This window comes from Lynx canadensis, chromosome E2 (assembly GCF_007474595.2).
Source record: "Lynx canadensis isolate LIC74 chromosome E2, mLynCan4.pri.v2, whole genome shotgun sequence".
Lineage (NCBI taxonomy): Eukaryota > Metazoa > Chordata > Mammalia > Carnivora > Felidae > Lynx > Lynx canadensis.
Genome location: NC_044317.1, coordinates 33077250 through 33218457, shown reverse-complemented (window position 1 = coordinate 33218457; position 141208 = coordinate 33077250). Strand labels below are relative to the sequence as shown.

The 141208-nt window shown below is 45.8% G+C and overlaps 3 protein-coding genes and 1 long non-coding RNA gene across 19 annotated transcripts in view; 2 read left to right on the top strand and 2 right to left on the bottom strand.

Moving 5' to 3' along the window:
- Window positions 1–8989, bottom strand: part of SNX20 (sorting nexin 20) — a 10358-nt gene extending 1369 nt beyond the window's left edge. The window contains exons 1-5 of one of the 6 annotated variants that reach the window (XM_030297718.1): window positions 8871–8989; window positions 7706–8080; window positions 5215–5357; window positions 3635–3852; window positions 1–1210 (exon numbers count right to left, since the gene is read on the bottom strand). The exon at window positions 1–1210 is cut by the window's left edge and continues 1369 nt beyond it. In XM_030297718.1, coding sequence (XP_030153578.1) covers window positions 542–1210; window positions 3635–3852; window positions 5215–5344 — 1017 coding nt within the window. In that variant the 5' untranslated portion in view covers window positions 5345–5357; window positions 7706–8080; window positions 8871–8989 and the 3' untranslated portion in view covers window positions 1–541. The remainder of the gene's footprint in view (window positions 1211–3634; window positions 3853–5214; window positions 5358–7705; window positions 8081–8870) is intronic. The other 5 variants (XM_030297723.1, XM_030297719.1, XM_030297722.1 and 2 more) reach the window with 5 other exon arrangements.
- A 7316-nt stretch (window positions 8990–16305) lies between these two features.
- NOD2 (nucleotide binding oligomerization domain containing 2) lies at window positions 16306–53786 on the top strand. 4 transcript variants are annotated; one of them, XM_032591330.1, is made up of 12 exons: window positions 16306–16376; window positions 24362–24828; window positions 30629–30734; window positions 33595–35413; window positions 39579–39662; window positions 39873–39956; window positions 42436–42519; window positions 44388–44471; window positions 45217–45300; window positions 47239–47322; window positions 50675–50758; window positions 52435–53786. In XM_032591330.1, the coding sequence occupies exons 2-12, from the start codon at window positions 24370–24372 to the stop codon at window positions 52505–52507; spliced, it is 3045 nt and encodes a 1014-aa protein (XP_032447221.1). In that variant the 5' UTR covers window positions 16306–16376; window positions 24362–24369; the 3' UTR covers window positions 52508–53786. The 4 variants fall into 4 exon arrangements, with proteins under 4 accessions (XP_032447221.1, XP_030153575.1, XP_030153574.1 ...); XM_030297715.1 differs by lacking the exon at window positions 16306–16376 and adding an exon at window positions 17865–17939; XM_030297714.1 differs by lacking the exon at window positions 16306–16376 and adding an exon at window positions 20496–23035.
- LOC115502401 lies at window positions 39507–40789 on the bottom strand. Its single transcript, XR_003965077.1, has 2 exons — window positions 40647–40789; window positions 39507–40535 (listed from the first exon to the last, which is right to left on the bottom strand). It is a non-coding gene; the product is annotated as an uncharacterized LOC115502401 (long non-coding RNA).
- A 7744-nt stretch (window positions 53787–61530) lies between the features above and the next one.
- On the top strand, window positions 61531–130839 carry CYLD (CYLD lysine 63 deubiquitinase). 8 transcript variants are annotated; one of them, XM_030297130.1, is made up of 19 exons: window positions 61531–61557; window positions 62208–62288; window positions 67843–68494; window positions 69729–70031; window positions 71221–71326; window positions 97431–97439; window positions 98413–98511; window positions 100096–100212; window positions 107814–108193; window positions 109082–109247; window positions 110634–110775; window positions 112039–112161; window positions 114916–115007; window positions 115884–115950; window positions 120721–120853; window positions 122062–122170; window positions 123661–123779; window positions 124054–124270; window positions 125555–130839. In XM_030297130.1, exons 3-19 carry the CDS (start codon window positions 67991–67993, stop codon window positions 125737–125739), a joined length of 2871 nt encoding a protein of 956 aa, XP_030152990.1. In that variant the 5' UTR covers window positions 61531–61557; window positions 62208–62288; window positions 67843–67990; the 3' UTR covers window positions 125740–130839. The 8 variants fall into 8 exon arrangements, with proteins under 8 accessions (XP_030152990.1, XP_032447370.1, XP_030152992.1 ...); XM_030297132.1 differs by lacking the exon at window positions 61531–61557 and adding an exon at window positions 61564–61649 and having other exon boundaries at window positions 62208–62268; XM_030297129.1 differs by lacking the exon at window positions 61531–61557 and adding an exon at window positions 61564–61649.
- Window positions 130840–141208: the final 10369 nt, after the last annotated feature.

Sequence of the window (141208 nt, the reverse complement as noted above, 5' to 3'; positions counted from 1 at the left end):
TACACCCCATCTTAGGGACAAAGTTGGCCTTGAGGAGCAGTGGATGAGCTTTTGTTTTGCGAGTCAGGTTTACACGCTAAGAGGGAAGAGCTGGAATATTTAGGATAACGGTGGGGATATCTGCAGGCAAGGTCGGGGAGAAGGAGCAGAGAGGAAAGAGAGGACAGCTGGAGAGAGCTGTTGTACGAGATGGGTTAAGCTCTGTCCGTGGCGTGCAATGTCAACCTCCCCTCCAGCTACCTGCAAAAGCACCAGAAAGATGGATCTCACTCTCTGGCATTTGGGCAGCTGCTGGGTTCGTGGTTTTGAGATGAGGTGAACCTGGCATCAAAGGGACACAGGACTCGAGCGGAGGCTTCCAGGGATGCCCCGAGGGACCTCTGTTCAACAAAGATGGGGAAACGGAGGGCCAGAGGAAGGACTTGTCCAAGGTCACCCAGCAACCTAGGGTCCAACGTGGCTCTGCCCACTAAAATGTGAACCCCAAACCGCCCACCGAGCAGCGGTGACCCCAAGTCTCCAGCCCGCCTGCCGGAGGGGCTCAGTACAGATATTCCCGCACGGTGAGTTCCTTCAGGGTGAGGCCCCAGGGGGTGGGCTTCCGGAGCTGGCTCTCCTGCAGCCTTTTCTGCAGCGAAATGAAGTCTCTGCCTAGCGTGTAGGCCAGGCGGATCATGGCGTCCAGCAGGGGGGCGTAGTAGCGATGGCCCTCCCGGGCTTGCAAGCACTGGAGGGCCCTCTCACCCACCGCAAAGGCTTCAGCAGGGCGTTCAAGGTCACGGTGGCACACCAGCATGGCACAGAGGGCGGGGACCACCATTACGGGGCAGTGGGCGGTCAGCTTCTCCTGCAGGGGCACCACGCGCACCAGGATGTCCAGGGCCCTGGTGTACTGACCGCCTCGCAGGCAGCCAAAGGCCTCCCTGAGCTCCGGCCGGGTTAGGAAATCGATGAACTCGCGGGACCGCCGCACGCAGCGGATGGCGTAGAGCAGGCTCAGGTACTCCTTGAAGGCCAACTTGCGCTCGGAGATCATCTCCTCCGTGAAGTTGCCCATCAGGTGCTTCTTGGGGAAGACGACGTCCTCGATCTCTTCCCTGAACGTCTTGAGGAGGTTTTTCTGGAGCGTCTCAAAGTCTGAATAGCGCCGCTCCAGCACGGCTTTGTTGCTGTCAAAACTCCCTGTCTGGATGACGACGATTTGGTACATCTACGGCACAAAGAGAGAGAGCGTTTGACTACCTCCGAACAGGAGGTTTTAACTGACAGAGTGAGCCCCGGCAAATAAAAAATAATGATGATCACCATTTCAAGCATACCCTGAAAATGGGTTATCGTTATACGCAATTCTGTTTTGAATTGCCATCAGCATCTGCTGAGCTATAAAAGCGAATCATGACAAGAGTCAACCCGAGAATAACAAACACGGCAGCATGGAGGCGTCTCGTGGGACAAAGAGCACAGGAAACGGGGGGGGGGGGAGGGGAGGGGACAGGGAGCCTGGGGGTGGTCCCCACCCATATCGTCAAAACCCGGCCCCAGGTTCCTAAACTGGGGAGCCTGGATTAGATCCACTTGAGAGGTGGTTTTAGGCGGTATGCTGGCAGTGATGTTATACGGTAAGAAAATTACTGCTTCTCGATTCTCGTTCAGCTAGAGCATACTGATTAAGGGCACAGGCTGCCTGGGTTGCAAACCCAGCTCCACCGCGCTCTAGCTGTGTGGTCTTAGGTAGGTACTTGACCCTCTCTCTCCAAGCCTCAGTTTTCCCATGCATGAAACGAGGATAGTGGTAGCGCCTCCCTCGCTGGGTGAGGATGAAATGAGTTAATGCACTGCAGGGACAGGGGACTGTGTTCAACACGCGGTCAGTGCTCAGTGTCCCCGTTGTTATTATCCCAGTCCCAATTAAGGGGGCAAGGCAGGGAGAAGGGTTGAATATGGCTCCTACTTGGACACTAACGTAGCCCCCAACACGGGCTAAAACTCCATTTTATTTATTTATTTATTTATCTATTAAAAATTTTTTTTCTTAATGTTTATTCATTTTTTTTTTAATTTTTTTTTCAACGTTTATTTATTTTTGGGACAGAGAGAGACAGAGCATGAACGGGGTAGGGGCAGAGAGAGAGGGAGACACAGAATCGGAAACAGGCTCCAGGCTCTGAGCCATCAGCCCAGAGCCCGACGCGGGGCTCGAACTCACGGACCGCGAGATCGTGACCTGGCTGAAGTCGGACGCTTAATCGACTGCGCCACCCAGGCGCCCCTTTTTTTTTTTTTTTAATTTTTTTTTTCAACGTTTATTTATTTTTGGGACAGAGAGAGACAGAGCATGAACGGGGTAGGGGCAGAGAGAGAGGGAGACACAGAATTGGAAACAGGCTATGTTTATTCATTTTTTGACAGACAGAGAGAGCGAGAGTGGGGGAGGGGCAGAGAGAGAGGGAGACACAGAAGCTGAAGCAGGCTCCAGGCTCTGAGCCGTCAGCACAGAGCCTGATGCGGGTCTCAAACTCGTGAACCGTGAGATCATGACCTGAGCCAAAGTCGGACGCTTAACCAACTGAGCCACCCAGGCGTCCCTTATTCATCTAGTTTAATGTTTTATTTTATTTTTGAGAGAGACAGAGAGTGTGTGTGTATGTGTGTGTGTATGTGTGTGTAGGTGCAAGTGGGGGAGGGGCAGAAAGAGGGGGGCAGAGGATCCCAAGCAGGCTCTGTACTGACAGCAGTGAGCCTGATGTGGGAGTCGAACTCACCAACCTCGAGATTGTGACCCGAGCTAAAGTCGGACACTTAACCGACTGAGCCACCCGGGCGCCCCTAAAATTCCATTTTAACAAAACGAGCAACAACCCCTAACCCCAGAGCCTCCCGCCAGCCATGGCATGACCAGCTAGAATCTAATAATAGCACTTAGCTCTCCTTGTAGTTACTTTTATAATTATCTTTTCTTTATGCTATGTGATATTGGTTCCCCTTTGAAAGCTATTTAGTGGTTTAAAAAAAATTTTAAATTTATTTTAGAGAGAGAGAGAGAGAGAGCAAGCGCAAGCAGAGAAGGGCAGAGAGAGACGGAGGGAGAGAATCCCAAGCAGGTTCCACGCTCAGTGCAGAGCCCTATGGGGGGGCTTGATCCCAGAACTCTGGATCATGATCTGAGCTGAAATCAAGAGCTGGGCCACCCAGGCGCCCCTTGTTTAGTGTTTTTAAAAAGTAATCTAATTTAAAGAAAATAGAGTAATTATGATGATGATATATCATTATTTTATAGGATATATAATTATTAATAATATTCTTAGTTATTAATAATAACATAAATGACGGGGGTGGGGAGCAAAGACTGGCGAAGAGACACAGGTGGTTAGTTGTGGGCGGCTCGGCCTTAATGTGGGCCAGTTCCTCCTCAGGATCAGGAACCGTGTTCTCACAGTTCTGAGCACAATGCTGAGCTCAAGATCTGGCTTTTTGCCCCCCCCCCCCCCCCCCCCCCGCCTTAGAACCCTGTGAGTCAAAGTGCGAGGGCCCATTTCATCCTCGGGAGAGTTGAGGCCCCACCGACTTGCGCGGGGGCCGGGAAGGAGGTGGTGAAAGGCGGGCGGCCGCTGCCGGATCTCGGAGGTCCACTTACCACGAACTTGGAGACTTTTCTCTCCTCGATGCGGGCCGACGCGACCTCAAAGAGCAGCTTGACGCGCCTCCAGCCGCGCTTCTCCTTCCGCCAGTACTCCTGCAGCTCCCCGGTGGTCATGCTGGAGTTGGGGCTGGGGCCGCCGGGGGTGTCTGGAGGGACGGCACCCTTAAGCACTTGCACCGGCTCGGTGCACTCGGGGAGATGGCTGGGTCTGTCTGGGGTGGGATGTCCGAATCCGGAAGAGCCCTGCGCATCCCCCTCCCCGGCCCCCCCTGCCCAGACTCCGGGCCCACCCCGGCTGCGTCCAGCCCGCCCCCCCCCACGACAGCCTGACACGGCACCCCTCCTCCTCCCCCCACCCGCACCGCCAGCTGGTGTCTCCGTTGTGAAACGCGGCACGTTTCCGTTGCACCATCCAATTCCCGCCTGCAGGTTGGCCACGGGCGACCGAGGCCCATGCTCCTGACAAGCAGGGACGGTGGCTTGTTGGCTTCTGCACTCCCTCCAGCGCTGACGCCCGTGCGGTTGCCCCGGCCCCTGAGCTCACACTGGGCGACCAGCGGAGGGAGCGATTGAGGATGCCGGGCTCCAGGCTCAGCCCGGTGGGCCGCTCCAGACTCTTCCCTCTCTGACTTCCCACATTCCGCGCCTTTGCTTGCACCTGCCACTCCTTCCGCCTGACATGCAACCCTCCTGTTTGCCTACCTGCAAACCGAACAGTGTGTCTTCGACCTCCCTTGGGCGGTGAGCCCTTCTGAGGATCTCGGGAACGATGAGAATCCTTCCCCGCCGAGATGCACAGATCGCTGTGCATTTTATTTCAAGGGATATGGGGCTCCGGTGCCCTTCAAGACCCAGCCCAGATGTCACTTCGACTGTCTCCTTGCATCAGAGTAAGAGCCTCCCACCTCGTCCCTACAGCCTATTTTGGTGACATCTCAAATTATTTTTCACAGATCTGTTTCCCTACCACACTGGAGGGCCTGCGGTGCTTGATTCGCTCTTGTTTTCCCCAGGGCCCCGCACAGGGCCAAGGACAGAGCAGACGGTCCATAGGCGCATACTGAAGGAATGCACGAATGAGTAAATAAATTTGCTCCAGGACATGACACTATAGCGGTGCTGGGCACTCACTGTTCCAGAATGTCCCACTGGCTTCTACTGGAAGCACCTAGGACTCTCACACTGAGGGCTTCCTTCAGCTAAAGCGGTATGTTCTGGAACTTTCCTTGGCTGATGAAGGATGGGACTGGTCCCCTCACCTCTTGGATGGGATGACTCTGAGATGTGTTCCATATGTCTTGCAGAGGACCCCCTCTGGGACTGAGCCCAGTTGCCTCCAGCAGTAATCTCTCCATCAACATCCTGTCCTGGCTTCCTGCCCTTCCTTTCCTCAATTTACCGCTCCCCTGCTATGACTCCTGGAACCATCTCCCAGAAAGATGACTGGCACCAAATTCTTGTGTCAACTTAGGAAAGCTGCCCCCTCTCCCGCGGCATCTGTTGAAGGGCCCACATTTGTATTTCAGATGTCTTTAGACCTCTATCTCTGATCAAGCCCCAAGCCTCAAGCTCACCTAAGTGTTCATCAGGTCCTGGACATGGGAGGTCTGGGCCAGTGGCTGCTGCTTCCTGCTCAGTCCCTGTCGCGCACTGGGCAATGGGTCCCATCCATCCAGGGCTTCCAGGGTGCTCAGGACTGGCCATAACTCCAAGGCTGCTAGGGGGACAAAGAGGGCAGTGAGTTCCCACTCGTGTTGGGGTTCCTAGTGGGCCCTGGGGTGCTACGATCTGTGGCATAGTCCCCACTGCCCACCCAGCTGTCCACCCAGCTGCCACATGAGAGGCCTGGGTCTGCCCCTTTGCTGAACTGATCGGTCCAAGCCCTCTCTTGTTGTCACGATGCTTCCATTATCGAGTTGCTCTGAATCTGATTTCAAGCAAAGTCAGGATTACTTGGGAGCAAGATGCTGTCTTGTCCGGAAGCACATCCCCATACTCCATTTTCTGTTCATTTGTAAATAGAATTGCAACGTCCAAAGCAGGGATACTGGTATGTATCCCTCCCATCTCTCTCTCCCTCCGTCTCTAGACAGACACTTAGGACTTACGGAACACGCTTCGTATGCTCCTAACTTCTTCACATCCACTTATTTAACGCCCACAAAAATCTGTCGTGACTCCCAGTAACAGAAGAGGAAACTGAGGTTTAGCCCAAGGTTCTGCGGCTGGTGAGCGTACCCAACGAGCAAAGCTGAATGTTTTGTGACGTGCCAGGTCGAGTGCTCTGTGCTCAACACCCACTCTCTCACTTAACTGATTCTGTGTGCAGAAGGAGTTTAAGCTGCATTTTCTGATAAAGGAACTGAGAGAGTTGCCTACGATCAAGGCTAGTATGTGGTGGGCAGGACCCAGATGCCTCTCCACCTTCTTCAGGGCGTGGGGGCGGGCAGACAGTGGGAGTGCTGGGGGCTATTTTACACAGTAAGGTCTGTGACTCAGATCAGTGAACAAGATGACCTCGTGCCTGGACTTCTCTGTGCCTCAGTTTCCTATAAATCGGGTATAAGAGCGGAGCTTGGCTTCACGATGCTGGTGTGAGGGTTAAGTCAACAGCTCAGGGCTCCCCACATACCTGGCCCTGTATAATAGTCCCTGTTATTTATTATTATCATCATTTTAGAGTTGATTTATTTGAGAGAGAGAGAGAGCACACATGTGAGCAGGGGAGGGGCAGAGAGAGGGAGAGAGGTAATCCTAAGCAGGCTCCCCACGGTCCGTGCAGATGCGGGGCTCCAGCTCACAAACTGTGAGATCATGACCTGAGCCAAAACTAAGAGTCAGCCGCTCAACCACCTGAGCCATCCAGGTGCCCCTATTTTTTTAAAGATTAAAAAAAAATTTTTTTTAACAGTTATTTATTTTTGAGAGACAGAGACAGAGCATGAGTGGAGGAGGGGCAGAGAGAGAGGGAACCACAATCCGAAGCAGGCTCCAGGCTCTGAGCTGTCAGCACAGACGGGGGGCCTGAACTCACGAACTGTGAGCCGAAGTCAGACGCTTAACTGAGCCACCCAGGTGCCCCTAAAGATTTTATTTTTAAGTAATCTCTACATCCAACATGGGGCTCGAACTCATGACCCTGAGATCAAGAGACGCACGCTCTACCGACGGAGCCAGCCAGGCACCCAAGTCCCTGTTATGAATATCTGACACATGATAATACTTTGAAAAAGTAATGTAAGTTGGAATAGAATTTAACATGTCTGAGACAAATTAGAAAAAAGAGGACTAAAACATTAGCTCAGATGGAGCGAGGAGCTGGGCCACCACTTTGGCACAGAGATCCAAAATCAGAAGGGTGCAAGTAACCTTACCTCCTTCTTCCCAAGATCTGAGGGAGCTGTAAGGGGCACATGGGGACGAGACTCTGGTCTGCGTTCCGGGCCCCGTGTCTGAATCCTCACGCTGATTATGGCCTAGAGAGGGGTGGGGTTACAGCTTTTTCCCCGCAAGTGGCCAGAGCCCATCCTGACTCCAGGGCTGAAGGCCTTCTGGAAAGGCCTGGCCTGGGGAGACCTGAGGTCATCTGGGGCCGGGGTGAGAGGCCCTCCTTTGGGGGGCAGCTCTTCTCCAGTTAGATGGAAGGAATTCTGGTCCATTCTCCAGGTGGCTCTGTGCAGTTGCCCAGTGAATGTCTCCCTAGGAGCCTCTGTCCAACCTTACCTTATATGGTGGGAAACTGAGGCACAGAGCAAGGGCATGGCTTGAGCCTGCCAGAGCCTGCACACCTCATTTGCCTCTTCTCCCCTTAAGGAGACAGGCCTTCTATCATGACCAATTGTGGGTCTGAATGCAAATTGTTTACTATCTCTAAGCCTCAGTTTCCCCACCTCAGAAGTGTGGCCACAAGCCCTGTCCTGCTGACAAGAACACCGATGGTGAAGGACGGACTCTCTATATTCTGGCAGGTGCCGGGGCAAGGTGGTGAGTGGTCTCCATGTTTTCTTAGTGGACTCTGGGTCCACCCTGGGAAGCCCAGTGTTTCCTGTGGGTGCTCCTACGTACCTGCCTCAGTTAGCTCCTCGGTAAAGCGGGTGATGGCAAGCCTCAATGGCTCCAGCCCTTCCAGCCCTGCTGTCCCGATCAGGCAGCTGGCACCAGGTCAAAAGCAGGACACGATTTGCCCAGAGACCCTGTGAGAGCCCAGAAATAATGGCCTTGGCTGAACACGTCCATGAAGACCCGGGAAAGCTGAGCATGAACCCAGGGCTTTGAATAAAAATCAAATTCAGCAGGCAAAGCCAGTTCCCTTATGTTTTCTCTTATAGGGTTGGCTGGGAGTCACTATGAGAGGAGTGAGAAGGAGAAAGTCAGGCATTGGTGCATGTGCAAGGAGTCTTGGACAGCTTCCCGGTCCTCTCCAGGCCTCAGTTTCCTCATCTGTGAAATGGGGAAAGCAGCCTGTCACTCCCAAAGCTCTGTGGGGACAACCATGCATGGGGTTCTCTGGGGGCTTCTCTCCCGTCCCCATCCCCTGTCTAGCAAAGATTTCTCGATTTTATAAGAAAACCCTGCAAAAGCTGGTGCCGGTGGCTTGAGGTCCTGTGCTTGGCTGAGGGGGTGCAGAACAGCTTCCAAGCCCCCGCCCCATCCAGCTGTGTGTGCAGCCATTCTCCTGCATCCCTCCCAGGCCCTGAGTACCACTCCTCCCTCCGAGGGCTGCCCCGTCCCATCCAGGCCTTCTTCTGCTGGCTACAGTGGGCCACCTTCAGAGCCCGTGCTGCCTCCCTGAGGAGCTGCAGAGGACTTTCCAGCGGACTGAGGCTCCAATACAGCAGGGTAAAGCCTCTCAGGGGGACGGGTGGGGGTCCGGGGAGCCTGTAACAGCAGGTTTCCTGGTTCTTCCCATCAGAGAGTCCCTTCCGGCAGGCTTGGGGGTAGGCCCTGGCTTCTGCATTTTGCCCCAGTCCCCAAGGTTGCCTGGCACCACTTTCTGTGTGGTGACTTATTCTCCAGGCTCAAGACGGGCTGTAGAGGTACCTCAAAAGAATGGGGGTGGTGGAGGGTTGGGGATCTGCTTCCTGTTCTACCCCAATGAGCTAAGGGGAGCCCCACACGTAGAGGCTCTGCCCCACACTGCCCCCAGCAGGTACTGGGGGAGGCCCATAGGAGGAGGGGGCTCAGGCCACAGGAGGGCAGAGCCCCACCGAGGTGGGGATCAAGCACTGACCTGAGGCCTCTGGTTCCTGTGTGGGTCCAGGGGGGGTCAGGAGGAGTGTCACATGGTCCCCTTCAGCTCTCCTCTGTTCTAGGCTCTAGCGAGGCCGCCGCATCTGAGTTCCCCCTTAGAAAACAGGAAATAGGCTGTGTGACCTACTCCTGGTCGCCCCAGCCCATTGGCTGATGACAGATAGAGTATTGAACCCCAAGACAGGCAGCCCCGCAGGGAAGGGGCGAGCAGGACAGGGCGAGGCAGGGCCAGCCCTGAGGGATCTACTTCTGAGGGATCTAGCTGGGCCTCATGCAGCCTTGCAGTGGGCTGGGCTGTCCCTCAGAGCCCCAGATAATCTCTGGCATTCAAGCAGCACTTCCCAATTAACATTCCTTATTCTAGCCTATGAGCCAGGCCTGGTGGGGGCCACTGTGCCCCATTAACAGATGGGGAAAGTGAGGCTTGGCGCACAGAGCTGGTGGGATGCAGGGCCAATGCCTGACATGAAAGGGAAATGGGGTAAACTCACAGTTCCGTCTGGGGCCTTCCTCTGGGCAAAGCTGCATCCGACACTCCCGACAGAAAGTACGGGGGAAGGCAGACCTGTGGCTGTGATGTCATTCATGGCCACTAGCACTTGTGGCCTCAAGGGCAAGAGACGGGGACAAAACCAAGAGAATAGAGCCTCACCAGTCCCCAAGGAGGCCACCACGTGTCTCTTCCCAGCTATGATCCCCTCCTTCCCCATTAGAAATCGTCACACTCCTAATTCTGAGGAGGGTCACTTCTTTGCTTTTCTTTGCAAATTTAGCACCTATGAATAGACCCCAAAACAATAGAGCTTCATTTCACCTACTTTGGAATTTTATGTAAATCGAGCCATGCGCGCGCGGTTTGTCTGCTTTGGTGTTTTGCTTCCTTTATTCAACATTTCTGTGTATCGCAGTCATCAATTTGTGTGTGTGTGGCTGCAGCCTTTTCATTTTTTGTTGGTGTGTAGCTACATTATTTGAATACCTCATTGTGTCTCTCTCTCTCTCTTTTTTATCTGTCAACACACATTGAGGTTGTTTCTAGTTTGGGCCACTGTGGCCCGTGCGGCTGGGCATATTCTTGCACATTCATCCAAGTGCACACGCGCATGTGAGATGAAATCCCCGGGTTTTAGAGAACGAACAGCCGAAGAGCTTCATCTGGGCTGGATTATAGCAAACATGCCCCCAGTGGCTGTGTCTCTTTGTGCCCCCACCTGCCACCCGCAGGGCGCGTGAGTCCTAGGTGCTCCACATTGTCACTCACTTGATGCGGTTGGTATATTTTTATTGCCATCATTCCAGCGGGTGGGGAGCGGGCTCTCATGGTTTTACATTGCATTTCCTAGGGAGAAGTGATGTGGAGCATCTTTTCGTGGGATGATTTTCTACCCGTATAGCCTCCGTTCAAGTCCATTGCTTGTTTTTGTTTGTTTGTTTTTTTGTTTATTTTTTTGATTGGCTTATTTTCTGAGTGGTTTGTAGGGGTTCTTCATGAGTTCGTTTGGGTCTTTGCGCTTTCCAATATTCTTTCCCACCCTGTGGTTTGCATTGTACTCTCTAAAAATAGGGTGTTCGGGGGGCGCTGGGGTCACTCAGTCAGTTAAGTGCCCGACTTCAGCCTCGGACACGATCTTGCGGTCCGTGAGTTCAAGCCCTGCATCGGGCTCTGTGCTGATGGCTCAGAACCTGGAACCTGCTTGAGATTCTATGTCTCCCTCTGTCTCTCTGCCCCTCCTCTGCTCATGCTCTGCCTCTCTGAAAAGTAAATAAACTTTAAAAAATTAAAAAAAATAAAAATAGGGTGTTTGGATGAATAGAAGTTGCCAAGCTCAAAGTAGTCAACCCTATCAATCTTGGCTTTCACAGCCCATGTCATACCTTAAGACCACAGAGATTTCTCTGTTATTGTTCTTTCTCGCTGCTTCTGCAACAACTTTGCCGGCCACTGTGAGGCTGAAACTGAGTTAACATGTGCAAAACACGTAGAACAGCGCTGGTCCCTCATAAGCACTGCAAAAGTGCTGGCAGTTCCCGCTGTTCTCAACACCTTTCCAGTTTGCCATTCTTCTCTGGGATTCTCTAATGCCCTTACAGTCGATTTTCACATATGGTGTGAGGTAGGGGACCCAGTGTTTTCTCCCTAAGTGTCTGCCTACTGACCTTGTTTATTGAAGTGGTCATCCAATGCCACGGCACAGTCATGCTGTCATTGTTAAAAGAGAACGTCAGGGTCTTGGGACTTTGAGGGGAACACCCCAAACAGTGGGCTTCTGGCCTGCCGGCCGGTGAGAACCCATAACCCATTCACCTCCACCCCACACTGCCCTGCAGAGGGCCTGGCATGGCTGGAGATGCTGGCTCTATGTTGAGCGAGGCTGGAAATCCCCCTCCCATCCTTTCCCTAGGTCCTTTCTGCAGCTTTCCAGTTTTCTCCCTGTCTCTATCTAGGCCTGGAGTCTTTGAGACACCGGTGTAGACTCTATGCCTCTCACCCAGCAGCCAGCGCATGGGGGGATGGGTACGTGGAAGCTACTGCTTCCTCTTCTGGGGGTAGGAGGTGATCTTTGGAAACCCCCGAACATGCAGGGGTGTCTAGCTGGTGCGGGAAGGACCTAGATGGACCAGAGTGGCTATGGATGGCCACCTGCCAGGGCTTGGCTTTTCTTTGCAGCACAGAGCTGTGTATGGTAGGAGAGAACAGGCAAGGACAGGCAAGGCCCCGCTGACACGGGAGGCACAGGCTGGGTGTCCCTCCGCTGCCGGGCTGAAACCACAGGGTGAGCGGCGGGCACCAAGAGGCCTCGGAGAGTCAGAAAGGGAAATGTTGGCATCTTTGAGTCTGGGTGTCTGTTCTAGAATTCAAGTGGCTGGGACCTTTCAGTGACTTCCTCCTTCTCCTCCTGCCCCCAGCATAGTCAGAGTAAGTCCAGACTCCCTCGGGAGGCCTCCTGTCCAGCCGCCAGCTGCCTCCCTCACCTCACTCTTGGACTCGCCCGCCAGCCTGGGCTGCTTTCTATGCCTCCGCCTGTTTCACGGCCTGTGCTCATAGTCTCTTCAACCGGCAACGCCTTTACCTTGGTTCTTTCCACAGCTGGCTCTCTCTCATCCTGCAGCTTGGCTGTCTGTCCTCGGTGTGGCCCTCCCCGGCCCCTCTGTTGACACCTATCATGGTTTTGCTTACTTGTTTACTTGTTCACTGCCAGTCTCAAATGCCGCCACGACAGGGACCTTGCCTGGGTCAGCATTCTGTCCCCGTTGCCTACCACCGTACCTGCCCCAGAGCGGGTGCTCGGCAATCGTGCGGTGCGCTAGTGAGGGGGTGAACGCAGAAGAAGTGCCGATTGGGCCCACGACTCACTGTGTGACCTGGGCAGGCCGCCGCCCCTCTCTGAATCTTGGTTTCCCCAATTGCAACATGAGACTAAGTCAAAGATCCTCTGAGCACCCCCAGGCAAATAGCTGAACGCTGCAAACGACCGCTCACCGCCACTCTGGGTGTCTTTCAAGCCTGAGACTCCAACGCTGACACACTTCCTGTGATACATTCAAGAATTGATCACTCACAGGTATGTCCCCACAAGGGTGGCAAAGAAAACCCAAACTGGCGAGGTGTGTTTGTTCATAGGTGATGCAAAACCTGGTCGTTGTCGATCTTGTTTTTCCACAGCTGGGTGTACACACGTAAACCTTTTAAAACTCTCAAAGGTCCTACTACGGTATGATCCAGCAAGCCCACTCCTGGGTATTTATCTGAAGACAGTGCAAACACGGGCTTGAAAAAATATTTGAACGCCCATGTTCACCGCAGCATTAGCTACAACGCCCGAGACATGGAAACAGCCTAGGTACCCACGATGGATGAATGTAAAGGAAATGTGATGTCTAGGTAGGATGGACTACTACTCAGCCACAAAAAAAGAATGACATCTTGCCATTTGCAACAATACGGGTGGACCTTTCACATGCCGCGTGAAATAAGCCAGACAGACACTGCGCGAGCTCGCTTATATGTGGAATTAACAAGGGAAAAAAAAAAAAAAGCTCCTGGATACAGACAACAGATTGGTGGTTACCAGAGCCGGGGGTTGGGAGGGTGGGTGAGATGAGTGAAGGGGGTCGGAAGGTACAAACTTCCGGTTATAACACAAATAAATCATGAGGTTGTAACGTACAGCGTGGCGACTGCAGGTAATAATACTGTAGTGTATATTTGAAAGTTGCTAAGAGAGTGGATCTTAAAAGTTTCTCATCACAAGAAAAACAAGTCTTTGTGTTCTGTGATAAATATTATATTATTTCATAATATATACAAGCATTGAATCATTATGTTGCACACCCGAAACTAATCTTGATATATAAAAAATTAAAAAAAAATTCTCGAAGTTTCTTAATGGGATTTTAAACTTTATTTATTTTTTTAGTAATCTCTACACCCACTGTGGGGCTCGAACTCATGACTAGGAGATCAGAAGTCACATGCTCCTCTGACTGAGCCCGCCAGGCACCCCAATACTGTGGGATTTAAAAAAAATTTTTTTTTTAATGTTTATTTATTTTTTTTTTTGAGACAGAGGGAGACAGAGCATGAACGGGGGAGGAGCAGAGAGCGAGGGAGACACAGAATCGGAAGCAGGCTCCAGGCTCCGAGCCATCAGCCCAGAGCCCGACGCGGGGCTCGAACTCACGGGCCGCGAGATGGTGACCTGAGCTGAAGTCGGACGCTTAACCGACTGAGCCACCCAGGCGCCATTGTGGGATTTTAAAACTGGGGCCACAGACAGAATGCGCTGAGGGCACTGCCGTGGTTGTACAGACATATAACAGATCATGAAGATTCACGCCTATACTTCCAAGAGATTTATATTTTAGGTCTTATTTTTAGGTCTTTGATCCATTTTGAATGGATTTTTGTATATATGAGGGAGGGTACCAAATTTATTCTTTTGCACGTGGCTATCCAATTTTCCCAGCGCCATTTGGTGAAAAGACATTTCCCCCTTAACTTGTCTTGGCATTCTTGTTGAAAGGCAACCTACTTTTGAAATTTAGCCATATATTACGGGGTCTTACCAGGCTAAAAAGTATACCTCTGGAGCATCTTTTAAAAATAAATTTCGGGGCGCCTGGGTGGCGCAGTCGGTTAAGCGTCCGACTTCAGCCAGGTCACGATCTCGCGGTCTGTGAGTTCGAGCCCCGCGTCAGGCTCTGGGCTGATGGCTCAGAGCCTGGAGCCTGTTTCCGATTCTGTGTCTCCCTCTCTCTCTGCCCCTCCCCCGTTCATGCTCTGTCTCTCTCTGTCCCAAAAATAAATAAACGTTGGAAAAAAAAAATTTAAAAATAAATTTCTAGGGACGCCTGGGTGGCTCGGTCGGTTAAGCGTCCGACTTCGGCTCAGGTCATGATCTCACGGTCGGTGAGTTCAAGCCTCGCGTCGGCTCTGTGCCAACAGCTCAGAGCCTGGAGCCCGTTTCAGATTCTGTGACTCCCTCTCTCTCTGCCCCTCCCCCGTTCATGCTCTGTCTCTCTCTGTCTCAAAAATAAATAAACGTTAAAAAAAAATAAATTTCTATTGATAATATAACAAGCGTAAAGGAAAATGCAAATATCATAGGTGATTAGCTTGATCAGTTTTCACAAAGTATTCACACCCATGTAACCACCACTCAGATAAAAAATTAGAACATTACTAGCACCCTAGAAATCCTCTTTGTCCCCTGTCCTGGTCACAACCTCCAACCTCTTTCCCAGTTGTAACCTCTATCCTGGCTCCTATCACTGGCACTTAGTCTTTCCTGCTTTTGAACTTTATACAAATGACTTCAGACAGTATTAAGCTTTTGTATCCGGATTCTTTCACCCAACACGATGTTTATGAGACTGTGATTCTTGTGGACTATGGTAGTTCATTCATTTTCCTTGCTTATTAGAATTATGGTGTCATTTTTGGTGCACTCACTTGACAAATATTTATTGCATTTCAGGTCCCGTTCTAGGCCCTGGGATAAGACAGGAGCCAAGACAGGTTTCTGCTGCCTTGGAGCTTGTGTTCTTTGTGGTGAGAGACTGACATCAAAGACAATAAATAAGGAAATATATACAGTACGTGGTATACAGATAAGTGCACTCTAGAAAAACACAAAATAAAACAGGGAAAAGGATGCCGGGAGAGGGGCACAGTTGTACATAGGATGGTCAGGGAAGGCCTCACTGAGAAAGTCCCATTTAAATTAAAAAATTTTTCTTTAAATGTTTTATTTATTTCTGAGAGACAGAGACTGAACGTGAGCGAGGGAGGGGCAGAGAGAGAGGGATACCCAGAATCCGAAGCAGGCTCCAGCCTGACAAGGGGCTCGAACTCACAAGCAATTGAGATCATGACCTGTGTCGAAGTCAGCCGCTTAACTGACTGAACCACCCAGGCGCCCCCTCTGAACATTTTTTTTTTAACGTTTATTTACTGTTGAGAGAGACAGAGTGCGAATGGGGGAGGGGAAGACAGAGACAGAGACATAGAATCTGAAGCAGCCTCCATGCTCTGAGCTGTCAGCACAGAGCCCGACCCAGGGCCCCAACTCACGGACCGTGAGATCATGACCTGAGCCGAAGTCGGACGCTCAACTGACTGAACCACCCAGGTGCCCCAGGAAGTTTCATTTAAGCAAAGGCCAATGGATAAAGAAATTGTGGTTTATATACACTGTGGAATACTACATGGCAATGAGAAAGAATGAAATATGGCCTTTGTAGCAACATGGATGGAACTGGAGAGGGTTATGCTAAGTGAAATAAGTCATACAGAGAAAGACAGATACCATATGTTTTCACTCTTATGTGGATCCTGAGAAACTTAACAGAAGACCATGGGGGAGGGGAAGGGGAAAAAAAAAAGAGGTTGGAGAGGGAGGGAGCCAAAACATAAGAGACTCCTAAAAACTGAGAACAAACTGAGGGTTGATGGGGGGTGGGAGGGAGACGAGGGTGGTTGATGGGTATTGAGGAGGGCACCTGTTGGGATGAGCACTGGGTGTTGTATGGAAACCAATTTGACAATAAATTTCATATTAAAAAAAAATTAAAAATAGAAATAAAAATAAAACAATAAGCAAAGGCCTGAAAGAGGTGAAGGAGGGAGCCATGTAGATTTCTAGAGGAAAAGCATTCCAGGTGGAAGGAATAGCAAATGCAAAGGCCGCAGGCCTTGCATATTCCAGGAACAGCCAGGAGACCAGTGTGATCAGTGCAGCATGAATGAGGGGATAGCTTGGAGAGGGCACTGGGTGCAAACAGCATTTGTAAGTGCCTCCTGGCTCTTACTCTGAAATGGGCCTCATTGCGGGGGTTTTAGCAGAGAAGTGATATAATTGGACTCTTTAAAAAAATTTTTATTTTATTTATTTATTTTTTTTTAACAGACTCGCTGCTGTTGCCGTGTTGAAGACTGTAGCTGGAAAATCATGGAGAAAGGCTGGGAGCTGTTGCCATAACCCAGGTGAGACACGATGGTGATTTGGACCTGGGTGGTCATGGTGGATATGGTAAGAAGTGGCTGAATTCTGAATATATTTTGAAGGTCAAGCTGGAAAGTTTGCTCCCAGGTTGGATATGGGGTATGAGAGAAGATGAGTCTGTTCAGTTTTTCAAGTTCAGTTGCTCTGTCAGTTTTCTCAAGTAATCTGCCATTACGGGGCATTAGGAAGCTTCCAGCTTTTCACTCTTACAGAGAAAATGGTGGCGAACCTTCCTCTAGATAGATCTGTGCCCCATCTGGAATGATTTCCCTGGGGTAGAGGCAGTCTGTCTAATAACTCAGCATCGCAGGTATTTACCTGGAGGCAGTGTGGTCCAGTGGGTAGAGCCACAACTTTGGTGCCAGACGCCTGGGGGGCAAATCTTGGTTCTTCTTGTTAGTTAACTTTTCTGTGCCTCAGTTTCTCCCCCTATAAATTGGAAATCATAACCAATACCCAATAGCTGGGATGACTTGGGTTAATGTGTGTAAAGCCTGGCACACAGTAAGCACCATGTGAATGTCCGTTATTTTCCTTTACGTTAAAAAAATGTCCAAATACCAGTGTTTTAAAAGGAACGTTTATATTAATACCTTCAATGGAAAACCAGTGTCACCTGCTCAGACGAATAGGAAACCATACAATAAAATAAATTTACTATACTGGAAACAACAACAGTACCGTTAAATTCTGGTTAGGTATGGTGGCAGAACCAAGTAGAGCGGGCAGTGTTAGAGAGGCTCAAGCCCCATTAGTACCAAACAGAGCATCTTGCCTCAACTGAAACGGAAGGCTGGCAAGACAAAGGAAAAAAGAGGAATTTAAATGCCCTGTCCACGCTCACCTGACAGGTAACCCATCACACTCTGGAAAACACTTCTGGGACTTCCCAATATTAAGGCCTTAGATGACTGTGGACACAAAGGGCGCATACCGGCTGGGACAGCTTTCTTAGCTTTTCCTGCCCCAGGATATCTGGGGCGTGTGTGTCTGGAGGGGGCCTTGTCCTGAGAGACTCTCTGGTTCCCCGTTGTAGAAAGTTGGTTCACTGGGCCCTTGCGGGGATGAGCACTGGGTGTGACACATAAGTGATGAATCACTAAATTCTACTCCTGAAACCATTATTACACTGTATGTTAACTAACTTGGATTTAAATTAAAATATTTAAAAAAAGGAAAAAAAAGAAAGAAAGACGGCTCACTCAGTAGGAGACACTTGGCGGGGGTCCCGTTCCTGCCCGCCCACCTGCCCAGTCCCGGTAGAGCTCTGAGCTCTCAGAGGTGGGAGCCAGCGGGAGGGGGGGTGGGGGGGCGAGAGCCTGGACCGGAGGGGCGGGGCCCACCAGGCAGGGTGGGTGGGCAGGGCGCAGGGGCGGGGCGTCCGGACTGGAGGGGCGGGGCCCGCCGGGTAGGGTGGCTAGGGAGAGTGCGGGGGGTGGGGCACCCGGACCGGAGGGGCGGGGCGAGCGGAAAGGGTGTACGAGTCAGAGCTTGGAGTTTTGGGCCAGACCGCGGGGAGGACTTGGGGCGCAGGTGACTGCGCGGTGAGTGTTCCCCGATCCGGCACCTGAGCGCGGGGAGGGGCTGGGCGCCCAGAGTCCGGTCCCTCGGACTCGGACATCTGGCTTTCCAGCCGGGCTTGGGGAGGCCTTGCCCTGGTTTTCCGTTCGGGTGTCCCGGCCTCTAAATAGGAGGTAGAAGGAAAGGGGGCTTCTGGAGGTAGGGGAGCCCCCTGGCGGGCAGTGTCTACAGAGGATAGGGAGGTTTGGGGGGCGTGAGCAGAACTTCGGGGCCCCGGGCCCAGGAGCTTTTGCTGTCTGGAGAGAAGTTGTGTCTGGCCTTCCTGGTGGGTGTGGAGGGAGAACTTGCAGGATGAGAAGTCCTGAGGCGCAGGGCTGGCCTGGGAATTAGGAGGCCAGATTTCGGGTCTTAAAGGAGGCTACCCTCTCTCCGGGCCTCAGTTTCCCCCTCTTCAGCATGCCTGTGAGGGGGTGGGTGTAGGTGAGAGAGGGCCGGGGTGATCTCTAACACTGCTTGGGGACTTGAAACTCTTAGGGGAGACTTCTGCCTCCTCCCCTCCCTTGGTGGGTGTGGAGACCCCTGCTCATCCCCAGCCCTTCCCACCCAGGCCCACACCAGGGCCTGCCCAGCCTTGCATCCTGTGTGCCTTCCGCCTTCTCCTTTAGTCCTCATGTTGGGGAGCAGCCATCTGGTCCTACTTGCTTTTGAGCAAACTAAAAAGTCTCCCCAAATCTTCTCTGGGAGGCCCTCCCCCAGCTGGACCCCAGGCTGTGTGTCTGCTCTTGGCTTCTTCCCCTCTTTCTGAGCCCTTAGGCTTGTCCCTCTTGTGGCCTCCATCTCCCCATGGGCTGGTCTTGTCTGCCTGGTCCTGTCCCCTTGATAAACACCAGAGTGACATTTCCATTGCCTCTGCTCTCAGATTCTCTTTGCCAATTTGGGATCTGAGGCTGGGAGGGACCCCTATCTGGCCCAGCCACCTCCCACCGAGTGCAAGATCCCTCTGCTGGGTATGCTCAGTGACAGTGACTTACGAGGCGCCCGTTCAGTGTCCTACAGCTCTTGTTACAATTAGCTAAAATCTATGACTTGCAGATTTCCCCTGCTTGGTTCCACTTCTGCCTCCTGGAACCATGCAGAGTAGATGCATTCTTTTTTATTTTGAAAGAGAGAGAGAGAGAGAGAGAGAGAGAGAGAGAGAGAGAGAGACAGCGTGAGTTGGGGAGGGGCAGAGAGTGAGAGAAAGAGAGAATCCCAAGCAGACTCTGCCCTGTCAGCACAGAGCCCTGTGCGGGGCTTGAACCCATGAACCACGAGATCATGACCTGAGCTGAAATCAAGAGTTGGACGCTTAACCAACTAAGCCACCCAGGTGCCCCAGAGTAAATTCATTCTTTTATTCATTCAAATGATCTTTATTGATACACTGGGTAAGACAGTGGGGCTATAGTGGTAAAAAAAAAAAATCAGACAAAACTCCCTGCCCTCATGGAGTTGGTATTCTAGAAAGGAGGAGGGCAGCAATCAAATAAGAACATATGTGATATATCAGGCTGTGAGCGGTGCTGCGGAGAAAAACAAAGCAGGCACGGGGGATGAGGGCTGGGTTGGGTATTGCAATTTTATATAGCATAATCAGGGAGGGCCTCCCTGAGGTGGTGACAATTGAGCAAAGCCTTGAAGGAGGTGAAGGGTGAGCTATGTGAATATCTGACAGGAAGGACAGTTCACCTGTAGAGGGAAGAGCACAGAGCATGTGCAAAGGCCCTCAGGTAGAGGCATGCCTGGTGGGAGCAGGTCCAGCTTGTTCTGGGAACAAGGAAGAAGTCTGCGTGGCTAGAGCAGGGTGGGTGAGGTGCCCGTGGGGGATTAGTAGGACATGAGTACAGAGAGGTAAGGGGTGAGGAGGTGGGTGTCTGTTGCATGGGGCCTTGAAGGCCACTGTGAGGACTTTGGTTTTTACTCTGAGTGCATTGGGATCCACTGGAGGACTTTGAAGGCAGGAGTCACCTGCTCTGACTCAGGAGTTAGCAGACTAAGTCAGACTGTAGAGAGGTGAGGGCAGAAAGCGTGGAGTGGGGGGACAGCGAGGGGACCACTGTTGTCATTCTGGGAAGAGGCCCTGGGGGCTTGTACCCATGATATAGAGGCCGTGGGAAAATACCAGATTTTCCAATTTGAGGTATAGTTTGAAGGTAGAGTCAGGGAGATCGGGATGGGAGAGAAAGGTAGAGTCCAGGATGGGTCGGAGGTTTTTGGCTGGTGAGTCTGGAAATTTGGCCCTGCTGTCCCCCGAGATGGGGGCTGTCTAGGGGATCTGGAGTGTTACGCTTTTTAAGTGTGAGATGCCCATTAGGCAGTCAGATAAGTTTAGTGGGGAGGTTGGAGCCAGGAAGAAAGTTTGGGGCTGGCATTTCAAGTCAGAAGAGCAGGTGAGCTCACAGGGAGGGAGACACAACTCTGGGGCTCCCAGCATCAGGAACTAGCCAAGGAGACAGAAGGAGCAGCCGGTAGGATGGGAGGAGAAATCAGAGTTGGGGGAGTGTTTCAAGGAGAGAGAGAGAGAGAGAGAGAGAGAGAGAGAGAGAGAGAGAATTCTGATAGATGCCTTTGCAGAGCTAGCCAGTCCAGAGCTGAGAGCCCAGCAATGTGCACGACACTGGTGGCCATCTGGGGGGCCCAGGAGGACGTGCCCGGAGGGCATGGGAGGGGAGGACTGGAGGAGAGCAGTACGGGCAAGAGACAAGGGCTCCTGCTTTGAAGGGAGTCACAGAATTGGGGTGGGAGCCGGCAGAGGAAGAGAGGGCTCTTATTCTCCTGACGGAGAGACTGCAGTCTGTGTGCAGGAGGGAAATGGTCTCCCAGAGAGAAGCTCGGGGAAGGGGGCAGAATACAAGAGGGTTGCAGGAGGGGCAGGGCTGGGTCCAAGGCCCCAGGGAAGGCCTGGGCCCCGCTGAGATAGAGGAGCCAAGGTTCCCTGGGCCTCCCTCCTCTGGCCTGCACGGGCCCAGGGGGCTGAAATGTCAACCCTTAAGCAAATCAGCGGGCTCAGAGCTCTGGAGAAAGCCGGCTGGCTGCGGTCTCAGGAAGGAAGGAGGTGTCAGGTCCTGGGCCTGGGCCCCGGGCCGGAGGGTCAGGGGAGGCCCACGTGGGTTGCCCCTTTTACTTGACTCTGTTTCATGCCTCTTTCTTTTCATGGGCCTCAGCTTCCTCAAGGGAAGACTGTGAAGGACTCCAAACTTGCAGTAACTCGAGTAGAGAAGAAAAGACAGTAGAGAGAGATTTAGTTCGTCTGAAGCGGAAGTCTGAACAGGTGATAAGGAGGCAAGAAGCAGGATTTTCGGGACGGTTTTTACGAAATAAGGGTTGACTGGCCATCTGTTTTCTCTTGCTCCCAATTTAAGCTAAAGCAGGAGAAACTTAAGTTGGACATGATGAAAAAATTCCTGAGCTGGAAGCAAGGCCAGGTTTTCCCCCCGGATGTTTACAAGGATGTTAGGAGAACAATGCCTGCTCAGAGGCAGGGGTCTGACCAAATTGGTCCTTGGGGATTCCACCTGCTCTGAGGTTTCTGGAAGGAGGCCAGGGAAGAGTTGGGACTTTCCAGCTGCTGGTGGGGGACCAGAGCCCCAACCCTTAGGGCTGGGGCCTGTCTCTCCCTGCAGGTGTCCACAAATCCTTGATATCACCAGTTGGGTATGTGTGGCTCAAGCATTCTCGGTATGTTTGGGAAGGGCCCCTGCTTGTCCCCTTGTGGGTGAGCACAGTTGTGGGTGTGTCTCAGGTCTGGTGGGGGGGGGGGTCTGTCAGTGCAGGTCATGGTGGACGCACAGGGCTTTCCACCAGAGCGGATGAAAATTACCTACTTCTGCACAGTGGCTTGGCCAGCTCTGGCCTCCAGACCATCCTTTCAGGATTTCCCCGGGAGCTGGGGTCTGTGGAGAAATCTAGACCCGCCGGTCCTGTGTCACTCAGCCTTTGCCTTCGTGCCCAAGGCCTGCCCCCAGGGGACTTGGCCATGCCCACCAAGCCTAATGATCTCTGCAGGGGGAGAGGGTGGCCTAGGCTCTCCCGATGCAGAAGAGTGGGCTGCTTTTCATTCCCACGCATCCTCTGGGTAAGAGGATGTCAGCAAGGAATGTCAGGTCTCCTGTTTTTGATTCCTGGCCTCACACGTACCCGCCAGGCATTGGGTCAGAGGGAGAGCGCACACCCCATTTCTGGGCTGTTCCCAGAGGGAGGTGGTTCTTTGCCCCAGGTCCTGGACAGGTGTGGCGGCGGGTCTGGCGTTTCCACAGCTGAGAGCCATGCCAGGGCCAAGCCCAGACCTCTTCCTACCTGTCCTGTTCTCTCCTTTCCCCAAGTCCCATCTCTACCCTCCTGACTCCTCTGCTTGGCAGTGGACACAGGGCGGAGGCCTGCTTGTCCAGAGAGATCTATTTCAGTTCCTGACTTACAGCAGCCGCTGCACTGGGGATGCCCTCGCAAGCTGCCAGACCTGCAGGTAACCTTGCTGCCTCAGTTTCCTCATGTGGCCAGCCCAAGGATTTCCATCCTAAGTGTTGGCAGCAGTCTGGGTTGGAGACGTCTCCTGTCCCTTCCTTTGGCTGGCATATGTGGACCGGCGTAGAATGTTCCAGCCCCTCCCCTTCCTCGGTGGAGTTTTGATTCATAAGCATTCCCCCCACCGTCCCCCACGCCTCCCCGGGGCTCAGCCCTGTGCCAAGCTTATGGATGCCAGGATGAGTAAGACCCAGGCTTCTGCTTGGGCCAAGAAGGACGGGAGACACATAAACAGTAACGAGGAAAGTTGCAAAATCTCTAGGCACCTTGGCATCTGCTCCCTTGAGTATCTCAGAATGTCTCTGTTTTGTAAAAACAAGGAGGTGTTGCCCTTCCTTTTCCCTTTCCCTTTCCCTTTCACTTTCTCTGGGCACTGTACCAGTCCGCGTCCCTGGTCCCTGTGACAGTCGCACAATGGAGCCCGCTGAGAGATTTTCTCTGCTGCTTGGGGACCCTCCCAGGGCTTGGAGCTCAGAGAAATCTCTTCCCCTCAGATTCCCAGAACCCAGAGTCTGAAGGCGGAGCCCAGAGCAAGCCACTGACAGAGGCATGACAGCATGTAATGTGTGGTGCGGTGGCGGGAGTGAAAGGGAAGGGAGGGCCTGGGGGCAGTTGGGAAGGAGGCGGTGGTAAGTGGGGTCCGTGCTCTCCTAGGCTTTGAAATGACTTAGTTTGCGCTATGATTTTTGCTTCACCTGGGGCTAAGACTTTTTTTTGTAATGTTTATTTATTTTTTAGAGAGAAAGAGAGACAGAGTGCTAGTGGGGGAGGGGCAGAGAGAGAGAGGGGGACACAGAATCTGAAGCAGGCTCCAGGCTCCGAGCTGTCAGCACAGAGCCCGACGCGGGGCTTGACCTTATCATAAATGGTGTGAGATAATGACTTAAGCTGAAGTCGGACACTTAAGCAACTGAGCCACCCAGGTGCCCCTGAGATTTTTTTTTAAGCTTATTTATTTTGAAAGAGACAGACAGACAGACAGAGTAAGCATGTATGCGTGAGCAGGGGAGGGGCAGAGAGAGAGGGAGTCCCGAGCAGGCTCCGCTCTGTCAGCACAGAGCTCGATGCCAGGCTTGAACTCACGAACCCATGAGATCATGACCTGAGCCGAAATCGAGAAGGACATTTAACCGACTGAGCCACCCAGGTGTCCCTGGGTTGGGATCTTGATAGCAGTATTCTATTCTGTCCCTTGGAATCGCAGTGGGTTACCTACCAGGCATGGGCTCGGGCCCCTGTGTGGAACCCAAATATGGAGGGGATTGAAGGCATGCTTTCTGGAATTGCACTGCTTACATTCAAACCCCAGCCCCACCTCATCTGTCTGTGAATTCTTGTCTAAGTCACTTGGCCTTCCCGTGCCTCAATTTCTTCGTCTGTAAAATGGGGCCGACATAGCATCTACTTCAGCGTGCTGACGAATTCACATGTGAAAGCATTTAGTATGGTGCCAGCATTTTGCCTGTGCTTAGTAGCTATTAGCTGTCATTGGAGAGAGTGCTGCTGTCCGTCTGAATCCAGCCGGCAGGGCATAGCCCTCTCCTAAGATCTCAAAGAGTGTTCATTTCCAGGTCCCTTGGGAACATTGCTCATAATATCAGCACAAGCCTTACTAAACTTCTTAAGGCAGGGAGGAAGTGCAGATGTGGAAACCAGGGGTCTTGATTTAACTCCTGGCTGCTTCGAACTCCCTGTGGGACCTTGGACCAATTTCTTGCCTTCTCTGGGCCCCAGTCTGTACATCTGTATAATGGAGAGTGTGGACTGGGTGATATCGGAGTAGATCTGTGGCCTCTCCGGACTTGGGGTGGGACCGACTTGCCCCCTCCACTGCCCCCTGCCTGCCTCCAGAGGAGTCCTGTGCTGATCTCATTCTCCTTCCCAGGTTATGAGATGTGCACACAGGAGGCTCTCCAGGCGCAGAGGAGCCAGCTGGTGGGGCTGCTGGTCTCGGGGTCCCTGGAGGGCTTCGAGAGCATCCTGGACTGGCTGCTTTCCTGGGAAGTCCTCTCCTGGGAAGACTACGAGGGCCTCAGCCTCCTGGGCCAGCCCCTCTCCCAGTTGGCCAGGCGCCTCCTGGACACTGTCTGGAAGAAGGGTGCTTGGGGCTGTGAACAGCTCATCGCAGCTGTCCGGGAGGCCCAGACCGGCTGTCAGGCTCCGGAGCTTTCCTGCCGCTGGGATCCCCACTCACCCCACCCAGCGCATGACCTGCAGAGTCACCGGCCCGCCATCGTCAGGAGACTCTACAGCCACGTGGAGGGCGTGCTGGACCTGGCACAGGAGCGGGGTTTCATCAGCCGGTATGAATGTGATGAAATCAGGCTGCCTGTTTTCACGTCATCCCAGCGGGTAAGGCACTTCCGTTTTGGGCGATCAGAATTCATAGGAAAAGAGTGTTTAGTCACCGAGACTAAGTTGCCTTTGCGGAGTCAGCCCTCTGGGGAGAAAGGTGATGGGATGCTCCCTAACAAGGCAGCCAGGCAGGTAAAAGTTGTTCAGGGCCTGCTTTGTGCGACTGTGGGCTTCTCTCTGGGGACTCTCCATCCTTAATCTCCCCTGTCTCCTTTCCTCATCTGTAAAGCATCAGTAAAGCTCTCGGGAGAAGTCACTGAGTTCATCCGCATGATGCTTAGAATGGTTTCTAGCAGATTCACTGCTCATTTCCATTGGCCGCTCTCAGCTCTGTTCTCAATGCTATTCTGTACTCGTACGCTTTTTGGCTCTCTTGAGTTAACAGCTCAACAGATCATGAAAATTCGTTGGCTTGTATCTGTATTTAATAATTTTTACGTTGCACTTAGTACATCATTTAACTTCACAGTTAATTGTTAATTATTAGTAAGAGCCTGCTATGGACTAATGTAGCCTAAATGTCCACGTTGGATTTCTGATACGGACTTGCATTGGCTCGTGGACCTTCAGAGCTGGGGTGCAACTCCCTCCGAGGATGCCATTCCACGAGACCAGAAAAGTGTCTTGGAAACTCTTTAACACTTTTCCCCAGACAGTGACCCTCAGGGCTCTTGTGGTACAGATAGAACAGTAGCTGACATCCCATTTTATATATTGGAAAATTGATGCCCAGAAAAGGGGTTTGGTGGCATGAGAGTGCCATGTTGGACCGAGTACCTTGACTCGTTTGTTCATTGTTAATTTATTCATTCATTTATTTGGCCAGAATATAGGTAGATGCCTACTATGTGCCAGATTCTTGAATCTTATTGGGCTCGATAAGCAGGCACTCAATAAATACTTGTTGATGAAGCACATGGGTTATTGAATGAATTACAGCTAAATTGCAGCATTAGGATGGGCTGAATTGGGGGACTTTCTAGTTTTTATTTGACTATTAAAAAAAGTGTATTTGGCATTTAGGTAAGTGGTTGAGACTGATAGGATAAGCCAGTCTGTCCTCAAGACTGTTTTAAAGCTAGCTCAAGGTGGCTGAGTATTTACAGAGCAGATGTGATGTGGTCCCCTCTCGTTATTCTTTAGTTCACATGAAACCTACAATTGTCCCCTGAGTACTAGCTCCTTGATCCTGGCCCTGTGGGGATTACAGAAGACATGTTAGTTGTTGCACCTACCTTGGTGTCTTTTGTGATCTATTGAGGGGATCAAATCAGCCCACACGGGAAGTTAAAGAATTGTGTCTTGTCATTTTTGATGGCGTGTTCAACAATGTGGTCTGGTCTGGATGCTCTGAGGGGTTTAGAGAAGGTAGCCTCGGGTCTAGAGAAAACAGGGCACTAAGAGAGGAGGTGATTGGATTGATGAAAAAAGAAAATAGGAGAACTCAAGGGCCAAAGAAGAAATCGTAATGGGAATCAGAAAATATTCGGAACCAAACAATAATGAGAACCTGGTTTATAAAAATTTATGGGGGACAGTGAAAGCAGAACATAGAAGGAAATTTGTAACCTTAAATACTGATATTAGGAAAGAAGAAAGGCTGCATTTTAACAAGCTAAGAATCCATCTGAAGAAAGGGCTCTGTGGGCAGCAGAAGCAGGGAGGGCTGGGACTGAGCTGAGTAGCTGACAAGAGATCTGCAGGTGGTAGGAGTTTACAAAGGGACTGGGCTGCCTGAGGTTGAAGTTTTTAGAATCCAGTTCTCTCTCAGCCTGTTTTGAGCTCTGGAATGCTATTGTTCTTGAACTTGGTGGCTTTCCTTCAGTGGCTGCATTTCTGACAAGTGTGGGTGGCTCTTGTGGTGTGTCCCACTAACCTTATCTCCCCAATCCAGGACTGCCTTGTATACTCTCATAGACTGACCTTATAATTTCCTGTAAAGAGGTGGTTGTCATAGATTGCAGGTTGGGGGCTGAAAAATGCTATGGAACGAATCCAAATGTAAGGTAAAGAACCATATCCTTAAATACCCAATGGTACTATTCACTGAGTGCCTACCATGTGCCGGGCACTGTCCTTAGCCTCTATATTTATCGTCTCTAAGCCACACTGCTACCTTCCAAGGGTGTAGTGTTGGCTATACTGTTTCTTAACAGTGAACACTACTACCCAAACTACCCATTTGAGAAGTGGCCCAGCTAGAGTTCAAATCCAGGCCTGACTGTCTCCAGAGCTTATGATCTTTACTCTCTGACATGAAATATGGGGCTTCGTGGGGTGAACTCGCACAGGTGAGCATAACAGTTGTTAGCAAACCTGAGGCTGTAATACCAGCTGTCCATCTGACTCGTGCACCTGCTAAGGTGGCTAGGGCCAGGGTGTCAGACTGAATCGCTTGACTCTTTTACAATATTAACTACAAGACCTTTGACTTGGGAAATGTAGCATGCCAGCAGAGAAACGTATAATGCCCTATATGGTGGTATAAACATGTTCCCATTCACCCATGCGAAGGCATAGAATGTTACTAGTACTTTCCTCGATCGCAGCCGCTAGCCTGACTTCTGTGTTAAATCAATTCTTTGCTTTTCTTTATAGTTTTAACACCTTATGCAATGATTCTCCATGCAATGTGTTTCGTTTTGAAAAACATGTAGCAAGCACAAGCATAGCGGTGTCTGGAAAGGGTAGTGCTGCCTCGCTTTCTTGGATGCAGGCTCCCAGGAGCAGGGATGCCGAACAGGATCTCAGGGACATGGTCTGGCTTCACCTTCTCAAGTTTGTATGGGCTCCTGCTGAGAAGTCAGTGGGCAAGGTCATGAGTGAGTCCTGAGAAATACAGATTCACTACAGCTGGAGGATCTGGTAGGGCGGATATGAGTCAGGGGCCGGATGTCCAGCTGGAATATGGTCAGAGGAAGTGGGCTCTCTGTGTGTTCAGTTGTAAGCTTGTCAAAGGCTCTTCTAGCTCCCAGGAATAGGGCCAGGCCAAACACTTCTGTGGGGTGAAATGGGTGTCCTCAGCTGACCCAGGCAACAGGGGGCGAGAGAAAGAATGATATTAGCCTGTGACGCAGACACGCCAAATATAGATAAGGATTAGAGCCAGGACTGCCTGGACATTTAGGATATAATTACCCTCAACACGTCTGAGTTTTAAGTCACACTGCTCCAATCTTCCTCGACTAGTGGTCTTCTGCTTACAGTGCAGAGCCGTCATCCCAAGATCTCCCTTTATGGTCCTCTTGTGTGGGTTTTCCTAAATCCTGATTACTATGTCTTCCTTTTCATGGTTTGTTCTATTCTGGGAGATCAGGTCTCACCTCTGCTTTAAAATGAGTATATAGGAGTTAAATTTTAAGCTCTTCTATATCGCAGACTTTCCTCATATTTGGTCAGTAATTTGGCTGGGTATAGAATTCTGGGTTGGTCATCATTTTTCTTCAGAATTTGGAGATGATCACTCCCTTATCTGCTGTCTTCCAGAGAAGAATTGCTAGAATTCCAAAACTATTTTATAACTCGTTGTGGAAGCACGTAAAATTTTCTTTTGGCCCTTAACATTCTGAAATTTCACAGTGATGTGCCTTAGTGTTTTTCCATTGTGCTGGACACTCAAGGGGCACTTTGAACCAAAAACTCATGTCTTTATTGTCTGGAAAATTTTCTTGGTTACTTCATTGGTGATTTCTTTCTGTTTTCTCTCTTCTGTCTTTATGGAACTACTATTTGAATTTTAGGACTCCTGGACTGATCCCCTAATTTTCTTCTCCTTCTTTTCTGTTTTCCATCTCTGTGTCCTTTTGTACTACTTCCCCTATGATATCTTCAACTTATCTTTAAAACCTTGCATTTTTCATTTTTGCTATCACTTTTAATTTCCAAGAGCTATTTAAAAATGTTTCTTATTATAGCATCCTGTTTTTGTTTTATGGATGCAATTTCTTGTCTTACTTAAGGATCATAATGATACGGTGTGGTTTTTTTGGCGTTGTTGTTATTGTCATTGTTTGTTTTGTGGGGGGGGGGGGCAGATTTTATTTTTTCACCCTGCATAACCTTTTTATCCTACAAGTTGCTTTTCCCTTCTCCACTTATTTGGGCTCAGTCTCCCATATTAGATGCTTTCTTTGGGCATATGATGATCCTTAGTTGTCTTCTCATGACTGAAATAGACTCTCTAAAACTTGCTGGAAACTCAGAGACTGCAGGTGATACTTGTCTACCTTGAGTTTCACTGGAGACATTTTGGGAAGTGGTTCTATTTGTATCTTGAGACCTTTCCCCCTAGGTTGGTCAAGTTACCAGTGTAGACGTCACAGACCTCCTGCCTGGAAGTTAAGGTCTGACCACCAGAGTTGTGGGAACCCAGTGAGTAAGAGGGCTGAGGGCTGGGTGGTTATAGTGTTGGGGAGAGGTATCGGCATTCAATACTCATTTTGCACGTGGTCATTTAAACCTTCTTTTAGGGTATGACACCCACTTCCATTATTGTACCTGGTGCCTCCCAGTCCAGGGACCCTGTTTGAGCCTTTCCAGAATGCAAATCTCCGCACTTTGCCATGGCAGGGCAGGGACGGTTGCTGTTGACTTGGAGTGGGTAAAGGAAATTGGAGATCTGTTTTATAAACCACTTTGACTTAGCCCTCCTTAATTTGACCATTTCCTTTGGTTCTCAAGGTACCTGATGCTTTTTTTTTTTTACATGAAAAGATTTTTTAAAGTCCGTCATTTATTTCTTTTTATTTCTTTTTTTTGACAGAGAGATAGCAAGCAGGGAAGGGGCAGAGAGAGAGGGAGAAAAAATCCCAAGCAGGCCCCACCCTGCCAGTGCAGAGCCCTATGCGGGGCTGGAACTCACGAACTGCGAGATCACGACCTGATCCAAAATCAAAAGTCAGATGCTTAACTGACTGAGCCACCCAGGTGTCCCTGTACCTGATGCTTTTAATTCCAGAGACCTTTATAGATTCTGAGATGTACATCGTGTGCTTTTCAACCTGCCCGTTGTTGGATGAGGATTTGGCCTTCGGGGCTCTTCTAAGTCTATTACTATTTATTCATTTGGCAAGTCCTTAAGTGCGTGCTCTGTGCCAGGCACTGTTCTAGGTGTTGAGGATATATCGGTGAACAAAACAGACAAAAATCCTTGTCCTGGAAATACTCACATTCCAGTGCAGGGAGATGGGCAATAAGCAAAGGGAGGAAATGGCAGAACATCCTGGAAGGTGATATGGGCTGTGGAAGAGAAGTAGAATGTGTCCGAGGGTTCAGAGTTACAGAGTTGCACCTGTAGGTGTGGGGGTGGGTATAGATTAGGGGTTTTGTTTTGGGTATGTTAAGCCGGAGGTGTTTACGGAACATGTAAGTGGAAACAGCAGGGAGGTAGTTTGAGATGTGCCCAGCGAAGGTTCAGGGGAGCAGTTCAGGTTGGCGATGAAAATGTGGGAGGTCGTACTCAGAGATGGGATTTCAAGCCTCAGGGCTCCATGAAATCGCCTCTCTTCCAAATGATTTGCAGCTTCCAGAACTGTTTTTCCTATCCTTGCAGGTTTATAGATTTATGTCTTTTTTTTTTTTTCTTTCCTTTTTTTATGTTATTCACTCTTATTCGGGGTCAGATTGGCTGTGTGTTCGCTCTGCCACGTAATACCGTGTCTCGCTATTGTGGCTGTTTTACTGGCCTTTTATTGTGGTGGGGGGAGAGACGTCTATGAAATTGGAGTAAACCGCGGAAACCTTCACACGCCCGTCCGTTGGCTTTCTGGAAAGACACCGACTTTTGCTTTCCCCACAGGCAAGAAGGCTGCTGGATCTTGCGACCGTGAAGGCGAATGGGTTGGCCGCCTTCCTTCTACGACATGTTCAGGAATTGCCAGTCCCGGTGGCCCTGCCTTTCGGTGGTATGTATATGTTCTTCTCAGTTCATCAGAAAGGGAAAGAAAGGCTGTACGGATTGAAGGTTAAGAGCGAAACTCCAGAGCGAGACATCCGTTAGATTTCTACTCACTGGCTGTGCAGGCCTCCCTCAGGCTCAGTTTCCTGATTTCAAGGATAACACCACCACCGACTCACCGGGCTAGTGGGAAGATCGAAAGGGTTCCCATGTGTAATACTAGGGTTAGCTTTTATTCGTGAGCTGCACCGTGAAAACTGGAGCTACCACGCGTTGAAGCTAAAAACAGGGGTCCCATACTGGCCAAACTCTTATTATCTGCACTGAAAAGGAGACACTTTTGAGATAGGGCTGTTATCTCTTGATTTCTGCAGTCGCTATCAGAAACCCCAGGACTGAGTGGATTTAGATAATGTGGTATCTCTCATTGCACACGGTTCACCGACCCATCTCTGGAACGGGAGGGGCTCGGATAACTCAGCTGCAACAGCTCAGGCGTCCTCCCGGGTGCTTTGTTTGCGACAGTCTTAAGAAATGGCTGTTATTTTTTCCACTTTACAGAGGTGAAAGCTGGGGCAGGGAGGGCGAGTGACGGGCTGGGGAGCACAGTGCCCCGACTGGCCCTTGGTTAATGTGTGCCATTGACATCATCAAGCACAGCTGGCTTTCATGCGTTTTACCACTATGACATGGTGCAAGATCCCCCAGGGTGACAATTCCGAAGTTGATGATGGACATGTATTTGGGTTTAAAATGAGAGATACTTTTTTTTTTTTTTTTCCTTTCTCCCCCTGGAGAATTTTATATTGTTGGTGGCTGAAAAACCTGCCTTAGAAATCAGGGTATTAGAGGGTGGCTCAGTCGGTTGAGCATCCGACTTCGGCTCAGGTCACGATCTCACAGTTCTTGGGTTCGAGCCCCGCGTTGGGCTCTGTGCTGACATCTCAGAGCCTGGAGCCTGCTTTAGGTTCTGGGTCTCCCTCTTCCTCTGACCCTCCCCTGTTTGCGCTCTGTCTCTCTCTCTTTCAAAAATAAACATTAAAAAAAAAAAGAAATCAGGATATTAGAGCAAAAGGTGTATATCTTCTGGTATCCGTTCGGGGCTCCTGGTATATCCAGAGGGCATTAAGAGCGGTGATAATCATCAGCTCTGGGAGCAGAAGAGGAGACACAAACACAGGGCATCTCCTTCGGATGCATAAATACAGCTTTGGTATTCCAAGGGTGCTCTATGAGAATTTCTTGTTCCCTTCTGAGTTGAGAACAAATGGGCCAGTATTTGGTTGGGAGCAGTGAGGCCGTGATGCTCTAAGGTCCCCCCACCCTGGGGCCTCTGGACCAGCACTTCCTCATTCCCTAAAAGGGAACTACCCCCTGACACAGGAAGTGGTTTGTTCGCATTGGCTACTGGGATAATAAAGGAAAAGCAGCAGTCCTGTGGGCACACCCTGTGTTGCAGAGGGCCCGCGAAGAAGATGGGGAAGTGAGTCTTGATGAAAGAATCTCGTCCGCGTGCTTGACCCGGGCACCCTAGTGACGCCGAGACCATTCAGTGCCAGGTCCACTTGGATCATCCAGGATAATCTCCCCATCTCGGTGTCTTTAGTTCAGTCACATTTATCGAGTCCTTCTTAAATTTAATTTGATTTGTTTCAATTTATATTTTTATTTGAGAGAGAGAGAGAGAGTGGGGGAGAGAGAGAATATCTCAGGCAGGCTCCATGCCTAGCAGGGCCCCATCCCATGACTCTGGGATCATGAGCCGAGCTGAAATCAAGAGTTGGACGCTCAACCAACTGAGCCACCCAGGCGCCCCCGGCTAGTCCCTTTTTTTTATTATTAAAAAAAAAATTAGGGGCGCCTGGGTGGCTCAGTCGGTTAAGCGTCCGACTTCAGCTCAGGTCGTGATCTCGCGGTCCGTGGGTTCGAGCCCCGCGTCGGGCTCTGTGCTGACAGCTCAGAGCCTGGAGCCTGTTTCGGATTCTGTGTCTCCCTCTTTCTCTGACCCTCCCACCCTCCCCTGTTCATACTCTCTCTCTGTCTCAAAAATAAATAAATGTTAAAAAAAAATTTAAAAAAATTAATGTTTATTTATTTTTGAGAGAGAGCGAGAGATACAGAGCATGATGGGGGGGGGGGCGAGCAGAGAAAGAGGGAGACCCAGAATCTCTTTAGTAATAATGATAAGAAGTACCATCTATTGAGAATTTGTCATACGTCAGACATTCTTCCAAACTATTTTATCTCATTTCCTCCTGTAACAATCCTTCAAGGTGTGGATTGTCCCTAATTCGGGGGATAAGTATACTGAGGCCAGGAAGGTTGAGTGGCTTGTGCAAGCTAATGGCGGACCCAGCTTTCAAAGTCAGGTGTATCTGACTTTAGAAACCGCGCTCCTAGGCTCTTACACCGTTTGTCTTTAGAAAGACACAACCGAGGTTGAGTGGTGAAGGCTATCTGACCAGTATGGCGGGACAGGCATTGGAATGCCGGTCTTCTGATCCCAGCCCAATGCTCCTTCTAATCTACAGATCTTCCCGATGTCAGTAATAATAATACCACTCGCTAATATCCTTTGAGCATTTTGTGTTGGACACTGAATGGAAGCACTTGACTTGAATTATCTTAATTGGTCCGTGTAAACCCTATAAGGTAGGGACCACCATTTTCCTCCTTCACGGGGAGGGGGGAGACCCAGGTTAAGGAAGGTTACGTGACTATCATCAAAGCCCGTAGCTTGCAAGGGGACAGCCAGGACTGGCCCGCGCCGGCTAGTGTCTCCACGCAGAACATCACATTCCGCCATGCACCTGCTCTGTCAGATGGCGTCTTCCCCACCATCCTGCCTCATTTGCCTCTTCTTCCAGATGCCGCGTGTGAGAGGTACATGTCCAAGCTGAGGACCACGCTATCTGCTCAGTCTCATTTCCTGAGCACCTATGATGGGGCAGACAATCTTTGCCTGGAGGAAGTGTACACAGAGAATGTTCTGGAAATCCGGACAGAGCTGGGCGTGGCCGGCCCCCCACCGAAAAGCCCCGCCACCCTGGGCCTGGAGGAACTCTTCAGCACCTGTGGCCACCTCAACGAGGACGCTGACACCGTGCTGGTGGTGGGCGAGGCGGGCAGCGGCAAGAGCACTTTGCTGCAGCGGGTGCACTTGCTGTGGGCCACGGGGCGCCACTTCCGGGAATTCCTCTTCGTCTTCCCATTCAGCTGCCGGCAGCTGCAGCGCGTGGCAAAGCCGCTGTCCGTGCAGACGCTGCTCTTTGAACACTGCTGTTGGCCCGACGTCGGCCGCCAGGACGTCTTCCAGTTCCTCCTTGACCACCCCAACCGCGTCCTCTTAACCTTCGACGGCTTCGACGAGTTCAGGTTCAGGTTCACGGATCGCGGTGAGCGCCACTGCTCTCCGACCGACCCCACGTCGGTCCAGAATCTGCTGTTCAACCTACTGCAGGGCAACCTGCTGAAGAACGCCCGCAAGGTGTTGACCAGCCGTCCGGACGCGGTGTCGGCTCTCCTCAGGAAGTACCTGCGCGTGGAACTCAACCTGAAGGGCTTCTCGGAAGAGGGCATCGAACTGTACCTGAGGAAGCGCCACCGCGAGCCGGGGGTGGCCGACCGCCTCATCCGCATGCTCAGAGCGACCTCAGCCCTGCACGGCTTGTGCCACCTTCCCGTCATCACGTGGATGGTGTCCAAATGCCACCAGGAACTGTTGCTGCCGGGCGGGGGGTCCCCAAGGACCACCACGGATATGTACCTGCTGATCGTGCAGCATTTTCTGCTGCGCGCCTCCCCGCCCGACGCGGCCCCCCGCAGCCCGGGGCCCGGGCTGCTTCGAGGCAGGCTCCCCGCCCTTCTGCACCTCGGCTGGCTGGCTCTCTGGGGCCTGGGCACGTGCTGCTACGTGTTCTCCTCCAGGCAGCTCCAGGCGGCACACGTCGACGGCGACGACGTCTCTCTCGGCTTCCTGGTGCGTGCCAAGAGCGTCGCGCCCGGGAGCCTCGCCCCCCTGGAATTCCTGCACATCACCTTCCAGTGCTTCTTCGCCGCCTTCTACCTCGTGCTCAGCGCCGACGTGCCGCCGTCCTCGCTCAGACGCCTCTTCCGCTGTCACACGCCGGGCGGCTCGCTCCTGGCCAGGCTGCTGCCCGCGGCGTGCGTGCGGCGCCCGGGGCGCGAGGAGGGCGGCGTGGCGGCGTTGCTCCAGGAGGCCGAGCCGCACAACCTCCAGATCACGGCGGCCTTCCTGGCGGGGCTGCTGTCCCGGGAGCACAGGGGCCTGCTGGCCGAGGGCCAGGCGTCTGAGAAGGCCCTGCTCCGGCGCCGGGTCTGCGCCCGGTGGTGTCTGTCGCGCAGCCTCCACAAGCACTTTCACGCCATCCCCCCGGCCGTGCCCGGGGAGGCCAAAAGCATGCACGCCATGCCCGGGTTCGTCTGGCTCAGCCGCAGCCTGTACGAGATGCAGGAGGAGCGACTGGCGCGGGAGGCCGTGCGAGGCCTGAAGGTCGGGCACCTCAAGCTGACTTTTTGCGGCGTGGGCCCCGCGGAATGTGCCGCCCTGGCGTTTGTGCTGCGACACCTGCGGCGGCCCGTGGCCCTGCAGCTGGACCACAACTCTGTAGGTGACGTTGGTGTGGAGCAGCTGCTGCCTTGTCTCGACGTGTGCAAGGCTCTTTAGTGAGTGTTGCTGGGCGCTGCCCGCTGTGCACGGGTTGGCGCGGGGTGGGGGGGGGTAGGGGGGGAAGGGATGCCACCCCGGAGATGCTGGTGTGGGAGCACCGGGCTGGGACCCAGGAGTCGGGGCCCAGTGCCAGCCCCGCCACCCCTTCTGTGCAACCCCCAGCCCAGCCCCTTCCCCCGTCCGAGCCTTCGTTACAACGTAGGAGAACGACAGCCCTGCTTATTGAATGTCCTGGGTGTCAGGCACTGTGTTACCCGCTTCCTGGAATTAATTCCTTTAATCTCCGTGACCACCCTGGGCTGTAGGCAGGGATGTTATTATCCCCCTTATCCTCAAAATTTTTTAATGTTTACTAATTTTTGAGAGAGAGAGCGAGAGAGCGTGAGTGGGGGACTGATAGAGGATCTGAAGCAGGCTGTGTGATCCAAGACGCAAGCTCACGAACTGTGAGATCGTGACCTAAGCTGAAGTTGGACGCTCAACCCCCTGAGCCACCCAGATGCTCCCCATTATCCTCAAATCGAGGCTCAGAGAAGCAAAGTGACTGGTCTCGAGTGACCCAGGAAATGGTAGAGCTGGGGTTCACAGATCACACCTTTCCGGGGACAGGTCTGTGCTCCCCACAAGCAGCCTATTTATGGACAGCGTTCAGGGGCTCCATGAGAACCTTGAAGTGATGTGCAAAGTTTTGTGTGCTAAGTGTCTGTATTAGGAACGAGCCGAAATTTAGAGGTGACTTGTGCCCCACGAGAGATTTTAAAATCCCAATGAGATGAGGATTTCAGGATCCGAGAGCTGGAAAGTGGCCACGGACTGCCACCTGCCCTCGTAGCCCGCATGCTGTACAGGGTCCAGATGAGATTTTCGCCACCACCCGTACTGCTCCCAGCACCCTCCCCCCGCCCCCTCTGAGGGCGTGAGCTTTCCCCCTTGGGACTGTCTGTTCCAGCACCCGTGGGCCAGGTGAGAGCAGAGGGCATGCCCGGGTCTCGTGGCCAGCGTTCTGCAGACTCCCCAACTTCCCTTCCGTCCTTGAAAGGGGATGTCCTGCGCCCTGTTTAAAACCACTGAAAAAGCAGAAGGTAGCTTCAAGTTAAAATCGACTCACAGCCTTCCAGGGCTTTTGGTCTATCCCAGGTGACTTTATTTGCCCCGAAGCAAGGGACAAGCCTCTCCTTGAATATATTATGATGGCCTACTTCCTCTGGGCTACAGCATTAAGACTTTTTTTTTCTCTTTGGAGCAAACATATGGATATCTCTTAGAAATTGTAGGGTGGCCTGTGTTATCCTTTCCATAGGGACCATGGTCATAAGTTTGTTCGCATAATGTAATAATAATATAACGTTAGCATATTTTATGCAGCTCACGTGTGCATTATAGGTAATGTATGTTGTGAATATATCAGGAGGAAACAGATGACACATTGAAATTGGGTGGTTTGCGGACTGTTTAGAAGGGACTGGGCAGCAGTTAGGAAGAGCGAGAAGGGAAAGTGTAGGCTCCCGGGGCCAGTGACTGTGGTGGGGGTGGGGACGGGGCTGTCACCATCCTCAAGCCTGGAGGGGCAGGGCTGGGGGAGAGGTGTGGCGAAGGCCGCCTGATAGAAACTGAGGCTACAGAAAGCTGGAAGGGTGGGGCCTGGGGGAATAAACCCTGGCTCTTCCTCCCCTTCTTGTTCTTGCCTTGACCCCCAGACGGGAAGCCAACACAGGGTGCCTGCTGCTGTAGTCCATGGGCATCAGCCCCTCAGGACCGAGAGCCAGGTAGAAAGAGGAAAGCGGATCTGGCCAGGGAAATGGAAAGATGGCCAGCACAATACTCGATCTCCCCAGGAAGGAGGAACCGCCATATTTTCACTCAAGAAGTCCGAGACCTATCTGTGGGAGTCATTTACCTGATAGAATTACGAGTCCATTCTTGTGGATAATGAGCCCATAGTTCTCAAAGGGGTCCTCGAGCCCCGGGAGGTCAGGAACCACTGGCTGGGATGATCCTTCTAGACCAGTCCATCCCTAGAATGAATGGATCCTCTCTCCTCAGGAAAGCCATGCCACTCCCAGGATGTGTCCAAGGGCTGAGGGGGGGGCTAGAGGTCTCTCTCCATTTTCAGAGGAAAATGAGGATGGTCTGGTAACCATGCTCAGCCTAGAGGTGCAGAGAAGCATGTAGAAATGCAGATTCAGAAGCCTACCCCCAGCGATTCTCGCTCCCTCCGTCTGGGGGGGGGGGGGGCGGCCAGGGATCTATGTTTTCTAATTGACATCCCTGGTGATACTGCTCCAAGGAGTCCAGAGCCACCCTGTGAAAACAGCTGGTCTGTGGGAACCAGCTTGATTTTCCATGAGCAATAAAAGACCTTGACTAAGTTCTACTGCTCTTTACTCTCCACACAGAAATTGCCAGAATTATGTGGGAGGGGAAATGATCTAGAGGTCAGGTATTTCCTGTGTGTGTGTGTGTGTGTGTGTGTGTGTGTGTGTGTGTGTGTGACAGAGAGACAGAGAGACAGAGAGACAGACAGAGACAGAGAGAGACAGAGGCTGGCGAGGAGGTGCTCCTCTCCCCCAGAGCCATACTGTATCTCTCCCACTTGAAATGTTTCCATGCCAACAGAAACAAACCCTCAGCCTCCAGGAAGCCTGTCTACAAAGTGCCCCCATATAGCTTTCTTTAGGCTCTGGATCTGACTCTAGGGTTCTGGCTTTCAAAATTTTTTGGCTGTGACCTACAGTGAGAGAGAAGGTGCAAATACACCTTTAGATGCACAGGCGTCCAAACCTGAAACAAAAACTTCACAGAATGACTTTCCCATGCGAACTCTGATGCACGCTGCAGTCTTTCATTCTTTTCCTCTTTTCAAAACGCCGCTCAGGACCTTTGAAGTTGGTTTCGTGCCCACCAACGGGTCACAACCTGAAGCCTGGAAATCACGGCTCTAGGAGCCCACAGGGGGCCTTGGGACAGAGGCGTACAAGGTCATGCTTAACGGTGGGCTTTAGAGCCAGACCGCCTGGGGCCCAGATCCTTTAGGTGCTGTGCAACCTTGGCAAAGTCACTTCACTTGTCTGTGCCTCAACTGCCTTCCCTCTAACGGACATCATAATGGTACCTATGTCGTGGGCTTTTGTGAGGATTAAACACCTTTACTATTGGGAAGCGCTTGGGTCGGTGCTGGCACATCAGATGCCCCATGCGTGCGAGCAGCCGTGATTACAGCTACCTTCTGCCTGCGCCAGGCACTCACAGGGCTTTGTGTGTGCTGTCTCTTTAAATCCTCTCTCAGCCAGGTGAGGCTGGGAATACCATCTCCCCCCCCCCCCTTTGTTTTTTACAGCAAATAGCTAGTAAGTGGCTGCTGAGGATGAGAGTTTCCATGGAGGGAAGATTCCAGATCCCCAAGCTGTTAGCCTTTAAGTCAGGGTCTCCCAGATCTGCCCGAGGATGAAGAATCCTAGGCATGGTTGTTAATATACACAGATCCCTGGGCCCCAACCCCCCACCCCACCCCCACTCCCAGAATTGCCAGCTCCAGGGGAGGGGCCCCAGAGTCTGTATTTTAGGGATGCTTTCTGAAGATCTTGTGATCAGGGGAGTTTGGGGGCGCCACCCCGAGAGGAGTGTCAGAGGGGGCTTTCTGGGCAGGGTCTGACGACAGGAGTGATGTCACTGGGGTGAAGTGCTGGACGGCAGGGCCTCCCTAACCACGGCTCACTTGCTGGTTTTCCAGAGTCTTGGCCACTCTTGTCTGACTGGTCTGCCGTCTGGTACCCACCGTCACCCCCAGGGTGGCCTGGCTAGTTCCCACCACACCCTCCCACCTAGGAACCTTGTGTGAGGCTGCTATGGTGATCATTTCTGTTTTACAAGCATAGAAACAGTGCCTCAGCCTAGGACTCCAGTGACCCGCCGGGACTCCAGCGTTCTTTAGCAGGAGCTCTGGGGCCCCACCTCCTGAGCGGTCCCCCACATGGTGCATGACGTCAGCACCCTGACCAGGGATGGGGGCGTCTCCTCTTTCTTGGGGTGCTCAGCCCTTGCGGTGTTTCCCAGAAACACAGATGCTGGCACTTTGGGCACGAGCAGAAGTCTCTTTTGGGGTCTTGTTTATTTCTCTTTTATCAGTTCCATTTTCCAAATCTATTTGTCTTTTTTTCTTAGCTTGCGAGATAACAATATCTCAGACCGAGGCATCTGCAAGCTCGTCGAACATGCTCTTCACTGTGAGCAGCTGCAGAAGTTGGCGTAAGTCGGGCTCGAGTGGTGGACATCGTGTCCCCGGCCACGCTCCGGGTCGTGCCGTTTGGGCAGCAGCCGTGAGCTGCGGCGAGGGTGTTGGCATATTTGGAGGGTGCAGGTGACCCCTGGGTCGCGGGAACGGGCTACCCTGGGCTTGGGGTGGTCCCTGACTGCTGTGCTAGGTCTCCATGTCTCCTCTCCTTTGGAACGTTCCAGTCTCTTCAACAACAAACTGACCGATGGCTGTGCACACTCCGTGGCGAGGCTCCTTGCGTGCAGGCAGAACTTCTTGGCTTTGAGGTGAGCCCAGGGCTTTCCTATTCTGTGGAAATTGCTTTTCTTCTTCAGAGCTGAGTCAGTTCGGTCTGGTCCTGGCCCTGGTTCGGCCCCTACTGGGCTCGTGATCTGCTGACTGAATCAGGGGCAGTGTCTCCTTTGAGCAGGGTTTCGCTAATGCTGTGACCTCCCCAGCAAACCCAGGATTGGCTCTGCTGAGGGCTGCCTGCCCTTTGACCTTTGGCCCCCCAGGGCTGAAGACGGTTTCTGGGACCCTTTCCTTCCCTGTGTCTAAGAGTGTCACAAGCTGTCTGGGGTTACCGGGTTCCCTGGTGTTCATTGAGCACGTGTTGCCGGGGGAGGCACGTGGGGTCACCCGCCACCACAGCTGTAACAGCCAGTTGCTGAAAAGCTCTCAGAAGGTCCTTGCCCAGCTCGCTGGGTGCCAGCTTTGCACTTCAGTCTTTGATGTCTGCCTTTCTGCTGCTCCTGATCTCCCTGGCTCAGTGGGGGTCTCTCTCCCATCTGACACCATTCAGTCACCTCTCCTGCTGGTCCCCGGGTCAGCCTGGCTTCTCTTTCTCCCTGGGGTCTTCTTGCTTCCTGGATTTATGTGGCAGTAAAAGAAGACAAAGTAAACCATCGCTTTTGTCCATTCTTCGTACCTGCTGGGCTGGGTTTGGGGTTCGAAGCCGCCATGTTGAAATTACTAACCGTGTGGCCCAGTCTCAGGCAGGGCTGCTGAAGCCAGCCCCAGTGGCGCTGTTCTGTACAAAGGACTCTCTTCTTCTTTTTGTTTTAACTTTTTAAAATTCAGTTCCTTTTGAGAGAAAGAGAGCGAGCAGGGGAGGGGCAGAGAGAGAGGGAGACAGAATCCCAAGCAGGTTCCGCGCTGTCAGCACAGAGCCTGATACGGGGCTTGGACTCACGAACTGCGAGATCATGGCCTGAGCCCAAGTCAAGATTTGGTCACCCGGGCTCCCCACAAAGGACTCTCTTCTGCTGCTACCACCTGCTCCCCCAGACTCAGGATGCTGAGAGCGGCTGTGGCCAGAGCGGGACGCCAGGGAAGGCTGTGGGGTAGTGGGAAGGTACTATGCTCAGAATTTGAAGCCTGGGTTTTGGGCTGGTATAGCAGAATAGTTGAGAGAGCATGGGGTTCTGGGGCCAGACCAACTGAGGTTTGGATCTAGGATCCCTGAGATTTGAATCCTCATTTGCTATGTGACCTTGGGTCAGCCCAATGTCTCTGTGACTCTGTTTCCCCTTCTGTAAAATGTAGATAATAATTACAGCTTCCTCCTAGGTTGTTGTAACGGTTAAATGAGTTAGGATACATAGAAAGCTGGCGCGATATGGTCAGTGCTTTATGGAGGGAGCTTAGTGGCTAAAAGGTGGTGGGTAATCATGTAAATTCTCAGCGTGTTTATCCTACGGTAGTTCAGCCCTCCCAGAAGGGATTAGATGCAGAACTATTTGTTGGGAAAAATGCCTCCGAGGGGAAACGGGGAAGGGGGCTGGGGGAGGCTGGGAGAGTCAGCTCACTACAGCGCAAGTCTGACCCTGAGAGACGGGGAGAGGGAAGGAAGGAAGGCTGGGAGGAAGCCTCTAGACCTTGGGGCAGTTCTGAGAGCACAGAAGGCTGTGGGGGAGTCCTCCAGCCAGATTTGCCCAGCAGAGTCTTGTGTTTCCCAGTCACTGGCTGGAAGCAGCCTGTGGGAAGCGACCTTGAATTTCCCGGCACAGCAGCCTGTGGTCAGAGGTGTGGGAGGGCACCCTGCCCCTTCTCAAAGAGGATAATAGCGCCTGCTCTGCAGGGTAGTTGTCAGCCAGAGTGGCTTCAAGGGCGTGAAAGTTCTCTAAAAAGAGGAAAAGTGTGTTATTAATTCCAGGAAGCCTGGGGTCGTGAGTAAGAGTTCTGGGGACCTCTCCAAAGTTCTCTGAGGTATCTGGATACGGCTGAACCCTCCCTCCTCCAACCCCCCAACCCCCCAGCAGAATCCCTTGCCCTTTCCCAGCAGCTTGGGCGGAACAGGTGACAGCCACCTGCAGCAACAAGGGACCCAGGAAAGCTGCAGGGGGCATGGAGTCTGGCACCAGCTGGTGGCTGAGACAGGAGGAAAAGGTGTGACAGTGAGTCACCCTCCCTCCCTTGGGGAAACCACCTCCCAGGACAGCTGACAATAGTGCCTCCTGCCCATACCTGTCACACTCCTTTGCAAAACAGGTTTCCCCCCACTTTTTTCTCTTTGCAGCTGGAGAATGAACTAGCGGGAGTCACGGTTGAGTAAGGTTGGCCAAGCAGGAATAGACTAGCACCCGGGCAGTCTGCTCGACAGGCAGGAAGAAGTCGGGCTGCCGTGTCCAGTAGAGAGGTCCTCAAAGCTTTTCTCCACGTTTCTGTGTCTGGGACACACTTCCTCCACCAGCCCCGGGTGCTTCTGGGCACTAACACCCCCACGTCCGTCCCGCACTCCTTCAGCCTCCCTGCCTTCTTTTCCAGGCTGGGCAATAACCACATCACTGCCTCGGGAGCCCAGGTGCTGGCTGAGGGGCTCAGAGCCAACGCCTCCTTGCAGTTCTTGGGGTAGGTTGGATTCTGGGGCAGAGGGGCCCCCGTGGGGGCAGGTTGGGGGACTTAGCAGGTGCAATTTTTAGCTGGAAGGCCCCAGAGGCAGCGGGAGAGAGCGGGTGGCCCCTGGCTGCCTCAGTACTTGCCTTTCACTCAATAAACAGGAAGTTCAGGATGTGGGGGGTGGGCAGTGCCCATGAGTGGGTGGCAGGAAGCCCTCTGGTCCTCACTGGTGCTAGGGCTGTGCCTCTCACCTTTGGGAGCTTCTGAAGAGTGCCATTGCCTGGGCCCCACCCAAGGGGTGAGAATCAAGGGAAGAGAAGTAAGTGGACCAGGCTGGAGACGGGACCCAGGACAGGAGGGGGCTTCGCCGGGTCCTTCTGAGCATTTGCGGCTGCAGGGTCGTGCGGAGCCTTCCAGTGAGGGGAGAGGAGTCAGGCACAGGCTGGGAGGGCAGTCCCACAGACCAAAGGTCCCTAGAGTATGTGTGTGTGGGGGAGGGGCTTCCTCTGGCGGCTGAGTGACTAACCACCCCCCCCCCCCCGGCCCCAGGGTTGCAACTGGGCAGTCCCCTGTAGCCCCGCTGCTGTCCTGCCTTACCTGGTGTGAGCTGGCATCCATTTGACGAGAAGTGGGAGTCTGAGAACCCAAGACTGTAGGAAGAGACACTAACCTTAGGGCCCAACCCATTTCCTCGGCAGGCAAGCTGCCCACAAGCTCAGCCGGAGCTAAGGGCGGAACCGGGTTGCTTGAGAGATCAGCACCTTTTCCACGCTGCATCACCAGGAGCACAGAGTCCAGTACAAGGGTGGCCCCAGCCCCACCAAGCTCTCTCCTGCTCGAGGTCACAACCAGCGTATGCCGGCTGTTCTCTTTCAACACCTCTTTGTTAAGGCACCTGTCTGCACCCACCAAGCACTGTGCTAACCCCCCACCCTCCTCCCACCAGATACTATCATATGACACAAACCGTTCTGAATATTGGTTTTTGGTTTTTTTTGTGGTTTTTTTTTTTTTTGCCTGCTTAACAATATATCTTTTGTACCACAACGACTTCATTTTTAAAACACTAGCTGGTTGGTATTCCACTGGCTGGATGTCTGTAATCTATGTAACTGGCCCCATGTCGGTGCGCCCTCACGTTATTCCAGGTTTTTCGCTATGACGTAGTTTTTTGCTCTCTCCCCAGGGGCACAGAGCAGTGCTGGCACAGAGCCAGAGCTCAATAAATATTAACCGGATGAATGAAAGCGTGGTGAACATCCTAGCTCGGCTAGCTTTGCTCACATGTGCACAGACAGGTCTGGGCTAGCTTCCCATATGTAAAACAGCCAGGTCATAAGGAACGAGTTGGGCTCCACCTTTGAAAAGGGAAGTTTCTCAATTTCTGTGGGTCTGAGGGGGATGACCCACGAGGTGAAGGAGTATGACACCATGAGGAAATGGGGGACATTAGGGAAGAACAAGAGAGAGAGCTGGCTTGCGGGAGAAGAGTGAGACTTGTTTTGGGTGCTCCCAGAGGGTAGTTGAGGACCTGTGGGTAGCAGGCACCAGGAAGCAGATCTGACCTAAATATCAGGGAAAATGTCACCACGCTGTGAATTGACTTTGAGAGTGAGTGACTGAGTTCCTTGTCCCTGAGGACATGTGCTCGGTGGGCCTCTACCATTCTGTAAGTCTGACTGAAAAATGAATTCAGTTTCACCATCCCTCCCAAAAGGTGGAGGCAGATCCACTTTGCTGGGGCCTAGGAGCCCCCCTGAGATCTTTCTGGAAGGTCCCAGAGGGGCAGAACCATGGAGAGGAAGGACACCGTTCACGCATGTCTAGAACACATAGCAGTTACTCCCTGACCAAATGACACAATCTGTTGGCCTTTTTAGGTTCTGGGGCAACAAGGTGGGTGACGAAGGGGCCCGGGCCTTGGCTGAAGCCTTGGGTGATCACCAGAGCTTGAAGTGGCTCAGGTAAGCTTTGGGGTCTGCATGGTCACAGGGAGCCAGGATGAGGAAGGGAGGGGCCTGGGCCAGTTTTGAGGGTCCTTCATTTGATTGAACTTTGTTCTTAGCCCCCTGTGTTAGGCAGTGGGATGCGAAGAAGAGACCCTTGGGTTTGGAGTCAGGACACTTGAGTCTTTCTGGGTGACTTTGGAGGTGTTCCTTCTCCCCTTAAGGGTCTTGATTCCCTATCTGTTAATTGAAGGTTTGGGGCTGAATCAGATATATTTAAAAAAATTTTTTTAGGTTTATTTTGAGAGAGAGAGAGAGTGTGTGTGTGCATACACGCGCACATGAGCAGGGGAAGGGGAGAGAGGGAGGGAGGGAGAATTCCGAGCAGGCTGCATGCTTACACAGCGCAGAGCCCCCCATCACAGGGCTTGAACCCACGAACTGTGAGATCGTGACCTGAGCCGAAATCAAGTCCGATGTCCCAATGACTGTGCCACCCAGGCGCCCCTGGATCAGATATATTTTATCTCAAGGACCAACTGCAGTCCATGAATAATGGCTACCCAGGACATCACGTTGGAAAGAGTTCTGAGGCTGCTTCTTAGCTTAATGAAAATGAGCACTGTAGTCAGTTAGTAATGTCTGAACGAAGCAGACCAGGATGTGGGGCTATGTGCTTCGTGCATTTTGCCCTTCCCGGGTTACCTTATCTCTGGGGTCCCCCCCCTGCTCTGATGTGTTTTTGTTCCTTGATTCCGTCCAGCCTGGTGGGAAACAACATCGGCAGTGTGGGGGCTCAAGCCTTAGCCTTAATGTTGGAAAAGAACGTGACCCTGGAAGAACTCTGGTGAGTTGAGGGGTTCCCTGCTTTGAGGAGGCCTCATTCATTCCCCGGCCTCCTCCACGGAAGCAGGTAAAACAGAGGTAGATAACCGAGTGGTTGGGCTGTTGGGTTTGTCCTTCTATGTGCTGGGTGCATGAAGCTGATCGAGCCTGGCACGTAGGTGCTAATTCTTTTAACGGAATTATATTTCCTGGTTTGTCGGCTTGTATACTGCCTCCGTGTGGCCTAATGGTGGAGGCCCGAGACTCTGGAGTCAAGCAGGCTGAGCTTCAAGGCCTGCTGTGATCTCAGGCGAGTTAAATAAGCTCCGAATCCCAGGTTTCTTACCTGGAAAATGAGGGGCTGACTGCTTCCAACTGTGAAGCGTACATTGTTACGTGCACAAAGTCTTTTTTAAACACAGGCGTTCCTTTCCCAGGTTTTATTTTATTTTTCAAAAGTGTTTGTTTTTGAGAGAGAGAGCGAGCGTGCGCGGGAGAGGGGCAGAGGGAGGGAGACAGAGGCTCGAGAGCCCGACGTGGGGCGTGAACTCACAAACCTCGAGATCGTGCCTTGAGCCAAAGTCAGAAGCTTAACCGAATGAGCCACCGAGGCACCCCACGTTTTGTGGATTCTAAGGGAGGCTGAGTGCCTAAGAACGCGGGAGAAGTAGAGTGAAGGTCACCCCGGAAGGTGGAGCGGGCTTTGGAGCAAGTTAAAAGGCGAGCCATAAACTGTGCTCACACTGTTGACCTGAAGCTGATTCTAAGCCTCCCGTCCTTTAGATGCCACTAGCTTGGACTTCTTATGACATGTTCTGGGCAGGTCCCAATTCTATCAGGGAGATAAATATGCTGATTTCTCCAGGAAGCGGAAGGCCTTTGAAACCCATGATCACCGTCACAAAGTGGATATTGTGGTGGGATAGCTCTGCCGGTGTCCCATTGATTATATCCTGATTGGACTTTGCCACTTGGAAATTCTTGTTAGAGGCATGCCTCGCCGTTGAGTGTATCAGTTGTGACTACACTAGGCTGCAAGTGAGGGAAGAACTCTAGGTACAGTGGCTCAAACCAGTAAAGGATTTCTTTATTTCGTGTCCAACCCGTCTGGAGGTAGGTGGTGTAGGGCTGGTGTAATGGCTCCATGAGGCCAGCAGGGGTCCCCAGTCGGTGGCTTCGCCTGAAGCCATGGTTGGTTGCCTCATGGTCAGCAGATGGCTGCTATACCTGCGACACTGCTTCCGTGTCCCCAGATTCAGTCTGTGTATCCAGGAAGGGCAGGAGGCCCAGGCCAGCTCTCCCTTTTATTTTATTTTTACTTTTGTTGTTGTTTTTATTTTTAAAGTTTATTTTGAGAGAGAGAGAACACAAGCAGGGGAGGGGCGGGGAGAGCGGGAGAGAGAGAATCCCAAGCAGGCTTCGCACTGTCAGCACACAGCCCGACGCAGGGCTCAAACCCAAGAACCCTGAGATCATGACCCGAGCTGAAACCAAGAGTCGGATGCTTCACCGACTGAGTCATCCAGGTGCCCCAAGCTCTCCATTTTAAAGAGAATTTCCTGGAGCCCCATCTGTCAACCTCCCCTTATGTGTTCATGGCCGTGTGGATGTCACTGGCTGTAGTGGAGAGTCAAAAGGTAGTTTTTCCACCAAGCGCATGCACATAGTTGCCCAAACTGAAGGAGGCTTCCATTAATAAGAAAGGGAAAAGGATATTAGATCACTGGGACGTGAGGGTACCTTTTATAGAGGAGCCCTGGGGTGAATTCTCTCCCAGAGACGTCCCTGGAGTTGAAAACCCTCATACTCTTACTATATCTCTTCTTACTTCATCTGCTAAATATACATTTTCAGATGTTGGATTTTCTAACTGGGGGGCAAGCAGGCTAATCCTTATCGACATCGTCTTCCGCAACAAATGTTACCATATGAACGGGATTTTCTCTCTTTTTCTTGCCAGCCTGGAGGAGAACCATCTCCGGGATGAAGGTGTGTGTTCTCTTGCCAAAGGACTTCAGAGGAATTCAAGTTTGAAAGTCCTAAAGTAAGGAACCTGTAAGGAGCCGGGATGATAATGACAGGCCTCATAGGGGGCAGCGGTGGGGGAGAGGGGGGACAAGGGGTGGATGTGGGCAGCTTCCCGCCTCTCTAACTCATGCTAAGGTGGCCTGGCAGAAAACGGCTGGTAGAGTCAGGGTTCCCCCAAACACAGACAGGGATCCCAGGGCAAGTTGTTTGCTTGGAGGTGGTTCCAGCAAACCCTGGTGAGGGGTCAGGGAAATGAAGCAGGGGAGGGAAGGGAACCCACGGCAAGTGGTCACCAAGCCTGTTTTGGCCCTGGTTATCCCCGAGGGTAACCGCCTCAGACTTGCTGTGGGGCTCCAGGAGCCCCTACCCAACAGAGAAGCGAGGCAGCAGGGGTATTTATCTGCCAACTGCCTATCCTTCATTTGCATGCTTGTGGGGATATTAATTTTCCGGCACTTCCGGCTTGCCCTGCGCGAGGACGCTCCTGGGGTCAGGAGAAAGGCCTCAGGCAGAGAGGGGAGGTCTTCCCAGCAGGCAGCCCTCAGAGTTAGAGGTGAAAGCTGAGGGCGTTTGGGTGGGTTGCCGACAGCATCCCTCTCGCGGGGCCATCTTTGGCTCAGGCGGGAGACCTGTTCTAACGGTCATCGCTAGTGGTTTCTCTTGGGTTATGCAGGCAGGCGTGCTTGCATTTATTCATGTGTGCATTCATTCATTTCGTTGTTGTGCATGCATGCATACATTCACCCACTTATGTATCGATGCAAGAAATATTTCTGGAGCACCTGCTGTGCCAAGTGCTGTTGGAGGCTAGAGGATGGAGCGGTGGAAAGAACAGAGCAGGCCTCAGCCCCCTTAGCTCTGGGATTCTAATGGGAGAGGCATATAATGAACAAGCAGGCCAATACACAAGATTATATATAATAAAGGCTCTAAAGAGTATTCAAGAGGAGATGTGCCAGGGAGTGGCTGGAGAGGGCAGGGTCGCAGCTGCCTGGGGAGAGCCTCTCTGAGAAGGTGACATTGGAGCTGAAACCTGGATAATGAGGAAGGTTATTGTTCTTGCAGTGCTGAGGTCTCAGGAATGCGCATTCCAAGAAGACCGAACAGCAAGTGCAAAGGCCCTGTGGCAGAAACAAGCTTGGTTGTTTTGAGAACAGAGGGCAGGGCCAGCATGGTTGGACTGTAGGGGAAGATACAGGGGGGAAGAGGCAGGGTGAGGGGGCCACGTAGGTCTCAGAGCCATGGGGAGGATTTAGGGCTTTATTCTAGGGGCAATGAGAAACCTTTGGAGGAGTTTAATTAGGACAGTAACATCTGATTTACATCATAACGAGATCGTGCCGGCTGCTCTGTGCGGAACAGATGGAAGACGGGTCAGGGGGAATTAAGGTCCTGCTGTCTTCCAGGTGGGAGATGGAGGGGGCCTGGATCAGGCCGATGGCAGTGGAGAAGGCGGGTGAAAGCGAGCAGGCAGTGGTGGAGGTCCTGCGGAGCATCCAGGACCTGGAGGGCCAGACAGCAGCAGTGGTGGGTGGCTGGAGGCGGTGGGGACCACTGGTGGCGGGCTCAGCGGGCAGGCTCCCACTCAGCGTGGACAGGGAGAGTGGATGCGAGCAGGAGCCCAGCTCGCGATCATCACGACCTTGTGCCGGCGCTCTCCGAGGCTGGTGCCGCGCTGCCGGGGGGGGGGGGGGGGGCCAGAGGTCTCACTGGAGAGGGACGTCCAGGCATCATCAGATGGCTCCTTGTGCTACAGGACGGGGTGGCATCCGCCCTGGCAAATGTGGCCCGTGGAAAACGCTCGCCTTCAGAGGCAGGCAGACAGCTGCCTCCGGGAGAGTGTGTGCTTCGCTGCCAGCCCGCCATCCACTCTGGCAACACTTGTTTGTGTTGCTTTGCAGGGGCGAGCAAGTTGCCAAATGTTTGGGGGAAACACTTCCACTCGTCACTTGGGTGAAACCGGGCTGGGAGGCCCCGGTGGTGCCTGGGTGGTCTAAGCTGGGACGCCAGGCTTTGCGCGGTACCTGGTTTCGCATTAACCAGGTGTGGCTGTGGCACATTTGTCCCCCCTCGTTGTTATGCATTTACCCCAGCCAACCCCAGGGGCTGCAGGGGCTTGTCCCACGCTGCCTCGGCGAGTCTTATAGTTAAGTGCCACCGATCTACATCATCCCTCACTGTTTCCCCATAAAAAGCGAGCTTCTTATGTATCTTTTTAAAAAAAGCTAGCATCCTTCTTTTTCTGGGCATAGTGACTGCCAAATGCTTGTTCAGTGTGTGGGCTCAGGCACCTGACAGCCTAGGTTTGGACCCCAGTTCCACCGTTACCCGCCGTTTCTCCTTGGCTTTGGGCTCCTGTAGCGTTGGGTGTAAACGGGGTACTAGGCGGACCCCCTCTCAGGGTCATGAGCATTACTGGAGTGATGGAGGTGTTGAGCTGGCTCATGGTAAGAGCCCAGCAGATACTGGCCGTTGTTATCACTGGCACTGCCTTAGGGTCAGCTTCCCGGATGTTCCTTACTCTGTGGAGGTGGCAGACAGGTGGTGATGTCTCGAAGGCCAAGCTGTGAGCAAAAGAGCAGCATGGGGCGGTGGCTCTTTCCCTGCTGTCCCTGACGGTGTGAGTTCTCCCCTCTCAATTCCCAACCTTGTATTTTCTCGATTCCACGCCCCTCCCCTGCCCACCGCCACACGAAAATATTACTGTTCGTTGATTATTTCCTATCAGTTGGGTATGGTGCCAACTGCACCACAGAATATGCCATTCTTTTCATTCTTATGTTTCATGAGGCAGGTGCTCTTTTAGGTCTGCCTTACAGATGAGGAAATTGGGACTGATTTGCTCGAGATTAAAAGGAAGTGGTGTAAGCTGGATGGGAACCCAGGAAGTAAAATGTACATACTTAAAAAAAATTTTTTTAATGCTTATTTATTCTTGAGAGAGAAGGGGGGGGTGGGCAGAGAGAGAGGGAGGCACAGAATCCAAAGCAGGCTCCAGGCTCTGAGCTGTCAGCACAGAGCCCGATGCGAGCCTTGAACTCCCGAACCGTGAGATCGTGACCTGAGTTGAAGCCGAACGCCTAACCAACTGAGCCACCCAGGTGCCCCTAAAATCCACATACTTAACCACCATGCGATATCGCCTTTGGAAGGGAGTAGCTGCTTCATTAGATAAACACATCTGGTGAACAGAGGAGAGAGGGGTGCCTTTCTCTTTAGGCACTGAGTCTTTGTGGAGGGGCTCATTGGGAATCGCAGACAAGAGAGGGACATGTCGAGGGGGCCAACTCCCAAAGCCTCTTTTCATTGGACAGGCCCGAGAGGTGAACCAACATTCTTGAAGCTCACCTTTCTGTCTTCCTCTCCAGGCTGTCCAACAACCACATCACCTACCTTGGAGCTGAAGTCCTTCTGCAGGCCCTGGAAAGGAATGATACCATCCTGGAAGTCTGGTAAGGCCCCCTCGGTGGGCCTCGTTATGTCTCTGAGCCTCACTTGTCCAATCTGTAAAATGGGGCCCAGAGGGAGGGGAACTGGGTAATTTTTCCTCCTGGCTCTGACGTTCAGTGGCATTCTGTCTACAGTGGATCTGATTTCTCTCTGGGAAAGATGTTTTCACGTCTCCAAGCATGGACCAAGTCATTCATTTTTAAATCCCGGGTATTCAGAAAGGTCTTAGTTACAGGTGATAGTGTAGGAGGATGAAGAATGAAATAGACACAAGAACTTAGGGGACTTACACCTGCCTTCCCAGGTCGAGGATGTTATATCAGAGCCTCTGGGTGGAGGCTACATTGGTGGGGGGGGGGGTGGGTACTGTTGCCTAGTGTTTCCAGACCTTTATAATTTTATAATTAAAAGCCACATTCCTTCATGTTTTGTAAAAAGCATTGAGTCACAACTACAGAGATTTATCCTCCTTCTTTCCAGGGACATATTTATAACTCATATAATAAGTACAAAAGCTTCCCCTGACTTTACACGTCATGAGTGAATGTCACTATATGTGTTTCAGGCACTGGTCTAGAAGCCAATCTTTATCTATCTATCTATCTATCTATCTATCTATCTATCTATCACACAAGCAGGGGAGGGGCAGAGTAAGAGGGAGAGAAAGAATCCCAAGCAGGCTCTGCTCTGTCAGTGCACAGTCCCATGCAGGGCTCGATCTCATGAGCCATGAGATCATAACTTGAGCTGAAATCAAGAGTTGGATGCTTAACTGACTGAGCCATCCAGGTGCCCTGAAGCCAATCTTTTAAAACTAGCGGATCCCCCCATGAAAATCTATATTTCCAAGTTTTCTACCAAAAGCTTCCCTCTCTGGGCCCCCACACAAAATGCCAGGAAGTAAGCAGAGTAGAGAAGGGCTGATCGCACTCTCTGTCAGCTGGGCAGATGGGCTCAGGCTGACTGCACCCCCCCCCCCCCGCCGCCCCAAGCCTGCTGTTTTGGACCAGGCCCCCTGTCTCACCCCTGCAAACTTGTGGCCCCTGCTTTACATACGCAGACTGACTGGTTACGCCCTCAAAAATCATACCAAGGCAGCAGCACCAATACATATCCAATGATGAGGTTTAAAATACAGATGTCTAGGAATCTGTCCTGTGATAAAGCGCTTTTCCTTTCTGTATGGTTGTGTAATCCCTACAGGCAGTGAGATCCTCAGGCCCCTGGCAGAGTGTGAGTTTTTGTTTTAAACCCTTACACGGTCAGAGGAAATGTCACATTCTGTGTCCGGGAGGAGGAGGCCAGCATCAGGTTGATATTTTAAGGGTTCTGATGTTATTTGCCGCCCGTTGGCAGAACTTGGGAGGGTATCAGGGCTTGCTCATTGCATTCTTGACAGATTCTGCTGTTGCCTTAAAAAGAATCGCCTGCCTTGGGGAGTCAGGGCTGGCTGGGTCCGGTGTGGATTCTCTCTGCAGAGTCACGGAGGCTTGCTTTGTCGCACACAGTGACTCATGAGCTGCCCTGGTGGACAGAGGCTAACACCAGCACAGGAGGGCTGCAGCGGGGCCTTGGGGCCAGCCGTTCAGACGCAGGTTTGGAAAGGAGCAGCCTCCAGTTAAAAGCACCGCTCTGGCTCAGCGTTCGCCCAGACCTCTCTTTGCTTTATCCCCTTTAGGCTCCGAGGCAACACTTTCTCTCCAGAGGAGACTGAGAGGCTCAGCCAGAGGGACACCAGACTCTTGCTCTGAAGCCCGGAGGCCAACGTTCATCTCAGTTTGTTTGTGAACAGGCCGTGGGTTTGGATCCCAGAAGCTGGATTCCGTCTGGCAGCAGTCCATTCACCCAGAGCCGAGTCCTGCCCGGGACAAGCACAATAGGTCACCTTTGTTCTGGCAGAAGAAGGAGCAACCGTGCCCTTTAGAGTAACTCTTCTGCAGCCTGTTTTGCGTCCCGTTCTTCCCAAGAGTCGATCTGTGGAACGTAGAAGAGGAGCAGCTCCCCGCCGCCTCTGGCTGGTCCAACGTGGGTCAGTGGGGCCCATGGAGGTTACTGCGTGCCTGGTGCTGTAGAGACCTGGACCCACAGGAACGGCCCCCCTTCCCACCTGCCTCACAGTGAGGAGGGGGATTCAGGGAGCAGCTTTCTGCCATGTTTTAACTCACAGGTTGTCGCCCATCCAGAAGTTCCCCACATCTGGTCCCTCCCCCCATCCTGGATCCCTGCACGTGGCACTTCCTCTGAGGGTAAAGTTTCAGAATATAGGTGTTCTCAGCTTTGGTATTTCTAGCCTCCCCCCCCACCCCCCCTCCAAGCCCAGGGTGGGAAGGGCTGCAATTCACCTGCTCTCCTTCCTGATACTTAACACATGATCGAAAGGGGACACATGACAGCCGTTCGTTCCCTAAGATGGGCTAGATTTTCCAAAAAATAAGACGACACTACCGCAAATATCACACACACAATTTTTTTTTTTTTTTTTTTTTTTTTTTTCAGCGAAGTCAATTACTCTTCAGTTAAGCCTTTGGAAACAACGCCCCACCCAAATGCAGCTTTTTAGAATCAGAATTTTGAATAGTCCCACCAGGTCTCTGGTTGATACCTGTGAGTTGTGACAGCAGACCCCTGAAATGGTTCAGTGTTACGTGATACAGAGTTATGGATCAAAAGTTTACAGGGGTGAAATCAAAGACTTTTCCTTATAAGGCAGATGTTTTTCTGGATTTTTCAAAATGATGCATTGTTGAAGCCTCCGTAAACCGTCAGGTGTGGTCAGAGTGTTATTACTTAAACGTTACTTTTTGTGCAAACTGGTTACTATTTATAAACCACATGGTTTGATTCTCTCAAGTTTGTTTTTGTAAAAAACACGACCATGAATTTTATGCTGTAAATAGTCACAGGGAAGGAGAAATGTTGAGTCCTCAAAGCTGTGGGGGTCTCAATAGATGGTGACCAAAATGTTTAAAAGATATTCGTGAATGTTGTCAAATATTAAAGCACAATTTTCTACTTGGAGGGGCAAAAATGGTGTTTTGACTAGATAATTTATTGTTTAGGGCAAAAGCAATTCATAGAAATGGGCTTGCAACCAAAGCCCTTTGGGCCTGGTTTACAAGGGTCTAACCCAGTGTGAAGTTTTTTTTTTTAATTTATTTTTATTTTTTTTACATTTATTCATTTTTGAGAAACAGAGAGAGAGAGACAGAGCATAAGCTGGGGAGGGGCAGAGGGAGACCCAGAGTCCGAAGCAGGCCCCAGGCTCTGAGCTGTCAGCACAGAGCCTAACGTGGGGCTCAAACTCACAAACTGCGAGATCATGACCTGAGCCGAAGTCAGACGCTTAACCGACTGAGCCACCCAGGCTCCCCACCCAGTGTGAAGTTTTAAGCTGTGTTGGCGCCTCCTGGTGCCCCTCTTGGCTGAAAGGCAAATGTGAGGAGGCCCCTGGGCCTCCCTTGATTCTCTCCCAGTGGCTCCAGGAGTCTTTACCAGGAAAAGGATGGAGAAGGTTCGGGAACAGCTCTCCTCAGCAAGCAGCCTCCTTGTTGAAATCCTCCTCAGCGGCATTTAATGAACAAGGGCTCAGGTGCTTCCTCACCAAAGTGACATCCACCTCCTTGAAATGTTTTGTGTGGGCCTGGCTCGCTAAATGCTGCGGCCTCTCCGTGGGCTCCTGTCTGTGAGCGTGCTCGTGGGCTCTCCGTTGGTGGCGTTAGGTTCTGTCCAGACCACTGTTCTGATACAGAAGATCAGGAGGGGAGTGGACACCGATGGGCCTGCTTTCTCTGAGGCGTAAACATGGCATTGCATTTGTGTGGCGGCGTCTTGGATTGGAAAAATCGGAAAATTTCATTTTCCTTAAGCCCATTCGGCGATTATTTACCAGCCAGATACGTTAGGACAATCGGTGGATGAACAAAACACACACGATCCTTGTCGTCAGGGCAGTTGGGTTGAGGGGGCAGGAGAGGTGGGCAGAAAACTAGTGAACTGGAAGTTATATAAAAATAGAGCCCACTGTAGTAAGCGCTAGGAAGAAGTAAAGGCTCAGGATGGGGGGGGGGGACCTTCAGATTGGTCAGAGATGGAGAGGCTGGGACCCCAAGAATGAGAGGGGGCTTATTCACAGAGAACAAGTTGTCTGAAGACGCTGTCATGGGAAAGGGCTTGGTACGCGTAGTGGGCTGAATAATGGCCCCAAATACTTAGCTCCTAATTCCTTGAGCCTGTGAATATTGCCTTATGTGGCAAAAGGGACTGAATTTAAGTGATTATGATGAGGATCTTGGGTTGGGGAGATTGTCCTAGATTAGCTAGCTAGGCCCTAATCGCAACCATGAGTGTCTTTGTAGGAGCGAGGCTGAGGGAGGCTTGACACAGGAGTAGGTGTGACCACTGAAGAAAGATGCTAGATTCCTGGCTTTGGAGGTGGAAGAAAGGGCCCCATGGGTCCAGGCGTGCGGCTCTGGAAGCTGGAAAAAGCCAGGGCACAGATTTTCCCCGAGAACCTCTGGAAGGAGCACAGGTCTGCTCCCGCTTTGGTTGCAGCCCATTTTGGAATCTGGCCTCCTGGCCTCCAGGACCGTAGGAGAATTAATTGGTGTCGTTTTAAGCTACGAAGACTGTGGTGATTTGTCACAGCAGCGACAGAAAACAAATATGGTATGTTGAGGGCAAGCTAAGAGGAGAGCATCACCACGTGGGTTTATGGAGGTAGGTAGGGTCAGGTCACGAAGGACCTAGTGGACTGTGGTCAAAGGTTTGGGTTTGATCTTGGAATAATAGCAAGCCAGAGGAGAGTTTTCCAGAAACATTCTAAGAGTTGATTCCCGAAGGTTTAAAATGGAATGGATGAGAGAAGAGGGGAAAGGAAGACTCAAGGCTGGCTCCTCGAATTTTGGCTGGGACACACCATCCTGGAGCTCAGGTGGGAAGACAGGTGGGAAACAAGTTTGGAAGCAGGAGGGACCTTGTTTTGGATTGTCACATTTGGGACACCTAAGTGAAGTCAAGGGGAGACGTCAAGTTATGCCGTGAGTCTAAATTTCCAAAGTCTAGCAGATCCACCAAAAGCATTCTAAGCCGGGGCAGGTAACTTGCGAACAAGTCCGCAGACTTCCAGAAATCACTTTGCAGATTTCAGAACTCGCTTCTAGAATAGGAGCAGACAAGATCCCAGATTTGTGGCCAAGAATACCTAATTCTTATATGCAGAAAGAAAAAAAAAGGGGGGTACCAGAGCAAGAGAATTTTTTTTAAAGAGCTGTAGTCTTTAATTATATTCAGCATCATCCTAGAAGGGAAAAAAAAATGTCAATCTGAGTGTTCCCCCCACCCCCACCCCCCGCCGCCGCCACCGCCCCCCCTCCCACCCCCGGCCGCCACCCCACGATTGCGCCCAAACCAGATACTGGAATGAATACACCTCGCAGAAGTGTGGGAGGTGGAATCACATTCTAAGCAGGCTGAGTTGAGACTACATACAGCATCATTTCATTATTGTGCCAACACACCTTCACGCTTTCATCCCACCCAGGAGACCGGTGCAGCCCAGGGGTGACGCACACAGCAGTGGGGGGTGCACACTCTGGCAAGGCCCACATGCCAGGGAACATAGGCTCAGGCCCTGGGGGGCAGGTTTCAGGTGAAGAGCAAGGTCACGAACGACATTGGGACCATCCTGAGCCATTCCCCTTGGAGAATGACATCGGGAGAGACTGCAGCTGTACAGGCTGACAATCCAAGATTTTTAGAGTCCCCAAGATTCCTTTTTCTTGCTCTAAATTTTTTAAATATATTTTTAAGCTTATTTAATTTGAGAGAGAGAGAGAGAGAGAGAGAGAGAGAGAGAGAATCCCAAGCAGGTTCCATGCTGTCAGTGCAGAGCTTGATGGCAGGCTCGAACTCACAAACCATGAGATCAAGAGTCAGACGTTTAACTGACTGAGCCACCCAGGCGCCCCTTTTTGCTCTAAATTTAATCTCATGTATCATTGCTTCTGGAATAGTCCACAAGCCCGATCTCCTAAGTATCACCCTTCCCTTATCAATCACCCTGAAAATCCCTGGTCTCCCTTTTTCACTTGGAACAATTTCTTTCTTGACATCTTCCGTTCCACATCCTCCTCCCCCTCCCCCGCTCTCCCCTGTGCCTTCTGGGAAACAAGGGCCTCCTTAGGGGCCCACCCTTGCCCTGATTACCTCACCAGGGGGATAGCCGGCCCCCCTGCTTCTGCCCTTGACTCATGGTGTGAGCCTGTCAAAAGGGAAGTCAGGTGAGCTGTGCTCTGATCGAGATTCCCCAGAACTTCTCAATCTAACGCAGAGTGAAAGTCAAGGTCTCCTCCCGGCCCGGCCCACCCCTGTGTTTTCACTGGCCTCCCCTTTGCCACTCATACTCCCATTCGCTGCCCGCCAGCCACACCGCTTCTTGGCCGTTCCTTGACAATGCTAACTGCTTCCAGGAGGGAATGCCTATTTCCTCCTCCAGGAACACTCTTCCCTAGGCAGTGGCATGGCTGGCTTCCTCATTTGTTGCAGGTCTTTGTTCAGGTGTCAGCTCATCAAGGGCATCCTTCCTGAACAATCCACCCAAAATAGCAGTCCCCAACCACTCTCTTCTCCGCTGCCGTGCTTAATATTGGCTTCTCAGCACATACCGCCTGATGTACGTGCGTTTCTTCCTTTCCCTAGAATGCCAGCTCCATGAGAACAAGAGCCGTGCTCGCTGCAGAGTCCACGGAGTCTAGAATGGTACCTAGCGCATAGCAGATGTTCAAATACTTGTTAAATGAATGGAGAATCTACCTGCCTAAAGGAGGCAGAATACAGAAGTTGCGGAAGATCATCAAAGCGAATCACCTTTTTCCTCTCACCATTAGTGTCTCCTCCCTAAGGGAGGAAGGTTTCCTGCATCATGGGATCATTTCTTGAAAAAAAAAAACAATTTTTTTAAGGTTTATTCATTTTTCAGAGACAGAAAGACAGAGCGTGAGCGGGGGAGGGGCAGAGAGCGAGGGAGACACAGAATCCAAAACAGGCTCCAGGTTCCGAGCTGTCAGCCCAGAGCCCGATGAGGGACCTGAACTCATGGACGGTGAGATCATGACCTGAGCTGAAGCCGGACGCTTCACCGACGGAACCTACCCAGGTGCCCCATCATGAGATCATTTCTAATGTATTTACTGCCCCAAATAGGATTCCAGATGTAGCGCAAAGGCCCCAATGAAGAGCATGAGACCCCCTCTCTCTGTGGGTGTGTTTTTCAAATCACACAGAAATCATTTGTCATTGATAACAGCAAATAGCTCAAACAGGAGAGCATGGGCTCATAGTTCAGCAGGATTAGGGTAAAGATGATTAATGTAATCCCTTTTATTTTATCAAAAAGAGCTTTTGGGTGACCAGGGTAAAAGCCCTCAGACAGAATGTTCCAGTGGCATCTGGAATGTCCCCTCGCTAAGAGATAAGCACATCCCCGGTGTGGTCGTCTCTCCACTCATCCATTGATTGGAACACCATGCTGGGCTATCATGGAGAAAGTGCCCACACAATACCCTTGCCCGTAGGGGCGTTTAGAGCTTATTCTGAACGCCCCCGACTCACAGGAGTGGTGGGGGAATGGCTGGACGCTTGGGAGGCTGGGTGAACCACCGCAAGTTGCCATTTCCTGAGATGGGGGCACGGGAGGACTGCGGTAGGAGTGGAGGAGGGTCAGGAGCTCACCTTTGGCTGTGTGGGGTGGAGACGCTGAGTAGGCAGGAGGCTATAAAATACCGAATTTGGTGAGGCGGGAAGTAGGAGGGGGTCTGTGATAGCCATTTGGGGAGCACGGGGCAGGGGCTGAGAAACGACCACGACTAGTAGGTGTCCCTCTAAGGCACAGGCCCCTACCAGGTGACCAGGTTTCCAGCCCCTGGGGGAGAGAGATCCATTTAATCCACCGGCCTTTTGCTGGTTTTCTGCTGTGTACAATGAGAGAGCTAAGCGGGACAGTTTAGAATCATCGTTAACTACTCTGTTAAAACCTTTCAGCGGGATCCCACTGCTCTTAAGCTAAAGACCAGAACTTGGCCCTGGCTCACAAGGTCCTGCCTGAACGGCTCTGTCGTGCCCACATTTACTGTGCTCTGTCTCTTTCGGTTCCTTCCACATGTCACGCACAGTCCTGTTCCCGTTGCCTGAAGGGCTCCCTTCACCCTCATCCACTAGCCATATTTACTGCCTTATCTTACAGGTGACTTCCTCAAACGGGCCTTCCCTGAGTGCCCGGCCACCTTGTATGTGTGCTCAGAACGGTTCTCCTTCCGGGGCTTACTCCAACCTCAGTAAGTAAGTAAGTGATCTCGTACCTAGTTTAAGTCTGCCCTTCCCTGCCGGATGGCGAGGGCGACATCTCTCTCGGACGCTGACATGTTGCTTGCTACCTGCTCAGTACCGCAACCAGCAAGTCGTGTGTATCCAGGCCAGGCTGAGTGGAACAGGCGGAGGTGGTGAATAGAGGAGGTCAAGCAGGGCCCGGAGCCGTCTGCAAAGACCCTTGGAAGAGGGAGGACTTTGGCTGGGCCTTAAACAAAGGGAGGATTGGACAGCAGAGAGAACAGGCCGTTTCAGTCGGGGAATCTGTCTAAACAGACCTGGGAAGAGCCCTGACCTGAAATCAGGAGAATCAGGGTCTCAGCTCAACTCCTGGGTGACCTGGGAAGGGTTATTTGCCCCCTCTGGACCCTAATCTCCTGTCTGTAAAATGAGAGGCTGGCTTATCAGGGACTGCAGATAATAGCATCATGACACTATTCCCCCATCTCATCCGCTGGCAGACATCTCTTTGCCCCGAGAGCCTGAATACAGCTTTAGAATTGTTTTCGACACAGTGTTCTAGGCAGTCATTACCAATTGATAGGAGATGGTAATTGAGATCAGCCCTGCGTATCGGGCCTGGCTTGGAAGACAATCTCTTGGATGAAGTCAGGCTATGACATTGTCTGATTCAGGGAATGGGTCACGGGAGGACTGAGCAAGGGTTCTGACAGCTGCGGGTAGGGCAGAAAGCCCTACCGAGGGAAAGGGCTCAGCAGCACCATCTGATGATGCCATCATCAGAAAGGACTTGAAGATGTTCTGGCACCGTGGTGGCAAGCTGACCTTCAGGGGCCAGTAGATAACGTTAAAGGAGAGAAATGTGCCAGGAGAGTAAAATGGGGAATGGTAAGGAGTGTGGTAAAATGGGGAAAGGGAGACCACGTGCCCTGTCTCAAAGGATTCCTTCTCTCTCACTCTATTTCCTCTTCTCATGCTTCCTCCTCACTGCACAGATCAAACAAGAACAATCTTCGGGATGAATTTCTTGCCCGGACAGCCAGAATGTGACCTCTGAGTCCTCACGACTTTATTGGAGAATCTAGATCTGGGAGGTAACAGTGTCATCTAAGGCCACACTATGGGCCAGACCTGTTGATTTCCATTTTAGTGCTTTTTACTGCAGTGTGGTCATGAGGCTTGGGACACAGGCTAAGGATGCACTAAGGAGAGACAGGAATGGACTAAGGATTTCAACAGATGTCCATTTCGTCCTGGGTGCTTATGGCAAGGGAGATGGGTGGCTTGTTTACCAGTACTGTTAGTAACCACTCATGTGACTTCTTTTATGTAGTTACTGGTTTAAACTCCCCAGATCTTCAGAAGTGTCACTTTCCACTGGGGAAATTTTCCCTCTCATGATTAAACACAACCCCCCCCCTCCTTTCCTTAGTATTAATCACCTTCTCCTATAATTGGTACTTAAAATGTCAAAGGAGAAGGAATTAATTAACAGGAGTATCCAGTGCAGCAAGGCATGGTATGCTGCAAGGCTCTGGGACTGATTATAAAAAGCACTTCCTTAAATATTTTGAGCACTTTGGGGAATCAGAAACCTCCCTTCTAATTGAAAGATCCTTAACTACACCCCAAGTCCTGGCTGGTGGCCAGGGGTGCAGAGCTGAGTGAGGCGGCGTGTGGAAATCCCTTTTTCACCACTCTAAGGAGACGTCCCTCCAAACTGGGATAGGTGGCAACAGAGGTTCAGAAACGGCAGAAGTCCCGGGCCCAATCTGAGGGAGAAGAAATTTAACATGACTGAGCTCCTGCTATGTGTCAGGAACTTCATCTACGGTGCTTCTGTAGGACAGGTCATAACGATGATCTCCATTTTACAGATTAGGATATTGAGGCTTAGGAGTCGCGCGGCTACTAATTGAAAGAGCAAAGGATTCAAACTTAGGTCTGATTCTAAAGCTTTGCTTTTTCATGGGATCCTGAAATTCTAGTACCACCTCGCGTCTGGACTGCTCTCCACCCTGGCCCCAAACTCCCTGCAGGAGTTTTGACAGCTAAGCCCCGAGCCAAGACCCCGGCCTGGGAGGTGGAGCAGGGAGCAGCACAAGAGCCCCGCCCCGGCTCGGGTGTTAGCCAATGGTAACGCGGCACCCAGTCTTTTGCCCAATCAGCCAGAGCTCTCCGTCCCCCACCTTCCCCGGCTCCTCTGCCCCTCCCCTCCGCTTTCCCTTTGGCTCGACCGAGCTTGACGGAGCGGAAAGTCCCTTCAGCCGACTCCGGGCCGGCAGCCATTGGAGGAAGGTCTGTCACTGGGCCGCCCAATCAGCGCGTGCACAGAAACGCATCTCGGGCTGTGATTGGTTAGCGCGGCGGTTGCCCCCTCGCCCCCGCTCGCTCTCACCCCCCTGGGCGGCTCGGAGGCGGGGCAGGTGGGGGCGGGCCCAGGTAGCAGGTTCGGCTGCGCCGGGGCCGCGCGTCGGAGGTAAATATTAAGGCGGTGGGTGTGGGGCGCCGGGGCCGAACCGGGACGCGGGCTAGCCGAGCTGGGGAAGGGGCGACGCCCCGCCGCCCGAGGTGAGTGAGAGAACGGGCGGTTGAGCCGGCGAGCGGCTGGCGCCTGGGTCCCCTCGGGCGTCCCTGCCCGGCCTCCGGACGCCTCCAGCCGCCGCCGCCGCGGTCGTCGGGCCCTAGGCGCCGGCCCGTTAGTTGCCCTGGCCCGGAGCCGGCCAGGCCCGCGGGGTGTTGAGCCCGCTGACGTCAGCCCGGGCTTCCTCACCCCCGGGGCTTCCCCCACCCTTCCCCCCGGCTTCCTGAGAGGGCTCCCGAGCCGTGGGAGCCTGGTCGCCGCCGCCGGGACCTCCGGGGGAGCGAGGACTTGGGGTGAGAGCCGCGCAGGAAACCGTCTCCGCCTGCGGTCTCCTCCATTTACAGACGGGGAAACCGAGGCACGGGCCGCTGGTCGGCTCCCGACGGTCGCTGTTGGCTTCGGGAGCCCTGGGCTGTATTATCTCCTCTCGGAGTCGAGGGGGGCGTATCGTTCCGTCGGTTTGGGGGTGTTGGTGGCCCCTGTCCAGGAAGAGCAGCAGTCGGGGTTCTGGCCTCGTTAATGGCGTGTTCTGCTTTTTCTTTCAGTTTCCCCCTTTCCAGGGTGAGGATGGTTTTGTACAACAACCTGGAGTTCATTAGTTGAAAGGTGCGCTCTGTCGAGACAAGGTATTCTTTTCCTTCTTTTTGTTTTTCTTTACGATCGTATTAACGATCTGTGGGGGAAATCGGGAAGTCTTGACAGAAGATCGTGTTCCTGGATTTGGTTCTCAGCTGGGTCAGCTGCCCGGTTATTCATGTACTTGGCATCTTTTCTATTCCACCCTGTGGCATTTGCATGTTTTAGGGTGGTTGTCATCTTCCAGCCACCAAGCCTTGCAGTGTCTCTCAGCCCCCAACATCCCTGCCCCCATCCTCTCCCCAGTCTCCCTGTGTAGTTGTAGCCTCGGCTGGGCTGAGGATCATTGCTTACCTTGCTTTTGAACTGGAGCTAATAGAGATCTTAATAAGATTGTTCCTTTTGCAGCCATTGGCTCGCTGGAGAAAAATCCGGGCCTTGAGGGAGGTTGTTCATTCAAGTGCTGGTTTTCTGCACACCCCCTCACGCCCCAAGTAGACTGAATGGCCCTGAGGATTTAGCCTGCCAATTCCCCACTGGGTAGTGGGTGGATTTGAACTGGAACAGTATTAGGAGAAAATGATTTGCTGGGGGTTCTTGTGGAAGTTCATGTACTGCAAATGTTGATATCACCCAGAACATTCTCTAATGTTCTGCTGCAAAATGTTACAGTATTGCCCTTGAAGAAGCCTTCCTCTGGATGGTAACTTTTGCGAAGAGCCGGTAAGACCAAGGCACTGTTACACACAACGAGCCCGCAGCAGCAGTGATTTCTTGTGGTCTGGCATGCCTAAACTGTAATTTTGCCTGATTTATGGAAGTCTGTAACTCTAACACAAGAAGAGACAAAGGAGTCATTACCCTCTTCATCAAACGATTACTATTTTGTTCCTGATTTCCACACTCTGGTCCTAAATTTGTCAAGGTACTTTGATTGGTTACACAGCACTTACAGGCATCAGACATGGTGTGACGATCTAGGAAACCAATTTCAGATGAACCTCAGAACTTGTTTTTGCAATTGTGAAAGATTTGTTTGTTTCTTCTCTCGTGTAGCAATGTAGGGGGGTTAACACTGACCATGACTTCATTCATTCTGAGATGTAGTAAAGTATACTTTTTGTTTGTTTGCTTCCCTTTTAACCTGGAAGAGGCTTTTAATCACTTAAACAGTGAAGATGAGGAAATGGAATTTTGGCTTTCGCTTTTGCACCTGAGTTAACCAAATCGTCTGTTCATTTCACATCTACGGAATGCCCATGACATGCCAGGCACTGGCTCGGGAGCTAGACATCCGAAGATACAGGACTTGGGGAATTCACAGTTTGGAAGTGTCGTGGCCAGGTTTAACTCTAGTGCGACCGCAGGGTTCCTTGTTCATATAAATACAGATGCAGGAGACAGGCCATTTTTTAACTTTGTAAGTCCTGCCTGCTTTACAGACTGAATCCTTGTGTGCTTGGGTCACAAGTTAGTATGTGAAGAAAAATAAAACTGACTGTCTTTTCTGCTCATGGAATCTCTGTTTTCCAGCCGTTTAGTAGTATAACACTTACAAACTTGTTCTTTTAGTGAGAGATATCCTTTCTTAAAATGGTGATTATTCTAGCTATCTAGAAGCTTTTGGAAGAAGTCCTGTGTGTCTTCTTACTTTGGTATTCATGCTGACCTTCCTGTCCATTCATAATGAGGGGCAGTATTTTAGTATTGTGAAGTTTTATTCTGATTTGCACAGTCTCCTTTGGTTTTTGGAACAAGTCAGGACATTTGAGAAGATGTGAAACGTTCTTGAATTAGATCTGTCTCTGTTTTCTTCAGTGAGGTTCTTTGAACGGTATAACCTGATAGCTTGGGAATTAAAAAGACATTGTGTTTTCTAGACAACCGTTGTCAATTGTATGTAGCTGATTATGTTCATTTGTACCACATGTTGTCTTTTAGAACGTGGTAATTGTGACCTTTAATATTTTCCTATAAAATGTATTTCTTGACCAGCGTTTCATTGCATTGATAGGAAACTGGTAGTTATTTGTGTCTTTCAACCCTCATCTTGATTCAGTGACTTTATTTTAGTGCCATTAGACTCTCATTTATTCAGAATCCAGACCCTCAACCAGCTCAGGTAACCAGACACATTTTCAAATCTTTGTGACCCTGAACCATTCCCTCATCTGGAATGTTGTTAAAAGAAAGGCCTTCTTCTGTTCGATATGGTTTAGAGTTAAAGACATCATTGCATTCCGCCTCTTTGGTAATCTTCATTCAGCACTTAGAGTAATTATCAGGATATTCATAATCACTCCATTTCCCAGCCTGAAATAAGTACGATGGCATTTAGATGAATCATTTGTGATATATTTACACTCACAGTGAAGTATACGATTAGAGGCAATTTTAAACCAATTAGACCTGAAAGGTAGTAAGAGAACACAAAGTAGGGCAGTTATCATATCTTAAATCTGCCATATTTCCCAGTATCTAACACTGTGCTGAGTGCACAGAAATACTCAACACACCAGCAAACCTTGATTGATAACTCATCGACGGTGTCTTTTATGTCTTTCCCGTTGTAGTCTTTAGTTTTTACGGCTTGGATGCTTAAGACTTAATTTAACTATTGTGCATGTCCCAGGGAAAGAAGAATGTTGTCATAATATTCATTTCTAGGGTGGAGGAAAGTCTCTTTATTAACCTATATCTGCTGCAGTGCCAGTGTATGGAGATATTAACAATCATGAAATTTATTATCTTGTATCGTTGTAGAGTCATCAAGTTCCCCATTCACCTTTCTCTGTCAGTTGCAATGAAGAGAATCTGTGTTTAATGTAGTTGCAAACCTATTCTTTCTTAATGTGTACTTTCCGAAAGAGGAAAGGCCACCGCCTTTTTATTTTTGGGTAATGCTTTTTCAATATTTTATGAACTTTTGCTCTGTCCGTTCTAGTTGTCTAACGTGATCCCTGCTTTTATCGAGTTTAAGCTCACTGCCACTTGTGCTAACTCAGGTTAGAGAAAAGCTCTCCTTGTGTGCTCACTGTAAAATACAGTTCTTAATAACTGTTGTTAAATTGCCTTCCACTTTTTTATAAACCAAAGTAGTTATATTAAATTTTACTGTGGACTGTCTCTTAAATGACTTGCATAAAACACTTCTGTAATCAAATTCATTTAAAACATAGTGTCCTAATGCATTACGTATAGCAATTTAGTTTTGTCTTGGTAATATTTCATGACCCACTGGTGGGTTTTATTTTAAATCATGACATGACTTATTAATCTAGAGAGCCAACAGGGTAGGAATGGTGGGTATACAATATTAAGATTCAAGGACGTTCTTAATTTTAATATTTGAAGGTGTAATTTTTAGGAATTTTAAAAAGTCATTCCTTTTCTAAATAGAATTACCATACTTTCAAAAGCAATTTTGGCCAGAAATATTTAAATACATTTATAAGGAGAACAAAACAACACGCTTTTTTAGAAGTTGCTCTTTGACTCTCTCCTCCTTCCGGGAGTAACCCAAACGAGGTCAATGCAGTAAAGCCTCTGTGCTTTACTCCTAAAAGGCTGTTCAGAATTTCTGTATACCTCTTTTAGTTACTGTTGTTTGTTTTTTTTTAAACACACAAACGTATTTCATCCTCTGGCTTCTCAGAACCGATTAGAAGCAGTAAGTTGGAAAGCAACAAGGCCATAAAATGAGCCAAATACACATTGCAGGAAACCACAGAAAATGGCTGATTGCAAGGGAAAATCAAGGACTGTAAATCTATAGAAAGCAGACCCAAGAACTCACAAAGCCTTTCAACAAAGTAACAGACATCTTTGTATATTGAGAGTCAGGTGACAAGTTTATATTCATATTGATAACTCAGTGATTCAGAAAAGGCTATTTCCCTGTTGATCTTTGAGAAGAATTTTAGTCAGAAACAACAAATACTTCATTTTGGTACCTTAAAGGAATGCAGCCAAAGTAAGGATTTGGGTTGCTGTTTGAGTAGCCTTCATGAGGGGTTTTTGCTCATAATGGTGCCAAGATAGGGGTTTCCACAGGTGTCTTATGTAAGTGGCAAATATAAATTGATTCTGTTCCTGCCGAAGTAGACAGTGCCCTCAAGTGGAATTAAGACAAACACATTATAAAAAAAAGAAAAAAAAAAAAAAAAGACAGAGAGACAGAGAGAGAACCACTTTAAGCCAGCTCTACCCCTGCTTTTTACTAAATGTTGCACAGATACTTCAAGAGTATTGGTTTAAAGGGATGCCAAACTCTTTATCTGGTCTTGGGTAATTTACATGTCTCGTTCTGGGTTGTAGTGGGACAGACTTTTAAAAAACCTCACCATTAGAGAGCACTTCATTATCTAATGATACATTCTTTGTATAGATTTGACCGATTATTTAATCATTAAGTTAAATTATTAAACTGAAAATTTGGTTCTTTACTTTTAGGAGTATTTATTTTTAAATTCCAAGAGGAAACGAGAGAAATATGATAGTCCAATCAACTGTTGCTGTTACTCAGAATGGTGGATAAATCTACCTCAAAGAAGGAGGGAATAAGTAACTGTGTTTAGAAACCAAATAGCCACACTCGTGTCCCAGAGAATACATAAGGACTATTTTCTTTCAGTAAGATAATTAATTAAAATAATGAATTCTGAATTTGATTTAGTGAAATCGCATAGTGTTTAACCCCCAGTTAAGGTAGGGTTGCGAAGGCTGTTTTAATTGTGCAAGACTAGTATTGTCAAAATTTTCAGTGAAGATTTGAAACTGGAAATAGTCTTTTTATGTTTTTCTTTCTAGCATAACATAGTTAAAATTGTGGTGTTTGTTACTGTACTACAGTTACGTTCTTTGTTATGTAGTCCGAGTTTTAATGGCTACAAAATTGATTTTTAACATCTTTACTATCATCAGATTTACAATACCTGATATTTGAGATTATGAGAAATTAAATGATGGCTCCGATTAATATGATTAACATTTGCCTGTCTAAGGACAAAATGTACATGATGAAAGGAATGAAACTGAATCAGAGATCAAGTAAATGATCCATTATCAAAATAGGGAGCACAGATAAATGAATCATGGTTACAGTTTCAGAATATGATTTATGTTTTTTTGATAAAAGATGTTCAGCATAATAATTATGATGGGTAACTTTTCACTTAAACCACGTGTACAGAAATAATAGCCTCTTTGACTGATGTCTGTTTTGCTGAAATGCAGCAACTTACTCATTTAGGTTAGGCCTGATCTATTAAAAATGCTACTTTTTAAAGCTTAAAAATGCATATATATGTTTAAATCTGTATAGAATGTTATCTTTTACTAGAATTTGATTTTATACATTGCATTGCCATGGAAACAAACATTATTGTATTGTGTTTGAAGCTACTTTACAATTGGATCTCCTTAATTAAAGATGCAACGTTACAGTAGGTACAAGTGATGCATGTCTTTTAGCCTTTTTAGGTAATTTTGGAAGTATTTCATTTATGTGTGTGCTTTTACTAATCAAATGAGATCTTAAGTCTTTAACCTTGATTTTAGCTCATGTAGAATAAAGTGTAAAGTTTCTTTTTGCTTGTCCTCCAGGCATTTTGCTTTGCTGTCTTGTTACAGCATGGACACCAAATTGCTAAAAACGTGCTTTGGGACTGCCAGTGAATTTATCTTTTGTGGTTTTCCTACAAACTTAGTAGTTCCCTTTTTTTTGAGTTAATATTTCGGAGTTAATGTCACCATGAGTTCAGGCTTATGGAGCCAAGAAAAAGTTACTTCACCCTACTGGGAAGAGCGGATTTTTTATTTGCTTCTTCAAGAATGCAGTGTTACAGACAAACAAACGCAAAAGCTCCTTAAAGTACCAAAGGGGAGTATAGGACAGTATATCCAAGATCGTTCTGTGGGGCACTCGAGGATTCCGTCTGCAAAAGGCAAGAAAAATCAGATTGGATTAAAAATCCTAGAGCAACCACACGCAGTTCTCTTTGTTGATGAAAAGGATGTTGTAGAAATAAATGAAAAATTCACAGAGTTGCTTTTGGCAATTACCAATTGTGAAGAGAGGTTCAGCCTGTTTAAAAACAGAAACAGACTGAGTAAAGGCCTCCAGATAGATGTGGGCTGCCCTGTGAAAGTACAGCTGAGATCCGGGGAAGAAAAATTTCCTGGAGTTGTGCGCTTCAGAGGACCCTTATTAGCAGAGAGGACAGTATCGGGAATATTCTTTGGAGTAGAACTGCTGGTAAGTTTGATAAACCTTTTTAGTGAGCTTGTGCGTGTTTGTGTTTCTTTCTGTGTATATTTGTATGCACACATGTTTGTTTTTTTTTTTTTACCCCTTTAAATTAAATACAACAGAAGTTTTTCCAGAAGTCTCCCGTAGTTTTTAATATTCACAGTTCTTAGGATTTACTTTTTAATGATAAATTGAGATAACGTAAAGATGATGCATTGAAAACTTTTTAAAAACTACCTAATGTAGTAGGAAATACACATAGATCATGTAATTGTTGAAGCGTTTCCAATATTAGAAATTTTAACATTGTCTGTGCTAAAAGTGAACTCTGCCAATTATAATTGAATTAATCACCTCACAAAATTATGAATTATCTTGTGACCGTAGTAACTGTAGGTCTTTCAGTTTTTCTTAGGGTGTGCTCTTAAGTTCATGAAACTTAGATATAAGATTTTCAAAAAAGAAGGTGCGGCAATTTAAAATGGCTTATAGTTGTCCCTGATAATATATGTGAAAATGACCCAGGAACTTCTTTCTCCTGAGGGGAGAACCAACAACTCCGTGATTCATTTCCAAAGTTAATGTTCTCAAGAGCTTAAATGTCAGTTACATTTTTTACATTCTTGCATATAGAATTTCATGATCAAAAAGTTTCTAAAGCAGCCAGTTGTAAGAGATGTAAAGATCTCAAGTAAGAGATCTGAATCCCAGCTATACTATTTACCAGTTGGGCTGCCAGGTTACTTACCCAAGCTACTTCTCCTAAAGCTGCTTCCTCATCTGTAAAATAATGAAACCAGCACACAGCTTGAAGCGTTTTTTTGTGATACATTGATTCAAGAGTCGGTGTGGTGGCTGGCACATAGTAAGTACTCAGTAAATGGAGCTAACGTTATCGTGGTTTTAAAGTAAATTTTTCTTTTTATGACAAAGTTATTGTTCGTATTGAGATGTAGAATCTAGCCCGGCTCTCTCACAGTGGAATTATGAGTTTTAATTAATTAATTAATTAATTAATTATATTTCAGCATCAGATACAGCTTCTTTTTTCCTTTTTTTTAGACACTCGAAATTCACCAGCAACTGCTAATAATTATATTTCTTATCTCTGTCATTCGGAATTTTCCCAGTGATTTCTCTGAAATCCCCGGAGTGGATCTTTGTTTCTTATGGATCATCTTACTTCATTTCTTCTCTACCTTATCAGTCATTTTTTTTCCCCCTCTCACTTGAAAACTAGGAAGAAGGCCGTGGCCAAGGTTTTACTGACGGGATATATCAAGGGAAACAGCTTTTCCAGTGTGATGAAGACTGTGGAGTGTTTGTTGCGTTGGACAAGCTAGAAATCCTGGAAGATGATGACAATGGATTGGAAAGTGATTATGCAGGTCCAGGGGACACCGTGCAGATGGAACTTCCGCCCCTGGAGATAAACTCCAGAGTTTCTTTGAAGCTCGGAGAAACCACAGAGTCCGGCACAGTTATATTCTGCGACGTCTTGCCTGGGAAAGAAAGCTTAGGATATTTTGTCGGTGTGGACATGGTAAGAAACATTTGGAATAGATTATCTTTGTGGGTGTATCTATTAGTTTCACGACCAGTTTAGGTACAAATTGAGCACTTTGAGTATTTAAAAGGGTAACGTAAAAAACATCTTCTAATTTATCTTTGGTAGAGGAACATTGACGTGGGACAGGAGTCTAGATATGGAGTTACATTTACTCTTTTTCCAGTTTGAATAAACTGGAGTAATGTTTCAATCCTTAAATTTGCTCTATGATAGCTGACCAATAAACAGGAAAAAAAAAGCCCCATCCAGAGATGTTCCATGATATCTTGTTTTTCTTTATCTTGAAAAGATTCCCCCCGCCCCCCATTCTCTTTATAATATTTTGCTAATATGGATGGCAGTCTGAGGATCCTCTTGGCAGGCTGCCTAGAGTTTTGCCCCACTGGCTTTTCCCTACCTCTGTCTGTCCTTTAGTTGGCCTGTGCGCGTGTGCATTCCAAACCCCTCTAGTGCGCTCCTGGAAAGGAAAGTTCTGGCAAACACAGTATTCCTCATCTATTTCCAACGACAGCATGTTGTACACATTGGTGCTCAGGGCAGTTGTCTGACTGGCTTGTCTCTTAATCTGACTCCATGAACAGCACTATACTCCTTGGTGCTCTGTTGGAATATAAAATAATTAAATATAGAAGTCTATTTTGGAGGGAACTCTTACATATCCATAAGATGTCAAAAGAACAATAAACAATAGATCTTCTGTGTACAGAAATGCACACAGGGGTTCAAATAGAATATTTAAGTGCTCAGGGAGTGTAAAAGTAATTAGAACAAGGTAGGCTTAATTAGGGGCCGATTTCTGGGTGAAACAATGTATTATTAATGAATCTTCCTATGCAGATGGGTGTTATGTAGACTAGCATTTGTTGTCCAGTAAAGTAGGAGGAATCCTTTCAATTCCTTGCTTGTCTATGGGCTTAGTGTACCTTGATTATTCTTGGATCTCATTTTTACCAACACAAAACCAAAAAACAAATAAGCAAAAACACACCAAAAGCTTTATTACTGTGGCAGTTGTTTCTGATATGTTCTTTTTTTCTTTTAGGAAAAATAGTTAAAGTTTGCCAGCGTAAAATCTTGTGGAAGATCCTTTTCTGGAAAATACAGATTTTTGTATTCATGTTTTATTGAGACAGGTTTTAAAACTGTATTGCTTAATTTCTAGGATAATCCTATTGGCAACTGGGATGGAAGATTTGATGGGGTGCAACTTTGTAGTTTTGCAAGTGTTGAAAGTACAATTCTCTTGCATATCAATGATATCATCCCAGGTATGTTTTCTTTGTGTTTTTATGTATTACTAAGGCAGGGTTCCTAAGATGTGTTTTATTATGTAAATATAAGCTTCAAGATGCATTTTTGGAACTTGACGTCTTGTCCTATGGAATTGTTATCAAATAGAATATCCTATCTTATCTCCCAATGAGAATAATACTTACAGACTTTTTATTTCCAAAAGCATATGAGCGTGGGGTGGCATTTATACATTATCGTTAACTTTTCATTACCTGTTGATTCTAAGTGGGGGAAAAAGCCCTTTCTGATCATTGGAAGAGTTAGAAAATAAATCACCTGCTACCTGTTTGAGTAAGAGCCTGGTTTAAACTAGAAGCCTGTAAGCAGAAGTTGGTCACGTCATGTGACATAATATACTGTGGAGAGGATTCTTCCTGCGTGCCCTTTGAGATTTCTTCCAGTTTTGAGCTGCTGTAATTGATCAGGATTCATGACTCTCGAGTCAGATCACCCAACTTTACACCTTAAGAAAACAAAACAAAACAAAACAAAAAAACATTAAGCCGCCTTTTATTTCCTGTAAACAAGTAGCACCTAATGGCCACTGTCAACTAATTGATAAATTCCCATTGATGGCAAAAATCAACAGCATCTTCCCCCCCCTCCCCCCCACCTTAGCAGAGTTCCAGTTCCAGGCTAGTTGGCTGATAGTATGTTAATCATGAAACTGACAGAGGCATTCATAGGTGGTGCTTTTAGTTGATCATTATGCAGCCATGAATAAATGTCAGAAAGCCTACATTCAGTAGCCACCAATGTATGCATCCATGAATTAGATGACTTATACTTCTTCACATTCTTGACAAGTTTATAAGGTCTTTTTATTTTTTTAACTTAAAAAAATATTTATTTTTGAGAGAGAGAGAGAGAGACAGAGAGAGAGGGAGACACAGAGAGGGAGATACGGAGCTCGAACTCACGAACCGCGAGATCATGCCCTGAGCCGAAGTCGGAGGCTTCACCGACTGAGTCACCCAGACGTCCCCCCAATTTTAAGGTCTTAATTATTGCCTGTTTTGCCGATAAAAACTGGGGCTTAGCTAGTGCTGAGGTTGGCTAGGATCAAGTAGGTGGTAGAGCCAGAATTCAAATCCAGACCTGTCTGATTGAAAGGCTCTGCTCTTTTCAGTCCCTCCTCACCCTTTGTGTATACACTTTGGATGTGAAGACTTGCATAGAAAAGCATCCTTCTCAGCCTCAGATGGATACTTGGGAATATTGTTTCCATGGAAATGGGTTTTGTCTCTAATTCTATAAAAGCTGAATTTCACTAAAGCAGGGATCATAACCGAACAAGATGATTTTTCCGCTCCCGGTATTTTTTTTCCCTTCTTCCTCATTTTGATGCAGAACACTTTGGAGTGTCCCACAGGTCATTTCAGGTCCTCAGTAACTTTTTTTATTTTTTTGTAAAAATGAAGGGGCTATTACTAGATGATCCTTAGGATTCCTTCTAGCCTGCACTGTTTGCCCTTCTCCTGTTCCTTGTTGGCTTGGCAAGTAATAAATGCTTGTTTTGCTGAGTTACGAAATGCTTTCTACTTTGGCTTTTAGCTGTATAGCAAGAGTACATTAATTGGAGGTATGGGGTTCAAATAAGGGCTTGGTTTCGATTTTGCTTTGTAAAAGTCCGACAAACTCGGCTTTTCTTGAATTTTAGGGTAAATCCTATACCTACCACCTACCTAGACTCTACAAGGGACATTTTTACTGTGCTTGCTTTTCCAGGTATCCATTCCTGTATCTGTTCACTAACCCATGTTATTTCTGTATGCATTTCAGAGTACGTCGCAGACACCAGCACACATATAATTAACCAGAGAGAAGTTTAGGGTTTTTTTTTTTTCCTTTTGAGTTAAGACAGACACGTAACAAAATACATGTTGTGTCATTTGAGTTTTGACTAATGCATATACCCTTGAATTGGAAACCCTTACGAAGTTACTAAAATAACTTCTAATAAGAAAAATATTTACATATCTCAAATCAAAATAACAAAAAAAGCGCAGTAGAACATCTCATTTCCATTCTTATCTCCTCCACTTCCGGTACCTCCTCATTCCATCCCTTGCCTCCCACTGCTAACTATTTTTATTAGTTTCTTGTATATCTTTCCAGAACTTCTTTATACAGTATAAGCACATATTCTCCCTTCCCTTTTTAAATAAAAAGCATACAATTTATACTATTCTGCACCTTGTCTTATTCTCTTAAATCTATATCTTGGAGCTGTTGGTATACTTTTCCACTGCATTTATTTAACCAGATTCCTACCAACGTATATTTGGGTTGTTTCTAACTTTTTACTATCACAAAGTAATAGTATCCCACATGCGCTAGCAAATCTATAGGATAAATTCCGAGAAGTGGGGTCATTTGGTGAAAAGATCCATGAACTTGTATTGTTCTAGATATTACTACATTGCCTTAAGCAGTGTATATAACAGTTACCAGCAGAATATGAGGGTGACTTTTTTTTATGGACTTTGCATGAGAGTATGTTGTTGAATTTTCTCCCAGTCTGAGAGGTGAAAAATCTATTTCAGTATAGTTTTAATTTCCATTTTGAATGAGGTTTTGAATGAAGTTAAGCATCTTTTCCTATGATTAAGGGCAATTTGTGTATTTCTTTCTGTGACCTGTATATTCATACCTTGTTTATTTTTTTAAATTGGATTATTGGCCTTTTTTCTTACCAGTTTCTTTTTTATGTGTCAGGAAAGCCAACTGTTTTATGATATGGGGTGTAAATGTTTCCTACTTGCCAACTCTCATTTGTAACTCGTCCTTTTTTATCTGGTTGTCCTCATTTTTGAAAATTATGGTAAGATAAATGTAACAATATTTACCATTTTAACCATTTGTCAGTGTACAATTCAGTGACATTACATACATTTACTGTGATGTGAAACCATCACCTCTATTTCCAGACTTTTTTCATCATCTCAAACAGAAACTCTATATGCATTATGAAATAACTCCCCTTTCCTCCCTTCCCTCAGCCTCTGGTAACTTCTGTTCTCTACTTTCTGTCTTTATGAATTTGCCTATTCTAGATACTTCATACAAGTGGAATCTTCTAGTATTTGGTCCTTTGTAAATGGCTTGTCTCACTTAGTGTCATGTCTTTTGACTTTGCTTTAGGTGTTTTTAGCCGTGCAGAATTTTAAAATTTTTATGTAGTTGAATTATGAGTTACTCCAAGGTTATATAGGCATTTCCCCACGTTCTCTTACATTGCTCTTGTGGTTTTATTGTATATATATCTTTGATCCGTTTTTATTTTATGTGATATATAATGTGATATATGGATCTAGTTTAGGTCCCCCTCCCCAGATAGCTGCCCAGTTGTCCCGACATCTTTGATGAAAAGTTCACCTTTTTCCTGCTCCTTTGAGATGCCACTTTTACCATACTCAATTCCCATATATGCTTTGGCATATTTCTGGACTTTCTCTTCTGCCTGCTCATGCTTCAGTACCACACTGTTTTTAACGATTCTTTATAGTATGTTTTAATAGGAGCACTAGTCTTGCCTCATTGCTCTTCTGAATTTTCCTGCCGTTCCACATTGTCTTCAAAAAGGTTAATAGACACGTTTAAGTCTACAACCCATCTAGATTTAATTTTGTGTGGGAGATGAGGGACACGTACCCAATTTGATCTACCATGCTTGCTGCGTATAAATCAAGTTTCAACACGGGTATATATGGACCTCTTCCTGGGCTCTACTCTTTCCTTACACTGAGACCTCTAGGCCTTCATTATCATAGCTTTACAAGAAGCTTTATAGCTGGAGAGTACACTTCCCCGTTTGTTCTTGGCTATTGTTGGCCTTTGCCTCTTCGTTGTAAATTTAACAGTCGGCTTCTCCGACATTACAGGAGAGTTCTGTTGGGATTTGGTTGGAACTGTAGTCAACCTGTAGAGTAATTTGAGGAGACATTTTTATTTAGTGAAATTTCTAATACATGAACATTGCATTACCTTTCATTTATTTAATCTCTTTTTAGTAAAATTTTATACATTTCTCCATTTCTTGCATGCATTCTGATACGTTATAAAGTAAAACATGTTTTCTAACAATTTTCTGTGATGTATAGAAATACAGTCGACTCTTAGAGAACGGTTGTATTGAAACCTAATTCACATACCATATATCTCCCTCATTTAAGCTGTTCCATTCAGTGTATTTTAGTATATTTACAGATACGTGCAGTCATCGCTATAGCCAGTTGTAGAACATTTTCATCACCTCACAAAGAAACCCTGTACCTTTTAGCTATTACTGTCCTGTCTCTTCCTCCTCCTTAGTCCTAACCAACCACTAATCCACTCTCTGTCTCTGGATGTTTGTCCATTCTGCACGTTTCATATAAATAGAATCACTTAACATGTGGTCTTTTGTGACTGGTTCCTTCGTGTAGCAGAATGTTCTCAAGGTTCACCATGGTGTAGCACGTATCCTTATTTTATTCCTTTTTATGCCCAAATAATATGCCGTAGTATGGATGTACCCCATTTCGTTTATTCATTTGTTGAAGGACACTTGAGTTCCTTCCATCTTTTGCTGTACATAATGCTGCTATCGCATTTGTGTACAAGTTTTTGTGTGGACGTATGCTTTCCTTTTTTCTGGGTATATACCTAGGAGTGGAACTGCTGGGTCACTTGATAACTGGGTTTAAGCATTTGTGGAACTGTCAGACTGTTTTCCAAAGCGGCTGCACCATTTTGCATTCCCACCAGCATTGTATAAAGGTTCTGATTTCTTCACACCCTTGCCAACATTTATTATTATCTGAGTTTTTGATTCTAGCCAGCCTAGTTGGTGTTAAGTGTTATCTCAGTTGACTTTTGTGGGCTGAGTTTTGTTGCAGACAGTCTTTTTAAAATCTTTTTTTAAATTATTTTTTAAATATTTATTTATTTTTGAGAGAGAGAGAAAGTGAGCATGAGTAGGGGAGGGGCAGAGAGAGAGGAAGACACAGAATCTGAAGCAGGCTCCAGGCTCTGAGCTGTCAGCACAGAGCCTGACGCGGGACTCAAACCCTCTGACCGCGAGGTCACGATCTGAGCCAAAGTCAGATACTCAGCTAACCGAACCACCCAGGGGCCCTTAAAATCTTTTATTCTCAGTAGAATTACTGTAGCTACTACAGTATTACTGTAGATTACTAAAGTAGATTACTAAAGTAGATTACTTTTTTAGTAACTAGTCATTATCATCTGCAAATACTAATAGTTTAACTCTTCTTTCTAATCCTTGTATGTTTTATTTTTAAAATATGGTTTCTTATTGTCTTAGCTCTATGAACTTTTAAATGCACGTTGAATAGAAGTGGAGGTGGTATCAGCCATCTTGATCTTGCTCTTGATCTATTAAGTATGATCTTTGCCATAGGATATTATTGTGGCGGCCATCATTTATCAGGGTTGAAAAGTTATCTACTGCTCCCTGTTTGCTAAGAGTTTTATCATGAATGGATGTTGAAGTTTATCAGACTTTTCTGTCTATTTACATAACCCCGTATTTCTTGTCTTTTAATCCAATTTCCTAATAGTAAATAAGCCCTCACATTTTTTTTTAAATTTAATTTTTATTTTTTGACAGAGAGGGAGAGAGCAGGGGAGGGGCAGAGAGAGAGAGAGGAGGAGAGAGAATCCCAAGCAGGCTCCACACCGAGAGCACAGGGCCCGATGCGGGGCTTGAACTCCCGAACCGTGAGATCATGACCTGAGCTAAAATTCAAGAGTTGGCCACTTAACCGATTGAGCCACCCAGACGCCCCAGCCCTCACATTTCTGATACAAATCCAACTTCATCATGATTCATACGTTGCTAGGTCCAGTTTGCTAATCTGTGCATGTTTTAAAATAAAAAAAAAAAATTGCATGTTTAAAATATTTGAAACAAATTTTAAAAATTACATGTATTTAAATTAAAATTTTTTTTATAGTGGTAACATGCACATAACATTTACCATCATAACCATTTGTAACTATACAGTTCAGTGGCATTAACTAAATTCACATTTTTATGGAGCCATCACTACCATTCATCTTTGTAACAGTTTTCATGTTGTAAAATTGAAACTCTATACCCATTAAACAGTAACTCGCCAAACCCCACCCCCAGCCTCTGGCAACCACTCTTCTAATTTCTGCCTCTATGCTTTTAACTCCTCTGAGTACCTCATGTAAGTGGAATCATGCAGTGCTTGCCTTTTTATGACTGGCTTATTTCCCTTAGCGTAAAGTCCTCAAGGTTGATCCATGTTGTAACATGTGTCAGAATTCCCTGTATTTTTTTTTAAACTGATTTTTTTAAGTGTCTTTATTTTGAGAGAGAAGGGGAGAGGCAGAGAGAGAGGGAGAGAGAAAATCCCAAGCAGGCTCTGCACTGTCAGAGCAGAGCCCAACGTGGGGGGCTCAGTCTCATGAACCATGAGATCATGACCTGAGCTGAAAGGAAGAGTTAGATGTTTAACCAACTGAGCCACCCAGTGGCCTCAGAATTCCCTTCATTTTTAAGACTACATAATATTCCGTTATATGTGTATACCACATTTGTTTATATGTTTATCTATTGATGGACGCTTGAGTTGCTGCTGTGTTTTAGGTATTGAGTATTGAGAATATCGCTGCTATGAACCTGGGTGTAAAAATATCTCTTTGAGACCCTGCCTTCAGTTCTTTTGGGGATATATCCAGACGTGGAATTGCTAGGTTATATGGTAATTCTGCTCTTAATTTTTTGAGGAACCACCATAAGGTTTTCCACAGTGGCTGAATGATTTTGCATTCCCACCAACAATGCACAAGATTTCCAGTTTCTCCATATCTTTGCTAACATTTGTTTTCTGTTTTCCTGATAGAAGCCATTTTAATGGGTGTGAAATGGTATCTCATTGTAATTTAGATTTGCATTTTCCTAATGATTAGTAATGTTGAGTATCTTTCCATGTGTTTATTGGCCATTTGTATATCTTCTTTGCAGATATGTCTATTCAAGTCCTTTGCCTATTTTTTAATTAGGTTGTTTGGGGTTTTTTGCTGTTGTTTTAGGAGTTCTTTATATATTCTGTATATTAATGCATTGTCAGATATATGATTTTCAAGTATTTTCTCCTGTATTTTGGGTTTCCTTTTTGTTCATAGTACTCTCTTATAATCCTTTTTATTTTGGTAGAATTAGTAGTGATGTTCCTACTTTCATTTCTAATTTTAGTAATGTGAGTCACCTCTCTTTTTCTTAGTCCATCTAGCTAAAGTTTTCTCAATTTTGTTGATCATTTCAAAAATCCAACTTTTGATTTCATTGCTTTTCTCTGTTGTTTATTTTGTATTTTGTTAATCTCTGATCTAATCTTATTTTCTTCCTTCTGCTAGCTCTGGGTTTAGTTTGTTCTCCTTTTTCTAGTCCCTTAAATGGTAAAGATAGGTTGTTGCTTTGAGATCTCTTTTGTTTTTCAATGTAAGCATTTATAGCTATAAATTTCCCTCTTAATACTGCTTTCACTGCCTCCCCTAGATTCTAAAATGCTGTGTTTTTGTTTTCATTTGCTTCTAAGAATTTTCCAATTTTCTTGTGATTTCTTCTTTGATTCATTGGTGGTTTCAAGTGTATTATGTAATTCCCACACGTTGGTGAGTTTTCCAGTTTTACTTCTGTTTTTTGATAATTTCATCCTGTTACGGTCAGAGAAATTACATATGGTATCTGTTTTTTTAAATCTATTGAGAGTTTGTGGCATAACATATGCTCTATTCTGAAAATATTCCATGTAAACTTGAGTAGAACGTGTATACGGGTGCTGGGCAGAGTGTTTTGTGTTTGTTGTTGTATCTAGTTGTTTTATTGTGTTTAAGTCCTCCATCTGCTTACTTCTGTCTGGTTCTATCCATTATTGAGAGTGGGGGATTGAAGTCTCCAACTGGTGTTTGTGGAACTATTTTTTTCTCTTCAACTCTCTGTTTTTGCTTCATGTATTTTGCTGATGTGTTATTAGTATGTAAATGTTTAAAATTGTTACATCTTCGTGTTGCATTGAACCTTTCATTAACATATAAATGTTCTTTGTCTCTTGTAATCTTTTTTGATTTAAAGTCTCTTTTGTCTGATGTTAGCATAGCCATCACTGCTCTCCTTTGCTTATTATTTGCTTTGGATATCTATTTCTGACCTTTCACTTTAAATTTCTATGCCTTTGGAGCTAAAGTGAGTCTCTTATAGACAATATATAGTTGGATCATGTGTTTATCCATTCTTCAAATTTCTGTCTTTTGATTGGAGAGTTTAATCAATTTACACTTAAAGTAATTACTGATAAAGAAGAACTTATTTCCATCATTTTGCTATTTGTTTTTTATAGGTTTTTTTACCTTTATTTCCTGCATTAATATTGTCTTTTGTGTATAGTTGATTTTTGTAGTGAAATGTTCCTTTTTCATTTCTTTTTGCACATATTATAGCTATTTTCTTTGTGTTCACCACAAGAATTACATTTAACATCACAAATTTTAGTGATCTAGTTTGAATTTATAATAGCTTAACTTCAACAACATAAAAAAACCCTCTTCTTTATAGCTCTACCCCACCCCTTTCAGTTCTTGGTATTACAAAATTACATCTTTATACATTGTACACCCTAAAGCATAAACTAGTTAAGTGTTATAAATGCATTGGCTTCCTAAATTATGTAGAAAACAAAAATGTAGAGTTACCAACCAGAGTTACAGTAATACTAGCTTTTAGGCTAATTGTTTTTTTAAAAAACGTGTTAGTCTCTTAAAGCATGTAAAAAACAAAGTAGTATTACAAACTGTTGTTACGGTAATACTAGCTTTTATAATTGCCAATGTATTTACCTTTATCGAGATCTTTATTTCTTCCTGTGCTTGCAGGTTACTGTCTGGTGTCCTTTGATTTCACCCTGCAGGTGCTCCCTTGGGTGTTTCTTTTAGGACAGATCTAATGGAAACAAACTCCCTCGGTTTTTCTTTATCTGGGACTATCTTAATTTCTCCCTTACTTCTGAAAGACATTTTTTCAGATATAGGATTCTTGGTTTACATTAGTTTTCTTTTAGCACTTTGAATACATTGGCCCACTGTCTCCTGACCTCCAAAGTTTTTGATGAGAAATCTGCCTATGTCTTTATTGAGGATCCCTTGTATGTGACAAGTTGATTCTCTCTTGCTGCTTTCAAGGTTCTTTGTCTTTTGAAAGTTTGATTCTAATGTGTTGGTGTGGGGGTCTCTTTTACTTCACCTTACTTGGTGCTTGTTGAGCATCTTGGACATTTATGTTCATTGCTTTCATCAAATTTGGGAAGGTTTCACCCCGTAGTTCTTCAGACATTCTGTCTCTTTCTCTCTCTCTTCTTGAGACTCCCACAGTGTGCATGTTGATTTGCCGTGGTGTTCCATAGGTCCCTTGGGTGTGAGTTTGCATTTCTTTGATAATTATTGATGTTGAACACCTTTTCATATCACCTGTTGGCCATTTGTGTGTATTTTGAAAACTGTTCAGTTCTTCTGCCCATTTTTAAGTCATGTGTTAATTTCTTTGCTGTCGAGTTGTATGAAATCTTACGTATTTTGGATATTAACTCCTTGGTATTATTTGGTATATTTGGTATACCTTGGTATTATTTGGTATTATTTGCAAGTGTTTTCTCCCATTCTGTCGGTTGCCTTTTTATTGATTGATTCTTTTGGTGGGCAGGAGCATTTTAGTTTGGTGTAGTCTCATTTATTTGTTTTTGCTTTTGTAGCTTGTGCTTCTCTTGTCCTGTTCATAAAATCACTGCCAAGGCCAATGCCAAGGGACTTTTCCTGTGTTTTCTTCTGGGAGTTTTACAGTTTCGGGTCTCAAACTTAAGTCTGGTTTATTTCAAGTTCACTTATGTGAGGGGGTGTAAGATAGGGATGCGGTTTCATTCTTCTGCATGTGGTTTTCCAGTTTCCCCACCACCACTTATTGAAGAGACTACTCCCCTTTTGCCGTTGAGTATTCTTGGCTCTTGTCAAGTATTAGTTGACCATATATACATAGGTTTATTTCTGGGCTCCCATTTTTATTCTCTTGGTCTTTGTGTTGATTTTTATGCTAGTACCATATTGTTTTGATTACTATAGCCTTGTAGTATAGTTTGCAATCAGGAAGTGTAATGCTTCTGCCTTTACTCTTTCTCAGGATTGCTTTGGCTATTCGGAGTCTTTTATGAAAGTGTTATTTTGTAATGAATTTTTCCATTTAATCTTTTTTTCTAAAGTTTTTAGCATAACATTATTCTTAAGATCTTGTATTTTCTGTTAAATCTCAGCAGCATCTGCAGATGTGTCCTTGTTTTCATCCAAAAAAATTGTGTCTGTTTTCTTCTAACAGCTTTTTACTAGAGGTTTCTTTCTTTCATTTATTCAAAAAAACTTATCTTTTGGCTTTCTTAATCTTAGCTAGGTATTTGTTTTCTATTTTAGTAATTTCCGTTTTTTATTATTTTCTTTTTGGCTTTTTTTGGATTTATTGTTTTTCTTTCTAACTCTTTAAATGGTTAGTTTAATAATTTTTAGTTTTTCTAATGTGAAGCATCTAAGGGTATAAACTCTATGTACCTCTTTACCTACATTCCACAAAATTTGTTATGTAGCGTCTTGTTATCATTAAATTTGAAACATTTTGTAATTTCCTTCATGATTTTATTTTTTTTTAATCCATTTGCTTTATGGTCCAAGAATATGATACTAATCCTTTGACGTTTGTTGAGGCCAACCTTATGGCCTTGTATGTGATCAGTTTACAGAGATATTCTGCGTATACTTGAAAAGAATATGTTCGCCCCAATTGTAGCTGCGTGCATCGCATGTGTATTTTACATGTCCCTTAGATCAAGCTAATTTATTATGCTATGCAAATTTTATGTATCATTACTGAATTTTTAATTGCTGGATCTATCAGTTACTGAACAAGATATATTAAAAATTTCTAACACAATAATGGGTTTCTTAATTCTGTGTTTGCTTTAATTTTGAACTAATTACTTGCTGCATATAAGTTCAGAATTTTTGAGTACTTAGAGTTTGAAATTGTTGTATCTTCCAGGTGATTTGAACTATTTGTCATTATATAGTAGCTGTCTTCATTGCTAGTAACTCTTTTGTCTTAAATTCTGTTTTGTATGGTGTGGATAGATTGTGTTTGGTTAGTATTTTCCAGGTATTTCTCTTTTTCAGTCAGTTATGTTTGAGGCGTGCTTTTTTATAGCAGTATATGGTGGGAAATCTTTTTTTCTTCATCTAGTTTGGTGATTTGGGTACTTTAACTGAAGGGTTAATCTGTTAATAGTTATTACTAATAATTAGATTTATTTCTATTGCCTCATGTGTTTTCTATTTGTCCTTCTTTTCTGCTTTACCCCCACTGTGCTATTGGATTGAGATGTTTTCCCTCCCTTTACTCATTTCTTTTCCTACTCTCTCTCCTGCTTGTTTTCAGATGGCATATAATTTGAAGAATCTATTCTGATGATCTTTGTCTTTTCATTGTTGTGTAACCTGGTAGCATTTAATGTCATAATTGGTATTATTATTGAGTTTAGAACTATAATTTTATTATCTATTCTTTATTTGTCCCCTTATTTCCTTCCTCTTATACTTTTTTCTACTTTTTTGAAGATTATTTGAAAAATTTTAAGAAGTATATGTTACTCTATTGACTTTCTAGCTGCGTTCCATCATTATATTGCTTTTAGTGCTTTCTCCAGGGATGAAGTATATATCCTTAACATTTTAGTGTAGTTAGGGTTAATATTGTACTACTTTATGTAAAATGTAGTTGCCTTGCTACCATGTAAGTCTAGTTACCCCTTCCCCTCCTTGATACTATTAAGTATGTTACATCTACGTACATTAAAAACTCACAAGAATATGTCGTATTTCTTGCCAAAATAGTCATATATATTTTAGAAATGAAAAGATCCAAGTATCGGGGCGCCTGGGTGGCTCAGTCGGTTAAGTGTGCGACTTCGGCTCAAGTCATGATCTCGCCGTTTGTGGGTTCGAGCCCTGCATCGGGCTCTGTGCTGACAGCTCAGAGCCTGCAGCCTGCTTCAGATTCAGTGTCTCCCTCTCTCTCTGCCCCTCCCCCACTCTCACTCTGCCTCCATCTCAAAAATAAATATTTTAAAAAATTAAAAAAAAAAAAAAGATCCAAGTATCCACTTGTTAACATTTCCCTTCATCCTGAAAAACTTTTATTGTTGACTGAGGATGCAGTTCTTCTAGAAATGAATTTCTTTTAATTTTAATTAACTTTAATTAATTCATAATTTTCTTTTATCTGAAATGTATTTATTTTGCCTTCATATTTGAAGGCTATTTGGGGTGTGTATAGAATTCCCTGTTTGGTATTTGTTTTCTTTTTTGTTCTGCTTTCCAGGGGTTTTCCTCTATTTCCTGACCTCCATATTTTCTGGTGAACATCAGCAGTCATTTAAATCATTGCCCCTCTGTGTGTAACGTAATATGTGGTTTTTCTCTGGGAACTTTGATGATTTCTCCTTATGTCTGACTTACAACAGTTTAACTATGATGTCCCTCGCATTGTTTTCTTCATGTTTATCCTGCTTGGAGTTCACTGAGCTTCTTGGATTTGTAAATTTGTGTCTTTTAACAAAGTAGGAAACATTCTGACCATTATTTCTTCAAGTGCTTTCTTTGTCCCTTTCGGTCTTTCCTCTCTCTGTGATGTCAGATAGATACATGTCAAGAGTTTTTGGTATTGTGCCTGAAGTCCTTGAGACTCTGTTAATTTTTTTTCCTCATACTTTTATGTATCTGTTCTTTAGATAATTCCGACTGTTCTGTCTTGAATTTTACTGATTTCCCCCTCTCTCGTCCGCATCGTGTTTTTAGGGCTTAAATTCATTCATCCAACGAATTATTCTTTTCAGAAATTGCCTTTTTAAGGTTTTAGAAGTATTTTAAGACTTCCATCTTGTTCTTTTTTGTTTGTTTCTTTAAATAGTTTTTATTTCTCTGGTAAGATAATTGCTATCTTCTCCTTCACTGTGAGCATATTTTCTCTTACCTCATTAAGGATAGTTCTAAGTCCTCTTTTAAAATTCTTTTCTGACAATTCCAACATCAAAATAGTCTATGGCTTGGTGTGCATTGTGGGTTTTTCTTTTGAGAATGGGTCACAGTTTCCTTTTTTCCCCCCTCTTTTCTCTTTTAGTATGTGGAGCAGTTTTGGATTATAACCTTGTATTGTTCCTTTCCACTGAATTTTGAGTCTCCTTCCTAATCTGCCTGTTTTGTTTTTTTTTTCCTCCCTTCACTCTCCAGTGACTGCTGGCAAAAGTTGTTTTTTATATTTTTTAAGAGTTTAAATCTATTTTTTCAGGAAAAGCGGTCTGATATGAGCTTACTCCATCATAACAGCTGTATTTTTAATACGTATTTTGGAATGTGGAGAGCATTTATTCAAGAAAAAGGGGGATTTCTCTGGGCAGGCATGATGGATTTTATGATGAGATTTTATTTTATAGTTTTCACCCCCCCCCCCCTTATTTTCAAGTTTTTATTTAAAGTCCATATATACAGTGTAAATATGTAAATTCCATACAGAACATTCGGTGTAATATTAGTTTTAGGAGTAGAATTTAGTGATTCATCACTTAACATACAACACCCTGTGTTCATCACAAATGCCCCCCTAATCCCCATCACCATTTAAGTTTTTGATTGTTTGAAATACAGTATTGTTTTACTATTGAATTTCCAAGTTTAAAAAAGAAATTGTTTTTAAGCGTTAATACAAAACCGTTATAAGAAGGTCATTTCATTTCTAAGCCAGGTAGTTCCGAACCTTGGGTGATACTGAGCCCAGGGAACATTTTGTAATGTCTGGAGACATTTTTGATTATCACATCTGGGGTGGGAGTACTACTTGAATCTAGTGGGTAAAGACAGAGATACTGCTAAATAAACATCCTACAATGCAGAGAGCAGACCCCGCAACAGAAAATGATCTGGTCCAAAATGGCAGTATTGCTGAGGTTGAGATATCCTGTCCTAAGCAAATTACGTGACTTATGCTACTTTTATAATGTTAACTTGCTGGATGGCTAAGGGGAATACCTTGTAAAATAAAACTTCTTTCATTATTAAGGTATTCTTACAGGGGTAGCTAGTTCTGTGCTAATGTTGTTTTTCCAGAATCACATGGATAAATGTAATTTAACTTGTCTTACCAAATCAGATATGTTTGTGGGTTTCCATAAAACAGACCCTTAACTGAGAGATGCTGTGGGGCGGGGTTTGAATGGGTGTTGGGGATTAAGGAGGGTACTTGTGATAAACACTGTGTGTTCATTGCATGTAAGTGATGAATCACTCAATTATACTGTATGTTAACTAACTGGAATTGAAATAAAATGTTGAAACTGTGAAAAAAAAAATCCAGAGGGTGCTTTTGAAAGCCCCAAGCCTTTTTGGTATAACCATCCTTTTTACCTACCTTCACTGAATTTCGAGTTTTGCATTTTACCAGTAAATGTAATTCATTATGTCAAGTAAGTTGGGAGACTAGGGAAATCGTTAGTTTAGTGTTAAAATTTAAGGAAAGAAAAGATATCTGAAATATAAAGTTGGCTTGTGTATAATTGATTTTGTTTTTCTTAGTCTGCAGTAGGATAAAGATTTTGAAATGCCTCCCCCCGCCACCCCCCCAGACTCTAGCTAGAGCTGTATTTCCTTCTGTATATTTTTTCCATCTCTCAGTTAGGTTTGAAATGTAAATGATGTTGGGTTCTACAGTAGCACTTAAAAAGAAAATGAAAGGAAAAGCTACCATTTCTGTTTTTCCTGTGGTGGAATTATACATAACCTGACAAAGGCATTCTGTAATAGTATTTATCTTCAAAAACATTTACAATTTTATTTTATTCAAATAGTGATGTAGGATTAAAATAATAAAAATTAGTTACATGAATCTCTTGGGAATCACTTGTCAGGCACACTTTGATCTTCTAGATCAGTGGCTCTCACTGTCATTATTCCCGGCTCGCAGAGCAGTGACAAGAAAGGAAAATAATGCTTTTTCTTTTTCCTTTTAAAGCTTGATTTCATACACCGTGAACAGAAGATAATTAAGAACGATACCAGCTTTTTATAGTGTAACCCACAAATAGTACTTTTCGCCAACAAAATAAAGCTCACAAATAGATTTAAAAAGTAAAGTTGTCTAAATGAAAATTAGTTTCTTTGAATGGGTCTCCGTCTCTATTTCATGTCATCATTAACACCCTTTCCTGGAGAGAGAAAACGAGTCCTGGTGTCTCCTTTAGTTCCTGAGGTTTTTTCTGGCCCAGTTGCCTTCATTTGTAGGACAAAATTAATACTCCCGGCATTTAAAACTGTTTTGAAGCAGTTTAACAGCTGGTGAGGTTAGGAAATAATTCATCTCTGTCAATTGCTTGTTACGGTGGTCTTCTGAAGAACACCTTTGACGAAAAGAGTCCTCGGTCTGCTTTTCAATTCCCTCCCCTCCTTCATTTCTGCTTTTCAAATGTTAAAAGCTTTAACATAGCTAATTTGACACGTTCACGTTCTTAAAGCTGTTGTGTTGGAGCATATCATTGAGTGCCACCCCTAAATTACACACTTCTGCTTTTTCTGGTCCAGCTTGTGTCTTCTTTTTTTAGTGTTGGAGGTTGGGAATGTAATGCTAATTTTGCCTTGTAGATTACGCCTTGCATGCACATTGGCACAGAATTTATAAGGGTCTTTGAGATCTTTCCCTCCCAACAGTGACCTCTGACTACCTGCTCTCCTTTTGCATCTTTCTTTTTTTAAAGTTTTTATTTAAATTCCAATTAGTTAACGTACAGTGTAATATTAGTTTCAGGTGTGCAATGTAGTGATTCAACACTTACAACCACACCCAGTGCTCATCACAACAAATGCTCTCTTTAATCCCCATCCCCTGTTTTCCCGATGCCCCCACCAACCTCCCCTCTGGTAACCATCAGTTTGTTCTCTGAGGTGAAGAGTCTGTTTCCTGGTTTGCCTCTTTCTTTTTTTTCTTTTTCCTTTTTGCTCTTTTTTTTTTTTTTTTCTTAAATTCACCACAATCAAGATAGCATACCTATCACCTACAAAGGAGATGTCCTTTGTGATCACTTCCTCCCACTTCTGTCTGCCCTGTCCCCCCCAAAATCCAGGCAACCCCTGATTGATCATCTTTGTGTCAGTATACATTTGTTCATTTTTGGGAATTTTATATATGTGGAGTAACTCAAGACGTGCTCTTTTTTTGTCTGCCTTATTTCAGTCAATATAATTCGTTTTTGACTCATTCATGTTTTTTTTAAATTGCTGAGAACTCCATTCTGTGGTAGGCTATAATTATATATATTTTATAAGTATATTAACATTTAGTGTAAATAATTTTTGTATTACTTAATATGTATTAGTATATTACAACTATAAAACATAGTTTACATATATCATCGATTCTTGCTGATATTTAGTCTTTGACACAGAGCTTCTAAATCCCTTGGAATTTCCTAGGTGATGGGAGCGTCTTCTGTTCTAACGAGGTGACTCCTGGTGGGCTGCTGGATGGGGACTGGTCCCTGGCAAGACCAAGCTTGAACTTCCAGCTCCAAGCACCATCCTCTGGAAAGGGGGGAGGGGCTGGAAATGGAGTCAGTAATTCATCATGCCTACTTGATGGTCTCCATAGAAACCCCTAAAGTACAAGGTTTGGAGAGCTTGCAGGTTGCTGAACACATGGAGGTGCTGGGAGAGTTCTGTGCCTGGAGAGGGCGAGAAGGCTTTGTGCCTCTTCCTTATACCTTGCCCTGAGTATCTCTTCACCTGGTTGTTAATCTGTATACTTTATTATATCCTTTAAAATAAAATGGTAAATCTGAGCGTTGTCCCTTAGTTCTGTGAGCCATTCTAGCAAATTATGGAACCCCAGGAGGGGGTTCCGGGAACGCTGACAACCTGGAACTTGTGACAGGTGTCAGACATGAGGGCATTCTTGTGGGACTGAGCCCTTAACTTGTAGGATTTCCTTCTAACTCCAGACAGTGTCAGAATTGAATTGAATTGTAAGACACCCGGGTGGTGTGGGAAAACTCCCCACATATTGGGTGACCAGAAGCCAAGTGTTGTGTGAGAGTAAAGGAAAATACACCGTTTGTTTTCCCTGTAAACGTATGGATATTACCATTTTATTTAGCCATTCACTTGTTGATGGCCTCTGGGTTGTGTCTAGTTTTTGGCTGTTAGGAATAATGCTGTGATGAAAACTCGTGTGAGGTCTTTGTATGATCACAGGCCTTGGTTTCTCTTGGGTAGATCCCTAGATGTGGCATGGCTGGCGATTGTTTACCTTGAAGCAAAAATGAACATGCTAGACCTGCCAAACGATCTTTCCAAAGTGGTTGTAGTATTTACATTCTGTGTAGCAGTGCGTGCAAATTCCAGTTCTTCCCCTTCCTTGCCAACACTGCGTGTGGTCAGTCGTACAGACTTTAGCTCTTCTGTTGGTGGTAGCTAATTCTGGTTTAACTCACATTTCCCTGTGGCACCTTTTCATGTGCTCATCTGTCATCTTGTGTTTCCTCCTTGGTGGAGTATCTGTGCACATCTTTTGCTAGATTAAAAAAACTTTTTTATTATTGAATTTTGAGAATTCTTTATAAATTCTGATGATAAGCCCTGTAACAGATATATGATTTGAAAATATTGGAGATTATAAAGATTTGCATGCAGTTGTAAGAAAGAATACAGAGAGATCCTGCGTACCCTTTTCCCCAGTAGTAACATCTTGTAAAACTAGAGTACAGCGTCACGGCCAGGGTGTTGACAAGACGCAGGACATTCCCATTGCCACAAGGATCCTTCCTGTTGTCCTTTTTTCACCATGGTCCTTCCCTTATTAACCTCTGGCAGCCACTAATGTGTTTTCCATTTATGTAATTCTGTTATTTCAAGGATGTTATACAGATGGAATTGTACAGCGTGTAAGCTTTTGAAATTGGCTTTTTTTTTCTCATTCTCTGGAGACTCGTCAGTGTGTGCATATCCCTGGTTTGTTCTTTCCTAATGCTGAGTAATAGTCCATGTCATGGATGTACCACTGTTTGTTCTATCACTTACCCATCAAAGGACATCTGGTTTATTTCCAGTTGTGGGCTATTATAAATAATGCTCTCATAAACACTTGTGTACAGTGAACAAGTAAACGTAAGTCTTCATTTCTCTAGCATAAATGTCCAGGTTTGCAATTGCCAGTTGTATGGTATTTGTATGTTTAGTTTTTTAAACAACTGCCAAACAGTTTTCCAGAGCGGTTGTACCATTTTATCTTACCACCTGCAATATATGAGTGATCTGCTTTTTCCACATCTTCACCAGCGTTTGGTGTTGTCACTATTTTTTAATTTTAGTAGTAATATCTCATTGTGTTTTTTTATTTTAAGTTTTATTTATTTTTGAGAGCGAGAGCACGTGTGCTAGTGGAGGACGGGCAGAGCGAGGGACAGAGAGAATCCTAAGCAGGCTCCGTGTTCTTAGCACAGAACCCGACGTGGGGCTGGAGCCCACAAACCCTGAGGTCATGACCCGAGCTGAAATCAAGAGTCAGCCGCTTAACCAGCTGAGCCACCCAGGCACCCCTCAGTGTGGTTTTAATTTGATTTTCCCTGATGGCTCACGATGTTGAACATCTTTCATGTACCTGTGGCTATCTATCTTCTTTACTGAAATGTCTCTTCATCTCTTTTGCCCATATTTTATTTGGATTCTTGCTTTTTTATGGTTGAGTTTGGGGATTCTTTATATATTCTAGATACTAGTCCTTTGTTGGATGTGTGGTTTGTGAATATTTTATCTCAGTGTGTGGCTTGTCTTTTCCTCCTTTTAACAGGGTCTTTCACAAAACAAAGGATTTTGATTTTTATTAAGTCAAAGATACAATTTTTTTTTTTAATGGAACATGATTTTGGTATTAGGTCTAGCAATTTTTTTTTTGCCTAGCTTTAGATAGTGAAGATTTCCTCTTAAGTTTTTAAAAATCAAAATATAATTCACACGGCAGAATATTCACTCCTTTTAAAATGTACAATTCAGTAACATTAAGAACGTTCACAGTGTTGTGCAACCATCACTGCTGTCTAGTTCCAGAACTTTTTTATCACCCCAAACGGAAACTCTACGTTCATTAAGCAGTCACTCACTCCCCTCAGTCCCTAGCAAACACAGATCTGCTCTCTGTTTCTGTGATTGCCCTGTGGACATATGGACCATTCACTATATGGACATTTCATATAAATGAACTAAAAAAAAAAAACATGGCCTTTTTTTGTCTGGCTTCTTTCACTTAAGCATAATCTTTTTAAGGTTCACCCATGTTGTAGAATAAATCAGTACTTCAGTCCTTCTCATGGGAAACAATATTCTATTATATAGATATAGTACACAGTTGACCCTTGATCAATATTATGGGTTTGCACTGTGTGCATCAGTGGATTTTTTTATAGTACAGTAGTGTAAATGTATTTTCTCTTCCTTATGATTTTCTTTAAAAAAATTTTTTTTAACGTTTATTTATTTTTGAGACAGAGACAGAGCATGAACAGGGGAGAGGCAGAGAGAGAGGGAGACACAGAATCTGAAACAGGCTCCAGGCTCTGAGCTGTCAGCACAGAGCCCGACACGGGGCTCGAACTCACGGACCGTGAGATCATGACCTGAGCCGAAGTCGGACGCTTAACCGACCAAGCCACCCAGGCGCCCCCTTATGATTTTCTTAATAACTGTTTCCTTTCTCTAGCTTGCTTTATTGTAAGAATACAGTATGTAATACATATAATATACAAAATATGTGTTATGTTGTTAACATTGACTACCTTATGCGTAAGGCTTCTGGTCAACAGTAGGCTATTGATAGTTAAGTTTTTGGGGAGTCAAAAGTTATCTGCAGATTTTCAGCTGCATGGGAGTCAGTGCCTCAAACCCTCCTGGTGTTCAAAGGTCAACTGTATTTTCTTTACCAATTCATCATCAGTGGTGGCCGTTTGTATTTCCAGTTTTTGACATTTATGAAAAGGATGCTATGAACATTTGTGTATAAGTTTTTGTGTGGACCTACTTTCAATTATCTTGGGCATGTGCCTAGAAATGGAATTTCTGGGTCAAATGGTAACTGTATATTTAATCATTTCTAGAACTCCAGGTTGTTTTCTAAAGTGGCTACATATTTTACATACCTACCTACAGTGTATGAGAATTCTGATTTCTTCACATCCTTGTTCTTTCTTTTTAAAGTTTTACAGTTTTTCATTTACATTTGAGTCCTTGATTCGTTTTGAGTTAATTTTTTATGAGGTGTAAGACTTAGAGCTGGTTTTGGGTTTTGTTTTTTTTTTTTTTTCTGTTTTAATGTCAAATTGTCCCACCACCATTTGTTGAAAAGACCTCTTTCTTCCATTGAATTGCTTTTGTACCTTTGTCAAAGATCAGTTGGGTATATTTGTATGGGACTATGTTTTGATCATTTTTTTCTTTTGAGAACTTCTTTTAGATCTGCTGGTGACAAATGATTTTTGTTTCTCCTCATCTGGAATGTCTTGCCTTCCCCATCACTCCTGGAGGATATTTTCACTGGTTATAAGATTCTGGGTCAAGAATTCTTTTCTCTCAGCACCTGGAAAATATTGTGCTACTTCTTTTGGGCCTCCCTGGTTTCTGATGAGAAATCTGCTCTCATTTGAATTGCTTTTGTTTCCCCTATAGGTTTTGTTTTTCTCTGGCTGCTTTCAGGAATTTCTCTTTGACTTTAGCTTTCTAAACTTTAATTATGATGTGTCTTGGCATAGAATTTCTTTGGGTTCATCTGTTTGGTGTTTGCTCAGCTTCTTGAATTGGTAAATTTGTGGTCTCTTGCTGCATTTCGTCAGTTTCAGCCTTTCCTTCTTTGAGTACGTTTTCAGCCCTAGCCCCGTCTTTCTCCTCTCCTTTAAGATTCTGATGAAATAAGTGTTAGATCTTTTGTGAAGTCCCACAGGTCCCTGGGTCTCTGTTCTTTTTCTTTTGTTCTTTTGTGTTTTGTTTTTTTTTTTTTTTGATTCAATTTTCCCTGTGTTGTTCATACTGGATAATTTGTATTATTCTGTCTTTAAGTTCACCCATGACTTCCTGTGTTTCCTCCATTTTGCTATTGAGCCCATCCACTGAGCTTTTTATTTTCGTTGTTATTTCATTTTAACTCCTTTATATCTTCCGTTTCTTTGCTGAGACTTTCTGTTTCTTTGATGAGGTTTCTGTCCTGTCGTTTTGTTCCAAGTATGTTTATAATTGCTTATTGAAGCGTTTTTATCAGGGTTGCTTAAAATCTTTGTCAGATAATTCTAACCTCTCTGTCATCTCGGTGTGGGCATTTATTGACTGTCTTTAAACATTCTTAGGAACTTCCTGGTTCTTGGTATAATGAGTGATTTTTGTTTGAAACCTGGACAGTTGGGTATTAGGTTTTGAGACTCTAGATGTTACTAGATCTAGAACCAGCTTTTAGCCAGCTTTCTTCGACCCTGCTATGGCCGGGGAAGAGGAGGGGAGATGCCACCTAATTATTGCCAGGTGGAGATAGAAGTCTTCTTCCCTCGGCCTCCTCATTCCTGCTGGGGAGCAGTGGATGTTGTGGCTCTTCGCATGGTCTCCAGTGACACTGTGATGAATGTGGCCTTATTGCTGGTGGGTTACGGTGAAAGTCCTGACTCTCCACTAGACCTCTTCTGATACCAACCACCCCAGCAGGTAAGGCAGAGATGGAAGTCTGGGCTCTCCATGTGGTCTCCACTGACACCATGGAGGTGAGAGAACTTGTCATCAGGTGGTGGCTCCCGACTTGGCTTTCTCTGATATCACACAACTGGGGCGTTGGAGCACTTTGTAACGGCCTCACATGAGTGGAAGTCTGGGCTCCCCACTTGGTCTTTTTGGAGTGGGTGGGGCCAATGATTTTTTCCTGTGGTGTTCGGCTGGTGTTGAGTGATTACCGTCTTACATTTTTCGGTCTTACTAGGTTTCCTCTTTTCTCATCCTTTGACGAGAGAGTGCTGACTTGTTGGGGCTTTCTTTGGTCTGTGCCCATTAATGGCTCCAGATTGCTGGCTTCCTCAGCGCTAAGTCTGGGATACATAAGGCAAGAAGAAAACCCAGGGAATTCGCTGCTGTGTTGTTCTTTACGTCCAGAACTCCTTAGCTGGTCTGCCTTCTCCTCTCCACCTTGTTAGAATCTTCTCATTTTGTATGTTATGTCCTGAGTTTTTAGTTGTACTTATCATGAGGCATAGGAAAGGTATGTCTACTCATTTTCCCAGGAGTGGAAGTTGCCTCTGTTATTGTAAGTTAACAGCAGATCTGGGGCATCATTTCCTATTAGTACGTGTATTGCATACTTAATCTTTTGTTTAAATTATGCATTGTATTTCATTTTATGAATGTGCCATGATTTTTTTTTACCAGTCCCCTGCTGATGGACGTTTCGGTTCTTTTTAATCTTTTGCTCTTACAAGCAGTGCTTTAGTGAATAACTCCATGTATATGCATCGGTTTGCATGTGTTCCAGCGTAGCTAAAAGATAACTTCCTGTCTTATCATCTGGATCTTCTTAGACAAGATAGAAGAGTCAGTGTCTCCTAAAGTAAATCAGGAGAATTTCATTTTAGACAGATATCCTTGTGAAAAAGTCACTCCTTGTACGATGTGTGCTTAGAGCTACTTTCCCACAGTTGACACACTGATTCTAGTTCTGAGCTGGTGATGGACACAGGACAGAGGCAGCTCCTTTTCCTTACAGCAGCCCTCAGATATTCAATGCTGAGTGTCTCTGGGACCTTCACCTTCTGTGCTCCAGCCTAAAAACTTTGTGTCATTTTAGCCATTTGGCTGTGGTATGATACTCTGAGTGAGACGTGGTTTGTTGAAGATGGTTTTTTTTTTTTTTTTTTCTTAACACTTGAGCATCTAAAGGGAAATGGAATACTGTAATCCATTATGTGGGCTAATGGTTGCTATCGACAAACTGACAAAAAAAAAAAATTGGGGGAAAGCCCTGTTACCGTCTGAGTTGTATTCCCAGCGACCCCTGTAATGCCTTCCTTGCATTACAGATGGATGAGTGCATTTATAAATCAGTGAATTAACGAATACTGAGCTTACTCTTGAATGAAACCCCCAATTTTCTTTCATGCACCCTTCTACTTCTAATTCTATGCTTGTATGGTTGATTTGGAGGACAGCAGCAGGACCTTGCTTTTGTCCCTGTTACACTTGATGTCGTCAGTGCCCTTCAGTCTTCTAACATTTTCAGATCGTTCTGGATACTAAGTGTGTCTTTGCATGTATTGTTTCTCCCTCAACACCACGCCATCTGTACTCATCTGAGTATTTAAATGGGATATATGGTGCTCACATTCATATAAAATATTCATAAGATATTTTTTTGAAAAGGTAACTTCCTGGAGGTAGAGTTGCTGGGTCAAAGGGTAGGTGTATTTTATATTCTGATAGATAATGCTATATGGGCTTCCACAAAGATTGTCTGCGTGAATCACCTTAAGTGTCGTCTATGTAGACAGCACTCCTGCTCGTACGAGACAGAGCCCAAAAGAAGGTTAATTTGAAGCACTAGACCTGCGTATGCAACTCTGATGTCATCTGATGGGACCTTCCGGTTTTGTGTTCAAAAAATTTTCATGTAAAATGATCTAAAATAGGAGGAAAACACTTATTTGGATCAGTAATCCTGCCTCATAGAGGTCTTTGTGTAGTTGCTATGTATATAGTATTTTCAGTATCTGGTTTTATAATACCTCATTTTACCCAAGTAAACTTATATTTTCTCTAGTAGCTTTCTCCGTGGATATTAAACTCTCATTTGGGTCTGAATTATGCTCTTGTGGCTGATGATGTTAAGCAGCACATCAATTAAGGGATTTCTCTCAATTTAATGGGTCATTCAAATTCACAGGCATCTCTCCTGCTTTGATTGTCACTGTTAACTAGTTTATTGTTATGATTTTCAACCCACCATTCTCGAAGGGATTCTTTTTGTATTTCTGATTAAATTAACAAGAGTGATGGATGAACTGCTACTTTTATAATTTTTTACTGAATCATAATTGACAGAGAATACTACATTAGTTTCAGTTATACAAGATAGTGATTCAGTATTTTTATACAGGACAGAAGAATGCCATGATAGGTCTAGTCACCATCTGTCACCATACAAAGTTGTTGCAATATTACTGACTGTATTCCTTATGCTGTACCTTACATCTCTGTGATTTTTTTTTTTTTTTTACTACAAAGAAGTTTGTACCCCTTGATCTAACCCTTCATCCATTTGCCTTCCCACCTCCCCCTGCCCGCAGCAACTGCCAGTTGTATCTAGGATTCTGTTTCTGTTTGCTTTTATTTGTTTTCGTTTTTTTAGATTCTACACATAAGTGAAATCAGACAGCATTTGTCTTTGTCTGACTGATTTAACTTAGCGTAATACCCTCCAGGTCCATCGATGTTGTGTGCGTGGCAAGATCCCATTCTTTTCTATGGCCGAGTAATATTCACGTGTGTGTATCACATCTTCTTTATCCATTCGTCTGTTGGTGGACACTTAGGTTGCTTCCATATCTTGGCTACTGTAGGGATACACATGTACTTTTATCATTTTGGATGTCGTCCTGCTGTGTGCAGGTAATGGATACTCTTCGTCTGGTTTCTTTTACTCAACACAACGTCCGTGTTGTGTATATCAGTAGTTTATTCTTTTTTTCTTTTTTTCTTTTTTTTATTGCTGTGCAGTATTGTATAGTACGAACAGGTCACAACTTGTTGAGCTACTTTGCTGTAGAATGGATTGTCTCAGCTTTTGGTTATTCTGAATAAGGATGCTAGGCACATTTTTGTGCATGCCATTTGGTGAACATATCATGCTGTCTCTTTTAATAGCAAGCAGAATTGTTTTAATCTCACAAAACTGTCTGCCGAATTTATTCCTTATCTTGCTTACTTTCCCATACTTACCTTTCCCTGAGGTGGTAATCTCTTAAACTCCATTCGAGGCAGAAGGCTTTGGTTTGGGATCATGAGCATAGTAGTGGCAAGGAAACGATATTTGGTATGTCACTGCTGGAGGGCAGGTTAGATGTGGCATGCGACCCCTCATCTGCATAGAATTCGGTAGGAATATCTGTTCCTCAAAATCGGTATTTGACCTTCTCTCAGACAAAGTCTAAGTCTGTCTCCTAAGGTAAATCAGGAGATTTCATTTTAGGCAGATGTCACTGTGATATGGCGGAAGATAACTACTGTTTCCAACTCCAGTGCTTGTCGTATTCCCGGTCTTTGAAGCCCTCCCCTAATCACCAGCAGGAGGGTCCCAGTCCCCAGTGGCTCGTCCATGTGGCCTGTTACTGCCAGGCTGACTCACTTAAGACCATTTGCTGCCTTTGTTAGAATTACCACTAACTGTATCATGCATGTAGGGTACAGTATGCACGTGCATTTCTTTTGAACACAGACTTATGTGTAGTAATTACAGTTAATAGTGGGTATTCGTTTTCTTTAGTCAATTTATATGCTGTAATTTGGGAACTGTTGCTAGTGACTAAGAAATTTTACCTTCCATGGTAGCTTTCATCTGTGATATTTGGAGATATTTGAATGGCTAATCATCAAAGTATTAGTAAATAGCTTTTACTGTATCACCTGGTTGAAACCATGGTTATTTAGTATAATTTTTGAATTAAAATAATTTTTCATTTGATCATATTCTGAGACCCTTAAGATATAGATTAACACTGCAATCTCCCCCCCTCCACCGTGATTTATATATATTACCAAACATGATTTATATGTAATTCATTCAGTATTATTTCCTTTTTCTAACAAAATGGCCTTTTCCTTGTGTTTAAAATGTAAAAAATTATCCTATTTTTTTCTTTCTGTTCTCAAAAATCCACTGTGGGTGCTATCGCTTTTGCTGATACACAGCTTTATCAGGTATGACTCCTAAGTGTCATGTTGGACTCTACAGATATGTTGTTGAAATTTCCAGGGGAAAAACTGCAGATTGACTTTTCTACGTTCGTTTGATCAGTATTTGTGAATATCTCATGAAAATTACTGGCCTTTAAGGTTTAGAGTCGGCTACGTATCAGAAACAACTTTGCCAAATTTATCACACCTAATATTCCAAAAAGGAGTTTCAAGTGTTTTCTTCAAAAATATTATGGATATTTTTCTCTGGCTTTCTTCATCATTAATCTGTGTAGGCTTCTTTGCGTTTTTCTTGTTTATATGTTGTATATGTTTGTATACTTGTTAGTGTTATTCTTAACATATATGATTTTTACAACTGATACATATTTCTAACCAGATTTTTTTCCAAACTGTGTTCCATGAAATACATTAATCTGAGATGCTAAGTAGACTGGGACAAAAAATATTGTAAGATACGTTTATTCTATCCCTCTTTGAAAGATTCACAGTACACATCAGCATATTAAAGGTTCTGGTGTTAAGCGGTAAAGAAATGTGCTTCCCTTTGTTTATCTCAGCATCTTCTAGAAATACTTGAGTGTGGAGCACTTCCTAACACACTGGGTGTTCTGGGGACACCTGGGGACCTCCTGCAAAGAACTTAGTGGAGCCGTCTGTCCCTGTAGTGTTTTAACACTTCAGACAATAGTGACTAAATTGATTAAATTTCCAAGACATTAAAGCACTTAGCTGAATTGTATTTGGGTCATATTTTGTAGAAATTACGTTTTGAAGTACAGCATTGATCTTTTTCCCCCGTATCCTCTTTCAGTACTTTTGTCGACCTTTAAAAGTTTGTAAAACTGCTGTTGGAAATGCTGCCTTTTTGTAGGAAAGAGGTATTTTTTTGGCTGCTGTTGTCATTGCTTGCTTAATTGTTTCTCTACTGTAAGAATTTGCTTTTATCCTTAAAAAAACACGTTTACCATTTCAGATAGCGTGACACAGGAAAGGAGGCCTCCCAAACTTGCCTTTATGTCAAGAGGTGTTGCGGACAAAGGTTCATCCAGTCATAATAAACCAAAGGCTACAGGTATGGATCAGTAGGCTACGGTTCTTAGATATTTACACGCTATCTGATTTGCCATAGCATTGAAAAAAGGTTGAAAGGTTTTACTCCTCAGTGTACGTGTAGGCTCTCTTCTTCCCAACGTGTTTAGTATTTTACCAAAAATTGTTTATAGACGCTCTTGCTAAAGCCAAGAGTTCCCAGCCTTTTTTTAGGCGGTGAAAAGTTTTCCGGGAGGACCTTGTTGTCTTTTGTTGGTTTCTGTCAGCTGGTTTTTGGAAGCCCCTACCTGTGACATTTGAACCTCGAGTTTAGAGTCGCAACTGTACAGAAGAACCATATCTGGATAATGTTAGATGGGATAAAGCATATCGGGAGTAATTATGTGGATTTTGCTAACAAAATGTGGCACGAGTTAAATTCCAAACTGCTAAGCAAGAATTTTTGTCTCTCTTCCAGAAACTCCCTCACAATGCATGTGGAGTTCTTCGCGTTTTTCTTTGGCTTCCACATATTTTATAGTTTTAAAGGATGGTAGTTCTACAAGCGAAACAGCTCATTTAAAAAGCTGTGAGAATGTTTGTTAACTCAGATGTGGGTTAGGAGAAGAATATTGTTTTCTCAGTTATCTGGTGAACAAAACTTGTCTTGGCCCGTTTTAAAGGAAATTGTATTTTAGGAAGTATTTTATGTGACCCTGGACCTGGGGCGACTTAGGATTAAATAGGACACACACGTAATAGTTATCTTTTAAGTCAACCTGTAGATCTAGATAGGATAGCTCACACGTGTTATTCTCACTTAAATATAAATAGCCTACAGATTTTCTGAAGACATGTGTGTTACTTGTGTTGTAGCAGATCTTAGTTAAAAGCATAAAGTATAGAGCTATCTGCTTTAAATTGAAAAGTTAAAATCAGATTTTTTATGGTTTCTGGAGACCCCCCTGATCGCACTTACAGCATTTCTTCTTACTACTGAGGCAGGGTAATGCCTTGAAAGGTCTGTGATGTGGCCACACTCACTCTTTCTTACGTTAATAAATCTAATATAGAAAAAAATAATTCTGCTTCCTGTTTTCAAAGACGTGAAGCAGTGAAGCAAGGAATTTGATGACCGAGAATTCCCAACTGTTTAAACTTTATATTTTTTAAACTTAATTTGTGCATTGATTTAGGTCTACAACATTTAAAGATCACTTTCTTCTGAAAGGAACTGTTTTAAATTAACAGGTTAAATTTGGGAACTAACAGGTTCATCAGGGGAAATTGGGGAATGGTGCTGTTGACATTTGGAAATAAACCATAGTACATGAAGTAATTTTTAAAAGCAGTTGGTCTTAAAAAAAAAAAAAATAGCAGGCTTTTCTTTTAAACTTATTCTTGTTCCCCTCCTATATTGATTCTTGGGTGGAAGAGTTTTTTGACATTGCCAAAATGGTTACCAAATTTTTAAAAGCTGAAGACGCTAATAAAATACATTGCGTTTGTATACATCTATTGCTTTCTTAAGCAATTGTTAACATCATATGTATGTTAACTTCTCTTAGGGAAAAACTTTCACACCATATTGACTTTATTTTTAAAAGAAACTTTTCTTGATCCATAGGACCTACCTCAGACCCTGGAAATAGAAACAGATCTGAATTATTTTATACCTTAAATGGATCTTCTGTTGACTCACAACCACAATCCAAATCAAAAAACACATGGTACATTGATGAAGGTAATCTGTAGTTTTAGTGTTCTTTATTATATTGATCCTGTCCGTTTAGCTCGTCAGAAAAAAATGGCTTTTTCACCAGTGTATATAGTTTTGGAAACAGAATGAGTAGAACATTCTTTATTAATATGGCTGAACTAAAATATTGTACACAATTTGAACTGCACTGCTGTTAAGACTAATACAGCATTCAGAAAATGTATTAGTAGCTCGTTCTCTTCCCTTACCTGATCTTTAGGGTGGATTTCTAGAATCAGTGGAATCATTTAAAAACTTTTCTGTCTCGTCTTTCTGTGTCTCTTTTAAAAACACTCCCTTTTCGGGGCGCCTGGGTGGTGCAGTCGGTTAAGCGTCCGACTTCAGCCAGGTCACGATCTCGCGGTCCGTGAGTTCGAGCCCCGCGTCAGGCTCTGGGCTGATGGCTCAGAGCCTGGAGCCTGTTTCTGATTCTGTGTCTCCCTCTCTCTCTGCCCCTCCCCCGTTCATGCTCTGTCTCTCTCTGTCCCAAAAATAAATAAACGTTGAAAAAAAAAAATTTAAAAAAGCACTCCCTTTTTGCCTTCCCTTGGTTCAGGGACATCATTTTTTTTCGGGTTTATTATTTACTTAGTTCTTCCCTTCAACAAATATTTATTGAGTGCCTACTATGTGCCAGACATTCTTCTAGGCACAGAGGCTATAACGGTGAGGGAGGAATAGACATACGTGGTCCTTGCCCATTTGGAATTTATGATCAAGTTGTTGAAATAGGCGTTAATCAGACCATCACAGAAACAGAGCATTGCAATCATGATGAGTGCAGTGAAGGTACTTGATACTGTGAGAGTCTATTAAAGGTGGATTTTACTTATAGGGACTCAGAGATGTTTCTCTGAGGAAGCAGCATGAGCTTAAGTTTACCAGAGGAGTGGGAGATAACACAGCGAAAGGGGACAAAGAACCTTTTCGGCGGACAGGATGGCGTATGTAAAGGCGTCATGGAAAAATGGAGCCTGTGTTTGCTGAAGGCTAAAAAGAGCCAGAGTAGCTAGACCAAAGAGAGAGGCAGAACATTTTATGAGAAAGGCAAACAGGGCCAGGGCATGTGGAGCCTGGTGTGCTCTATTTAAAGGAAAAGAGGAAGCCACGGAAGGATTTTCAGCAAGGGGTGACATGACCAAGTTTGCCTTTTGAAAATCATTCTGGCTGCAGGGTAGACAGTGGCTCGAAGCGGGGACCATGTGGCTACAAGGGCACCGCTGAAGGTTGTTGCAGGGTCAGAAATAGATTCCAGCAGCTAGGGCGAGACTTGTTGGGGGAAGGGATGGCGGGGGGCGGGGGGAGGGGATGGTGTAGGAGATATTTAGGAAGTGACTTGAGGAGACTCACAGAGGCACTGAGAATGAGAGCTGGGGAATAAGAGGTGTCAGTGATACCCCTGGTTTCCCGGCTTGCAGGCTTTGCGAATTGTAGAGGAAGGTGATGAATTTGATTTTGAGTATGTTGAGCCCCAGGGGCCCCTTAAACTTCCCAGACATGATTTGTCAAATAGACAGTTGGATATATAGGTCTGTGCTGAGAAGAGTTACGAGCTCTCTGGAGACGTACATCTGCAGGTTGCCCTCACATATTTGGTGATTAAAGTTTGTGAATAGTGTCACCTGAGGGGAGGGTGTGGGGTAAGACTGAACCCTGAGGAATGTAGTGGCTGGGAGGAGGAGAAGTCTTCAAAGGAGACAGAAAAAGCCACCAGAGGGAGGTGAGGAAAATCAGGAAGTTGTCGGGTCAAGAAGTCATGGAGCTGGCAGCCTTGAATGCTCCTGAGAGGGCAAGTAAGGCGAAGATCACACAAATATCTGCTGCATTTAGCCAGCGGAAGCCATGGTGACCTCGGTTACGCTTCTGTGGAGTGAGGAAATGGAGACGTGAAGTTTGGGCTTCATCCTGGACTCCGCTCTCTCATGAGTCACGTCCAGCCGTCACGGAGTTTTCTGGATCTCCTCCTCTTCGGTATCAATAGACTCTTTCCCGTTTTCTTCATTTCTGCAGCCACTGCCTCCGTTCAAATCCTTTTTTGCTGTCTAGTTAATATAACGGCCTTCCACCTGGTTTGTCTACCTCAGCCTTGTTCCTTCTGAATCGATTCTGAACAATAATAACCATCCTCGCCACCGTCTTTGTGGTCACTACCACCATCACCACTGCGGCCGACGTTTCTTGACGACTTATTACGCCAGGCATTGTGTTACACCCTTTATATGCATTATTTTGTCCTCATAACAACGTTATGAGGTAGGTATTTTTACTTTCTCTTTTGTTACAGTGGCTAAATATCTTGCCCAAGGCCACACAGCTAGTGTTAGTGGCACGGGTCTTCCAACCCAAGTCTGTGTCACACCTGACGCTTTTGATCACTACACTATGTTTCTCTTCACATTGCTCTTCGACTGCTTTTTCTGAAGATATCTCTGCTCAAGTCTCTCCTTTGGTTCATGTCTGTTAATTTTTCCCTAGCCCTTGGGAGGTAAAAATGCGGATTCCTTAGTTTGGCCTGCCCGGACCCTTCATGGCATAACGTCTTAGTCGTCTCTCATTTGTCGTGCACTCCTGCTCCCGCCATGCTTGGAGTGGGGCCATTTTGGAATGTGCCATACTTTCTCTTTTCTTGGCGCCTGTTGTTCCTCTTGCCTGGAAATCCTTCTTCCTATTCCTCCCACTCCATGCTTTGGCTTACTTCTGTCCATCTGTTCAATCTCAGCTTGGGTATTATTTTCTCCTGGAAGCCTTTCCTGTCTCTCCTAGGTTAGGTGAGGTGCCATCGTAACTGTTTGTCGCCTGTCTCCTCTGCCAGACTGGAGTTCCAAGTGCCTCGCACAGGGCTTGGCACGCGGTACGTCTAGGAACTATGTGCAAATGAAATGAAAAAAAGAATTTAAGAGTACTGTAGAACTCTGTAGTGACTTTTTAGCTATCGTATGGATTATCCACAAATGTAACAGTCCAAGCCCACTGTCAACATCACTTGGGCTTAGATACTCACACGGGAAATGACTTGAGTGAGCTCTTAGATTTTGTCTTCTCCGTGCCTTCATTTCTACCTGAGTAGGGTGTTGTGAAGCTAGGCAGTCACAGGGCCTCATCAACCCCCAAGACTTCTTCCTAGCCACAGAGCAGGAATCTTCCTTAAATGATGCCTCCCCAGGAGATTGTCTCTTGACAGACTGCTTTTGTTAAGGTCTGGCCCTTTTGTTAACAGTTGTTAGCTCTCTCAAAAACCTTGGGAGTGTCCAAACAACAAGGGTCTTACTGGCAGCGTCTTAGGGTGAGTCACAGCCCTGCTGGCTTCTGCATGTGCATGGCCCATCCAGAGTGGTTAGGGCACAGCCCGGCTCTCTCACGCTGTTGTTCCTCGTAGCCTCGTGAATGCTTTTCCTACGAGCTTGTTTCTTTCTAGGGAACGGCAACTGGTACAAGCTGGGGTTTGTCATAATCTAGGTAACATTGATTCTTCAGGTTTATGCTATAATTGTATCCTTAGACAGTTTCTGTGGTGTGAGAGAATATTTTTAACTTCTTGATTCTAGTCTAACATTGTATAATAAGTTTATATAAGAATATTGATCCTAAGTGGGATATGTAAAGTGATGAAATCTACGTGGAGTAGGCCTTCATCCTTAAATTAGAAAATAGAAGTGATTTCAGTGTGAAAAGAATATTTCTTTTCTATCATTAATTTCATTTGTACATTTAAAAGGCTTTTTTTTCAGGGCATCTGGGTGGCTCAGTCAGTTAACTGTCTGACTTTGGCTCAGGTCACGATCTCGCGGTTTGTGGGTTCGAGCCCCGCATCAGGCTCTGTGCTGACAGCTCAGAGCCTGGCGCCCACTTCGGATTCGGTGTCTCCCTCTCTCTGCCCCTCCCCCACTTGTGCTCTGTCTGTCTGTCCTCTCAAAAAATAAACATTTAAAAAAATAAATCGAGGGGCGCCTGGGTGGCTCAGTCGGTTAAGCGGCCGACTTCGGCTCAGGTCATGATCTCGCGGTCCGTGGGTTCGAGCCCCGCGTCGGGCTCTGTGCTGACAGCTCAGAGCCTGGAACCTGGTTCAGATTCTGTGTCTCCCTCTCTCTGACCCTCCCCCATTCATGCTCTGTTTCTCTCTGTCTCAAAAATAAATAAATGTTAAAAAAAAAAATTTTTTTTAAATAAACAGAAAGCTTTTTTTCTACAACATTTGATTTATGCATTCAGTTTTTTCTTAAAACAAATATTGAGTCTTTTCTTGTGTTAGTGGCTATACCAAATGCTATGGATTCAACCACAAATCCACATGAAAAACCATAACAAAATTCCTGTTCTATGGAGCTGGTTGGTATTCTGGTTGGTATGACACATAGTGAACATTTAGAAAGACAAGGTAATCATCAATTGTGACATGTGCAGTGAAGGAAATGAACAAGGCATGACAGCAGCTGGTGGGGAGCCAGCCACCATGGAGTGTTTTGGAAAAGTCTCTTTGAGGAAAGGGTATTTGCGTTTGAGGTCTGGATGATGTGAATGAACCTGTCAGAGAGAGAGCTTGGGAAGAACATTCTAGGCAGAAGAGATAGTAAAGGCAAAGGCCTGAGGTGAGAAAGAGCATTCGAGGAACAAGAAGTAGGCCAGAGTGGCTGCAGCATGGGAAGCAAGGAGAATAGGTGTGTACAGTGAGTTCGGATAGGTGGGTGGGAGCTAGGTCATCCAGGACCTTGCAGGTCTCAGTGAGCAATTTAGTTACCTGTTATAAGAATGCTGGAAAGCCACTGAAAGTTTTTAAACAGGGGGATGATATAAGATCATGTAAGGTCTTTACATTTTAAAAAGATCTCTCTTAGAGTTGTGTGGTGAATAGTTTGGCCAAGAAGGGGGACAGACCAGGAAAGAGACTGGTTACAGGGCAAAAGATGATGCCCTGTGGCTTAGATTAGGGAGATGATAGGGGTGAAGGGAAGAGGATGAATTTGAAATATATTTTGGAAACAGACCCAAATACTTGATGGATTTGGCTTTTGGGCTGGAGGGGTTGAGGGTTTGAGAAAGAAAAGAATGACTTTTAAAAGTCCTATATTTAATATCATTACTAAAGAATCTTAAATGGATAAGGTATAAAGAACAATAAGAAAAGAAGTACATTGGGGCGCCTGGGTGGCGCAGTCGGTTAAGCGTCCGACTTCAGCCAGGTCACGATCTCGCGGTCCGTGAGTTCGAGCCCCGCGTCGGGCTCTGGGCTGATGGCTCAGAGCCTGGAGCCTGTTTCTGATTCTGTGTCTCCCTCTCTCTCTGCCCCTCCCCCGTTCATGCTCTGTCTCTCTCTGTCCCAAAAATAAATAAACATTGAAAAAAAAAATTAAAAAAAAAAAAAAAAAAAAAAAAAAGTACATTGAACACCCATGTAGTCACTACTCACTGTAAGAAAAACATGATCATTGCCCTTGAAATTCCTTGGTGCCTCTTCCTAGAGCCCTCTTTTCACGCTCTCCTCTGAGCTTCCATCATCTTTAATTTATTCTCCTGGTTTTCATGATAACTTTCTAAGTTTGTGTGTCTAGACGGTATAATGTCAGTTTAGCATGTTTCTGAGTTTTATACAAACGAATCAGCCTGTGTGTATGCTATGTAGTTTCCCCCTCAATATTATGTTCCAAGATGCACCACAGTGGTTTATGTGATTATAATTTTTTGTTTTCATTGCTGTATAGCATTCCACTCCATTTCATTCCATTGCTGCAAAATATATAAATATACCACAGTATTCGTCCCCATTCGACCATTGATGGACATTTGAATTGTGTTTATTTTCCTGCTATGATTAACAGCTTAGCCGTTAACCTTCTTACACATGTTGAGGCTATATAACCAGGAATGGAATTATTGGGTCATGTGATATGCACATCTTTCCTTTACTAAATCATGCCATGCTGTTCCCAGAGTAGTTATACCAGTTGACGCTTCTGTCAGCATTTTGGGAGGGTATTGTTTTTCCTCATTCTTACCAACAGTTAATATGCTAAAAACTTTTAACTTTTGAAATGGCATCTCACATTGCTTGTGACTTTCTTTTATCTACTTTATTGTGAGGGCAAGAATCTTTTCGTTGATTCGTTGGTGGTTTGGGTATCTTCTTCTGAATTGCCTTTTTAAGCCTTTTGTCCATTTCTTCTTAGTTGTGGTTTTTTTTTGGGGGGGGTATCTTTTTTATATTGGTTTATAGACCTTTATCAAATTTGAATCCTTTGTCAAATATATGTATTTTAAGTGTTTTTTCCTTGTTTGGCTGATATTTTCATTCTTGCTATGATGCCTTTTAATAAGTAGCTCAGTTTCATTGTGATCATATTTGTCAGTCTTTTTCTTTATGATTTGTATACTTATGTTCAAGAAATTTCTCTCTGCTGTAAAATCATGAAGAACATTCTTCTGTATTGTCTTCCAGAAGTTTATGGTCTTGCCTTTCACATTTGTCTTTAAGCTACCTGGAAATGATTTTCGTGTAGAATATATTCAGTACAAGTCCAATTTAATTTTTTTTTTAATGTACGGGTAATTGATGATCTCAGTATTATTTATTGAGAAGTTCATTCTTTCCCCACTGATCTGCAGTGCCTGGCTGGCAACTGTAATAGTTCTTTTAAGAAAATAACTTTTGGTTTTGTTTCTCTTTTTATGTGTTTATTTTCTCTTAAATTATTTTCTGCTTTTGTATTTATTCTGGCTTTGATCCTCTTTAGTGTACATTTGTTTCCTCTTCCATTAATTTCTGTTTTGTGTTTATTCTTTCCTCGTGACTGACTTTTGGGCAGTTAATCTGTTCTTTTAACTTCCTAAGTTGTATTCTGAGTTCATTACTATTCTTTTTTTTCCCTGAAATAAACTATTCAGTTTATAAATTTCGTTTGTAAATACTGTGTTAGCTGTATTCCACAAGTGTTTGTTGCTTCTTTCTTTTTCTCGTTTTTCTTTATTTTAAAAATTTACGTAGTCATTTCTTTTTTGACCTTTTAGCTATTTAAGAAGCATCTTTTGGGGTGCCTGGCTGGCTCAGTCTGTTAAGCATCAGACTATTGGTCTCCACTGAGGTCATGATCTCGTGGTTTGTGGGATCAGGTCCCGTGTTTGGCTCTGCGTTGGCAATGTGGAGCCTGCTTGGGATTCTCTCTCTCTCCCTCTCTTTCTGCCCCTGCCCTGCTCTTGTGTGCGCATGCTGTCTCTCGCTCTCTCTCTCTCAAAATAAATAAATAAACTTGAAAAAAAAAAGCATCTTTCTAAATTTTTGGTATTTTTTGGTACCGTTTTCTAAATTATATTATAGACAAAGAATAGAACCTATTTAATACTAACCAATAATGGATTTTTTTTTTTTTTTTTAGTTTGAGCCATTGGGTGCCATTTACCTAGGTAGAAAAATTTGGAGGTGGGAAGAGAATGTGGAACACTGTTTTGGAGAGATTAAGTGTGCAGTGCTTACAAGAATCCTACTAGAGTCAAATGGGCACTTAACACTAGTCGTGTATATTGATTTTCTTTAGAGATGTGGGCATTTTTAATACTCTCGAATATGATTCTCTAAATAAGAACACTTTTTTTTATAGTTGCTGAAGACCCCGCAAAGTCGCTTACAGAGATATCTCCAGACTTTGGACATGCTTCACCACCACTGCAACCTCCTTCCATGAACTCATTATCTACCGAGAACAGATTTCACTCTTTACCATTCAGTCTGACCAAGATGCCCAATGCCAATGGAAGCATTGGCCACAGCCCGCTTTCTCTGTCAGTTCAGTCCGTAATGGGAGAGCTAAACAATGCCCCTGTCCAGGAGAGTCCACCGTTGGCCATGGCTTCTGGGAACTCCCATGGTCTGGAAGTGGGCTCACTGGCTGAAGTTAAAGAGAATCCTCCTTTCTATGGGGTAATTCGTTGGATCGGTCAGCCGCCAGGACTCAACGAAGTGCTAGCTGGACTGGAACTGGTAATTGAATTTGACTTAAACATTGCAGCTCTTCTCTCTCTGGAGTTTTGTGCAGTTTTTTCCCACTTACGCTTTTTTTGTGTCCAAATGTTCTATTCGTCAAAAAAGCCGTCACTAGAGAAAAATTTTATTACTGTGTTGCCTGGCTTCTTTGGCACCCATGAAGCATCCGGTCCGTTTGTGCCTGATGTCAGTTGATCTGTGTTCAAGGAATGAAAATAGATTTTTAGGCTAATGTGTTTAGACTCATTATATTAAGCAACATAGAGTAAGGAAAGCAAATCTGTTATCAGCTTTCTTTTTCTTCCTCAGTCTCCCTCCCCGACTCAGTTCTAATATTTATATCATACATTGTAAGATTAATTGCCGTTTTTAGAGATTTTTTGAGATCTTAGTAGAGGGAAAGGTTTTCCGTTTGGAGATTAGGAAAGCATATTGTTTGGCATTTCACGATCTGGAGAGGATACTTTGAGTACCCCTAGCTTTTATTTATAAGATGTAAAATACTAAAAATTTAAATGTTTGCATGCTAGTGAATGCTACTTTGGGGGAGGTTGTTAAAATAAACAGCCTCCGCCCCTTAGTTCCAGTACATGTGGAGTTGATGTGGGGAAGTCACACCTTTTAACCAGGGAAGGTCTAAGCATACATTCTGGAAGGAAACGCAGTGAGGACTTCATGCTGGAGTCAGGAATTTCTTAAATGATCAGTTGTGGGCAGAAGCGCTGCTTAGCCCACCCCTTTTTCCTGATGGAGTTCTCGGGACAGGATTCCGTGATGACGGAATTCTGAGAAAGGTGAACCAGAAACCAATTGTAGAAACCATAATGCTGCGTATGCTGTGCTGCATGGTGCAGAATAACGTATATCGAAGCATTTCTTTTTCAGGAAGATGAATGTGCGGGCTGTACAGATGGAACCTTTAGGGGCACACGGTACTTCACTTGTGCCCTGAAGAAGGCGCTGTTTGTTAAGCTGAAGAGCTGCAGGCCCGACTCGAGATTTGCATCCCTGCAGCCAGTTTCCAATCAGATCGAACGCTGTAACTCGCTGGGTATTTGATGCCTTTCATTTCCTTACAAATCTGCAGTAACTCTGGTTCTGATCTCAGGCCATTTTGCAGTAGGCCACAGTGACAGCGTTTCAATATATTTCTGGCCAACGTTCATCAGGCTTGTAAATCAGTTAAAATTGCTGCTTGGTGTCTAAGAGAGTGACAATGGTCCCAAGAGGGGACTTTTGAAAAAAGTATTAGTCAGGAAAACAGTTTTCTCTTCCTGTTGGTTTCTGGCATTTAATTAAAAAAAATTTTTTTTTAATGTTTGTTTATTTTTGAGAGAAAGAGAGAGTACAAGCAGGGGAGGGGTCGAGAGAGAGGGAAACACAGAATCGAAGCAGGGTTCAGGCTCTGAGCCGTCAGCACAAAGCCGCATGCAGGGATCGAACTATGCTCTGCGATATCATGACCTGAGCCGAAGTCAGACACTTAACCGATAGAGCCACCCAGGCGCCCCTGCCGGCATTTAATTTTTAAAAACACAGAGGTAGAAATTGAATTGTGGCCTTCTTTTGGCCCTGACTACCTTCCTGATGTATCATAAAAGCATATCAATAACCATATCTGATTAAGAAGGTCAGCATTATTATATGAAGCAGTTTTAGATTGATTGATAAAGGACAGATCCCCTTCATCACTTGTAATGGGTGACAGTTTCTTGATGTTCTCCCTTTCCAGTTTTGGGTAATAGTCGTGAAGCATCTTGAGGGTTAAGTGACTATCAGTAGGAAAGCCATCTTTATGAAGAACATTTTTCCTTACAGTTGAAGTACATTTTTTTCCAAAACTTTGGAAATTTTTGTTTTCTGACTTGAAGACGAAGCATCTCAGACCAATAAAATATTTGGGGAACAAAATATTTTACTTGGCACATGTTTTTCATACACTACTGAGTACTCTAAGGTGTTTTTTAAATGGTGGAGGAAGTGGGGCGCCTGGGTGGCTCAGTCGGTTGTGTCCGGCTTCGGCTCAGGTCGTGATCTCGCGGTTTGTGGGTTCGAGCCCCGCCTCGGGCTCTGTGCTGACAGCTCGGAGCCTGGAGCCTGCTTCGGATTCTGTGTCTCCCTCTCTCTCTCCGCCCCTCCCTCACTCGCACTCTGTCTCTCTCTCTCTCTCTCTCTCTCTCTCTCAAAAATAAATAAACATTAAAAAAAACTAAAAAAATTTAAGCAGTGGAAGAAGTGAGATTGAAAATGAACGCCACCATTTTCACTGGCCACGCTGAAGAACCATGAAACCAAACCCACCTTTAACTTAGTTTTAAGTTGGGAAACAGATTTTGCCTCACGATACAAAAATGTATCTTAAAACGAAGAAGTCTATCAGAGTACGTGTTGTAGTAGTCGAAAAGGATGCTTTTCATTTTCATTTTTATGTTGGCAGCATTCGGAGGCTACTTGAGTGAAGTAGTGGAAGAAAATACCCCACCCAAAATGGAAAAAGAAGGTTTAGAGATAATGATTGGAAAGAAGAAGGGTATCCAGGGTCATTACAATTCTTGTTACTTAGACTCAACCTTATTCTGGTAAGTTTAAAATTAGCGCGGAGACATGTGTGCACGTGCGTGTGCGTGCGAGGAGCCGCTAACTGCCTCTGAGTAAAGAAACTGGGAGGCTGGGGGACAGGGAAAAAGGGAGGTTTACATTTCACTGTATACCCTTGGAAGCTACTGAACATCGTCTCAGGGTGCTTGTATTAACAAATTAATATAAAAGTAATGTGGTGAATGATCAGTAAGAACGATAGTGTTATAGGTGGGACATATTCTGAGGGTGTCTGGGAAACCGTGTAACTGAAGACAGTAAGTACAGTATCTTTGTCACGTATCAAACAACATGACTTGGTAAGTCATTGGCTGCTTATGTGTTTGCATAAGGAGGAAGTGTTTGCTTCCTTCGCTAGGTCAAGGCAATCGTAAGGCAGCTTTATGTTAAAGAATTACCTTCAGGAGAGGCACAGATGCCCTCGTATACGTAGTTGATTCCAAAGTCCGATGACTTAACGCAACAAGAATTTTTATGCTGAGATCGAACCACGTATGTTGCCAGTTTAGTTGAGCATAAGTGGCCAGGTCTATACAGCCACATTGTAAGAATTAGGAAGTTAATTGGGGTGTTAACATTTTAAAAGTGGGAAGAAGAATCAACATGGTGGGCTATTTGGGCAGGATACTGTCCGTCTCTTCGGTGTGTGGACAAAAACAAGCCTTACGGAATTGATGCGGTCCTTTTTAGATTTCGTGATACAAATTTTGTATCAGCCAAATTTCCGTTTTCTTTGGTCCCAGCAAGTCACTGCTGTTAGTCGCTCACAAGTGATTTTGGCATTCAAAGAAATTTATATCTCTGCAAAGGGCTGCAGGGAGAGAGTAGTGTGATATCTAGTGTAGGTTGTCATTGCACGTGTGCGTGCCTTGAGAAGTAGTTCCCGACTTCCTCCTCTGTTGGGTGTCGACTTTGACTCAGATTTGTAGGCCCCTTTTCAGCTTTTGCAAAGAAGTTCTGTTAATATTCTTGAGGCCTATTTTTATCCTTTAACACGGTCAATCTATATTGTGCTTTCTCAAGATTGGTATTTTTAACCTGGAAGGATCTCTAGCCCCTGTTGATTGAACCACAGGAACCTTAGCAGGTGTCTTTGGTACCTGTGTTAAAAAAAAAGCACGAATTTGTAATGTTCCTTGTTCTCCAGACTTGGTTGTTTTTTCTCTCGTTACATTCTTTTTAGTATCTGTGTCCCCAAAAGTAACGTGTACAGAATAAGGAAAACTATTCCTTTTATTTTACAGCTTGTTTGCTTTTAGTTCTGTCCTGGACACTGTGCTACTTAGACCTAAAGAAAAGAATGATGTAGAATATTATAGTGAAACGCAAGAGCTACTGAGGACGGAAATCGTGAATCCTCTGAGAATGTAAGCAGAAGACCCAGAATTGTTTTATCTTTCGATGGTGTCCAGTGCTCTGTTGTTTGGGACAATAAGTAATTCACACCTGCTTTCATTTCTTAAGGGATGGGTGGGAATTCGTTCTCTCGATAAAGCATTTACAGTTTTTTCACCTTTACTGTCTTATTTAATTTCTCCCATCTGGTCACGGTGTAGCACATAGTGTATGCCATTAAATGATGAAACCATTTTGGTACAGTATAGTACAATTTAGTAATTGCAGTAGGTTCGAAAAGCTGATAAGTACTTGTCTTCTGCTCGAGCTTATTCCAGCCGTGTGCCTAACAGTACATCCTCTGGTCTAATTTGCATGTCTGGCTTCTTAAACTTAATTTTATCTGGAAAAAAAAGGAGCAAAGGAAATTTTTATTTAATTTTTTATTTTAGAGAGAGAGAGAGAGAGAGAGAGAGAGGCAGGGCTTGAGCAGGGGAGAGGGGCAGAGAGGGAGAGAGAGAATCGGCGTGGAGCCTGACATGGGGCTTGGTTCCATGACCCTGATCATGACCTGAGCCAAAATCAGGAGTCAGACGCTCAAGTGACGGCCAGATACCCCATAGAAAATTTTAATTTGTAGAATAGCTAGTGTTGAATACTCTTGTGTTGGAAACAGATGAGGTGTATTTTATTAACACATTTCTTGGTTAAAGGTAGGCCTCCCTGCACATTGCTTAAAAAAATGATGTTTTTGGTCATTTCCTAGTTTATGAATTATAAATATGTCTTTGGTCACTGAAAGCAATTTGTAATGATACAAGCACAAGTAATAAGACATTAAGTAAAGACTTTTCATAAGTGGTGGTAGCAGGGATACATGATAACGCCACATTATAAAATTTAAACTATGAAGTTAGGGCCATACATTATAAAAGACATCTGTTCACTCAGGAATATAGAGAGCCACCTATGGAATTTAAAGTCCATATTAAGATGAATTTTTAAGTCTTGTGGCACATTTTTATTGTTTAACAATTAAAATTTAAAAGAGTTTGAGGGGTTCATGGGTGGCTCAGTCACTTAAGTGTCTGACCCTTGAGTTTGGCTCAGGTCATGATCTCACGGTTCGTGGGTTTGAGCCCCACATTGGTCTCTGAGCTGGCAGCATGGAGCCTGCCTATAATTCTCTTCCCTCTCCCTCTCTCATGCTCACTTGCTATCTCTCTCAAATAAATAAAACTTAAAAAATTGTTTGATACAAGATTTTGATGAAAAAATGCAAAATATTGAAGTATAAAGAGCATTCAGAATGGCCTACTATGTAACATGGTGAAGAAAGTAAATTATAAGGGAATAAATTTCCTACTTCTGTCTTTTGTTTTCTTTACATTCTGTAATGGTGAAAATAACTGTTTTTTTTTTTTGTTTTGTTTTGTTTTGTTTTTTACCCTTTAAGATAATTATGAGGCTTGATTTTTACATCAGTTATTTTATCTTATGCAAATTTTTAAATATACCCTCCGTTTCTTCCCCCAAGTAATTGATAATGGAACAAGACAGATCAAATCCAAAACTCTGAGTCATGTTACCACTTCCTTCCTTCCGTCCCAGACACCCTAAGTCCATCAATAGACATTACTTGGATACTGTTGTCCATCCAGTTGAGAATCATGATTAACCAGACTCTGTTGCCCTGTCCACAGCAAGGACCTTGTTGTGATCGAGATTCCCTGTGTCTGCAGTGTTCGTACCTCTATTATAGCTGACTGGTTTTATTTGGAACTGAAACCCCTGCTTTCTCTATTTCAAGCTTTTCAAAGGCAGAGATCCTTTTTTTCCACCTTACTCTTTTCGTATTCCCAGAGGCTGACAGGTTAGATTACTGTGTAAGTGGTGGGTGCCCAGTATATGTTGGTTGCAAAGGGTTAATGAGTGAGTGAAGAGTCAATATACAAAATGGATACAAGATTAGCTAGTTCCCATTTTTCTCCTTAAACATGTGGTGGCCTCTAAGGTTTCTTCTGAAGGCGTTTTTAGCATAGAACTTTGTCAGGGATTAACCTGAATGTATTAAATGTGTCCTGTATTCGGACAATGATGAGAGAAAACGTCATGCACTCATGCACATGATGACCGGCTTGATTGCACACCTTCAATAGTTTCTTATCAGTGCCCTCTGCCATTCCCTTTGGTGGCTTTTTTGTCCTTTGGTATTAAAAGGACTCTCTCTTTAAGTTGTTTTTTAAAGTAAATGCTTTGCTTTCTTAAGCAAATAGTATTAAAAGACCAGTCTTGGGCAGGGGGCAGCGACTGGATGGCTCAGTCTGACTTCAGCTCAGGTCATGATCTCACAGCTCCTGAGTTCGAGCCCTGCGTCGGGCTCTGTGCTGACAGCTCAGCGACTGGAGCCTGCTTCGGATTCTGTGTCACCCTCTCTCTCCACCCCTCCCCCACTCATGCTCGCTCACTCTCTCTCAAATAAATAAACATTAAAAAAATTAAAAAAAAATCAATAAAATACCAATCATTGTACTTTAAAAATGCTTTTTCTATATTAGTATATGACAGCTATTTTTAAGGCATAGTAGTTAGTGTCTGGGATAATTCTGATGCTAGATTTTTAACTTGCAAGCGTCAGGAAGTAGCCTGTAATTGTGATTTTCAAAATAATTGTCTAGCCTATTAATTTATGTATGACATGTTGGAATTATAGAAGAATGTGATTATCAAAAGTGCTATACTAATTTAATGTATATGCCAGTGCTAATTGTTTGTTATCAACGTAGATACGGATATGTGTGTGCAACAAAGATTATGAAACTGAGGAAAATACTTGAAAAAGTTGAGGCTGCATCAGGATTTACCTCGGAAGAAAAAGGTGACTCTTAATTTATAGGCTATGCATTCAAAATAACTTGAAAGCATATGCTAAATTATTGGTGGAAGTGTGTGTCTCTGTAGCTTTGGGGGTTTTATTTTTAAACTAGAAATTCCTTTCCATGTGATGTGCGTTTTTTAAAAAGTTTTTCCCTAAATTCCAGTTAGTTAGTATAATATTAGTTTCTATGTGCTGTGCAGTTTTGTCCCCTTTTTGTAAAATGCTTTACCTCTTCTAAAAGTGAGTGATACGTGGGAAGCCGTCTAGTTGCGGTACCTTAAGGGAATAAATAGGTTTTTTCTTTCCTTCCAGTGTGATATTTGCCATTGTTTCCCTTTCTGTGCTGAAGGGTTGCATTGGGTCTGTCCCCGGTTTTCCAGGTAGCTTTTCTTGTTATAAAGGGAGTCAAAAAATGGCTAACTGGAATGAAGCTTATGGTCAGAGACCATATTTTAAGCTATTCTGAGCTAATGGATTTGCTCAGAGATCCAGCTCCTGACTGTGAACATGTAAGCAGCACACTGTCACCACCTGTAATGTTAAGAGGCTTGATAATTCGTTAACTCACAGGAAAAAAACAAAGTTACATTTCCAGTTTTATTCTACTTACCCCCTCAGAAGAAATTAAGGTGATTTCATTATACATGAATTATTATACCTTTTCATATGCAGTAAAGTTATAACAAAATTAGACTGTCGTACTTTATCATAATTATTTAAATACCCTTTATATTTTTCATAGGCAGGAAAACTTGAGAACTGTGCTTTTAATTAAAACAAATTGATTATGAAAATGAAGTCAGAATAAGAATATAACTATTATAAAAGAATAATTTAAAAATTTTGTCTGTGACTTGAGTTTTTATTTTCTTCTAGATCCTGAAGAGTTCTTGAATATCCTGTTTCATCATATTTTAAGGGTAGAACCATTATTAAAAATAAGGTAACTTTTAAATTATTACGGAAGCATTGGAAAAAATAGTCTTCATTTTCTCTGCTGTCATTCCATAGAAATGATTTCTTTAGTGATTACATAATATTGTATTTGTTTAGGAATCTTAATATGCTAGGTTCCTACAATGCAAATTAATTTAACTATTTAATTAATTTGATCATTGTCCTCGCCATAGTATCATACTTAACTGGAAGAATGAATCCAGTGTAAATTTGTGCTTTTAATTTTAACCCTAGTAATAAATATCATTGCAAATCATTTTCTTATAAATCTGAACATATCTTATAATTTAATCAATGAAAGGTTCTAAGGGAAATTAAAGATTCTAAGAGAATCTTATTCTCCCATCCAAGTACTAACCAGCCCCGACCCTGCTTAGCTTCCGAGATAAGACGAGATCGGGCGCGTTCAGGGTGGTACGTCCGTAGACAAGAGAGAATCTTATTCTAACCCAATGAGATACCACGAGAATATGGTTTTGACTATCCGTCACTCAGAGAATTAATTTAGCCTCATAGTAGCTCTCTTGTTCCCTGTTTTGTAACTTACCTTTTTTTCTCCTCTGTCTTGAATGACAGTCTTGAATCTGATGCACCCAGGTTCTTAGTGAGATGTTCTAAATGGTTGAACTTTGTGGATGGTTTAATGTTCACAGTCTACATGCTGGACCCTTTTACAGTATAGCTTGGGTTTCTCTGTTGAAAATCTTGCTCATTGGGGCACCTGGGTGGCTCAGTCAGTTGAGTATCCGACTTCAGCTCAGGTCATGATCTCACTGTTAGTGAGTTTGAGACCCATGTTGGGCTCACCGAATCCTAGAGCCTGTTTGATCCTCTGTCCTGCCCCTCTCTCTGCCCTTCCTCTGCTCATGCTCTCCCTCTCAAAAATGAATAAACATTTCAAAAAAAAAAAAGGTCTTGCTGATTTACTATTTACTTACTTCCCTAAGAGCTAATCACAGACAAATACTCTTACTTATCTTTGGGTCCTAAGTGATGTTGTTTGATGCTAGTGTTGAATTGATGGATAAGAAGGAAGGGAAGGAGGACAATACCACAGTTACAGTTTGATATTATTTTGGAAGTTCTAACTAATGAAATAATACATGATACATAAACGTCAAGAATACATATTTATTATCTATTCAAAGATGGTAATAGCTATATGAACACCTAGAAAATCCTAGAGAATTGTTCAGAAACTGCTAGAATTGACAAAAGACCTTGTAATTTGACCATGTAGAGAGTAATCATGGAGAAATCAATAGCACTTCTATATGTCTTCTAGCAAATATGAAAAAGGGACACTTTCATACTTCATAAAAGTACAAAATGCCGAGAAATCAATTTTATTGAGATGGGTTTTTTAAAACCCATCACAGAGCTAAAAGGTGATTTGATTAATTAGGGAAAAAAGATTGTGTTCCAGGTAAAAATATTAAATTACTTAAAGATGTTAATTTTTGTAGAATCACTTGCACATAAGCAAGATCTTAACTTTTTTTTTGAACTCAGTGAAGTGATTTTAGAGTTCTTTACAGGATGAAATGGGTGAAAACATTGAAGTTTGAAGGTTTTTTAAAAAAGAGTTCTATTAAAAGCTCTAAGGCAAAGCAATAGACATTAAACAGTGTGATACTATATAAAAGTAGAAATGTGGATCAACAGACCTGAATAGAAAGCTCAAAAATAGAATTTCAGTATAAGTCAGCTTTCAAACACAAATGAGGAAAGAAAGCTGTGTTTGATACATGATATAGGAAATCTAACAGGCAATTTGGGAGAAAAAAGTCACTTTTTCTTCTTGAAAAAATAAATTTCAGATGATCAAAACAGTTATCTTTTTTTTTTTTTTTTTTTTTTTTTTGGTAGCCTAACACACCCTAGGTATGTAATAGACTCTGGTAATAACCTAGGATGAAGACAGCTATGATTCTCAGGGGGTAAGGAGGGCCAGACACATGTAGGAGTGCATCTCAGTGCTTGAAGGTCTTGTGCAGTTTGAAGAGGGCTCTGGAAAGTTCTGACACCCCTTGAAGGGGTCACTGTTCCCTTTCCCCTTCAGCAGCCTCTTCATGTGGAGAATCACTGGTTTAAAGATCATAAGAAGATATAAAAAGATGCTTTAAATGTTAGCCCTTCTTTCCCAAGTGTCATTCTTCACCTGTGTACCCCTTTCTGGTGGGGAGTCAGCTGATGTAACAAATAGGGGGAGGAGTACTGTAAAATCTGAAATAGTGGAACAGTCTGAGAGGCTGCATAGTAGTCTTAGAGGACTGAAGTGGCAAAGGACTTAGCTACCCAGGGGGATAAATGCGGATGTGATAACCAACATAATCAAATAAACAAAAATAGAATTCCCAGAAATAGAGCTTTAAAAATGTCTATCTCCACATATATACTTTATGGCCGGGAGGGGGGTACGTCACTGAACGCAGTATGTACAGCTGAAGAAAGAATTGCTCGTTTGGAAGATCAATCTGAAGAAAGTACCTGGAATGTAGCCCAAAGGGAAAAGAAGTTGGCAAATGAGAGAGGATAAAAGACATGGAAGACAGATTCTTAGTGCAGTTCTAGAAGGAGACATTAGAGAGAACGGGGAAGAAGAAATAGTTTGATAGTTACTAACTGAAGGTTTTCCAGAATTTGGGGCAGACTTAAGTTCTAAGAAGAAAGATGCACAGAATTCCTGAGCTAAAAGAACCAGGACTGAATTGTCTAACTCAGTGACTTATCACAGGATGTACTGTAGTAAGTCCAAGCTGAATTTAGAATAAAGGAGTAGTATGCAAGAAACAAGGACGAGTCAAGGTCGTAAATGTGGGTAAACTAAGCCTTCATACTCAAAAAACAATGGTAATGATAGTAGGGGTAATGGTGACTAATTCTGTGTGGGGTGTTAAAGAGAAGGTGAAACTAAAATCATAGCCACTAACGAGAGGATAGGGCACGGAGGTGAAGCGTGCCAAGAAAAGTAATGGAATCAAATCGGCAACAAGAAGCAAAGATACAGGACAATTGTCAGGTTGTGTTTCCGAGTACTTCTCATTATAGAACATGGTCTGGGTATTCTTATTACACAGATATATTCTATTCCACAGTGCAAGATAACCCAGAACCTGTAAAGAATTTTAGTGGCTGCCCATTAAGGTCTGTGTTGTGAAGGTAGACAGACCGATATCCTACAATTCCACGAATGTTTTTATCTTCTCCGTCGATGTCTGTTTTATTCTAAGACTATTGTAACCTTTGTGCCCTTCTGCTTCTAGATTTTCTTAGTGGAAAACAAGCAATCTAAATTTGCAGTGTTGTACAATAGCACCAGCTTTCTTGTCATTCTTGTATTTGTGTGTCTTAATGACCAGCTAATTACTCTGGGGTTTTAGCCTTCTAAAACTACAGTAATGAGACTTGAGTGCTTGCTGGGTTTTTTTTTTCCCCTCCCCAGCCTCCACCCAGGCTCCTAATCCTTCTGCTTCAATATCACAAAGCTGTTGGGCTTACATAGTCACTTCTGGCTCTCTTCTCTCAATGTGGGTTCCCATCAACCACGATTCTCCTTCCTTGTCACCATTATTATTTCGAGTTCTCACGACTACTGACCTCTGCTGCTTTATGCTTTCTTAGTTTCCTGTCTTATTTTTTTTCCTGTTCCCTGTAAAATTTTTTTATGCTTTTGGCTTTCACAGAAAAATGCTGGTCTCCTACAGTCATCAACAACCAATTAAAATACCGATAACAGCATAACCTTCAGGTTTTTTGATTATCATTTGTGTTTATTTGTGGTGGGTTCTCATGAATCTCCTGGATTTGTGAACAAATAAGTTTTGTTTATTTCAGGTGTAAGTTGCTTTGGAAAGCTGAGGGTTTCTGAAGGTTTGTCTCTGAATAGCTGTTTCTTTATGAAAACCATGTTAGTAATTTTCTATAAAAACTTGAAATCTAGCTATAAGTAGGCTCATTCTGTACCCAGAAATTCTGCTGAAAAGATAAATCATACACTTAAAGATAATTAATCCTTTTGGTAGAGTTAGTTTTAAAGGCTAATGGCATTCTCTAGTGAAATATGTAAAAGCAAAACGTTTAATATAATGGTAACACTGTGATTGGCGCATGGAAGGAGCTTACTTGGCGTTTGTTGAATAAATGAGCTACCATCTAAAGAGACAGCATGCTTTCATGGAAGGAATAATAAGTGGTTGGTAGGGCACCTGGTTTCCACACGTAGTGCTGCTTTAAGTTGCCGGGAAGCAATGATTATTTTTCCCTAGATCTCCAGGCCTTCATTTCAGAAATGAAAAGTTGGTCTAGAAGGACTTCAAGGGTCTGCCCCATTCAGATATATAAGAGTTTGTTTTCCTGTTTCAAGCATTAAATGCAGTTTAACTTTTAAACAGTCGATAGTTTAATGGATTGTTGATTAAAAATGATTTTTAGATGTGGACAGATACATTGAAACCAAGTTAGCTTCTGGTTATTATTGTTCATACAGTGCTTCTTTGACTGCAGATGGTATTCCCTTATTTTTCTGCTGATCACTACGGGAACTTTTGAATATGAAAACTGAAATAAGAACTCACTTTTAAGGTTTTATGCAAAGTACACTTAATCTAAATTACTGTCTTTCACCTGGTGTTCCGCCTACCCAGGATTACACCTGCAACCTCATACGTTCTCTGTCCTCAAATGCTGCTGGGACAGCTTCACATTCTCATTTAAGCATTTTGTAAATAAATGTTTTTCTCCTGTGTGTTTTTAGGTCAGCAGGTCAAAAAGTGCAAGATTGTTACTTCTATCAAATTTTTATGGAAAAAAATGAGAAAGTTGGAGTTCCTACAATTCAGCAATTGTTAGAATGGTCTTTTATCAACAGTAACCTGAAGTTTGCAGAGGTTAGTGATGATTGTATTTTATGTGACAGTCCTTGGTATTTTTAAGACTACTACTAGATTCGATAACTGTTAACCTTGCCCCATTGAGAACACACAAACTGTTAGCAAAACACAAATTAAAAAAAAAAGTTCAGAGTTTCAGTTGTGTCCTTGTAGAAAACGTCTTAGAATTAAGATTGAACTTTTTGGATTTTTGGTGCCAAAGAAAATATAAAACTAATTTGTAACTTGAAAACTTTTAAGTAGTGTTTAAAGCAAAGGGAAGACTTACGATTTTTTAAAAATTGTCATTCATTTACCCAGCTTAATATTTAACGTAAACATATCAGCCAAGTATATCAAAAAAGAATGTTTACTTTTCCTTCAACAAGAGACAAATTCACTTATATTGGTCTGTTAATGAACAAGTGATAGAAATTATTTTTCTTCTGCTGTTTACTGAATATCTTCATGATCTTAGTAGTACATGCTTGTGGTTCACTTTTATTGTATTTGTTTCTGAAAGAATGTTCTGGTAAAGCTTTGAACAGTTACAGTTATCTGTCGAAATATAAGGAATGGTGTCCTTCGGTGACAACAGCTTCTTTATTGTATTTGTCAAAACAAGTTTTCTTTCTTTCTTTTCCTTCCTTCCTTCCTTCCTCCTTCCTTCCTTCCTTCCTTCCTTCCTTCCTTCCTTCCTTCCTTCCTTCCTTCCTTTTTTTAAGATTTATTTATTTTTGAGACAGAGAGACAGAGCCTGAGTGAGGGAGGGGCAGAGAGAGAGGGAGACACAGAACCCGAAGCAGGCTCCAGGCCCTGAGATGTCAGCATAGAGCCCGACGCGGGGCTCAAACTCACGAACCGTGAGATCATGACCTGAGCCGAAGTCAGATGCTGAGACACCCAGGCACCCCTCAAAACAAGTTTTCTAAAACGTTGATTTTAAATACAAACCGACAGTAGAATGTTAGATTGTCATCTTACTCTTAGTGACCCAGGGTTGTGGAACTGCCTGACCTCTGGGTGTCCGTGGAAGGGATCCTGAAAATATGCGGCTCATTGGTGCCCTGCCCTGACGCTCCGCTTTCAGGCTCGGATCCCGTTCGCAGGCCATCGATGTCATGGCGGCACCACACCCTGGGGTGCCAGCCATGGCTGCTTCAGTTTCATAGGGAACATTTTTTTTCAGCACTTTGATTCTAAAAATATATATATCTTGTTTTTAGGCACCATCATGTCTCATTATTCAGATGCCTCGATTTGGAAAAGACTTTAAACTGTTTAAAAAAATTTTTCCTTCCCTGGAATTAAATATAACCGATTTACTTGAAGACAGTAAGTATAAGACTTTTTGTTTGTTTTTCAAAAAAAATTTTTAACGTTTATTTTTGAGAGAGAGAGAAAGCACACGCGCATGCATGAGCAAGTGAGGGAGGGGCAGAGAGAGAGAGGGAGACACAGAATCCGAAACAGGCTCCAGGCTCTGAGCTGTCAGCACAGAGCCCGACGCGGGGCTCGAACTTATGGACCGCGAGATCATGACCTGAGCCAAAGTCGGACACTTAACCGACTGAACCACTCAGGGACCCCAGTTTTGTTTGTTTTTCAGAAATAGGCCAGTCTCATTAATTATGAGTAAGAGTCTTACAGGATACAGTTCTTCTGAAAGGCAATTCAGTATCTTAAGTGCCTAGAAATATTAAGCTAGTACTTTCAGTCCTAGATATTCTGAGAAAATAATCAGAGATGGAAGTAAATATTCTCTATGCAAATGTATTTATTGTCACATGATTAAGAAATCAGAAACGATAGGAGAGGAGAGTAGTTAAATGAATTTTCGTGACTCTGTACAATGGAGTACTGCCATTATAATTCGTGTTTGTGAAGACCAAAATGTAAGAAGGTGGTTATGATGTAAAGCTAAGTGAAAAGGTAAGTATGTTGATACTTCCTATAAGAGGAGACACGCACACACACACGCACACTCACACACGGTTTATGTAAATATGGAGGTATAAGTCAGTCATTGGAGAAAACTCACAGTAGTGTGGACAGTGGTTGCCTCTTGCTAACTGAAATTGTAGATGCTTGTAGTTCTCTTTGTACTTTGCTGTATCTTTGAATTTTCATCAGTAGGCATTTTTTAATCATGTGAAAACACCCTAGAATATATATACTATTTTTAATTTTTTGAAACATTTATTTATTTATTTTGAGAGAGTGTGAGCAGGGGAGGGGCAGAGAGAGAGGAGAGAGAGAACCCCAAGCAGGCTCCACACTGTCAGCACAGAGCCCGACATAGGGCTTAATCCCACGAAGCTTGAGATCATGACCTGAGCTGAAACCAAGGGTTGGACACTTAACCGACTGAGCCACCTAGGTGCCCCTGCACTCACTTGAGGGGCACCTCGGTGGCTCAGTTGGTTGAGCATCTGACTTCAGCTCAGGTCATGATCTCACGGTTTGTGAGTTCGAGCCCCGCGTCGGGCTCTGTGCTGATGGCTCAGAACCTGGAGCCAGCTTCGGATTCTGTGGCTCCTTCTCTCTCTGTCTCTCCCCGACTTGTGCTCTGTCTCTATCAAAAATAAATAAATGTAATAAAAAAAATTTTTTTTTTAAATAAAAAATGGTCACTTGATCAGAGAAAATGTCTTTAAAGATATCCTGTGTCCAAGGAAATACAGTAACATTTATGGGGACCGGGAAGGACAGACCTGTTTGAATCTAAGTCCTTAATAAAGCTTGAACTTTTCCTTTTAACCCTTTTAATGGGAGAATACGTGTTTAAAGGCCCCCTGACCCCTCTCTCGCCCCTGCCGCTTTAGCCCCCAGGCAGTGCCGGATCTGCGGGGGGCTCGCCATGTACGAGTGTAGAGAGTGTTACGATGATCCCGACATCTCAGCCGGAAACATCAAGCAGTTTTGTAAAACCTGCAACACCCAAGTAAGTGTGACTTCACTCAATGGATGTTCTCTTCTGAAATCGGAGATTATTTGAAGTTGGAAACATTTCAGGTTTTTGGAAAGTTTTCAGAGTCCTTATTAACTTGAATTCATAATCCAGTGGGATTGTTTACGTGTCTTCTGTTTACTTGGTGGACTTTTTAAAAGTACTCGGTTGCCGTTTGTAGGGATGGATTCAGTTAGAGTCAGTGGAGCCCCTTCGCCGGCCACACGGAGTCTGGCCCGTGAGCGACTTTCCCTTCCTGCCGTTTCAGGTCCACCTTCATCCCAAGAGACTGAACCATAAATACAACCCAGTGTCGCTTCCCAAAGACTTACCCGACTGGGACTGGAGGCACGGCTGCATCCCCTGCCAGAAGATGGAACTGTTTGCTGTCCTCTGCATAGAAACGAGCCACTATGTTGCTTTTGTGAAGTACGGGAAGGACGACTCTGCCTGGCTCTTCTTTGACAGCATGGCCGATCGAGATGGTAGCTCAAATGCCTTCCTTCTCCCTGTGGCCCTTTTCTCCTTTGTGCTGGGATAGTTCGCGGTGGGTCGTCTGTGCTGAGTAGTAGAAGGGTGTGTGCGAAAAGCCTTCGAGAAGTATCTTGGGGACACAGGCTGACCGTCTCGAAATGCATAGGCAGCATTACTAAACTAAGGAATAATATCATTGTGATATTTTGACACACAGGTGATTTTTGTAAAAAGAATCCTAGAATTCTCATTTTAGGGCTGAGAGGTTTTACTTTCGGCTTTGTCTTCTTTTACTTTCGCGCTCCCCCCATTTTCTGTTCGAGCCATGGTCACCGTTTATCGGGCGCCTATGCGCCGAGCTCTCTGGGAAGCACACTGAGTCTCCCACAAAATCCCTGCAAGTTGGGGATCACTCCTCTTTCTCTGTTGTTGAGGCTGAAGCTAAGGTGCCTAAGGTCACATAGTTTGTATTTAACGCCGTCTTTCTGACCTCAGTGCTTATGTTTTTTATACTGAACTACGTTGTCTTCTAAATGACAAAGCAAAGACTAGAATAAATGTCTTCTTTGGAAAAATCAGCCTATTCTGCAGGTAACGTGTTTCTTCCCCAAATGGGGAGCATGCTACCCCTTCTAGGCCCTTCTCTGGGATGCGTAGGCATTATTTAACAGATGCGTTAACGAGCCCATGTACAGTACCAGGGGCTCTACTGTAACTGACAAGCATCCCAATGTGAGACGTTGGGAAAGGCCGTTGGGAGGGTAGGCCGGGAGAGGCTTTCGGGGGGCGCCTGGCACCACACCCCCCGGCGTTCTCATTCACTCTAATGACGTGTGAAGCAAAAGGTTTAAAATTTTTGGAAGTGCAATAGTATTCATTTTGCTAGATCTGCTCTAAACTGGATGATCGCATGGTGAGACGTGTGGGGGTGCTTCTGTCTGGGAAGGGACACGGGATGCGAGGAGGTGGATGCGTGCTTACGTGTACGCGGCACTGTTCCCTAACTGAATACAGACGAGCCTGCAAAGCGGGTTTAGAACTTTGCTCAGGATCTGCCTCCTTTTACCAGCTTTATTCTGTTGGCCCCAGAATCCTCTCCGAGCCCAAGAAATGAGAAAAACGTCAAGAGTTAAAAAGAGGCTTTAACGTTTAAAAATCAGGAGTGAAACCAGGTCCTTCTGATCTGGAAAGTTAGCTTCCCTAAATTTAGAATTGTAAAATCGCTTTGGTAGGTCAGGGCAGCAGAAGGTTTAGAACTTTACTGCCCTAAATAGAGCTCTTCCTCTTTTCCGTAGGTGGTCAGAATGGCTTCAACATTCCTCAGGTTACCCCATGCCCGGAAGTAGGAGAGTACTTGAAAATGTCTCCGGAAGACCTACACTCCTTGGACTCCAGAAGAATCCAAGGCTGTGCGCGAAGACTTCTCTGTGATGCGTACATGTGCATGTACCAGAGTCCAACAATGAGTCTGTACAAATAAGTGGGGTCATCTGGGCAGGGGCGGAAACCGAATGCGAGGCTTTAGCGTTGCATTTTACCTGAGCTGGCAGTCTTGTTCAGCATCCATTGCCGGCAATGGATGCCTTTGTGGTGATGATCCTTCAGAAAAGGATTCCCGTGTTTAAAAAACAAATTGCTTTTGTGTTACTGAAGTATTTAATAAGAAGCCTTTTGCACTCTAGAAAGTATGTTTGTGTTGGTTTTTTAAGAAGTCTAAATGAACTTATTAATCCCTGAAGCTTTAAGTTAAGTGCATTGATCATATGATATTTTTGGAAGCATAAAATTTTAATTGTGACAGTTTAAAACCTCTTTTAGTCCATTGAGAATGTAAATAAATGTGTCTTCTTTATGGACCAAGGATATGAAATCATTTTTCCTTTTAGCTAACGGTTGCCTTGAGGAAGAAATATTTTGGTTTTATTAAGTGTCTGCTTTCAATCCAGTTATTAAAATCGTACTGAGTTGGATTTGTTAATTCTTTCCTGTATACTGCTGGTTTCTGCATGTCAGCAATCTGCCGAGTTTCTGTGTTTCTGCAGTAGTGGTCAGAAAAATACTTAAATTCCATTCATGGTGTTGTTTTCTATTTGTTCTGCTTTTGAGATAGATCTAAGTGATCTTGTCATAAAACGTCTATTTTTGATGTAATTTTCCTGGGGATTAGACTGCACAGCAACTGAAGCTCTTCATTCATAGTTGTAACTGTCAGCTAAGAGGTTTTGGGGTTCTTTGTTTTTTGGTTTTTTGTTTTGTTTTTTTGGGGGGGTTGTTAAGGAACTCTATTTTATGGAACTGGGCACAATGCATTTTATTAAAGGATTGGGGTGATAAATATATTTCTACACAAATATATGGTCCATCAGAAAATAAATTTGAATATAGACTACTCATTAAAACCTCCCTGAAGAGATGTGTTGTCTGTGTAAACCTCTCCTGTTGTAAGACCGTCCAGAACTTCAGTGAGCTCAGCCAGTCTGCTCACCAAATGCAGTTTGATTGCGCAGGAGATAATGGCAGTTACGATATTTTATGGAAATGTTGGCAGCAGCTTTATCCTCCTTCTGATTACGTAGAAAATGGATGTTTTCTCAGCTAATGTCCACAGTGTATGTCTAGAGCCCAAGTGGATGTCGTAGACTAGAACCACAGATTATAAATGTTAGTGCTGTGGAATGTGCTATGGTCTGTGTTTTCTTCGAGTGTCGTTTTGTGGCGTTGTTGTCCTTCTGGAAAGACTTCCTAACCATGCAGAAAGACAGAAAAGTTGTCATGTGTATATAGCATATGACTTTATAAAACATTTAACGTCAAAACAAAGTGGAAAGCATCTTTATAAACCCTGCAATTACTTTTTTTTTTTTTTTTAAGTCTCGTTTAGCTTTGGTTCTATCATTCCATTTTGCTAATATTCATTAGCTTTATAAATTGTAGTAAGGTACAAAAACTCATTTTGTAAGTTTTTTCATTTTTGAAATGAAAAAGTACATACATTTTGCATGCGGTTTTGCTAAATGCTTGGGTGGGGTGGGGAGGTGGCTACTGAATCAGGGGTTTGGGGGTGAGGACCCCAGACTGTGGGGCTGGCTCTGCCCCTGCCCCCCCACCTCGGGTACTAAGGGAAGGGCCTGGGGTGCACGATGTCTGAGGCTCTGATCTTCTGTAAGTCTAGTCACCCGTTAGTAAATAGGTGTTGAGTGAATAAATGGATGAATGAGTGTATCAATGTGATTTTTGAAAAGATTATTTGGAGGAATGACTAGGAATCTCTACCTAGATGAGATTGATTGCAATCTCTACCTAGATGAGATGAGATGAATTGAAGAGTTAAAAAAGAAGAGAAAGTTCCTTGTCCGTAAAAATTAAAATGCAAGTTCAAGAAGGTATGTCCTGCCCAGCCTCTTGTGGCGGAAGACTTGAAGAAGAGCTGTCCGGGGCTCCCCATCTCCCTCCACCCCCCCACCCCGTATGGAGGCTCTTTCCAGGGGGCAGGGCCACATCTGTCAGTTATCTCTAAGGACATTTCCTTCAGGTAGACCCGTACGTCTGTTTAGTGTTGCCTGGGGCAGGAGGCACTCGGGATGCCAGGGCCAGCCGCAGTGCTCCGTGTGGAGGGCTGGGCTCTCCTCTTGGTCCTGGACGGTCCCTCTGGGCGGCCCCTCCTTGTCCCTGCCCCGGCACAGCTGCGTGGGAAGTGGGTGCCATCAGGGCTGGGCTGTGTGGTACCAGTGGCTCATGCATCTGCGGATTTATTTACATTTTAGCCCTAGATGTTCTCTAACATGTTCCCGTTGGCTTTTAAAATGCGTTGGTGATCTCATTTTCCTTATCATATCCAAAATCAAGATGGCAATATAGTAGAATTATTTATAACATGGTTTGTGATTCATAGCTACAAATAGAAAATATCACGAGTCCTGGTCCCCCACCTCCAACTAAATTCACACTTGTAAGAGTGTGTGTGTGTGTGTGTGTGTGTGTGTGTGTGTATTACCCCCTATATATATATATATATATATATATATATATTTGGGGGGAGAGAGGGAGAGAGAGGAACCCTGTTGTGATGTAGAGGCTAAATGTATTTCGTCCCTCCCAGTCAGCTTTATAAAGGAGTTATAGTTTGACTCCGTCCGGGAAGAATGTTTCGTAAGACTGAGAAAACACCCTGAAAACCAAGAGAAACAGTAACAAAATTCAGCACCATATAGTTGTTATAATTGCTGAGGATTACCTCCTTAGAATAGTTTAGGATCTTTATAATTCACGTTTGCCAAATGTTATAGGTAAATGGCTTCTTTCTGTCCCTTGGATCCATTTATTTTTTCACCTAACATAATTCAGGAACAAGGGGAAGACATAGTAATTAATCTTATGCAGCTTGTATTGTCATTCAAAGTCCCGTTGTTTGAACTTGGCGTCTTCATAAGTTCAGGCTTCACTCCCCTCCTCTAGCTGGATATCCAGCTAGATAATTCTGCACCTGCTTGGGTGATGGTAGGCAGAGATGTGAGCCACTGGACATTTAGGACTGTGTCAGAAGGAATAGGAGACGTGGTCCTTGCCTCGAAACAGCTTAACACCTACTTCTGACAACAGGATCCCTACAAATGTTGGTGACGTGTGAGGGCGACAGGTCTCGGGGAAAGCGCTGGGACACAAACAGCAACAGAAAAACTAACGGACTGGGGGACAAGAGACCTGGTTCCACCCTTTTCTCTGGCCCGTACTGTTAGCCTGAGAGGACTTCTTGATCTCTTTAGACCTTAGTGTCCTCTGTATGACAAGGGCGTTGGAATATCGAATTTCATGGGGAAAAAAATACAAACTTCTAGGTCCCGGGCATGCCCGTTGGGTCTGACTCTTCATGCGTGGAGCCTAGGAAATTTGTTAGCAAAAGACCCCGCGAGGGGAGCCTGACCGCTGGCCATATTTGAAAACGACTGAGCTAAAAGATCTCAAAATTATCTTTTCTTTTTGCGATTGTGCGGTCATGTAATGTTATGACAGTAATTACAGAAATGGGGGCAGTTGGATGTTTGTCACATTGTTTGTCTGGGTTTACATATGAATTTACGTACGAGATGCATTTTAGTGTACATATACCTCAACCCCCTGTTTCCTAGAGGCTTTAGCGGTCTTTGGAGCACACACAGATCTTCAGAGGATATCCGATGTTATTTGCCTGAACACTTGTCTTCCATTTTATTTCTTTAGGGGGAAACCGAGGCTCGCTCTGGGTACCAAAGAAACGGGAGAAACAAAACTGTGGCATGAAAGTAAAGAAAAGAATCGTTTCTCACTATCTGCTACTTTAGGACGAAACTTTTAACATTTGTATGAGAAGACTTTCCTCTGGGCTAATGGGGCCCCTTGTCATGAAGCCAAAAATGTCCTTGTTAAAGTAGGTGGAGTGTGATGCTTACCGTTAAATAGAAGTGCTCCTTCTCCGGCAGTGAGTGATGTTAGCCACGCACCCACGACCCCCCTTCAGCGAGAGGAACGCTTGGACCCCCTGAGGCGGGTGGGGCGTGTGGAGGAGGAGAGCATGTGAACGTGGAAGCCAGTGCACAGAGGGGAGGGGGCAAGGACAGAAGGTCAACCCCTTCCCACATGGGGGCACACGGGGCTCTCCGAAGACAGAGCTCCTGTGCGCCTCCTGGGGCGGGGGCGGGGGCGGGGACAGGTTGCGTCACCGCTCAGAGAGACCAGGGCTGTAGAGGGCGAGGCTGCCTGCGGGGAGCGGAGGCTGCGCCAGTCTGTTCTGCTTCCAGAAGTTTCACCGGAGGGAAAAAGAGGAAAGGGAGCCCTTCGTCTTATTCTACATGCTGGGGCAGCTGCAGGGTGTCTCCGGAGTCAGGAAGCAGTGGTCAACAGCCAGCCAGCACCGGACCCAAGGGTAGTGGGGACGTGGGGAAGGGGGTGCTCCCTCCAGACCGCAGTAGGGCTGGCGTTTGCAGGCCACTCCAGAGCCCGCGTGGTTTCCGGACCTTCGGTCTGGGGCGTCTTTGTTTGACCACGCAGTATGTTAGTCTCCCTGTCACTAGGTCAGGGGAAGGGCCAGTTAGGGAGGAGGGCTGTCCTTCCAAGCACCCCAGGCCTCACATCTCTCTTGCACTTTTAAGTACTGTCCGCTTTTGTTTGGTACTTGTTCTGGAGAGAGGAGGTTGGAGACTTGACCGTCACTGGTTCTGTTCTGTAAAATGGCCGTTGAGTTTTAACTCCAGAGAGTCTTAGTGTCCTGTCACAAGCATTTTTTTTCTTTTTTAAGCCCGTTTGGAACTTCCCAGGAAGTCGAGGTTATTCGTAAATGGGTGTAAAGGAGCACATTTGTACTGCATTTTGCGTATCTGGTGTCTTGTTCAACCATTGTTTTTTTCTTTTTGGCTTGAAGAATATGCCGTATTTATGAAGACATTTCTTTAAAAATAACACCACATAAACTGTCCCTTTACGATCAGATTGCTCTGATTTAGCCTTAATTTTGTTAAACTTTTTAGAGATGAATGAAGTGCTCTGCTGTGGAAAGAAATGTACTATATACTATTTCTGTATCATTAAAACTAAATTTTTATGGTTCCTTTTCCTTGATTTCTTTGGGGAAGGGTTTCAGGTTACGGGACAGCTGGGGTTGAGCACAACCTCTTAACGTTGTTGCCGGTGCCAGGATGGAAGGTTCCTTTGGGGGAAGAGCTCTCCCTGGGAGCGCACACCCTTGTCCAGCCTCCCGCCTCGTTACGACTGCTTTGGAAAACCTGTCAGACTCCCTGCTCTGGGCGACGGGCCGACGGTCTCTGGGTTGCCTCATGGCAGCATGGCGCCCTGTCGTTTCTTGGAGTAACTGGGCATTTCCAAGCTCTGGTCCCGATTAAAGCTCAGTTCTAAACCACTCCAGTAAGAGGTTGCCGTCCTGCGCTTTCTCACCTCTAAACAAGGGCACAAGGCTGTTGACGAGAAGAATCGTGGGTCCCTGTCCCCCACAACCACAAGGAGGTGGTTAGATGCTTTACTCTTCTGTGTAATCCAGAGAAGGGATTATATGATACCACACGATGGACCCTTTTATCCACTCTTAGGTACTGATGAAACAAGTCTTCCTTGGGACGCCTGGGTGGCTCAGTCGGTTGGGCGTCCAACTTTGGCTCAGGTCATGGTTTCGTGGTGCATGGGTTCGAGCCCCGCGTCAGGCTCTGTGATGACAGCTCGGAGCCTGGAGCCTGCTTCGGATTCTGTGTCTTCCTTTCTGTGCCCCTCCCCCACTCAGCATGGGTGCGCTATCTTGGTAATAAATAAACATTAAAAAAAAAAAAAGTCTTCCTCAAGAATGACTTGGAGTTTAGTCACTTTATGCCAAGGTAGGAAAGCCAGATGGTCTGAGTGATACTGGTAATAATAGTACATTCAAGAATTTCCTTTTTCCTTCCTGCCTGTCTTTCAATTTTTTTTTTTTTTGAAGTTTATTTATTTTGAGAGAAAGACAGCCTGAGTGGGGGAGGGGCAGTGAGGGACAGAATCCCAAGCAGGCTCCATGCTGTCAGCGTGGAGCCGGATGCGGGGCTCGATCCCACGAACCTTGAGATCATGACCGGGGCTGAAGCCTGATCCTTAACTGACTGAGCCCCCCCAGGCACCCACTTTGCCATTTTAACATCCTTTGGCCTGTAGTCCGGGGTTTGCATACTTTCTCATAGATGCCACTCTTTGTGACTTGGGGTATGTTAGTGTGACAGTGAGGGCTTCTGTTCTTGTGCCCATCGGTAGATGGGGGCCACCAAGAGAAAACGAGTCCCGGTCAGAGGAGAGCTGACCGGTTGGCAGGGAAAAACCACCGGCCCGGCTCGGCGCTCTTCTCCTGACTGTCCGCATGTCGTTCCATATTAAGGCCCGCAAGGTGGATGCACTGCCTAGAACAGCCCTTCCCAGTCCTGGCTGCACGCCGAATTCAAGCACGGAGACCTCAAAGTAATGCCTATGCTGCCCAAGCTATTAGAATCTGCAGACGGGGCCATCCAGGCACTTGAGATTCCTCGAAGCTCTTTACATCTGTCCCGTGTGCGGCAAGATTGGGAACCACTTGTCAGGAGCGATGGAGTTTTTTGAGACCCGTAATCTACTCGTCCATCAATCTCTGGTCCTGTAAAAGTCCAAGATCGTGGACTTGGACGAGCTCCCAAGGGGAAGTAGAAAAAATGTAGAGCTTCTGGCCCAAGCTCTTGGGAAACAGCCTCGGAAATCTGTGTGGGATGCGTTCTGGAGGTAGGAGAAAGCATTTGGAAGCAGGATGAATTTCACTACTTACAAAGAGGAGTTGAATAAAAACACCCTTGGGGCGCCTGGGTGGCGCAGTCAGTTAAGCGTCCGACTTCAGCCAGGTCACGATCTCGCGGTCCGTGAGTTCGAGCCCCGCGTCGGGCTCTGGGCTGATGGCTCAGAGCCTGGAGCCTGTTTCCGATTCTGTGTCTCCCTCTCTCTCTGCCCCTCCCCCGTTCATGCTCTGTCTCTCTCTGTCCCAAAAATAAATAAACGTTGAAAAAAACACCCTTAAAGGGGCACAATGCAGATGCTCTTTTTTTCCCTTCAGAGAACATTCCAAAGGGTATGTAAACGTAGATGCCCCACCAGGCTGATTAGGTGAGCAGTAGAGGAATTCTCAGGAAGAGACGCGGTTTTGGAGGGGGGGGGGTGGCATCACACAGAACTGTGGACGGTCACATCTGTGTGAACTGCCAGCTTTGGAGGACTGTTTTGCAGTGCCAAGTGTCACTGGAGGGGGAGGTGGCTTCTGAGGGGTTAGCAAAGAGTTAGGCGTGCGAACCCTCGACTGGACAGCATGAGAAGAGAGTCATTGGTCCAGCGGTGACTTTCATCACAGATGTGCAACTGAAATTTGCAAGTTGCCCGCTGCTTTCGCCTCGCTGCTTCCCGAAGAACTCCTGAAGGCTCTTAAATTTCATGCATCAAACCACTCCCTTACAAATAACCCCCGAGTCTGTTTTAAATACTGCCTTTGAAAGGAGCTTGTGGTTGCACTCGGGTTTGAAGAGTCGGATTGGGAGCTGACTTTGGGCTGTCTTTTGAGCGCCTCCCCTGATTCCTCCCCACTTTGTGAGGTGTTTGAATGGGACCTCGGAGGGCTAGCCTTGCAGGTGCCAGCTGGTGGCAGGCAGAGCCTCAGCAGCCTGTGGAATACGTGAGGTCAGGCCTTGGACCCTGATGCGTGGCTTCGTAGCTGTCCAATTGTAAATAGCTAAGGGGAGGCGGAGCTGCTCCCTGGAGCGTGGCACGGTGGGGTTATCATCTTGCAATCTCTATATTTGAAACAAGCTCTCGACTCTTTCCGGCCATCTCTGCAAACTTTAGGCTGTTTGGTTCAGATGTATTTCGAAACTGTGCCCTGTAGGTCGCCCCTTGTGGGTGGGAGGGGCCGCTGCTCCGTAGAAAGATGTAGAAAGATGAAGCGCAGTTTCAGGTCTCTGTTCAGAGGTCAGAGGTCACCCCCTCCAAGAGGCCTCCTTCACAGACCACATTAACCCGTGGCGTGCTGGCAAATGTTTAACAGCCAGCTCTCCAGGGAGAGAACAAGCCCTGATGTGTAGCGTTTGCCGATTTTGTGGTGGGGATACTCTCACCGTGGCCGATCGCGTGCTACCCGTGGCGCCGTCTCTACAGGTGGGTTTGGGAAGACGCGCAAGCAGGATTGCGTGGAAGTACGTAGCATTCCCACTGTCCAGATATGAGAGACATGAACACCCGAGCACAGACCGGGGTCGGCATCTGCGGCTGTTAGACCAAACCCACCTCACCACAGCCTGTTTTTGTAAATATCATTTTACTGGAACACGGTCCTCTCCCTTCCCATTACACATCTACGGCTGCTTTTGTATCCCAGCGGGGGAGCTGAGGGCTTACGACAGAAACCTGTATGCCCCGTTCAGCCTAAAAAATATACTATCCCGTCCTTGACAGAAAAAGCTTGCTTCCCCCCAGCATAGTTGTCAAATGTAAAGTAATTACGAAGTGATGAGTTTTAAATAGAACTTAATTAAACTTCTTTTTTCCCCGAGTAGAGGTGATTAAACGTAATAACTTTTAAATGTAACTTATTAGCTGTAAGTTTATATAATTTAACTTTAATAATAGGTGTATTTCAGAATTGGCTCACAAAATTCCTGACAACTTAGCAATTGGCTCCAAAGAGCCAGCTGCAGTTTACTGCTGACGTCACTCAAGATGCACCTGCTGGCACCGCGTGGCCCTGGCCCTCTTCATATTCTCCACGGCACCTTTTGCCCAGACCTAATGGGTTCTTGTGGTCTCTCTGCACTAGAAGCAGGGACTTTCTGTAGGTCCTTCAGTTCCCTTTCCTTAGCACTGTGAATGGTTCCCTGGCACAAAGTAGGTGCTCAAACATTTGCCGAGGAGAAAGAAGAAAATTTCAGCCTTTGACGCATGAAAGCCGCCCCATTCACTATCGTCTATGTGGCCCGAATTAGATCACGGCCCTCATTTCTTTTGAAATAATACAAGAGGTCCTGGCCTCTGGTTCTCCACATAATGCTTCTGCGGGGACGTGGAGACATCACAGAACTTCCCTCATAAGGCTTCATGAACCTGAAATGAACCCATGCACGTACAGCACTTCTCACAGCGGGGTGGGTACTCAGCGACCCCTGGGTAAACGGTCACCTCTAGCAGCAGCAAGCGGCTAATATAATCATGCATTTGAGAGACAGATTGCAAGTCTAATCGACACATCGCTCTCCAGGTCGCTTCTCCCTCCCGGATCTTATTTTCTTTCAGGTCACACTCAAGTCTCCAGATTGCTTTTTCAGATTGAGAGGTTTCTAAGCAAACGTGTCCTCTTGGCGCAGCACCGCCATCTTGTGGCCATAATGGGTTATGGCAACGTCCTGGATCTTCACTCCCAGCTAGCTGCCAGCCGCCAGGTCCCGGGTTTGGGAAGCAGCAGGTGATTTACGAAAGCAAATGTGGCGAGTCAGGGCTACACACACCAGGCCACACAGTACATCCAGGAGGGTTTAGGCTCCCTCTGCGTCATTTCAGGACAGCTGGCTAGTGTGGGACATTTCTGCTTGGGACTGTCCTCTCCCACTGTCTCCGCCTTGTCCTTGTCTAGCTACCTCCAGCTTTCAGGTGTACTTCTGCTAACTTCAGACGAGTTAGTGCCACCTACTGGACGAGGACCGTAAGGTCCGATGTGAGGTCTTGGCTAGGGGAGCTGCATTGGAATGGAGTACAAACCCGTGGCTTCGTGGGAAGAACATAGGCCAATAATAGGATCCTGATGTCAAGCCCCTAAGTCGGTGCACATTTCTCTCTTCACTAGAAACATTCTTCGGTGAGGGAATGGGGCACAGGACTGTCGGTGTGAGCCAGTGGCTACTGTGTTAAGGTTGGTACAGCTACGGTTGTCAGGGTCTCTGTATGACAACCGGTCACACGCTCATCGATTTTTCAGAGCTGCCCCCCCCCCATAGAATTAAACTCTCCAATCCGGGCTCTGGAATCTGCATTGCGAGCACCTCCCCCTTTCCCCACCGAGTGAATCCTACCTGCACTGAAGTTTCAGAACCACTGCCCCAGAACCTCCCTTTGTAGAAAAGACTTTTGGCAAAATCCGGAAAGAATTCACACTTGGATTAAGGCTTTAATAAACTACTTTTTGTGCTTAGGCACAGCAGGCATTTCTCTCTCTCTCTCTTTTTCTTTATTTTGAGAGAGAGAGAGAGAGAATCCCGAGCAGGTCAGCACAGAGCCCAACGTGAGGCTCGATCTCACGAACCATGAGATCATGACCTGAGCTGAAATCAAGATCTGGACGCTTCACGGACTGAGCCACCCAGGCGCCCTGAGAGCCGGCATCTCTTACAAAGCCACGGCTCCCACCCTCACTCATTTTGTGTGGCGGATTGAAAATAGACCCCAAGCCTCGGTCACACCTGGCCCGTCCCAGGTGCTCATACTGCCCGCCGTGTCTCACCCACCCTCTCTGCCCTGGTTGGCAGGATGAGGCCAGGCCACATGCCTGCACCCAGGCTCAGCACAGGGCCATGTTGCAAATACCCCAGAACTGGTGGTCCCCCCTTCCTGGGTGGCTTTTCTCTGTGAGCCTCAGTTTCTCCATCCCTAATACAAGGGGATTCGACTGTAGTCTACGCTGTCCTACCTAGCTGTGACATTCTGGGGGTCTGGAGCTCTATAAGCCCCTTTAACATGTTGCACTTCTAATGGCATTTGGGTCTTGTGTGTGTACAACCCCCTCCTCAGACTACTGACTTCTCCCGTTAGGTTCTTCCTCAGCCCCCAACCCGAAACAGTTACGCACGAACTGTGAGTCACGTGGGTGTTCAAAAGACATACGCTTATTTTTTAAACAGCCTTAATATCTTGTATGCCTTACACTCAGCAACTCTATTGCTAGGACATTTTCCTGAGGACATGATGCTCACAGAGGTGCCCCAAATTAGCCATATGCATATAGGCAATATCATTTTTTTCTAATTGTTTAACGTTTATTTTTTAGAGAGAGAGACAGAGTGCGAGTGGGAGAGGGGCAGAGAGAGAAGAGGACACAGAATCCGAGCCGAGCTGTCAGCACAGAGCCTGACGCGGGGCTCGAACCCACGAACTGCGAAATCATGACCTGAGCCGAAGCCGGACACTTTGCGCCACCCAGGGCCCCATCAGCAGCATCATTTATAATTGGCAAACTTAAGTGTGCAGGACCTTGATCAATCCATGTTCCAGCTGGACTGTGTATGCAGTACTCTGCAGCCATCGGAGATGGCTTCTAGAACATTTTTTTCTGACATGAGCAAAGGCCTATAATGTATTAGTTGAAGAAAAAGTGGGTTATAAAAATTCTTATTAGTGGGGAGATGCTTCTAGAACATTTTTTTCTGACATGAGCAAAGGCCTATACTGTATTAGTTGAAGAAAAAATGCGTTATAAACATTCTCGTTAGTGGGAAACCCACTGACTGCATAGATTGCAGCGAGTGCAGATGAGTTTTACGGTTTCGTGTTTCGCCTTGTCGGTAGGAGCCCAGCGGAGGCCTGTGGCTGACCGAGTGGCAGGCCATGCCGGCTGTGTAACCGGGCAGGGGCCCAGATCGGAGATCATGGATGTGGGAAGGCATGGGGGCTGTAGCTCAAACGTCCTTTGGGAGTTTGGAGTAGTCCTTTGGGAGGTCATTTAGCACAGTAACGACCCAGGTGCTGTTTTGAAAACAGATGACGCCCACCTCTTGGCAGTGGGTGGGAGACAGGAAGGGAGGCTGGAGGGGCCCATTGGGATCAGAGGGCTTTTCGGACCCCAGGGAGGGAGGGGACGGCAGCTGGCATGGGAGGGTGAGGCCACCGAGACCTCACCACATCAGAGGTGTGGATGGGAGGCCCTGGGGGTGCTGCCAATGGCTGGATCAAGACAGAAGCTCCCAGATCAGGAAGACTGTGCGTGGGGGTCTTGAAGGGGCAGCATAAACCTCCAGGATCACTCTGGGGAGACTGAGGCAGCTGAGAAGCCGTATGGCGGGGAAAGAACAGATCTAACGGTATGCTGTGTTCTGATGTTCTGTGTTCAAGCGCATCCCCTCTGGCCTCATCTCCGCTGTCTGCTGGGTGTTCCGTCCTCTCTGTGGCTGCCTAGAAAACACCCTCATGGCTTCCCTCCCCCTCTGAGTGGCCAGAACAGAGAGGTTCATTTTGTGGGCAGAGAAACTGAGGCCGAAGGAGCTAGACGATTTGGCCAGAGTTCCCAGTCAACCACATCCACCGTGATGCTCGCTGGCCGGCCGCATGGGCTCTGGAAGTGGGAGCCAGGGTGCCCTGCCTGCTTCACCGCCTCGTGTGCTCGGGGTTCTGGGCAGGGGGCCCCCCGGAGCCAGGAAGCCTGGCAGGGGCTGCGAAAGATGACGCGTGTTGAGCTAACACGAAGGGCAGCAGTGGGCAGGACTGTGCGTCTCGGGGACCCAGAGCAGGGGCCCGGAAGGAAGTGTGGCATCGCCCGCGTTCCTGTTGGTGGCCGAGTGGCCTGGGGGGGGGGGTGGAAGAGGGGGGAGTTGGGACAGCAGCCGGGGTGCAGGGGGAGTTGCACAGAACTCTGCAGCCGTGGGTCCTAATGGGGAAACAAAAGCACGGCTCTACCCTGAGGGAGGCGCGTCTGCGCCCTGGGCCTTGGTTTCCCCACTTGGTGAGCATCAGGCCCTGGGGTGGGTGCTCCTATGTGTGCTCTCTCATGCTTCCAAGAGCCTCCTCCCTGGTTCCCAGATGAGGGACCCGTCGAGGCCCGGGCAGAGGCAATGGGACTCGAGCTTGGGTCCCTCCTGCTTCTGCGGTATGCCTGCAGGACTGTGCTCCGTCCAGGTCCTCTCCAGTGGGGAGCCCCTGTCTGCCAGCTGAAGGCCCAACCTGATGCTCCGTGGGTGTGGCCTGGCATTTGGAACCATCTTCCGGGCTGCGGTGCGGACTGGTCACCACCCTCCCGGGGATGGGCACGGCAGCACTGAGCTGGGATGGTATTTAGGGATCCCCCGGCCACCTGTGCAGGCACAGCTCTGTGTGGCCTCCGAGGGCAGGAACCTGGGCCCCCAGACCTGTGCCGGACCCCGGGGTCACTCCGCTGCCCGCCATGCCAGCTGGGCGCATCCGCACGGGCTCCGTGAATGTCCCATGCCCGCGCGCCCTTCCTGTCAACCTCAGGGACCCTTCCAGCACCGGGCGGCCTCCCTCTGCTCTGCCCGGTTTTGTCTCCTGCCCCCATGGCTTCATTTTGCCAGGTTTGGGGCTTCGTGTAAAGGGGGACACGGCTCCCGCACGGTTAATGCAAGGTCTGTGGTTTGCATTCATTCGTGTGCACCAGAGGGCGTATTTCAGGGCTCTGTCGTGTAAATATCCCATCGTTTGTTTACCGAGGCTCCTGCTGGTGGACAGGTGGGCTGTTTCCAGTTTGGGGCTATGAGCGCTATGGTGCCAGGAACCTTCCCGAGCATGTTTTGGGGGGCGGCACTCGCACAAGCCTTTCCCGTGAACGCCAGCCCCGCAGTGGATCTGCTGGTCACAGGGGACCGGTGCGCGTCGAGCAGTGGACCCTGCCACACCGTTTCCCAAGGCGGTTTTCCAATTTGCACGCCCTCCTTTCCTGATTTTTCTTAGCTGGCGTTGAAGTAGTGAAACCGGAAAGGCTCTGAGGGCTGGCAGCCTCATTGAGCGAGCCAGAGCCTGAGCTGGAGACCATGTGCTGGGCCTTGAGAAAATGAGACGGTTTTAAGACCCACTGATCACAGCCAGCCAGTGAGGCCCCCAAACGAGGCAACTGCCTCAGCGAAGTCCTCAGCCAGACACATCGGGTCCCCGCTCTGCCTCTGCGGCCGTGTCTCCAGAATCCTCTCTCCTCCTCTAGAGGTCGGAGTGCCTCTAGCCGCTTTGGGTTTGGTGCTTCCTGCCTGATTCCAATTGCTGGAGGCTCAAATAAACTCTTCAAAGAAAAAAAAAAATTGTAATGTGCCTCAGTTTCCCCTCCCCTTCCCACCCCGACCCCCATGCCAACTTCACTGAGCTATAATTTACGTACAGTATTTTAAGGAAACATGAGTTTTGACGAACTTTCTCTTTGTGTTCAAGTTCAGTCTTTGTTCTGTTACCTCCAGCTCATAGGGTGTGTGTGTGTGTGTGTGTGTGTGCGTTTCTCCCCTGCCCTCTCTTTTAAACCCAGGCCCAGCACAGAATGAGAGAACTCTCCAGAAGGCGAATTGGCAAGCAGGCTTTGTCTGCCGTGCCGTTAGCGTCAGGGGACTGGGCCTTTGGAGCCGCTGAGGTTGGGTCCAACCCTTCGTTTTAAAGTTGGGGAGACTACAGCCCACACCATTGCAGGACACCTCAATGTTCCCGGGAATATCCACTTCAGGTGGCAAATCAGAGATTCGCCTGGGGTGTTGTTTGCGCCCTGCCGTGGGACAGCCCTGAGTGGGGCTGGTGCTCGATCCTGAGCCCTGCAGGCTTTCGGCCGCGACCGGCTCCTGGATGCGAGCTGGGCTTCCCTAAATGCAGCGGGTGCGGCATCCCAAATGCTGGCCTTCCCCGGGGTTCTTGGGCCATCAGGATTCCCAGTGACCGGGGGGCCTCAGATGCTGCCTGTGCAGCCGGCCAGGTTGTCTCAAGCTCCTGGTTTGATCACGACATCTGTAGCTCTCTGGCACCCTCCGTGTGACAAGGCCTTCCGGGCGTCAGACCAGCCCCATCCCTACGCCTCCCTCCTCACCCGGTTGCTGCTTCCTGCTTCAGGCTAACACGGGTAGGAAGGACTCAAGACCCTTCTGGAAAAGATATCATTCTCGCTTTCTTGAGCATAGAGGAGGCTCCAGGCTCATCTGAGGGCTTCGCGTGTTCTCCCTTTACCCCCAAGGTGACAATTCCCCCAGACTCCAATCTCCAGACACCCCCAGACTCCTTGGGGGCTGCCACAATGCTTTATACTCATCCGCCCGCTCCGGTAGTGAGGCCACCAGAAGGCAAAAGCCACGTTGTCCCCGTCCCCCGAGCACCCCTCACGGGACGCCCCAAGAGGGGGTGTCCCATGTTGGCTGGAGGACTGAGTGATTCACACGCAGGGACATTTCCCAGCTGAAGGTTCTTCTGTGCCGCTGCTAATCTGCTTGTCCAGACGTCCCTCCCTGGTCCCCCTTCATCCATACGCCTCAGAGGCCCATGGGAAGGATCTTCCCCACCCTTCTCCAGCCCAACCCGAAAATCTGGGGTTAGCAGGACACAGCCTGCTGTTTGCAACTGCGAACACCCAACACGGGGGTGTGGGTCCATCATCGCCCCAGCGTTTCAGGGCCTCACGAGGCGTGGTTCGTCGCCCACAGTCTCCTCCTGCCGGACTTCACCCGGCTGTAGCAGGGAGAGTGCTCTTTTGTGGACGGGTCACC

What these genes read in the sequence shown, in the direction of transcription:
- NOD2 (XM_030297714.1), top strand. An exon ending in GACGTGTGCAAGGCTCTTTA is followed by an intron (nt 35,414 to 39,578) that starts GTGAGTGTTGCT and finishes TTTTTTTCTTAG; the next exon opens with CTTGCGAGATAACAATATCT. An exon ending in CAGAACTTCTTGGCTTTGAG is followed by an intron (nt 39,957 to 42,435) that starts GTGAGCCCAGGG and finishes CTTCTTTTCCAG; the next exon opens with GCTGGGCAATAACCACATCA.
- CYLD (XM_030297130.1), top strand. Translation starts at nt 67,991, where the DNA reads ATGAGTTCAGGCTTATGGAGCCAAGAAAAAGTTACTTCACCCTACTGG. An exon ending in ATTTACCTCGGAAGAAAAAG is followed by an intron (nt 115,008 to 115,883) that starts GTGACTCTTAAT and finishes ATTTTCTTCTAG; the next exon opens with ATCCTGAAGAGTTCTTGAAT. An exon ending in GTAAAACCTGCAACACCCAA is followed by an intron (nt 123,780 to 124,053) that starts GTAAGTGTGACT and finishes CTGCCGTTTCAG; the next exon opens with GTCCACCTTCATCCCAAGAG.